This window comes from Chiloscyllium punctatum, chromosome 25, assembly GCF_047496795.1.
Source record: "Chiloscyllium punctatum isolate Juve2018m chromosome 25, sChiPun1.3, whole genome shotgun sequence".
In the NCBI taxonomy this organism is placed as follows: domain Eukaryota; kingdom Metazoa; phylum Chordata; class Chondrichthyes; order Orectolobiformes; family Hemiscylliidae; genus Chiloscyllium; species Chiloscyllium punctatum.
The window spans coordinates 55,567,174-55,711,352 of NC_092763.1; the positions used below are offsets into that span (position 1 = coordinate 55,567,174).

General features: G+C 42.5%; 1 protein-coding gene and 1 long non-coding RNA gene across 2 annotated transcripts; one reads left to right on the forward strand and one right to left on the reverse strand.

Annotated features, from left to right (window-relative positions):
* Positions 1 to 5,357: 5,357 nt before the first annotated feature.
* sh2d1aa (SH2 domain containing 1A duplicate a) lies at positions 5,358 to 61,697 on the reverse strand. Its single transcript, XM_072595296.1, has 4 exons — positions 61,476 to 61,697; positions 28,591 to 28,654; positions 10,471 to 10,588; positions 5,358 to 9,568 (listed from the first exon to the last, which is right to left on the reverse strand). Exons 1-4 carry the CDS (start codon positions 61,607 to 61,609, stop codon positions 9,522 to 9,524), a joined length of 363 nt encoding a protein of 120 aa, XP_072451397.1. The 5' UTR covers positions 61,610 to 61,697; the 3' UTR covers positions 5,358 to 9,521.
* Positions 61,698 to 139,082: 77,385 nt separating this feature from the next.
* On the forward strand, positions 139,083 to 143,142 carry LOC140495959 (uncharacterized). Its single transcript, XR_011964132.1, has 3 exons — positions 139,083 to 139,188; positions 140,876 to 140,983; positions 141,531 to 143,142. It is a non-coding gene; the product is annotated as an uncharacterized lncRNA (long non-coding RNA).
* The last annotated feature ends 1,037 nt before the right edge of the window (positions 143,143 to 144,179 follow it).

The following is a 144,179-nucleotide window of genomic DNA, read 5'->3' on the forward strand; positions in this document are numbered from 1 at the left end:
CTGCGGCAATTAACCACCCTCTAGCTGAAGAAATGCTTCCTCAGCTCAATTCTGAAGATTTGCCCCTTCACTCTGAGGTTGTGCCCTCTGCTACCTGTCTCTCCTACTAGTAGAAACATATTCTCCAGGTGCAGTCTATCCAGGCCTTTCAGTTTTCTATAAGTTACCATGTGATATCCCCTCATCCTTCTAAACTCCATTGAGTACAGATCCAGAGTCCTGAACCCCTCCTAATACACCAACCCCTTCATTCCCAAGATCATTTTTGTAAACGTCCTGTGGAGCTGTCCAAAGCTAGCAGATCCTTCCTTAGCAACTGCTCATAATATTCCAAATGCGGTCTGACTTACCAAAACCTTATACAGCCTCAGCTGGACATCTCTGCCGTTGCATTCTAACCCTCTTGAAATTGCATTTGCCTTCCTAATTTCCAATCTAACTTGCATGTTAATCTTAAGAGAATCCTGAGGTAGGACTCCTAAGTCCCTTTGTGCTTCAGATTTCTGAAGCCTTTCCCTTTTTAGAAAATAGTGTATGCCTCTACACTTCCTGCCAAAGTGTATAACCTCACACTTTCCCACGTTGTATTCCATTTGCCATTTCTTTACCCTTATTCTGGTCTGTCCAATTCCTTCTGCAATGTCCCAGCTTCCTGTCCCTCCACCAGTCTTTGTGTCATCTGTAAACTTAGCACCAATGCTCTCAATTCTCTCATCCAGATCATTAAAGCATGTCACAAATAATTGTGGCCCCAACACTGACCCTTGCAGAACTACAATAATATCCCCACTCTCTGCATTCTACTATTCAGCCAATCACCTATTGACGCCATTACTTTGCCTCTAACACCACGGGCTCTTGTCTTATTTAGTTGCTACCTGTGTGGCATCTTGTCAAATACCTTCTGAAAATCCATGTGGATAACATACATTGGCTTTCCTTTATCTAATCTGTTCATTACCTCCTTAGAGAATTAGAACAGATTTGTCAGGCATGACATCCCCTTAATGAAGCCATGCTGACTTAGCTCCATTTGACCATGCACTTCCAAGTACTCTGCAACCTCGTCCTTACTAATGGACTCTCAAATTTTATGGACAACTGATGTCAGGTTAACTAGCCTATGGTTTCAAATCTTCTATCTCCCTTCTTTATAAGGTGGCGGTGTTACATTAGTCATTTTCCAGTCCTCTGGAATCCAATGATTGCTGAAAGATTGCCACCAATGCCTCAACAATCTCCTCAGCTATCTCCTTCAGTCTATCTACTATTGAGAATGTCTTCAAATATTAAGCCCAGTGACCTAGGTATTTGTTGCAATTGAAATAATTGTGTTTAAGGGCTGGGGTTGGACTGGAGACTGTGGAAGTTTTAAAAGTTCTCTTCTTCCAAGGATATGACAAGGCCAATGACACATTTCCCATTGCTATCCCAGAAGCTAGCTGAAACACAACCTATCGAGAAAATCAGAGTAAAAGATCAGGAATACTTGGATAGGAACATAGTAGGTATATTGGAGCACCATTTTGAAGTATTCAAGACATGTGTGACCGGTATGACAAGTTTTGCTGGTGTTTTCCTCTTGGGAGGAGACATCCCATAGGAACTGTAGGCCCAACACATTCAATAACACTTGGGTACAGCCATCAGTGATATAAAGTCAGTGTGGAAACTAACACAATTCTAGTTCCAGATTCAATGCTGTGGTTATCCTGTTCTAGTATCATGACAGGAGGTACAATGTAAAGCTTACATATGACAAAGAAGAGTTATAGTCCTGTATGAGCAGGAGGAGGAAGTTGTATGTTAGGCAGTGACCACCAATATTGTTCACTCTCAAAACTCCTTTCAGTCTGGTTGCTATCCAATTTTGGGAGATATCACGAAAGAGAAACAAGCACAACATTTCAACTCCATAACATTTCACAGTATGATATATAGATTGTATTACTGGAATGAAAGGTTAAATTATGCAGCAAGAACAAGTAAGCTTCCCTTTCTACTGACTCTCTTGTGGTTTCCCATAGCAACAACATTTAACCTGCATTCAGGCTAAGGAGCTCAAGGTTTAAATGGTTAAATTATGTAGCTAGGCAAGCCAAGCTTGCTTTGTTATTTTTGTTGTATCATGGGATGTGGATATCACTAACAAGTTCAGCATTGTTACTGTGGGAAAAGATCTGCCACCCAGCCTACCCACAGCATGGCCACACAGAACACAGAAAAGCCTGTCCAAACCATACAAGAAACACCCAGAGTACCTCAGCATTGACCAAACAGGCTGACAAGGGAAAACCAGACATGACCATAGTCACTCGCAGACCAAGGAATACACTTCCCAAGACAAACTGACAATAAGCTTTCTGGACCCCATAAACCCAGCTGTACCAAAGCCCAAAGGGCAGTCTTATACCCCAGTGATACCAAAGCCACACAAAGGACAGGTCAGACAGAGAGCCACCAAAATACCTCGCTCACAGGAGGGAAACCATGGAAACACCTTACCGCCAAGAAAAGGGACATTCTCACCTGCCCTCACAGAGAGCTGGAATCTCTTGATCCCATTAAGAACTGACTAATGCTGCCAGGATGCTTCATTGTAACTAGATTCAAGACATTCTTCTGATAACTGCTTTGCGTTTATCACCATTGTAACTGGATTACTTGATTATCAAGACTATTGTATTTTCCCTATTTTTAATTAGCCTAATTGTACAGTATTCTTATAAAAACTGGCTTGATTCTCGGCTCAGGGCAGAGAACCCTTGACCTACCTGGACAGACTGTCAGTTCTGTGTCGGCCTAGTCGATTTCTCTTCCAGCGATATCACTTGTAGTAAACAGCTGGTCAATTTCACCTGATCTGGCTTGTGTAGTCACTGTTCAATTGCGCTCAATTCTCCGACAGCACATGCAGTATGTTTGCAGCGTAAACTGTTGGCTCATGTACAGATTTAAAAATGATGTAGTTGAGGGAAAGATCAGAAAATTTGTTTTCTTGGCACTTTTATCATTCATACCCTCTTTATCACTATATTTGCCACTCCTCTCTCACACCAGGGAGAGGAATATTCCACCTACAGTTCAAAAGTATTAAATGTTATAAACCTCAGAATTGGAGCAAGGGCAATTAAGGATTGTCAACATCGAAATCCTGAGACTGAACAATAAAAAGGACATTGCGCTCATAATGTACTTTCCACATTATAACACGTGTGAAGTTTGTCTAGGAGATTAATCAATGGCACTGAATCAGAATCTAAAATGATGTGCACATAGAATTAGTCGAGGGCTGGAGCTTCAGGATTTTAACCCAGCAATAGTGAACGGGCAGTGCTATGCTACCCTGTCAGGGTGGTGTGGAGCTCAAACAGGAGCTTGCAAGTGGTGTTCCAAAATAATTGCTGTTCATATCCTTCCAGGTGTGGATCTCAGAAGTTTGGAATGTGCTTTCGAAGGTGAATCACCCACGCCTGCCCCTTTTCCCTATTTTCGTATGTCTTAACAAAGATGTATTTATAAATTTGTTAAAGATGCGGAATATCATTCTGCAAATCCTTACAACATAAGCCAATAAGAGTGGGAGAGATTCTTGGTCAGCTCCACAATGGAAAGTAAATTGGAGCCTTGCAATATATTATTCATAGCTACACGTTGCAAAATGTATATAAAATGTGTATGTTGCCACAGCAACTTGAATTCTTTGGGAGCAGATGTTAGGCTCATTTGGCTAGGGTGTTGATGTGGATAAGATTGCTGTCAACAGCATGACATTCAATTCTCTGTGCTGGCTGAAGTAGATTTGAAATCTGCTTCCTTCTCCCCCATTCCCATCTCCCTATTTATCTCTCAGCTCCCTTCGCACGCCACATTCCTGATGAAGGGTTTATGCCTGAAACGTCAATTCTCCTGCTCCTCGGATGCTATGTGACCTGCTGTACTTTTCCAGAACCATACTTTTCAAATCTGCCTCCTTCACCTATCTTTCATGGAAATCATGGGACTGTAGGTCAGACCCGAACTATTGAAGAAGGACCACTGGTGAGAGATTGTAGTTTTCCATGAAGTAATAGCTGTCTAATGTCTAAATGGAGTTATCATTTGTCATGCAGAAGTATGCTAGTATGCAGCTCCACTGTGACAACAAATGTATTGCAAACCTTTCCTTGCAAAACATCCTTACACACGTCTGTCAATAAAAAGCAAATAGGAAAAGAAACAATAACTAGTTTATTTTTCTCTCACGTAAGGACTGGAGACTAATCATTCAAGACAGAGAAATCTTTGCATTTTAGGTCCACTGATAATGATAGAGTAACATAGTTGCATCCAAAGTAAAAAAATGTTTGTGCATAAATGGTTTCAGTTCTAGATATTTTTTGTTGGCTAAGGTTTTCAATTTGGGTTTGGGACCCTGGAATTGCAAAAGTAGTAAAGCATGACCCCATCACTGTTTCAAAATATGGTTTATAATTAAAGATGATGTAGAGCTGCCAGTGTTGGATTGGGGTGGACAAAGTCAGAAGTCACATGGCACCAGGTGATAGTCAAGTGGGTTTATTTGAAATCACCACCTTTTTGGAGCAGTGCTCCTCCATCAAGTGAAGTGCCAGCTGTCATGTCACTTCTGACTTTATAATTAAAGAAGAACTTCTGTCATCCAAGTAGCAGCAGTGGATTCAGGGATAAGGTGAACTCAGGGCAAGCAACAGCTATCAATGAGAATTGTGAAGATTTTGGAAGGTAAGGGCAGGGAGGACTCCAAGCCCTAGGTGGACTCCCCACTCACCCCTGGGTTTCTGATGAGTCACTTCAGGTGTTGCTGGAAGCAGGGTCAACCTTCAGGAGCATTGAATTCTTTGCCAGAGATCACACAAGGCTCATCACAGGCCACAATTTGAGTGCTGCTGGTTAGTCTGTGACCTTATCAATGAATGAAAGGCTACAAGTGGAGAGGGTGATCTTACTCTGGTTCTTCACCTCACATCAAAACAGAACATGAAAGTTGCCAAGACAGAGAGGGCATTTCTGGAAGGTTAGGGGCGGCTAACAGTCATCATTTACTTTGAGGCGTCCATGAAATTCCAGCCCATTGTCTCGAATAAATCACTGTATCCGTACTTTCAGATAAAATTAATTTTTAATTTTATCTTAATGCAGTCACTAAACTATTTAAAAATGGGCAATTATTTAATTGAAGTACAGAACACAGGAATTTTATGCAAATATATTAGCCAATGCAATAACAGAAATGATTGCCATAAGCCCCTCGATGCTGAATTGCTGCTGTTCACAATTAGAAACATCAGATAAATGTAGAATGGAGTAGTGTTGAAAAACAATGCATCAGCACAAAGTATCAAATATAATTTTATTTATATTTTACATTTAAAAACCTACAAAGTTCTTTTTAGGAATTCCATCTGTTTGTGGTATAAAAATAAAAGATAATGTATGTCCATTCACTTTTGTGGTCACTTTAATGTCAAAACTCACAGGAATGAACTGCAGGCCATTACTTAAGAAACAAGTTAGTCCAAAGGTGAAGGCAATGCTCGGGGACAGGAAAGTGCCATACAGACCATGAAGTGTCTAGTTATATTCATGGTTATCCTGGAATTTGTAGTTTTCAACCACAAAAGCAGTTTGCCCAAGAGAGCTGATCTTAACTCACCATGTTGGAGAATGTGAAGAAAAAGAATCTACACTTTTCATTATCATCATTAGCCAGTGACCGTTACCGTTAAATTGACCTGCAGAGAATTAAAGACCAAAACAAAAGCAAAATATTGTGGATGCTCAAGATCAAAAATAAGAACAGAAAGTACTGCAGACACCTAGCAAGCTTGTCTGTGGAGGCAGAAACAGTGTTAAAGTATCAAGTTTAAGATGACTCTTCCTCAGAATTGATAAGCAAGATGGAAATGAAATGATCTTTGTGCTGTAAAGGCATGGAGTAGCTAGTGGAAGAGAATGGAATGTCAGGGGATGGAGGGAGAGGATGAGGGAATTTAAAGGTTATAAGTGTCACAGAAAAAAGCCCATGGTAATGGGATTGGGTGTCAAGATGAGATCTGTCCAAAGTGTTACTAATAGGTACTGATAGCTGGACATAGGTTGTCTACGCTGAAAGCAAAATTAAGCAAACCAGCTACTTCATGGAAGGCAGGGAAAACAAAAGGCAGGACAGAGTTCATCATCTGAAGTTGTTGCATTTACTTAAGTCCTGAAGTCTGTGAAGAGCCTAAATAGATGATAATGTGTGTTCCATCATTTTGTGTTGAGCATTGCTAGACCACTGCAGCAGGCCTACAATGAAAACATGAGCATGTGAGCAATACGGTGTATTAAAATGGCAAATGACTGGAAAGTCAGGGCCATGCTTGCAGACGAAGCAGAGGTGTTCACCAAAGCAATCACTGAGTCTATATTTGGTCTTCCAAAAAGAGATCTCATTATGAGCAGTGAATACAGCGGAACAGATTGAAAGAAGTTGAAGTAATTCACTGCTTCACCTTGAAGGCATGTTTGGGGCCTAGGACAATGAGGAGATTGTAAGTAAAAGGACAAGTGTTAGTCCTGCTGTGATTGCATGGGAAGGTGCCATACAGAGTTGTGGGAATTGTTGGAGATAGATAGGTTGGTAGGAGTGACAGGCGAGTGCACCAGGATTTTGTAGACAGAATAGTCCTTGCAGAATGTTGAGGGAGAAGCGAGGGGAAGACATGCCTGGTGATGGCATCATGCGGGGAGTGGCAGGAAAAGCAAAGTGAGCATAAAGGGAAAAAAAGGGCAGACAGGAAGCAGTGTTTGTAAAAGGTGGAAGAGGTTTAACAGAATTGAAGAAATCGGGAGAATGAAATAGAGTCTTTACAGGAAACTGAGTCTGAAAAAGTATAGTCAAGACAACTGAGAGTTGGTTGGTGTGTATTGAATATTAGTTGACTTTTTTTTTAGTAGCCTACTTGTGAAGGTTTTTTTAAATTCACAGGATGTGGGACGCACAAACCAATGTAGCAGAAAAAGAATTGTGAGAGAGTTCTGACTGGATATTAGCAAGGAATGTTTAATAAACCCACAAAAAGACAATCAAAATTAGGATCCATACAGGTATCCATGCCCACAATTATTTGGAGGGAATAAGTCAAGAAAAAATTGATCCGTGAGAGACGGGTGGTGGATGGCTACTCTTTGAGACTTTATTCTAGATAGAAGTGGCGTATCCTTCAACAGTCCTTGTGGGGGATTGAGTAAAAAGATTAAACACCCATCATGAAGATGAGGCAATTTAAGCCAGAAAGCTAAAGGTCGTTGAAGTGTCACAAAAAATCGAAGCATCAAAAATGTAGAAAAGACAAGTTGAGAAAACATACAGTCAAGATAGAAATAAATAAGCTCAATGGGGCAGAAACAGATTGAAACTATGGGTCTGCCATGGCATACCTGTTTGTGGATTTGGGAACGTAGAAGAAGACTGTCGAGTTTGGTACTATAAGGTCAGAAACATTATTAGAGGAAATAATCTCCAGAGGAAATGAGATCAGTGACAAATCTGGAAACAGGAACAGAGTTGGTCTGTGCAGATCAGTGGTGCTCCAAACAGTTCAATGGCCTGCAGAACAGTCACGTCAAAAAATGTCTCTGAAGAAAGAACAAGGTTCCAGGTAGACAATCCTTTACCCAAAATCCTCAGCGCAAGATGAATTTTGGATTTTGGAATTTTTCAGATTTTGGAATAAATGACATTTTCACAGTGAAATTTAAAAAAAATCTTACTGAGCAGAAGATGCATGTATAATTACTGTGAGCGCTGAGACAGAATTGATGCCTGCCAGTGATGGGCCACTCCGTTAGGTCACATCTGAGTGATGTGGGTCGAGTGGGTATGGAGTTGGGTTTGCATGCCAAACAACCCTTGTGATGGAGAAAAAAAACTTCATGAGAAAACTTTGGATTTTTGAGCTTTTCAGATTTTGGAATTTCGGATAAAGGATTGTCGACCTGTACTGTATGTACAATACACAATATCATTGCATCAGGAGATAAGTAGGGAAACTGTGAGGTACAACTATAAAATGATAACAATGTAGAAATCAAAATGCAACTTCAGTTTTTTAATTTTTCACTTTATGTTTTTAAACATTAGTATTTCAGAAACCTTTTCAGTAAAAACTGAGCAGTTCCAAATGAAAAATATAAAAGCTAATAAAGTTGAAAATCTCAAAATACCTAATCAATAGTTTGATTAATTCATTACATTGAATTATATAGCATCATACTTCATAACTTGGATACAACACCAAGTACACTTCTAATGAGAAATGAAAGGATGAAGGGAACATGAGTATTGCTTGAAAGACATTGACTCAATCATTTAATAAAAACAGGTAATATATTGCATGTTTCACAGAAACAATTTTAGAAAAGATTCAGTAGCAGTCCCTTTCAGTAGATAACAAGAACATTTTGATTCCTAACCATATGTTCGTATCCTAAGTCTGCCTTTCACTTCTATCCACTTGCCATATCTGTTTCTTTTACTCTTATACACAGCTTTCCAAATTGGCTCAAATGCATGAAATAATTTTATCAACTTACTGACAGGTCTTAACCAAATTTAGGGGGGAATCATTTTAAGAAACAAGATTGATAATGGTGTATTACTACTGCATATAATTAAGGGTTGATGTGGCATTCATGTACAAAATATCATGTAAAACATAATAATCCTCGAACAGCTGATTAAGAGCCAGAACATCATGCTGTTATGCTATTGTTGTTGAGCTGAGGAAGGCTTGTTCAGCTATCTGTATTTTTGCATACATTACACGTGCACACACAGTTGTTATTGAGAAACAAAGTCAGTTTCAGTTTCAGGTAAAACATTAGCCCTGAGCTTTTCAGGAGTTGTGCAATCTCCTGCTTTAACATCTGAAGGAGAGTATTAAAACTCAAGGGACCAATTTCTCAAGGCTATGAGAAAACAGGGTAACTTCTGTAAAAACCAGGCTCTCTATATTTACAATGGAAATTTGTTCTTTTTTTTTGTCTCAGTGACATGCTACTATTAATAAGCAGCAGTAATGCAGCCTCAGCAAAAAGTCTTTTTAAAGTAAATCACTCAAGTAGTAAAGACACAAACTTTTTTTGTTTTTTTCTGGTTGAATGTCAGTGGTACTTTTAGATAGATGTGAACGTTGCAGAGATCCGTTCTCTAACATATTTGGAAAAAACCATAAATAAATAAATGAAATATGTAGAGCCTTCTGCTTCATCGAGAACTTGAGTACTGAAATATGCCTGAACTTTTGATTCAAGCACACATCATGAACAGTAATTGCTAGTTAAGCATCTGGTACTCTAGAAAAAAAATGCAATATTTAGAATATTGAGAGTTTCAAGGCCATCAAAGGATCAAAGAAAACATATTCAGGTTGACTACTGCAGCCCATTTCAATCGAAAGCACTTAAAATTAGTTCAATCCTAACATCACTTCAGAAATTAGAAGAAAAACATAAAATCATTCAGCTGGTTGCATCATGAGATAATCTTCTTCTGTTTCAACGCCTGCAAAACAAATAAAAATTCGATCTTATAATGATGACTTTAGCCAGTAAAACTCCCAAAGAATTCAATGCACTAAATCCCAGTGAAGTTGACATATCACCTGTATAATTGCTTAATGGACTAAAGTTAGTGATTGCTTTGTACTAACTACGCAGATCATAAGACTTCAGGTTTAAATTCTATCAGTGCTTTTTTCAATTGCGTGTTCGATTTCAGTGCTCGACCTCATCTTTGATAGAACATGGAAAGCTCACTTGTGATCCCCAACACAATCAATTACAAAACAATTTGATTTTATATAATGACTTCTACATTGGAAAACATCTTAGGCCACTTCACAGGTAGTCAGTCAAAAAAATCACAATAAGTCAAAATGGCAAAGATTAAGTTTGTTCAAAGAAATAGCAACAAAAAGAGATATTGACTGAGGTTTAGGGTGGGAATTATTTAGCTAACTGCCTAGATTACTGAATGCAAAGAGGCCAAAGGTGGTGTGTAGATATTCCTGAATGGGTAAGAGAGTAGCATTAACAAAACCTTGAATCCATCAGTCAGCAGGGCTGTGGTGTCAGATTCTGCTGTTTGGCTTATCTGGAGATTGGAGCAGAATGGAAAGCAGCAGAATCACTGTCCACTTTGTAAAACTGAAAAGGCAATAAGGTGAGAGAATTCCTCAGGAAGTGAGTTCCAATTTTTGTGGAGCTTTGTAATTTTAGAAGTTTTTTTTTAAAAATCGTTCAATAATATTTTCAATGTGACGAACAAAACCATTTAACAAAAATATAATTGCAGGGAAAATGTTTTTTTAAAAAAGGCATCAGTTATAGACATCAAACCAAATGCAGAACAGATGTGAAGATCCTCTGATTCAGATTGGATAACTACAAAGGAACTTTAAATACCTTTCTGCTTATATACAGGATACAGTAAAGGTACTGCTAAACCTTGGTTTTCCTTCTGGTATGCAGCAATTAAGTTCTTCACTTTACGAAACAACCTCTTATGTACTCCAGGTGCAGTCTGTAAACACATTAAAACAAAAGAATATTCATGAAGAGGATAGAGCCAACATAAACATATTTCTGCTGTTTTAGTCAGCTGAAAGTCGCCTGCCGATTTCTCACCTTAACTGCTCTCCCCCAAAATGTGCCAATTATAAGGGTTACATTTCAAATTAGTGCTGCCAGCTGGTGGTCATGGAATTCGGAAGATCCCTGACATGCTGCCGACAGTGCTGATCTGTTTGCTTGAATGGCTGTATACATACTTTACATGCCTTTAACACGCTTGCCCCCTCACCTATTAACATATTCCACAACCCTATTATGTGTTGATTAACTGAAGTGTGGCTCTCTTTTTATTTCTTGCCTCCCAGTTTCAAAACATGTGTTACTAATATCTGAATCCTGTTAATACAACAAACATTATTGATGATCTGTATCACTTTTCACACTCTGCAAACTGTAATTATTTCAAACATATTTTCCTCCTCTAGTTCAACTACACTGTACTTGCATATTATATCCTCAAGAGATGCCATGACAATTTCTTTTTGCAAATGATTATCACATTTTCAAGTCAAGCAAGTTAGTTCAAAGAGAAGCCTGGTACCCTTGGCATTAAATGATAAAAATGGAAAGAAAGAAAAACTGCAAATTCAGGGAGTACAAAATAAGGACAGGAAATACTGGAAGGCACAGCAAATCAACCAGACACATGTAAGGAGAATAGATTGATTGATTAATATTTTGAAAAATCTGGGAAATCAATGGCAATACCACTTTGTCAAAGAGTCCCAATAAAAAGAGGGAAAGAAAAGCCATGCAAAATGGGAAAGCCAGAGCAACGAATAAAAGATATAATTATAGAAGAAAGAGGGGAGCCGGAAGGTAAGTGAAGACCAGTTTAAATTAACGTTTTTCTTTTCACAGTCTGTGTTTTTTTTTTGAACGAGGAGCGGGAACCCGGAAGTCGTCAACAGAGGCTTCTGGGGAGGGAAGAAGTTTGAGTGGAGAAGGAACCAGAGACACTACATGTGTAGTGTCTCCCTCCCTCCCTCCCTCTAACCTAAAAAAAAGGACTCAGTCAGCTGAACAGGTAAGCTACTTAGTGTTCTTGTTTTGGAGACTAAGTGTAGAGGTATGGCAGCGCAGGCAGTGTAATGTTCCTCCTGTAGGATGTTTGAGGTAGGGGTGACCACTGATGCTCCTGCCGACTTCACCTGCAGGAAGTGCAGCCAGCTCCAGCTCCTCACAGACCGCGTTAGGGAACTGGAGCTGGAGTTGGATGAACTGAGGATTATTCGAGAGGCTGAGAAGGTGATAGAAACTACAGGGACATAGTTATGCCAGAGAACAGAGGTAGCTTGGTAACAGTTAGAGGTGGGAAGGGGAGGAAGCAGGCAGTGTAGGGATCCCCTGTGGTCGTTCCCCTCAACAATAAGTATACCGCTTTGGATACTGTTGGGGGGGACGACCTAGCAGGGGTAAGCTACAGTGACCGGGTCTCTGGCACGAGGTCCAGCTCTGAGGCCCAGAAGGGAAAGGGGGAGAGGAGGAGAGCACTAGTTATAGGAGACTCTATAGTTAGAGGGACAGACAGGCGGTTCTGTGTTCATGGGCGAGACTCTCGGATGGTTTGTTGCCTCCCAGGTGCCAGGGTCCGAGACGTCTCAGACCGTGTCTTCAGAATCCTTAAGGGGGAGGGTGTGCAGCTAGAAGTCGTGGTGCACATTGGCACCAACGACATAGGTAGGAAGAGGGGTGGGGAGGTCATTCAGGAGCTCAGGGAGTTAGGCTGGAAACTAAAAGCTAGGACGGACAGAGTCGTCATCTCTGGATTGTTGCCAGTGCCACGTGACAGTGAGGCAAGGAATAGGGAGAGAGTGCAGTTGAACACGTGGCTGCAAGGATGGTGTAGGAGGGAGGGCTTGAGGCATTTGGACAATTGGACTGCATTCTGGGGAAGGTGGGACCTGTACAAGCAGGATGAGTTGCACCTGAACCAGAAGGGCACCAATATCCTGGGAGGTAGGTTTGCTAGCACTCTTCGGGGCGGGGGGGTTTAAACTAATTTGGCAGGGGGATGGGATCCGGACTTGTAGCGCAGCAAATAGGTTAGCTATTTTTCAGAATGTCCAAGAATGTAGGGAGGCTGTGGAGAAGGTAGCACTGACAGGGAATACTTGCGGACACTGATGGGCTCAAGTGCGTATACTTCAACGCAAGGAGTATCAGAAATAAGGTGGGTGAACTTAAGGCGCAGATCGATAATTGGGACTACGATGTTGTGGCCATCACGGAAACGTGGATAGAAGAGGGACAGGAATAGTTGTTGGAGGTTCCTGGTTACAGACGTTTCAGTAAGATTGGTGGGGGGGGGGGAGGTGGTAAAAAAGGAGGGGGGGTGGCATTGCTAACTAGAAATGGTATAACGGCTGCAGAAAGGCAGTTTGAGGGGGATCTGCCTTTGGAGGTAGTATGGCTGAAGTCAGAAATAGGAAAGGACCAGTCACCTTGTTGGGTGTTTACTATAGGGCCCCAATAGCAGCAGAGATATGGAGAAACAGATTGGGAAACAGATTTTGGAAAGGTGCAGGAGCACAGGGTAGTAGTCATGGGCGTTTTCAACTTCCCAAATATTGATTGGAAGCTCTTTAGATCAAGTAGATTGGACGGGGCGGTGTTTGTGAGTGTGTCTAGGAAGCTTTTCTAACTCAGTATGTAGATTGTCCGACCAGAGGGGAGGCCATATTGGATTTGGTACTTGGTAACGAACTAGGATAAGCGATGGGCTTGTTAGTGGGTGAGCATTTTGGTGATGGTGACCACAATTCTGTGACTTTCACCTTGGTTATGGAGAGAGATAGGTGCATACAACAGGGCAGGTTTTGCAATGGGGGGAAGGGTAAATACGATGCTGCAAGACAGGATCTGAGGAGCATAAATTGGGAGCACAGGCTGTCAGGGAAGGATGTCGTTGAAATGTGCAGATACGACGTGTCCTTGATATGTATGTACCTGTCAGGCAGGAAAGAGATGGTTGTGTGAGGGAATCTTGGTTGATGAGGGAGGTTGAATGTCTTGTAAGGAGGAAGAAGGAAGCTTACATAAAGTTGAGGAAACAAGGTTCAGACAAAGCATTGGAGGGATACAGGATAGCCAGGAGGGAGCTGAAGAAAGGGATTAGGAGAGCTAAGAGAGGGTATGAAAAATCTTTGGCGGGTAGGATCAAGGATAACCCCAAGGCCTTTTATGCATATGTGAGAAACATGAGAATGATGAGAACAAGGGTAGGTCCGATCAAGGACAGTAGTGGGAGACTGTATATTGAGTCGGAAGAAATAGGAGAGGTCTTCAGTGAGTACTTTTCTTCAGTATTTACAAACGAGAGGGACCGTATTGTTGAAGAGGAGAGTATGAAATGGACTGGTAAGCTAGAAGAGGTACTTGTTAGGAAGGAAGATGTTTTGGGCATTTTGAAAAACTTGAGGATAGACAAGTTCCCTGGGCCTGACGGGATATATCCTAGGATTATGTGGGAAGCAAGAGAGGAAATTGCAGAAACGTTGGCAATGATCTTTTCCTCTTCATTGTCAATGGGGGTGGTGCCAGGGGACTGGAGACTGGCGAATGTTGTGCCCCTGTTCAAAAAAGGGAATAGGGATAACCCCAGGAATTACAGGCCAGTTAGTCTTACTTCGGTGGTAGGCAATGTAATGGAAAGGGTACTGAGGGACAGGATTTATGAATATCTGGAAAGACACTGCTTGATTAGGGACAGCCAGCATGGATTTGTGAGGGGTAGGTCTCTTGCCTTACAAGTCTTATTGAAGTCTTTGAGGAGATGACCAAGCATGTGGATGAGGGTAGAGCAGTGGATGTAGTGTACGTGGATTTTAGTAAGGCATTTGATAAGGTTCCCCATGGTAGGTTTATGCGGAAAGTCAGGAGACATGGGATAGTGGGAAGTTTGGCCAGTTGGATAGAGGAGAAAGTGAGGACTGCAGATGCTGGAGATCAGAGCTGAAAATGTGTTGCTGGAAAAGCGCAGCAGGTCAGGCAGCATCCAAGGAACAGGAGAATCGACGTTTCGGGCATAAGCCCTTCTTCAGTTGGATAGAGAACTGGCTAACCGGTCAAAGTCAGAGAGTGGTGGTAGATGGTAAATATTCAGCCTGGAGCCCAGTTACAAGTGGAGTTCCGCAGGGATCAGTTCTGGGTCCTCTGCTGTTTGTAATTTTTATTAATGACTTGGAAGAGGGAGTCGAAGGGTGGGTCAATAAATTTGCAGACAATACGAAGATTGGTGGAGTTGTGAATAGTGAGGAGGGCTGTTGTCGGCTGCAAAGGAACTTAGATATGATGCAGAGCTGGGCTGAGGAGTGGTAGATGGAATTCAACCCTGTCAAGTGTGAGGTTGTCCATTTTGGAAGGACAAATAAGAATGCGGAATACAGGGTTAACTGTAGCGTTCTTAGTAAGGTGGAGGAGCAGAGGGATCTTGGGGTCTATGTTCAAAGATCTTTGAAAGTTGCCACTCAGGTGGATAGAGCTTGTAAGAAGGCCTATGGTGTATTAGCGTTCATTAGCAGAGGGATTGAATTCAAGAGTCGTGAGGTGATATTGCAGCTGTATAGGACCTTGGTAAGGCCACATTTGGAGTACTGTGTGCAGTTCTGGTCGTCTCATTTTAGGAAAGATGTGGAAGCTTTGGAGAGGGAGCAGAGGAGATTTACCAGGATGTTACCTGGAATGGAGAATAGGTCGTACGAGGATAGGTTGAGAGTGCTAGGCCTTTTCTCATTGGAACGGCGAAGGATGAGGGGTGACTTGATAGAGGTTTATAAGATGATCAGGGGAATAGATAGAGTAGACAGTCAGAGACTTTTTCCCCGGGTACAACAGTGTTACAAGGGGACATAAATTTAAGATGAAGGGTGGAAGGTATAGGGGGGATGTCAGGGGTAGGTTCTTTACCCAGAGAGTGGTGGGGGCATGGAATGCGCTGTCTGTGGGAGTGGCAGAGTCAGAATCATTGGTGACCTTTAAGCGGCAATGGGATAGGTACATTGATAGGTGCTTAAGCTAGGACAAATGTTCGGTACAACATCGTGGGCCGAAGGGCCTGTTCTGTGCTGTATTGTTCTATGTTATGTTCTAAGAAGCAGAAATACATGAAGATACTTCCAAGAGCACAAGCATGCTGATGGCTTGTACAACTGGCAATGATTGGCTTTAGTAGTCTGTAAGCAGATTATTTTATAAAGATCGAAAGGAATGAAAAAGACTACACCAGTTGTACTGAAGTGAAGGTTATGCCTGAAACATTAACTTGTTACGTCTCTCCACAGATGGTGTGCCTGATTTGCTGACTGCTTTCCAGCATGTTCTGTTTTTGTATCCTTAACTACACATGTCCCTGCCTCATCTTGAGCCATGAATATTAGCCAAATTACAATGGATGTTCCCTGTAACTTGAAAAAAGCAGCTAGCATCAAAAAGAAAGCATCCAAGGAATAATCTACTACAAACAAAAATGCTTTAATTCTATAACAGGATGCAGTTCATGGTGAAGGACTGTGGCTTATCATAAAGTATATGGTCCCATTGAAGTGAAGGGTGCATCAGAAGTGAGATCATAAATCAAAAAAGAAATAATGCAAAGTTAATACTGAAACGGCAGAAGCAAGGAGAAATATAGAATTTTACAATTTCAAGGACCTAAACAACAGGAAATTTGAATGAGGAACTTCAAGATGAGTTTGGATTTTAGAACAGTGAGAATACAAAGAAGATGAAAAGTTGAGCAGCAAGTTTTGAATTTAAATGTTAGAAGCAAGAAATACTGAGAGCTCAGAGAAGCAATGTCCAAATAATCAGACAGTTTTAAAAGTAGATTAGATAGAATGATGGATCATTACAATAAGTGAAAGCAAAATCATGTAATGGATGCAGTTAGAATTCTAACAGCATTCTGCATATGTGCATCAAGGTTTTCGAAAGCTTAGATCAGTTTTTTTTTGTGCATTATGTCAAGCTTGTATAGAAGCTTGGCAAGACCACATTTGGACTACTATGCACTTTTCAGATCCCCCTATTATAAATGAGGCTATAAACCAACTGCAAAAAGGATTTACAAGGATGATACTGGAACTGAGTGGTTATAAGTATCTTGAAAGATTAAATGGTCTGATGTGCTTTTGTCAAAAAAGGGCTACAATAATAGAAAAATCTGGGGTTGTACATATGCAAATCTTTAAAATTGTCTCAAGAAATTGTGCAAACTTTTCATAAACCTGCTGGAATCCTTGGCTTTATCACTGGAGATTGAGAGGACAAAAACAGTTTAGTTAGGCTAAACCTTTCTAAGAATGCTAATTAGATCTTGACTGGAACATTGTGCTCAATCTGGTCACTACATTGGTACAGTACGAAATTACTACAACAGTGCAAGGCAACAGGGACTGTGAGTATCCAGGTAAACTCACAGTGAGTGAGCACTCTGACAGCAAGCAAACAGCAAGTCTGGTCTCATCCTTGAGCTGGGTGTATGTCTCTGAGCATGCAATGTCCTTGCTTCAGCACTACAATGATCATTCCTGATACAGCTCGTGGTGCAGCAGTGAAGTGCAGAAGCCTAATTTAAATGGATTGGAAATGTGCCATGACGGTTCTTATCAGATGCTACTATCTGTGGATGTTGGGTATTGTAGCCAGTGCCTAACAAGTGTGCCTGGACTCCCAGATGAAAGTCCTTTGGATCAGTGGTGAGATAAAGTTCCCAAGTACCTGCCCTGATTTCCATGTTGAGATTTCTCAACATGTAGCTTGCTTGGTGCATTTGGTAAGATTAGAACTGAATATTAATAAAGCATGCTGGGCCATTAACAAAGTAATTAATGTTATAAATGATCCTTAGTTGGTAACTCACTGTTGCCTAGTGAGTAACCCTCCTCGCCACTTGTCAAAACCGTAAAAGATGGATTAAGGTGCTCACAATGTTGTGATTGGCTTCATTGTGCTTCTTGTAATTCTTCCACAAATCTAACCAGAGCCCCCATTGCTCAAGCTCCTGTAAAATTCTGCCCAGTATTTCCAGTGGCTAAAGGATCAGTAACAGAGGACATAGATTTAAGATGAATAGCAAAACAAATCCAAAGACAACATGATAACCATCTCTTTTTATGCAGAGTAATGCCATGACCTGGAAAAAAGACTCACCTCAACAATGGCAGTATTAGATTCAAAAGTGACTTCCACACGGATTTTGAATAGACACTTATAATTGTTGTGGTTCTGTTCGCCGAGCTGGGAATTTGTGTTGCAGATGTTTCGTCCCCTGTCTAGGTGACATCCTCAGTGCTTGGGAGCCTCCTGTGAAGCGCTTCTGTGATCTTTCCTCCAGCATTTATAGTGATTTGTACCTGCCGCTTCCGGTTGTCAGTTCCAGCTATCCGCTGCAGTGGCCGGTATAATGGGTCCAGGTCGATGTGCTTATTGATTGAATCTGTGGATGAGTGCCATGCCTCTAGGAATTCCCTGGCTGTTCTCTGTTTGGTTTGTCCTATAATAGTAGTATTGTCCCAGTCGAACTCATGTTGCTTGTCATCTGCGTGTGTGGCTACTAAGGATAGCTGGTCATGTCATTTCGTGGCTCGTTGGTGTTCATGGATGAGGATCGTTAGCTGTCTTCCTGTTTGTCCTATGTAGTGTTTTGTGCAGTCCTTGCATGGGATTTTGTACACTACATTGGTTTTGCTCATGCCGGGTATCGGGTCCTTTGTCCTGGTGAGTTGTTGTCTGAGAGTGGCAGTTGGTTTGTGTGCTGTTATGAGTCCTAGTGGTCGCAATAATCTGGCTGTCAGTTCAGAAATGCTCTTGATGTATGGTAGTGTGGCTAGTCCTTTGGGCTGTGGCATGTCCTCATTCCATTGTTTTTCCCTTAGGCATCTGTTGATGAAATTGCGGGGGTATCCGTTTTTGGCGAATACATTGTATAGGTGTTCTCCTTCCTCTTTTTGCAGTTCTGGTATACTGCAGTGTGTTGTGGCCCTTTTGAACAGTCTTGATGCAACTTCTTTTGTGTGTGTTGGGGTGGTTGCTTTCGTAGTTTAGGACTTGATCTGTGTGTGTGGCTTTCCTGTAAACCTTTGTGGTGAATTCTCCGTTCGGTGTTCTCTGTACCATCACGTCTAGGAATGGGAGTTGGTTGTCCTATTCTTAGTCTCTAGTGAATCGGATTCCTGTGAGTGTGGTGTTGATGATCCGGTGTGTGTTCTCTGTTTCTGTGTTTTTAATAATTTCAAAGGTATCATCTACATATCTGACCCAGAGTTTGGGTTGAATTTGCGGTAAAACTGTTTGTTCTAACCTTTGCATTGCCACTTCTGCTATGAGTCCAGAGATGGGTGAGCCCATGGGTGTGCCGTTGATTTTATCATATATTTGGTTGTTGAATGTGAAGTGTGTTGTGAGGCACAGGTCCAGTAGTTTGAGTATGCAGTCTTTGTTGATTGGCAGGTTCTGAACTGACAGCCAAACTACTGCGACCAATAGGACTCATAACAGCACACAAACCAACAGCCACACTGTTATTGTGATGGAGGTCCCCAGCAGTGGAGGTTCCACCCACTGACAACTGGTGGCCAATCAGAGGCTGGAAGGTACTTGTCGCTTCCAGTGGCTGTTGACACCAATGGACCTGCCAGAGGTCCAGGTTGACAGAGAAACCCCAGGCCAATGATGAGTGAAGTTGTGAAGGAAGGGTGGCAGTCACAGCAGGGCGAGATTTCAGAGTCAGGACCAGGATAGTGGTTTATAGAGGATACCCCACTCCTGCTCTGATCCAATACAGAGTGCCTGGTTACAAAGGATCTAATACCATAGGAGGCTACTGTAAAACCAGATAGAGTTTACTGGGCAGCTTTTTGAGGGATCAACATATATCACTTAATGATGGTTCAGGGATTAAGTTCCAGTGGTCTCTGGATAATGGATGTCAACTGACCTATTCATGAGCCTAACTGATGGAGGCTGACAGTGTCATGAATCCTGTGTCAGTCCATTCTACAGTTATGTTCAGAAGAATTGGTGGAAGTCAGTCTGCACAGGTAGCAGAACGGGTAGCATTCACCAAAGAACTTGAACTAGCAAAAGGAAAAATCGTGAATATATACACAGACAGTCAATATATCTTCGTTATAGTCCATGACTACATGGTGGCATGGGGTAGAAGAGGGTTCACCACCACTGGGGGAACCCCTATCAGACACCAGTTAAGAAGTCAGGCACTACTGCATGCCAGTGAAAGCCAAAAGAGTAATAAAAATAAAATTCCATCAAAGGGAACCAGTGAGAGAGTACAGGTTGACTAAAATTCAAAGGAAACTAGGCAGCAGACCAAGCAGCTCAGAAGGCCATAGAACAAGAAGCCATTGACGAGGCTGCAAAAGCCAAAATTGAATTAGCAAAAGACGCTATCCAAATTCAGCAGTTACAGGAGGACACCCTACAGGAAGAGAGAGAGCAATGGAAATTGCAGGGAGGATGGTGTCTGGAGGTGAGTAGACAAGGTGGTAGCACCAGCCTGCATCCATAACACATTGCTTGAACTGCACCATGGGCTCTCCCATACAGGTAGAGAGGTCACGATAGCAAGCCTAGGGAGAGAGTGGTGATGGAAGGGAATGGGAAAAGACATGGCCAAGTACTGCTGCAGATGAATGGTTTGTGCACAACAGAACGCAGGGAGACCTATAAAAGTTAAGATGGGACACCAGCCCAGACCTAGGGAACCCTGGGAACACCATCAGATAGATTTTACAGGGCCACTACCACACTCTCCTGGGAAAACGTACTGCCTGGTCATCATAGACCAATTCACCCAGTGGGTAGATGCACTCGCGACCAAAAGCTGCACTGTGACCACTGTAGCCAGAATATTAGTGGAGGAGGTAATCCCAAAGTGGTACCCCTCCAGATAGACTCTGACCAAGGGACTCATTTTATAGACAAGATCATGAAGACTGTCTGCCAATTACTCAGCATTAGACAAAAATTTCACATTCCATATCAACCCAGAGCTCAGCTCTACCTCTACATGTAAATTGGGTGGTCTGTGAGAGTTCTCCAAAGTCACCTCCTTGACCACAAAGGAGGGAGTGAAGTGGGAGATGGCATGGGGTAGGGTGACACTAGGGAATACGGATACACAAGATGGCCGCTGAGCCATAAATTGGCCACTTGACACACAAGATTGCCACTCGACCACAATATGGAGAGAGACAGCAGAGCAAACACAGATACTGCCTGGGGCCACCAGAATGCCAGCACAACGTATTCACAATCTAGTTGATTAGTTTAAGGTGAGTGGGTGAGAGAATACACATGAGTAGCGTATATTGCCCGCCGAAGTGTCTGGCTCCAGCCAACACCTTTGATAGAAATGCTCACCGTCTGATACTGACTCAATACAGAGTGCTAACAGCCAGGACTGCAGTAATCGTCCTTCTCAGGAAGAGCAATTAGCGCCCATTACTATAGCAATGGACTTCCGTGCAGACATTGAAACTAACAATGTCTGCGCTGAAACTGACAATGACCGCACTGAAATTAACAAAGACTGCGCTGGAAATGACAATGACTGTACCAAAATTATTAAGGATTCTGCAATGTTTACAATAAACAAACCATTTTATAGAGACAATAACCTCATCACTGACCGATTATATCACAAAATGTATAAAAGTATCTTGGCACGTGCCCCGGGTTGAGAGAAGACTCGCAAGGTAAAAACAATGACTGCAGATGCTGAAAATCAAATACTGGATTAGTAGTGCTGGAAGAGCACAGCAGTTCAGGCAGCATCCAACGAGCAGCTGACCAGTGTGCTGTGGTGTCTTTCTCTCCCCGGAGCTCCGGTATTTCGTTGTACAATAAACTCTGTCGTTGAAGCCCAACTCTGACTCCGAGGCTGGCAATTTTCCCCATCCCAGAAGTGGCATGAAGATTACGTTGAAATGAGAAAGAGGAAAGACTTGCATTCATATGGTTCCTTTCCTCATAATGTCAATGCTTCACAGCCAACAAAGTGAGTTTGAGTTATCAATTGGAAGTAGATAAATATAAGAGCTAATATATGTCCAGCAAAAGTCCTGCAATAATGATGAGATAAGTGTCCAATTACTCTTTTGATGATATTGGTTAGAGGTAAAAGTGAACCAGAATTACAGGAGAACCCAGCTGTTCTTGTTTGATTAATGCCATGAGATGTTTACATCCCCTGAGTATTCAGATAGGGCCTCCACTTCATGTTTCATTCTAAAGGTGACATCTCCAAAAGTATAGGTCTTTCACTTGACCCAGATTACATGACCAAGTTTTGAACTAATACTTAAACCAATAATCTTCTAAAGCAAGGCAAGCAGTTATTTTACAGAAGATTGCAGCATGAATAAGAGCTGGAGAGACAGAGGCAAACATTATTGAAGAACTAAGTAGCTGTAATTACAGATAATGTGTAGGGTCTGAAGCTCAGTTAAAGGTACAACAATTATGAACTCTCTAGTTTAAGCACAGATACTAACAAGAAAAAAGTTGAAATCAGAAACTAAGGAGCAGTGGTCAGAGGTTGTTGGAAGTCAAAGTCTTTGGTCTTCCTGTTGTTGAGGTAGGAAATGCATTACCTAATACTTTGTAACAGAATAATTAGTGTGAAAGCTCAACAGAAGTCAAGGGACCAAAAAAAAAGGATGGGTTCAGCGTTATCAATGTACATGTGAAATCTAACCTTGCACCTGCAGATAATATTGCTAAGGGACAATATGTCAGCAAAGAAGAGAAGGAGGCCAAGGATAGATCCATGGGTGAGTTGAAAGTTGAAAGCTGGAAAGAAATGGTATTATTGGACATGAATGGCTGCTTGAGAAGGCACTTGCTCTAAGCTGGTAATAACAAAGTCATAATCTCCATTTACATAATTTTTCAACTGGTGCAACCAACTGTGCATGTAATGGCAGATACAGAAATTAAAATATTTAATTACATGTCTAATAAGAGATTACTTAACTGCTGATCCCAATCATTTTTCTAACAATGCAATTAGATAGCATTGTGATGACAAAAGACAAAATATTTGTCATCAACACTTATTGGCTTGAATTTAAATAACATCCAACTGTTGGCCGCACAAACTCATGTTGTCATTCCCTGGCGGCATAAATCTCCATGACAACTCAGCTTGTGAAAAGACAGCAGTAAGGAAACCCACTTCAGAATTATTTCTCCAGCAATTCCTGTTGGCTGTTCTCTGTCTTTATACACAGACTTAAACATTGTTGTGATTTGGCTTCAACCATTCATCTATGTTATCTTTCATGCATATCAAATGCAATATGCAGATGGTGAAGTCCTGAAACAAAAACTGAAAATGCTGGTTACGCTCCACGCAAGGGACCAATAGTTGATATTTCAGGTATATACCCTTCATTTGAACTGTAAAATAAAAGACCTATTTGTAGAACAGAAAAATTGGAACACGAAAGAAACATACAGAGGAAACAGCTCGCCTCAGTCATTTCAAAGAAAACACTAAAATAAATGAAGGATATTAAAGTAAAGTTCTGTCAGCAGCCAAGGAAATTATAGGGTGAATGAAAACAGGAAAGCTGGAATTGAAATTAAAACAAGGATGAAATGAAAACAGGCTTGGTACAGAAAATTTTGGCAAACTGCAGCAGCTCCTCCCAATGGGGACAGAATATGTCTGAATTAGCAAAAACATTCCATGCTCTGACAAGCCAAAAATAGGAAATGTTCCCAAATTTCTCTCTTCACTCTACAGATAACAATTTTGAATTAATAACGCCACAGCACTTTGGGGAGATGGTGGCATAATGATAATGTCACTAGGCTAATAATCCAGAACACCAGGCTTATATCCTGGGGACAAGGGTTCAAGTCTCATAGCAGATGGCAAAATGTGAATTTAGTGAAAAAATAAGGAACAAAATACAAGCCTAATGGTGACAGTGCAACCAACAATTTTTTTTGTTGTAAAATTACATCTCGCAATGACAAATATTTCTGTGCAGAATGCAGAAGATGCAGGATCAGTTCATTCCAAAAAGGAAGAAAGATATTAGGAGGAGGCATGGGTGGCCATGGCTGACAAGGGAAATTAAGAAACACATTAAAGTTAAAAGAGAAAAAGTATAACATAGCAAAGATAAGTGGGAAAACTGAGGACTGGGAAGCTTTTCAAGAACAACAGAGGATTACGAAGAAGGAAATACACAGAGAAAAAATGAGGTACGAAGGTAAACTGGCCAAAAATATAAAGGAGGATAGTGAAAGCTTTTTTAGGTATGTGAAAAGCAAAAAAATGGTGAAGGCTAAAATTGGTCCCTTGAAGACAGAAACAGGGGAATATACTACGGGGAACAAAGAAATGGCAGAAGAATTGAATTGGTACTTCAGATCTGTGTTCACTGGGGAACACACAAGCAATCTCCCTGAGGTAACAGTGGCTGAAGGACCTGAACTTAAGGGAATTTATATTTGCCAGGAATTGGTATTGGAGAGACTGTTAGATCTAAAGGTTAATAAGTCCCCGGGGCCTGATGGTCTACATCCCAGGGTACTGAAGGAGGTGACTCAAGAAATTGTGGATGCGTTGGTGATTATTTTCCAGAGTTTGATAGATTCGGGATCAGTTCCTGCGGATTGGAGGGTGGCTAATGTTGTACCACTTTTTAAGAAAGGTGAGAGAGAGAAAGCAGGAAATTATAGACCAGTTAGTCTGACTTCAGTGGTGGGAAAGATGCTGGAGTCTATTATAAAGGATGAAATTATGACACATCTGGATAGTAGTAACAGGGTAGGTCAGGGTCAGCATGGATTTATGAAGGGGAAATCATGCTTGACTAATCTTCTGGAATTTTTTAAGGATGTAACTCTGAAGATGGACGAGGGAGATCCAGTAGATGTAGTGTACCTGGACTTTCAGAAAGCTTTTGATAAAGTCCCACATAGGAGGTTAGTGAGCAGAATTAGGGCGCATGGTAATGGGGACAAAGTACTAACTTGGATTGAAAGTTGGTTGGCTGACAGGAAACAAAGAGTAGTGATAAATGTCTCCATTTCGAAATGGCAGGCAGTACCGCAGGGATCAGTGCTGGGAGCGCAGCTTTTTACAATATATATTAATGATATAGAAGATGGTACTAGTAATAACATTAGCAAATTTGCTGATGATACGAAGCTGAGTGTCAGGGTGAAATATGAGGAGGATGTTAGGAGATTACAGGGTGATCTGGACAGGTTAGGTGAGTGGTCAGATACATGGCAGATGCAGTTTAATGTGGATAAATGTATGATTATCCACTTTGGTGGCAAGAACAGGAAGGCAGATTGCTACCTAAATGGAATCAATTTAGGTAAAGGGGCAGTACAAAGAGATCTGGGTGTTCTTGTACACCAGTCAATGAAGGTAAGCATGCAGGTACAGCAGGTAGTGAAGAAGGCTAATAGCATGCTGGCCTTCATAACAAGAGAGATTGAGTGTAGAAGCAAAGAGGTTCTTCTACAGGGCTCTGTTGAGACCACACCTCAAGTACTGTGTGCGGTTCTGGTCTCCAAATTTGAGGAAAGACATTCTGGCTATTGAGGGAGTGCAGCGTAGGTTCACGAGGTCAATTCCTGGAATGGCGGGACTACCTTACACTGAAAGACTGGAGCGACTGGGCTTGTATACCTTGAGTTTCGAAGACTGAGAGGGGATCTGATTGAGACATATAAGATTATTAAAGGATTGGACACTCTGGAGGCAGGAAGCATGTTTCCGCTGATGGGCAAGTGCCAAATCAGAGGACACAGCTTAAAAATATGGGGTAGACCATTTAGGACAGAGATGAGGAGAAATCTCTTCACCCAGAGAGTGGTGGCTGTGTGGAATGCTCTGCCCCAGAGGGCAGTGGAGGCCCAGTCTCTGGATTCATTTAAGAAAGAGTTGGATAGAGCTCTCAAAGATAGTGGAATCAAGGTTTATGGAGATAAGGCAGGAACAGGATACTGATTAAGGATGATCAGCCATGATCATATTGAATGGTCGTGCAGGCTCAAAGGGCAGAATGGCCTACTCCTGCATCTATTTTCTATTGTCTATTGGCTCATTAATGTTCTTTAAAGAAGGAAATAAACCTTGCTTAGCTGACCTAGTTTACATGTGACTCCAAACTAACAGCAACTTGGTTGCCTTTTAATGCCCTCTGGATAACTAAGCGTGGATAAGCGTTGGCATCGCTGGATCTGAGTTATGTATACACAAAATGATTTCGATGAACATTTTTTCTATTTTTCAATAGTCAGGTTTTTATAAAGTACCAGAACTAACCTAGCCAGCATTTGTGCAAATTCACTGCTGCGTTTTAATACATGCAATTAGAAAGCTAAAAGTAAAGTTAGTTTTTTTTTGTGGTTTTATCCACCCTCACTCCCACTTTCAATGGTGTGTGTGTATGAAAGTTTAAAAGGAGAGTTCAGAACAACTAAATAGACTTAGGCTGCAAGTCATGTGCTGGGCCAAATGAGAGGACAACAGACAGACGTTCGATGATCATCATGGACATGATGGTCTGAAGGTCCCTGAGTTCAACAACATGACCTTTGAGTGACCTATCCAGTTTAGACCCACACAGAAAGTTCAAAGTAACCCCTGTATACCATGCTGTGCATATAAACAAATCCAATTCATTACCTGAAACTGGTGTAAACTGACAAATTTATGTTGTTTTGTAGTGATGACATTTAGAGTTATTTTCCATTTTATTGATCAACTTACAATGTCGAATCCAGCAGCACTGACATAAAGCGCAGAATTTTAGGAGCGTGCACAGACTGGAGGCGAAGTCGGCAGCCAGCCAACAGTCCTGGTACAAGCCTGCCTCATAGCCTTATCGTGCTGCAGAGGAGCTAAATTGTAGACCAGTGGACTTCAGGAGTGGGAAGACGTCCCACCCTCTGAGCTGTTCTAGCTTTTCTAGCAGCGCCAGAGCTGGATAATAGGCACTTGCGGGATTAAAGCAATCTCATGAAGAAGGCACAAAGTAAACCTGGACCTGAGTAAGTAAGAGAGGGTTCCTCCACCTTAGGGAGGGCGTTTTTGGAGAGGTTTTAAAGTCCATTCAGGAAGGAAGGAAGTGGAGGATAGTCTATTCTGTGAGATGTTGAAATACCCCTGATATATGAAGGACATCCTCAGGAGATAGTACCTCCTTCCTTTTAAACACTTGTAAAACGAAACAGGCCACCCACTTATGCCCATCCGGCTATGCGTGTGGCTGATGGCATAGGAAGAGTAACACTAGCTTTTAACAACCTCAGCTATCCTTTAATGGCAGAAGTGATGGCCTAGTGGCATTTGTCCTAAACTATTAATCCAGAGATCCTGGTTGACAGATGGCCACATTTGAATTCAATTTTTTAAAAAATCATTAAGAAGCCATTAATGACTATGTACCCGTAACAATTGTTGGGGAAAAGTCCATCTAGTTTGCTAATATCTTTTAGAGAAGGCTATTTGCTGGCAAATAGGGGTAAGGTATACCCACAACCTGTGAATGAATAATTATTTATTTAAATTGGGTGGGAAAAATGCTAATTTTGGAACCCACCCTCCCTCTATACAATACGGGTGAATATGGGTGGCACGGTGGCACAATGGTTAGCACTGCTGCCTCAGAGTGCCAGAGACCCGGGTTCAATTCCTGCCTCAGGCAACTGTCTGTGTGGCGTTTACACATTCTCCCCGTGTCTGCATGGGTTTCCTCCCACAGTCCAAAAATGTGCAGGTTAGGTGAGTTGGCCATGCTAAATTGCCCGTAGTATTAGGTAAAGGGATAAATGTAGGGGAATAGGTCTGAGTGGGTTGCTCTTCAGCGAGTCTTTGTGGACTTGTTGGGCCACACTGTAAGTCATCTAATCTCATTATCATCTAATCTAAACCCTGGGGAGGGTAGGACAATATGGAGCTGAGCATTCACCCTTTGTGCATCTACCTGATAAAAATATATCGGGCAGAGACAAATGTAAAATTCCAATCGTTGAAGCAATACTTGTCTTAATTTCTTAGCTGCCACAAACCTTAAAAGAACATCCAAAGCTGTGCATCATTTCTTTTTTATTTAAGCTATCAGGTAATATAACAACTTATTTAGATAGAGAAAAGAGTTGGAAATTTAAATTGCCTGATCAAGATCTCAAGTTTAAATTGGGTGGGAAAAATGCTAATTTTGGAACCCACCCTCCCTCTATACAATACGGGTGAATATGGGTGGCACGGTGGCACAGTGGTTAGCACTGCTGCCTCAGAGTGCCAGAGACCCGGGTTCAATTCCTGCCTCAGGCAACTGTCTGTGTGGAGTTTACACATTCTCCCCGTGTCTGCATGGGTTTCCTCCCACAGTCCAAAAATGTGCAGGTTAGGTGTGCTGTTGTGTGTAATGTGTGTGCTGTGTTGACTTGTATTCATATTTCCACATACCATGAAATGTCACACTATCGGACAATATGAAGGCAATAATGGAAATGCACAGCTAGTTAAAATTACATCGACTCCAATAATTATCTCATGGATAAAACACCATGTGTCAACATGGAAATAAAAAATAGAAAGTCACAAATATGAACTCCAGAAATATCAGAACATTAGGTTCCCCTCTTAGAAACCTATTTGACAAAATTGCTGTCAGAAGTGACCCTGTGCCCCATAATCAAGAATACACATCTGATGTAACAGAGGACACATAACCTTATTGCTACATCCACGCAATACATGATCCAATCTATTATGTCCGTTTGCCCCAGTTTCTCTTTGCCTTTCCTGTTGAATAAGTCGGCAACCACAGTGGCTTGAAAGCTCCCAAGTGCTAAGCATAAAGGGCATTAGGAGCACAGGAAAAACAATACATACAACATTAAATAAACTTGTTAAAGGTTATTTGAAGATTAACATTTCTCACTTACCTCAACAGTCCATGAATCAGTAGGAGTCTTGAAAACACGATATGTGTAAACTAATCCAGAGTACCTGTCAATTAAAAGGTAGTTTTAGTGAATATAACTCGCTGTTAATTTATACTTTGAAGAAAACATCCACGGAATATTAAATTTGGTGTGATTGAGAGATGGGGGTGGGTGTACATTTTACTGTAGCTGAACATGTCTTGCTTTCCTTTCCTTCCTTCTGCACAAACCTGCCATGTTCCTTAATACTGCAAAAGATCTAAAACCTCTTGTTTGACCAGTCTGTGAAACAAAATGTTGAAGAAACTGTACGTAAGATGCCACAAGATGGGTTAAGTGAGTGGGCAGAAGTCTGGCAGATGGAATATAATATTGGTAAATGTGAGGTTATCCACTTTGGAAGTAAAAATAGTAGGTCCGAGTATTATTTAAATGGTGAAAAATTGAAACATGCTGTTGTGCAGAGGAACTTAGAAGTGCTCATTCATGAATCACTAAAAATTAATTTGCAGGTGCAACAGGTAATCAGGAAGGCAAACAGAACTTTCATTGCTACAGGGATTGAATTTAAGAGCAGGAGGATTCTGCTGCAATTGCACAAGGTGTTGGTGGGGCCACACCTGGAGTATTGTGCGCAGTTCTGGTCTCCTTACTTGAGGAAGGATATACTGGCTTTGGAGGTGTTGGAGAGAAGGTTCACCAGGTTGATTCTGGAAATGAGGGGTCACCCTATGAGGAGAGGTTGAGCTGCTTTGGACTATACTTGCTAGAATTTAGAAGACTGAAAGGAAATTTTATAGAAACATAAAAATTATGAAAGAAGGAGACAAGGTAAAGACAGGCAAGTTGTTTCTGTTGGTGTGTGAGACTTAGACTAAGGATTAAAGGGAATAGATTTCAGACAGAGATGGGGAGGAACTGCTTTTCCCAGAGAGAAATGAATCTAAGGAATTTTCTGCCCAAAAAGTAGGAGAGGTAGCTACATTAAAAATATTTAAGACACAGTTGGATGGGTTTTTGCATGGTAAGGGAATTACTGATTATGGGGATACTGCAGGTAAAAGGAGCTGAGACGATGGATAGACCAGCGATGAACTTAATGAATGGCAGAACAAGCTCGACAGGCCAATTAGCCTACCCCTGCTTCTATTACTATGAAACGATGAAATGGTCTGTAGCCAAGGCAGGGATGAAGATCAGATGGATGCCAACTTCCTAGAAGCTAATGTCAGAGAACTAATCCCGTATTCCCAATTCCTCCTCCTCCGCTGTATCTGCTCCCAGGAGGACCAGTTCCACCACAGAACACACCAGATGGCCTCCTTCTTTAGAGACCGCAATTTCCCTTCCCACATGGTTAAAGATGCACTCCAACGCATCTCGTCCACATCCCGCACCTCTGCCCTCAGACCCCACCCCTCCAACCGTAATAAAGACAGAACGCCCCTGGTGCTCACCTTCCACCCTACCAACCTTCGCATAAACCAAATCATCCGCCGACATTTCCTCCACATCCAAACAGACCCCACTACCAGGGATATATTTCCCTCCCCACCCCTTTCCGCCTTCCGCAAAGACCGTTCCCTCCGTGACTACCTGGTCAGGTCCACGCCCCCGGACAACCCACCCTCCCATCCTGGCACTTTCCCCTGCCACCGCAGGAACTGTAAAACCTGCGCCCACACCTCCTCCCTCACCTCTATCCAAGGCCTTAAAGGAGCCTTCCACATCCATCAAAGTTTTACCTGCACATCCACTAATATCATTTATTGTATCCGTTGCTCCTGATGCGATCTCCTCTACATTGGGGAGACTGGGCGCCTCCTAGCAGAGCGCTTTAGGGAACATCTCCAGGACATCCGCACCAATCAACCACACCGCCCCGTGGCCCAACATTTCAACTCCCCCTCCCACTCTGCCGAGGACATGGAGGTCCTGGGCCTCCTTCACCGCCGCTCCCTCACCACCAGACACCTGGAGGAAGAACGCCTCATCTTCCGCCTCGGAACACTTCAACCCCACGGCATCAATGTGGACTTCAACAGTTTCCTCATTTCCCTTTCCCCCACCTCACCCGAGTTCCAAACTTCCAGCTCAGCACTGTCCCCATGACTTGTCCAGACTTGTCCTACCTGCCTATCTTCTTTTCCACCTATCCACTCCACCCTCTCTTCCCTGACCTATCATCTTCATCCCCTCCCCCACTCACCCATTGTACTCTATGCTACTTTCTCCCCACCCCCACCCTCCTCTAGCTTATCTCTCCACGCTTCAGGCTCACTGCCTTTATTCCTGATGAAGGGCTTTTGCCCGAAACATCGATTTCGCTGCTCCTTGGATGCTGCCTGAAATGCTGTGCTCTTTCAGCACCACTAATCCAGAATCTGGTTTCCAGCATCTGCAGTCATTGTTTTTACCTAATCATAAAGTTGCACCTGATTGACAATGTCCCCGCTTTCATGGCAACACAGGGTGAAATGACCCAATTTCTGATTGCTAATGTGGAAGATCAGACTGAGATTATGAAATGTCAGCTCATGGGTTTGCAGACCCCAATGGTACCCCAATAATAATTGTGGATGCTGGCATTGAAAAAGAGATTTTAGGGTGTCACTACAGTCCAGCAAATTGTGGTCCAAAAGATTACTGTGATACCTAAGGTATAGCCTCTCCACCCTGCTCTAAGCTGAACAGCGAGGATCTCAGTTTACATTCAAGGGAATTAGCATTGAATGATGAGCTCATGGACAGGCACTCTGCAATTTGAATTGGCAGCTGCTTCCCAATTATTCTACCTCCTGTTCTACCTGACAATGTTGCCAAAACCACAGTGGAAAGGCCTAAACCTTAACGAGAGTCAGTTCATGTAGGAAGCAACTGATCCCAATACATCGGAACATCTCCTCATGGACGACATGTAGTCAGTAATATCCAGCACCAAGAGGAAACTTGCAGGAAATGAGCAGGTAACAAATGCCCCTCTTATGGTATAAAATGCCTCCATCACTTCCCAAAATGCTCTGAAGCACGATAAACTACAGGATATTCACTATGTTGCTTGTTTCAGCCCAGAAAGGTCCATTGACAAAACTTTCAGGGCTACAAACAATGGCATGTCCAGTGGCTTTCAACTATTTCCAAGATTTGACACAGATCTCTGGACTGAGATCCCTTCCTCATGTCACCACAGGCAGCTTGTTCTATTCCTTGCTGCTTCCAGGGCAAGAAGCAAGTGGTGTGCTGTCTTAAATAGCTACCATTACCATTCTCATATCAATACTTCCCTGCAGATTTAGCAACTGATAAGAACCCTTCCATACACCCAATTCCTGCACAAACCCAAACCTAACCAATGCTAAATGATAAGCAACAACCTACAGGTTAATTCACTGAGAAATGACTTCGAAGTAGCGCTGGTGTCGAATTTGGTGGGGGTTGAATAAGGGACTCACTGCCACTGATGCTGAACTCATGGTCAGCTTTGTGAATTTAAAAAATGAAACTGCAGTCAAACCAGCAAGTGGCATCATCAGTATAAGACTTTGACTAATATGACAATCTGATAAAGTGGGCATCATGCATATTTAGTACGAGTGTCCTCACCTTTATTGCATTCTTCATGAGTTGTATGAGATGTGGGCAGAACCAATGCAGATACCTGACTTTTTTTTTAAATTAAAGCAGTACTTGGCACTAATGGGGCTATGCATGAGATTATTTTGCAACTTAAGACTTTTTGGCATATAAACATGGTCATCCACAGGATATACACACACTAAATAAACTATTCCTTGCACTCATCTTTTCTGCTAAAAGTTATGTAACTATGTGAATACTCAATACAATTGGTGCTTTAATACAATTGGTTTCTGAAGTATACGGTTATGGTTGTAGTGGTAGCAAGGCAGAGATTGAGAGTTCGCTTCCCATCACAGCATATATTGAAGTTAAATTCAGTAAATCTGGCAATTTGTGGAATGACACCACAAATGGTGTTCAGCGAACATTAAATTCCAACAAGGAGTGGGAAATTGGGTCAAATCCCCACCTAGCAGTGGCCTATGGAGAACTACAGAAAGCAGGTGCCAGAGGACAAAGCAGCCAAAGGGAAGTGGTTGGGGGGTGGGAGCGGAAAGCCCCACTGACAATGTGTGCATCACTCAGGTGAACGAAGAGGGAAAGGGCGCCACACAACGCTACTCATTCTGTAAACGGCAGTCAGCATCCACCACCCAGAATTATCACGTTGATCCATATGTAGAGGATTCACATTCACACTTGAAAGCATTTGCTGGCAGGTGAAAACTACAGTCTTATTTAAACATCCCTCTGAACAGTCATTTTGTGGAACTCCTGACTGTGTTTGTGCCTTCTGTAGGAGATGAGCTGCAGACATAATGAGAATCATGTGTACCTCCAGCAAATTCAATTCCTGTAGGAAATAGGTGAAATAATGGCCAGAATGTCTGCTGTTTCCAATGGGTAGCTGTCAGCCCAAGAAGCACCTCTGCAGTAAAGAGACAGCAACACATCAAGCTACTGGCAAAGTGACAAGGACAGAACCACGAGTAACCCTCATCATCTAAATTCACCTCCTGTGCTCATGCTTACAGAGTTGGCCCTGTAAGCCAGTGATTCATACAATCAAATACAATTACTACCCAATAAATTAGCTAGGCATACACAATGGAAAAAGGTTTAACATCTGTTGAGCTAATTAAAAACTCAACTTATGTTGCAACTCCATAAGACACAATTACCAACAGAGACATATTAGTTAACTTATCATAAGCCATAGTGAAGCCTAATCAGTAGTTCCCTTTATCCACTTGTCCCACTTTCAATGAAATTCCACGTACAAATTTTGCTGGATATAGCCTGTCACTATTTTGTGCTTTTCCAAGAAATTGATACTTGCCTCAAGCTCTATATTTCTATTATTCCTAGTACAGTTGTATCTCTCTTTATGTCATCTCAGGACTGACACCTGCTCACCCCTTGTACACGCTTTCCCAACTCCATTCAGTCTTGTTACCTCTCACTTCCTACTCTCATTAACTGATTTTCTTGTAATCCTTTCTGCTACTTCTTCAACACAACATGATTGCAGTCTCTGCACCCACTCATTCCTTTCAGTTTTGACATCAGAGTTGATTGCACCCACTCAATCTTCTTCACCTCAACTTTTTTGATGTTTCTGAAGTTTGAGGGGGAAAGAAAAATATTAAAAAGAATAAAGCTCCTCAATATATTGGATAAGATTGAAAACTAAATTCTTCACATATTGTGGGGGACTGCCACTGAAAAAGCAGAAATATTTAACCTTTGCACTATTCATAATAAAATGTTCTTCATTAACATGTTTATGATTTTATCAAATGCAGTGGACTGAAGAAATGTATCATGTAAGTTTTAATTAGTCCACTTGCAAGATACAAAATAATCTGAAGTCCCAGAGTCCACATGATGTTCAAAAACTAAAAGACATCCATTGTAGCTGACCATTATAATGGGACAGGCCTTGATCGCTGATTTTTGGACTGGGGACCTGTGACCAGCTATGTTCTGGGTCCACTTTTATTCATGATTTATATAAATGATTTCGATGAAAATATAGAAGACATAGTTTGTACGTTCAAAGATGACACCAAAATTGGTGGTATAGTGGACAGTGAAGTAGGTTATCTAAGATTACAAAGAGATCTTGATCAATTGAGTCAATGGACAGAGGAGTAGCAGATAGAGTTTAATTTGGATAAATGCAATGTATTGCATTTTGGTAAAACAAACAAGGATAGAACTTATATAAGTAAAAGTAGGGCCTTGGTTAATGTTGCAGAACAGAGAGATCTAGGGGTTCAGGCACATAATTCTTTGAAGTTTACATCAAATATAGATAAGATAGTGAAGAAAGCATTTAGCACACTTGCGTTCATTGCTCAGACCTTTCAGTATAGGGGTTGGGACATTATGGTCGAGGTTGTACAACACATTGGTGAGGCCTCTTCTACAGTATTGTGTTCAGTTCTGGTTGCCCTGTTATAGGAAGGATATTATTTAGTTGGAGATGGTTCAGAAGAGATTTACCATGATGTTGGAGGGAGTGGAGGATTTGAGTGAAAAGGAGAGGCTGGATAGGCTGAGACCCTTTTCACTGGAGTATAGGAGGTTGAGAGACAGCTTGATAGAGGTTTAGAAAATCATGAGGGGTGAATGGCAAATGTTGTTTCCCTAAGGTGGGGGATTTCAAGACTAGGAGGCATATTTTTAAGGTAAGAGGAGAAAGATTTTAAAAAGCCATGGGGGCAATTTTATTTACACAGACAGTGGTTCATGTGTGGAATAAACATCCAAAGGAAGTGGTAAATGTGGATATAGTTACAATGTTTAAAAGACATTTAGATATGTACAGTAATAAGAAATGCTTGGAAGGATACATAAGAACTAGGAGCAGGAGTAGGCCGTCTGGCCCTTTGAGCCTGCTCCGCCGCTCAATAAGATCATGGCTAATCTTTTCGTGGACTCAGCTCCACTTACCCTCCCTCTCACTGTATCCCTTAATTCCTTTATTAATCAAAAAATTACCTTAGCTTTAAAAGCAATTACTGAAGTAGCGCCAATAACTTCCCTGGGTGGGGAATTCCATAGATTAACAGCCCTCTGGGTGAAGAAGTTCCTTCTCAGTTCAATTCTAAACCTGCTTCCTCTAATCTTCAGGCCATGTCCTCTTGTCCTAGTCTCCCTACCAGTGGAAACATCCTATCATTTTTTTATTTTATCGATCCCCTTTATAATTTTATATGTTTCTATAAGATCCCCCCTCATTCCTCTGAATTCCAATGAATACAATGCCAATCTACTCAGTCTCTCCTCATAAGTCAACCCCCTCAACTTCAGGAATCAACCTAATGAACCTCCTCTGCACCCCCTCCAGTGCCAGTACATCCTTTCTTAAGTAAGGAGACCGAATCTGCACACGGTGCTCCAGGTGTGGCCTCACCAGCACCTTGCAGCTGTAACATTACCTCTCTGCTTTTAAAGTCAACCCCTTTAGCAATGAAGGAGAAAATTCCATTAGCCTTCCTAAATACTTGTTGTACTTGCAGACCAACCTTCTGCGATTCATGCACATGGACACCCAGTCTCTCTGCAAATCAGCATGCTGCAACTTATTACTATTCAAGTAATAACCTATTTTGCTGTTACTCTTATCAAAATGTATTACTTCACATTTACTAATATTGTATTCCATCTGCCAGACCTTTGCCCACTCACTCACTGTTCCTCTGCAAGTTTCACAGTCCTCTGCACACTTTGCTCTGCCACTCATCTTATTGTCATTGGCAAGTTTTGACACCATACACATGGTCCCCAATTCCAAATCAACTATAGAAATTGCAAATAATTGTGGTCCCAATACTGATCCCTCAGGCACAGCACCTTGTCAAAGGCCTTTTGGAAGTCAAAGTACACCGCATCCACTGGGTCCCCATTGTCCACCTTGCTTGAAATGTCATCACAGAATTCCAAAAAATTTGTGAAACATGACCTACCTTTCATGAACCCATGCTGCATCTGTACAATGGGACAATTTCTTTCAAGATGTGCTGCTATTTCTTCCTTGATAATAGACTCACATATCTTCCCCACTACAGAGGTGAAGCTCACTGGGCTGTAATTCCCCACCTTTTGTCTACTTACCTTTTTAAACAGCCCAAGCGCAGGTGGGGGGACAAGTTTAATTTTAGATTATGCTCAGTATAGAGTGGTTAGAACAAAAGGAATGTTATCATGTTGTACGATGAATGGCTCTATGACTTGACAGATGTCTTTCCTTCATTCTCCACTTTCCCAAGCTAGAGACTAGGAAACAAAACTTATGGAGAAGAAGCCATCTTTGTACAACTGTTTAAGAATTTAAGCAGTAACCTTGAGATCATCCCACATGCAAAACATGTCTGCGGCTCTACTCAGCCAGTAACTACAACTACAACCCAGCTGCCTGTGTGATCTCAGCATTGTGTACCATCTGCACAAAAGTAAATTCCATTTTACAAATTATTTGAAAACATTCTGAGCACTTGTTCCATTCTAATTAATATCTTTGGCTCAAAATAGTATCACAAATAGAACATTTGAAGGGCACACATTAAGTATTAGAAAAATGCAGAAGCATTAGCTAATTAAATTCTGACATTGCTTCGTAAAAATTTGCTTTACTCAGAATAAATGGAATGGGATAGCCATTTAATGTGTTAACTATAGACAGGTTGGAAGTTGGCCAAGAGTTTGCTCAAAAATTATAGAACCAGCTACAAAATACATTTGAAGATAAATCACAGAATTGCTGAATTGTTACAGTGCAGAATGAGGCCATTCAGCCCATCTAATCAGTGCCAATTTTAATTTAGTGCCAAACTCCTGCCTTTTCCCTCATAATCTTATTCCTATTCAATTATCCAATGTCCTCCTGAAGGCCTGACTTGAACCTGACTCCATCACATTTCCAGGCAGTCCATTTGAAACCCTAAATACTGACCGTGTGAACAAGTTATTTTCTCATTTGCTTCTTTTGCAAAACACTTAAACTCTGCCCTCTGTTTCTCAATCTACTTATGAGTGGGAAGAGTTTTTCCCAATCTACTCAAGCCAGACTCCTCAACCTGGCTTTCATTATAGACATTGAGACTTTCTGAGCATGGGGTTTAATCATATTCATGAGCCAGATAGACATGTTCAGATCTTTCAAGGTAGCTCAAAATTCTGATGGTACAGCACACTGGTTCAGAAACCAATGCACCATGATTACTACCAGAATAGTGAGCATTAACAAATAGTGCATTAAGTATGTAGACATTGGCTACACATGAATTTATATGTGGTGCCCACAAGACCATCAGTGTGTAGTCAACAGTACCCAACACAACTGGAAAGTCTGCTATCCTGAAGATGGAATGTGCTTGTTCTGCCTGCTTCCCTCTAAAATGCAAGCACTTCCCTCTGTCTGCATACCATTCATTAGCCATCACTCTTATAAAGCAATGTGAGGGGAATTGAGAGGTGCTGGAGATAACATAGTAAGAAATCAACTCAGTACAATGTCTGCCAAGTCTCTTAAAGAACCTCATCAATGTTGTCAGTACTAACCTCATACTCTCTGCTCACATCTCCACCCTCTCTGCTTTCACGCAACCCCAACACAAACCACAGTGACTGCACGACGGGTCACTCTACCTTCTTTCCCTCTCAGATACACAATCACTACTTTAGTGACCCAAATTTCCCAATATCTCACACCTTGCATAGGGAATGTTTTACCATGATAATTACATTTAAAGAACATGGTCAATTCCTTCTCAGAATCTTCTTTTGAATGGGAGAAGATCATATATATAGACAGGAGGTTATGACCAGGAGAGAAGCCTGTGTGCGCACATTCCACCCCCCTACGCGCCCCCCACCCCCACACCCCTCCCCCCAAAAAAAATGCAAAAAGTAAGTTAAGGGCCATGGCAGTCTTTAGAACTGCAGGGTTTTTTTCAGCCATTCAATGCTTTGAAGTTTGAGTTGTGTTAAACTAGACGCCATAGCTTGCTGATGGCTTCTTCTGAGAAGAGGAAGCACTTGAGAAAGCACTCCTCTGTGGAGCTGGAGTTGGATCTGTTTTCTGAAGACTCACTGGGGCTTTAGTGTGCAAACAGCCCTCCTTCTCATCACTCCTCCCAACTGCTCGGGCCATCTCCTCTCTTTTTGGTTTCTCCCCTCACCCCGAGTCCCAAGGGAAGCACCCCAGCAGACCTTTAATGAGTGTGAAAAAACTGTTTTGAAGGCAGTTAAAAACACTGCAGAACCACTTAAAACATATGTTCAAAAGTCAGAATGAGCATTCATAGATCAATAAAATCTATATAAATCTGCATCAATAAAATTGTGAGCAGCATGGTGGCTCAGGGGTTAGCATTGCTGCCTCATAGTGACAGGGACCCAGTTCAATTCCAACCTTAGGTGACTGTGTGGAGTTTGCACATTCTCCTGTGTCTGCGTGGGTTTCCTCCCACAGTCCAAAGATGAGCAGGTCAGGTGAATTGGCCAAAAGGAAATGCAGGGTTAGAAGTAAGGGTGGGAGGATGGGTCTGGTTGGGATGTTCTTTGGAGGGTCAGTGTGGACTTGATGGGCTGAATGGCCTGCTTCCATACTGTAGGGAGTCAATGAAAAAACTGCCTTTTCACCTAAAAGGAGTTGTGGATGAACTTTTTCCAAATAAGGTTGGAGATGAATCTTTCCTGGGTGATAGTGTCACAAACCAATGATTGGGCTTATCATGCAGCAAGTTCAAGGCAGATTACTATCTTAAAATGGTGCTACAATTAGCCTAAATTAAAGAGATTAATCAACCTTGGACTGCTTTACTGCAGCCCAATTCAAATGGTGGGTGATAGACTTAAAAATATAGAAAGAGCACATTTGCAGCTCCTGCTGTCCAGGACATTAACACATGCCAATATGTTTCTAGGCCAGTTCTACAATCAAGGTATTATATTTCCACAACTGAATCAGTTCAGTTGTATTTCTATTGCACTGGTATTGAGATGTCTTACAGATGTTTTGGCGAGCATAAGATGCAATTCGGTTACGTTTTCCCTGATTAATACAATCTGAAGACCTTGCTTCTGATACATGAAAGAAATTAGTGGGATACGTTTGCAATTATTTACCGGCACACCTTTTAGCTTTTCTCCCCGCATCACAGGAAAACACACTTGAAGTATCTAAAACTGCACTTTTACAGTTTCAGATTTAGAAATCTCTGAGAAATATCTGGAAATGTACGTGGGTTCTAAGAGTACAAAATATATTTCCCCCAGGTAACTTTGGGGTATGCCCCACAGGGACTTTTCTTCTGTGTACTTATTAAACTGTGAAGAAGCAGGGTCATTTGAGCACTCAGGAGACAGCTCTCCTTATTCAGTTTTGAGAGTCACTCCAGGCCTGAGTTCAATGCTCAGAAATATAAACTCTGGCCAATGAAATAACTGGTGAATTTTTGGTGGTGATGACAGAAGATCTAAAATCTTGAGGAGCAATGGCTGCTTCCAGGCTAAGTATCTTTCATAAAGACTTCAGTTTTCTTTAAGCACACATGAGGAAACCACCCCACGTATTCATTACTGCATCATTTTGTTCAAAATCAGAGGCTCTTTTGAACAACTGAAGGGAAACCCATAGAACTGTGTGGCAAGGAGAAATGAGCAGAGAATTTGCCTTTGGGAAGGTCAAAGAACAAAGAAAATTACAGCACAGGAACAGGCCCTTTGGCCCTCCAAGCCTGCGCCAATCCAGATCCTCCATCTTAACCTGTCACCTATTTTCTACAGATCTGTATCCCTCGGCTCCCTGCTCATTCATGTATTTGGTCTAGATACACCTTAAATGACGCTATCGGTGCCCACCTCTACCGGTAACATATTCCAGTCACACACCACCCTCTGCATAAAGAACCTTCCATGCATATCTCCCTTAAAGTTTTTCCCTCTCACCTTGAACTCATGACCCCTAATGATTGAGTACCCCAATCTGGGAAAAACCTTCTTGCTATCCACCCTCTTTATACCTCTCATGATTTTGTAGACCTCAATCAGGTCCCCCTTCAACCTTTGTCTTTCTAATGAAAATAATCTTAACCTACTTAACCTCTCTCCATAGCTAGCACCCTCCATACCAGGCAACATAATGGTGAACCTCCTCTGCAGCCTCTCTAAAGCACCCACATTCTTTTGGTAATGTGATGACCAGAACTGTACACAGCAATCCAAATGTGGCCAAACCAAAGTCTTATACAACTGTAATATGACCTGCCAATGCTTGTACTCAGTATCCCATCTGATGAAGGAAAACATGCCGAACGCTTTCTTGACCACTCTATCAACCTGCGTTGCCCCCTTCGGGGTGCAATGGATCTGAACACGCAGACCTCTCTGTGCATCATTACGACATCAAACTTAGTAGATAGCAGTGAAACCAGAACTGCCTATAAACATGCATCTTAATTGCACATAGCATCAACTTACTTATAATACTGAATTTTTGAAGCAATCGTGTAAATATCCTTAATGCAAAATTAATATAAGTTTCACTTTAATAAGACTATTGGTGTGCATGAAGATGTCTCAAGATGTTACATATTAATGAAGAAAGTACATAACAATTGGTGATGTGTTTACTTTTGCAATGGCATCAAAGCAAACATTTGAACTCAATGAATGATTATTCCAGGTTCAATTTTTCTGCCCATTGCTCCATTTTGGAGTTTGCAAATGGTGCCAGTCATGCTGACATGTCATAATTTTATTCAGGTCACAAAGTTGCTCATTTAATTGAGAAATTTAGTGATGAGTAAGCGTGATTCCTCATGAAACTGACTCTATTTCCAGTTACCAACCTTGATTGAAAATCCAACCCCACACATGACTCCAAATCCATAGTGATATAGGGCAACTCTTAACTGAATCGTAAAATAGCCTAGCATGCCACACAATTGCACTCAATTAGCTGGTTATTCACCACCTTCTCAAGGACAATAAATGCTGACCTTGCCAGCTATCTCCACAAATCATGTATACATTCTTAAAAAATGACATGAAAGTCATGCCAGACTCAGAAGGATTATAGATTCACACCTCCACCACAGAAAACAATCGAGACTCACTCTCTTCTGTATATTAAATTGAGGTCTTGTCTGTCTGTTCCAGTCATATAATTTGAAGAAGAGTGGGAGTTTTTACATCAATATTTTTCTCTCAATGCACTAGAATAGACAACTGATCATTTATCCCATTGTTATTTTTTGACATAGCCTAAAATTGCTGCACTTCAAAATAATTGATTGAATATGAAGCACTGAAATTATTCTGCGAAACATTAACACCCAGATTTTTCAGTTGAACTAATGAGGAGGCTCACAGTATCATGTTTTTATGGAGTAAATCAGATAGCAACCTTCAATAGCTGCACATATGAAATTAAGTGGGTGTAACTCATAGTTACTGTCCAATTTATTCTGATCCTCCACAAACTGCACTATAACCGTATCTCATAATTGATTCAGCATTCAGAGTATGAAACTGCAGTTCTTAACCACCACGAACATCAGAAAAATTTAGGGTTGACGCATTAAGATGGAAATAACGTTTTTCAAAATGTGTTAAGTCTTAATTAGAATTAAAGAATCACAAACTGTAACAACCTCTTATTACAATTTCCATACAGACTGATAACTTACCAAAAAGAAATTCAAACTTCTAGTTGATCGCTGAAAGGATGATGCAGCAAGAATTCATGTTTTAAAGACTCTTACCATGACAAAGATTAAAATGTTACTGATTAAACACTATTTTTGCTGGTAACTTCTACTTAAACTGCAGAACAAAACTTTTTCCCTTTTACTTTTCATGCAACCAATAAACCTGCTTAACCTGTAAGTAGAAATACAACGTCCCAGAAACAGCCCAAGATGATTTGCTTAATGGTTTGCATCTGTGCTTTTCCCGTCCCAGCCAGATAACATTTCCACTCAGAATTGTGTTTCATTGTAATATTTTTCTGGCAATTCTATCCACAGTTCCAAGCCAGACAGATCTTCCAGGTTTGTTTCCAATTCTCACAAATTCAGTCTTTACCAGCTACATGAGAGCTACCTGCCAGAGAGATCTTTCATTTCAACTCTCTAGCCCTCTTTCCCAAAGTCAGTAAGACTGCCTTTTCTAAATTTTAGGATATCTGTATAGAAGCCTGGGCCTGGAACTAAATTTTCCTAGCCCTTGATCAACATGGGCATTGGTGAGTCAGTCAGGGGGAAATATACTGAGATCAGAAAAATGATGTTCTTGAAGTTGGTGTCTGATTTTCCACTAAAAGTCTGAATGGTGAGGTAACAATCTCAACAGTGAGTAGCAAGATACCTTTTGCACGCTTATGTGCCTGCCTCATTTATATGCAGTTTGCTCCTCTCCTCCACCCAGGAGAACCTAGACAGCAATAATTCCCAACATGACAGTCAAAGCAGGTACCTGACACCTTCTGGCTCCAATCTTGATCACAAGTCTCCAACATCAGCAACCATCTGCACCTCCAGCCACAGAGATTAGCATCAGGCACACAGTAGAGTCGCTGCATTGTCATGATGTATCTCCAATGCATTTGAAATATCATTACACCCTACATTACTGCACTTTGCAATGCACTGACAACTTTAGCAAAGGCATAGATTTTACGGATTTAAGCAGTGTGCACCTCAGGGCTGTTCACTTGCTTTCTTAGTACTCACTACCTTTGTGCCTACTTGGATGTTCACAGCACCTCTGCCTTGCCTTTTTGCATTTTGCTGCTCTATTCAGAGCCAACAGGCTCACAGTACCTCTGTCTGGTCTTCCCTCTAATGCAGACACAAAAGTGGATAGTTTGCCATGGTTGTCGTCAATGATCAGTCAAGAAACTGAACATGTTGCTCTAAGGCAACATGTCACATCAATCTCTTATCTACAAAATGTGCCAGTAGTTTACTCAGCAAATAAACTGCAGATGTTCCAACCAAGTGGGCATGTCTCAAACGTCTGAAGGGAGTGGTCCATCAAGTCAAGGAACACTGTTTTCAATAAGAGGCTACTGGTACAGTAGGTCAAGGGCATTGTCCAATGGATTAGACATGGTTAGTTGGGAATTGGAGGTGATCAGTGGTTTCATATCACTACAGTCCAAAGGGTAAGTCCTGCAGGTTGTATGCAACCAAGCTGTGGATTAGCAGTAAGGAGAAAGTGAGGACTGCAGATGCTGGAGATCAGAGCTGAAAAATGTGTTGCTGGAAAAGCGGAGCAGGTCAGGCAGCATCAAAGGAGCAGGAGAATCGACGTTTCGGGCATAAGCCCTTCTTCAGGGGCAGTAGCAGTAAGTGGATTAGCAGTAAGTCAGCCAGGAGGCTGCACAAAGGTCAGTAAGGGGTCTGATCATCACCAGCCTAGTTCTGACATGGGTATAGTGCATCACAATGGTTGTCATGACAAACCTATACACCAGGACTCAACAGGTAATGTAGAGAATTGAAGAAATAAATAAAAGATTTAGGTGGGATCATGAGGAATTTCACAACTGATGAGGTTGAAAGAGAGTACAATAAAGAACAGCCCGTCATGCCCACTGGACTCAAATCATTAACCCTCTCTCTCTCTTTCTCTCTCTCTCCAGATGCTGCCAGATCAGCGGAGTTCTCCAGCACTTTGGTTTTTGTTTCAGATTTCCAGCATCTGTAACTCATTCTTTAATAAATAAAACAAAGGAACATGAAGGTTTCAAGGGGGAGGGATCACTGAGACTAATAAACTGAATCTGCAACGCATTCTGCAAAAAGCAACCTAAACTGATTCCATTCTCATCCAAACTGCAAATGGGCAACAGAAATTTAAAGATATATGTCGCCAAATCTGGGTGTTTTGATTCTGTCTGAGCATGTGAGCTCTACTTGTGAGTAAGCTGAGGCCCTTCAAGTGGCAATTGGTTAAACCAAATACTTACACACAATGGGTTCAAAGATCTGTAATCAGACACTTGGCATGTAAAAGACTTTTGTGGCACAGTGGTACTGGCTCTATCTCTGAACCAGGAGATCTAGGTTCAAATCCCACCCACTCCCGAAGTGCATAATAATATTTGAGTAGTTTGACTGGAAAATAACTCCTGTTTGTGAAACACATGTAGTGGGACACAAATCCTGGTCATGTGCAATTGTGACCATGTTACTGGTCATTACAAATTGATCAGAATCATCTCTGAGAAACAAAATAAGTAACCTCAAAAGTGCTACTTAGGAACCAATATTCACAAAGCCAATCCATGGTGTCATTTGCTACACAAGGAAGTAGAGCTGAGTTCTTCTCATTTTGAACTATAAACAGTCGTCAACATATTATTCTATGCAATGCTCCCTTCGGTGATGGCAGGAGTTGACGGTGGGGTCAAATTTTCAGTTATCCTATCTCACACTTGCAATCAGCTACTGTATTTGTGCAACATGATGTGTTTATCAGAATAAAGTCCACTGTGTCCAAGGTCTATGTGCAGACATTTCAAGAAAGAGTTGGATAGAGCTCTTAAGGATAGTGAAATCAAGGGTTATGAGGATAAGGCAGGAACAGGATACTGATTGAGGATGATCAGCCATGATCATAATGAATGGTGGTGCTGGCTCGTAGGGCAGAATGGCCTGCTCCTGCACCTATTGTCTATTGTCTATTTCATGGTTACCCTTATCCAAGCCCTCCATGTTGCAGTGTTTGATGTGAATGCTGACTGCTCATCTCACTGAGGATCTGTTATGTTTCTGACATTCCCCACCAAGGTTAATTAGAGCTGTGACCAGGGCTTCCTGTCATTGTGGCTACCTTGCAAACCTGCACAGAGAAATTAAGAAGAAACAAGCACAAGACCACAAGCAACCTCTGGCAGCTGCCAAACAGCCTATACACAAAGGACAGACAGCTGAAGGTTCCTTCAGGATACAGAGGAGTTACAGGAGATGCAGAATCTATTTTCCTCTGTGCCAATCTCTCTAGATGAGTGATGCACACTGCCATCACAGTATGAAGATGTTGCAGGACACTATCACAGAATTCTGCCATCTGAAATGGGATTTGTGAACTGATGGGATAGGCCGCCATCCTATCCTATTTATTGTCAAAATTACAACTGAGCTGAATCTTAATGCAGTTGGCTGTTTCTCAAGATCCACTAGGGACCTGTGTGACATGTCTCAAACCTCAACTCACACGTGTATCAGGACTGTTACTGGTGCAATTTGTGACAGATCATGCCCGCTCATCCTGTTTCCCTACACAACTGGAGCAGGTAAAGAGGGAATGTGATGGATTCAGAAAAACTGGGAGAGTGGCAGCAGTCTTTCAAAAAGCAAGATGAAGGCATTGAACAGGAGGAATATCACCTTGTGCATGACAGAACACAGTGCATGAGATACTGCATGCCAGACAGGCCTTAACTGACATCCAGTTCCAACAGATGGGACTTGGTGAAGTGATTATTCATTGACAGTAAAATTATTATTGAAAGACAAGGAGCTCCTGTTTATTTTCCCAAAAGCAAATTCAGCTTTATTCTTTTTTTTATTGCTTTTCCTGTTGAACAGTGGAAGTTAATGATTGTGATGTAAACTGTGGGATTTAATATCATTTATTGTAAGCCTGGGACTCTGGTATTTTAAGTTTGTAGCCTTTGGGTTTCCTATGTGTCTGAAGTTAACACTTGTAAGTATTTCTGTAACCATGGTGATCTCTTGAGCTAGAGTGAATGTGCTTGTGTTTGTTTCTGCTCAAATGGCCATAAATGTTTGTCAGACATAATGAATGGCATTCTTCTGTCACTGATCCCAATGTTAAGGCAGGATCTTGAATATTTAAATCATTGATGTAGACAATTAATACTAATCATCTCTAATAATCAGTAAATGTAATTCTATACATGAAAATTTACAATAAAACACAGCCGAACATGAACATTTTCTTTCTTTGAAAACCTGCTTTGATGGTCTGGTTAATTTTACTTGTTGCTGTCCTGACTAGATATTTTTAATCAACTTGTTTAGACATGTTATGATCCACCTTGGAGCAGTTGGGACTTGAACCCAACTATCCTTCGAATACTGAGGTGAATTATAGTGTTCCTTCTGCCACACTGAGGAAACTAAGTCAGTACAGTTTGACATGAAATCTGTGCTCTTACAGATATCCATGACTCAGTATGTTATTGAATGATATACTTTAACCATAAACCATGGAGGAAGCTGTTAGCTCTTTTTGTTATGGAATGGCATCAAAAAGCAATAAATGTTCACTTATAATGTTTCTCTTTTGCACTAATGACGGCCAACAATCATCAAAATGTGGGTCACAGTTCACAAAAAGACAACATACATTAACTTCCGCACTGTTAAAAAGAGATCATAGCATTAAAATACCATAATAATAATAATAATACTTGCTTTTGTTTGGCAGTTTATCACATTACATGATTTAATGTTCCTCACAAAATGAATTGCTTTTAAAGTGCAGTCTGGAAGCTAAAATGATGTAGCTTATTGAGACTTTAAGGTCTGTTTCACAAGAGCTGTCAGTCTTTGTTTTGCAATTCGAGTCTCCTCTTCCACTCTTAATGTTGTTAAATATTAGAAATTACACAAATCATGTATTCAAAGTAAATTTATTTCATTTAAATAAAAGATAGATTGCTACCTCAACAGTTACTGTTCCCAACTTGCATCTTCAAAGCTTACTTTGACAACAAGTCTTCATGACTGTTATAATTATCCAATATTTAGAAACAATCCCTCCATAGGTTGATTTTCTACTTATGACAAGACTTAATGGGAGCATAACTTTTTTTAGACCTTCCTTGCACCTGGGGGAGCAAATTAACATCTACCACAAAGGGTTTCAATTGTTTTTTAATGGGTTAATGCCTTATTACACAAATGAATTTCATACCCATTAACATGTTTGCTATTAATGTTCTACTTTGTGATTTCCATCCATTAGAATTTAAGCTAATACTCAAGCCTTATGCCTTCTTTTTTTATATGAATAATGTTCTTGCTTCTTATTATTCAAACCGCTCCACTGATCATAAGCTTATCAGGCAATCTTAATCATATAATTAGTGAAATAATACACTGATGTAAAAAAAAATTAACATTCTTTTTACAATAACATTTAAAAGAATAATGCACCTAAGCAGCAACTAAGTTGTAAATAATACATAATTCTATGTATTCTATGTTAATTATGCAATTTAAAACTCAATATATTATAAAACTAAAAGCAATACTCTATTAGAGCCGTTATTTAGAACATGTATTTTCTGAGGTAACTGTATTTCAGGCTTCTTACAGTCTAATTCAGTCTCACTTTGCCCGAAACGTCGATTTCGAAGCCTGAACTGCTGTGCTCTTCCAGCACCACTAATCCAGAACCTGTAAAATTGGTGCTCCATCTGACTTAAAGATAGAATGGAAGAAATCTTATGCCTGCAGTAGACTGACTGCACAAAATTAAGTGCAATTAACAATTTATTCAATTACATAACACCCTCAGAAAAAAATGAAGACACAATGTATTATGTTTTCTGAATGAAATCTTATGGAATAATTTCAAAATATTGGACAATTCTAGCTCCAATGAAAGGTTTGCTATTAAGGTGTGTTTTATCGATGCAAATTGGAAGCATTATACTGGAACATGGATATCATGAATTTGTACTTTTTTTTGCGAAATAGAAATCAAAAAAGTGTAAAGCATGCAATACAATTGAAAATAGAGTACAAGCCAACTTTTGGAAATTGAAGCATAAAGATCAACAATATCCAGCAGCACACTTCACAAAATCCCCATTTAAATAGAGACGGTGCATGAAAGAAATTATTCTTTTTCAAACTGCTGCTTTTTCGAATGTCAAAAATCACACAACACCCAGGTTATAGTCCAATAGGTTTATTTGGAAGTAAAAGCTTTTGGGGCGCTGTTCCTTCATCAGACAGCTACCTGATTAAGGAGCAGCGCTCCGAAAGCTTGTACTTCCAAATAAACCTGTTGGACTATAACCTGGTGTTTTGTGATTTTTAATTTTGTCCACCCCAGTCCAACACCGGCACCTTCACATCATGGCTTTTTCTAATGTTATGTAGGTAATTCAGTAAGAAGATTTGAAAGTGTTTGAAAACTTTAGCCAATGCTTTTAGCCTATCTCTTTCTGGCCAATCAGTGCTAACGAAAGTTATCATTAGTTCCCAAGAACCGTAGACTTCTCAGTCAACAGAGAGAGCCAACTAGTGGCGATTTTAACCTGAAGGTCAACACACCTTAGCTGAGAAGGCAGGATCTACACTATTGCTGTCATTCTGCACACCCAAACTAGCCAGCGAACTCCAGAATTTCACAATTTTCCGAGTGAAGGACCTCATCTCATTTTTGTCCTAAGTTGTCAACACTTCAATGTAAGGCTATTTCTTCTAATTCTAGAATTATCCGGCCAAGGGAATAACCTCTCACTGGCTACCCAGTCAAGCAGTCTCAGAAACTCATAATCTCCAATGAGATTACTACATTATTCTAAACTTCAGAAGCCAAAGATCCATTGTACTCAATTTTTCCTTCTCTCATCGCAGAAGCCAGCCTAGTGAGCTTCTGTTGTTCCTCTTTATGGCAACAAATCTTTCTTGAGTAAGGAGACCAAAATTGCACACCAGTACTCCACAGCCTTTTATAATTGTAGCCAATTTCCTTCATTTCGCATTTGTAGAAAGCAAATTTCTTTGAACACTACCATTTAAGAGTTTTTATCATTTAATTTTTTTTTTATTCTTCTTCCGACCAAAGTGAAAAATGTCATATTTCCTCATATCATATTCCATCTACTACCTAATTGCACTTATTTGGTTTAGGTATAGCATTCTTGACTCTAACTCAAAAGGTTACACATTCAAGTCTTGTTGGAGACTTGAGTAAATAATCTAGACTGACATTACAGTGAATACTGAGGAAGTGCAAGTAGAAATGCCAACTCATATTTTCTGAATGTTATTTCTGGATTCATCAAGAAACAATTACAACAGGGACTATACTGCAAAAGTACTTAATTGGTTGTAAAATGCGAAGAGTCCCTAGGACATAAAATACATTCCCATAAATGCCTTCTGCTGTTTTAATGGATCCCTTCACATCTGTTATTAAATAACCGGTGACTGAGTCAGAAAAGTTCCAAAGCATAGTGAAACAATATATATGACTAATTGTTTCCTTCTCATGATCTTGTATATATGCTAAAAGTCATTAGTAACAAATTGGGTACATAATCACTGTGCAAGGATAGATGGAAGATGTACATCAGGACCAGGCCAGAATTGCAATGAAACTGAATCTAAAAGAACTACCTCCGAAGTTGAAATTTTGTTGGGGCAATTACTGTGTCTGGAATCCTCCAAAAAAGTCCCCAACTCTGAGTTAGAATTAGAAATTTCAGAAGTTCCTGATTAACTTAATTTTAATTGTTACACAATAAAGTTTTACTCCTGGGTAACTATTAAACTGAAACACCAACGCAACACTGTCTTGAACCCCTATCCCATGATCATCACCTCATCAGACCTGGCAATGAATCCTCCAACCTTACCAGACGTGACACCCCACCTCTCACCTGTCATCAACCACCAGACCCAAGCCCACTCAACCCAACACCTGACCCAGTCCCAGCAGCCCTTCTCTGACCCAATTCATTGGACCTCTCCAACCAAATCCCTTGAGCTGCCATTAGTACTCACCACATTTTCCTTCTCCCAGCTTCCACCCTATTCCCCCACATCTAACAGGCACCCTGAACCCCTCACTAACTTGGCACCTAATCCCCGACAAGCTGCCAGCCCACCTATCACCCACACTTATTTTACATATTCATCTTCTCACAGTGACATTCTAAAGAGGTTACAGGGTATTTAAATCTCAAAATCTAGCTCTTAGAACAAAAAATGGTGTGTGATAACAAGACCGATTCTCTCTGTTTTCATGCATTCAAGGATGCCTCAATCCTGTTTTAGAATAGAAAAGTCCCGGTCAGGAAATTTGTGGGGATAATTCATCTAAATGTGTCTTTTTTTGTGCAATGAGGATTACAAATAGTTTCCCACAGCTTATTTAACACCACTGGAAAAATCACACTTTAGCTTAGTCCTTCGGTGTTAGATGTAACACTTTCATTTTATATATAGATAGCTTAAAATGTTTTGTCGAGACAAGTCAACTTCAAAAGTTCAAATGTCTTGAAATTAATATCTTTAAATAGTAACAAATGGTTAACATATTCATATGAAATTCCATTTCAACTAAGGCACAAAATTATTTAAAAATGAATACCTAGCTATCTCAATCTTAAATACACTCAATGATCTGGCCTCCACAGCCTTCTGTGGCAATGAATTCCATAGATTCACCACTCTCTGGCTGAAGAAGTTTCATAATTTACGAAATTTGAAAACAACACCATCATATTGGCCACTATCATAAAACATGCAAAGTTGGACAGTCATGATCACTGACGTTGCAAAATGGAACATGACACTGCTACTCCTTTAACAAGGTTATTTTGACCTTGGTTATTTTTTGAGAGGAGTCGTAAAGGCAGACGTTGTGAAATGTATGAATTGGCTACGTTAATAATGGCTAACAGACGCTGCCTACGTCAACAATTAGAAAAGGCTTTCAGGTTTTATTTTAAAACACTTGTGCAACGAAAGGGAGTAGCCAGTTCTCGTATTTAAGGGTTTTTTCTAGTTAGTTTTAGCTGGAGATCCAAAGAAACAGCTCCATGCTGATCCTCTTGCTCTCTGACATCTCTCTCCTGTAAGAACCTGTATTTGAATCTACCATTTTTCCAAGGATGTTGCAGGAAATGGAACAACTCTTTGTTAAGTTGCGTTTTCATTTTAGAAATTTACAAGTTCGCTGATGACACTACCATAGTCGGTCAAATCTCAGATGGCGACGAAACAGACGACAGACGTGAGGTGGAAAACCTGGAAAAATGGTGCACTGAGAACAAACTAGTTCTCAAAGCCGGCAAACCAAGGAACTCATTATTGACTTTTGTTGGGATGTTACTCATGCCCCCCTACACATTAACAGCGCAGAGGTGGAATGAGTGGAGAGTGTCAAACTCCTGGGAGTGGTCATCCACAACAAGCTTTCTTGGACCCTTCATGTGGACACACTGGTTACAACGGCCCAACAACGTCTCTTCTTCCTCAGGCAGCTGAGGAAATTTGGCATGATAGCGAATACCTTTGCCAACTTTTATAGGTGTGCCATCGAGAACATTCTGTCTGAATGTATGTAGGAAAAGATTTGCTAACACATGATAGGCCCACAAAAGCGAATTGGCCAAATTGCACCAGAACACCCAGAATTCCCGAGCAGCTCACGAACTGGGTCAGACGGTAGGCAGACAATGGAATATACTTTCAAGCTCCCATCAACATGACAAGAAGCTCAAAGCCCTAAGGGCAGTTTCACAACCCAGCAACAGCAAAGCCACACAAAGACTAGGACAGACAGACAGGCACCACAGGACAACGGAAGCACCTCACCACTCCAAAAAAGACTTTAACACCTACCTGTGAAGATGAATGGAACCATGATCCTGTCAGGATGTTGCATTGTGTGAAGGAACAGGACATTCATCTGATAAACTGTTTTCCAATTAGCACCCTTGCAACTAAATTACTCCATTTTCAGAAACATTGTATCTTTCCATTTCTTAATCAGCCTCATTGTGCAGCCTTACTATAAAACTGGTCTTATCCTCAGCTCTGGGAGGAGAAATCAAACTCTCTGTGCAGACTGTCAGTTCTGTGTCAGCTCATCTGTTTTCTCCTCCAGCAATATCGCTTGCAATAAACTGTTTGTCAATTTCACTTCAAGCTGTATTTTGTGATCTCTAACCTACTGGGCAAATTTCTCCAACAACGTATCACTACCTGGTATGGCAACTGTACCATTCATGATCATAGACTGTTTCAGAGAGTGATGAACTCGGCCCAGGCAATCATAAAGGCCAACCTCCCATCTACAGAATCCATCTCCCAGGCTTACTGTCAAGGAGAGGCCACCAGCATTCTCAAAGATCCATCCCATCTTGGTAATGTTCTTCTACAACCTCTACCATCGGGGAGAAGGTATTAGAAGCCTGAACACATGCACTGGCCAGTTTGGAAACAGTTTCTACCCTACTGTTGTTAGAATACTGAATGGACTCGCAAACACTTAACATTCGCCTGTACCTGTTTACCTATTATTTACTTATCTAAGTGATCTGCCTGCATTGCTCACAAGACAAACATTTTCACTGTGCCTCGGTATATGTAACAATAAATTCTAGTCAATTCAAATAGTTATGGTATTCTAAATTTGGTTTTATTTTGTTCTTGTGTAAATAAATTATTCTTTTAACACTGGGTGGTTTGACCAGCTGTGTCGCTCCTGGAATATTCACCTGATATCTGCTGAAAACAACTAGTACATTAAGGTTCTGGGCGATCTTCTTAAAATGTCGTGAGGAGGTCTGGTCTAATCCATAACAAACATTTGAAGAGGAAGAAGAATGTCTCCCTTATAAGAGATAATTATATTACTGCATGTTTGTATGGTATAATATGACTTTGTCCCAGTTGTGAGCACCATTGTCATTCTTATGCAAATAGATAAAACACGCAAGATTGTGAGAATAACCAGCTCTAGTTTGATGCATAATTCCAAGCTGCTTTACTACGGTGGCATGGAGGCTCAATGGTTAGCAGTGTTGCCTCACAGCACTAGGAAACTGGGTTCAATTCCATCCTCAGGTGACTGTGTTAAGTTTGCACATTTTCCCTATGTCTGTGTGGGTTTCCTCCCACAGTCTGAGGATGTGCAGGTTAGGTGGATTGGTCGTACTAAATTGCCCATAGGGTGTAGCATGGATTAGGCATGTGGAATGCAGAGCTATGGGATAGGGTAAGGGGTGTGTCTGGGTGGGATAGCTAGTATGGAGGCCCAGTCTGGACTCAATTGGCTGAAGGGCCTGCTTCTACACAGTAGGGAATGTATGTTTCTGTTGAAGAGTGCTCATAAGTCTTATGTTGTTTAAGAAGTATATATTTCTAGAAATGTTCCTATTGTATGGACTGCTATGAAATGCAGCTTAAACATTTCTGATGCTCTGCTGTAGATCATTTCTTGTTTTGAAAGGTGACTTGTGAAAAAACAAAGCAATAAATAGATCCAATTGTCCGAGAAAACTTTCATATTCATCGCGCTTTGATAGAAGTTAGTTGTGCCTCTTTTATGTGTTAAAGATAGCTGAAGTGTGGTATTACTAAATTATGTGGGATTCATAAAGAAACAACAATATATAAGAATATAAGAAAATAAGAACCAGGAGCAGGAGTAGACAATTCAGACCTTAAGCCTGCTCCACCATTTAATTCATAGCTGATCTGATTGTGGCCTCGACTCCAATTTTTTTACACTCTCCCCATAGCCCTTCAACCCATTACTAATCAAAAATCTGTCTATCTATTCCTTAAATTTATGTTATGTCCCTGTATCCACCACACTCTGAGGTAGACCCACAGATGCATACTCCTTTGCAAGCAATTTATTTTTCATCTGTTTTAAATCTGCCACCACTTATCATAAAACTATAACTTCGTGTTCTAGATTGCCCCACAAGAGTAGAAACCTTTTTACATCTGCTTTGTCTGTCCCTTTTAGCATCTAATGCACCTCAATTAGATCACCTCTCATTCTTCTAAACTCCAAAGAGTATAGGCCGAAACTGCTCAATCTCTCTCTTCATAAGGCAAACCTCTCAGCTTTGGAATCAATCTAATATTATTTCCTCTGAACTACCTCCAATATAACAGCATCCGTCTGCAAACAAGAGGGCGAAAACTCTACACAATACTCGAGGTGCAGTCACACTAATATCTTGTACAGTTGCAGAAACATTTCTCTACTTTAATACTCTATTCCCTTCTCAATAAACGTCAAAATTATAGATTTTGCTTTCCTTATTATCTGCTGTAGGTGCAAAACAGTCTCCTGCGATTATTGCATGAGGACACCCAGATCCTTCCCTGTCAAAGCACAGTGATGTTTCTGTCCAATTAGACAATAAATTTCCTTTCTATTCTTCTAACTAAAATGGATGATCAGACCTTAAGATTATTGTTTAAAAATGCAAAATATCAATCAGGTTAAGAACATATTTGAGGAAGGGTCTTATCTAGAGAGGTTTGGTATATTTCATCAATCAATTATTTGTCAAGGAACAATAGTTTGACATAAAATTCAGAATCCTTGTCTCATTTTCAAAATTAAGGAAATAATTTTAATGTACCCTGTTCATTGGGAAACTGATAAAATTGGGTTCAAAATTATGGCACATTCTATCCAGTTTTGTGTGCCATCAAATGAGCACAACTTACACAACTAATTTGCTTGAAATAATATTAAAAGGTGCTAATTTCTCAAGTGCAATGAAATTATATATAGAACATAGAACAATACAGCATAGAACAGGCCCTTCGGCCCTCGATGTTGTGCCGACCTATGAATACTTAAAGTACAATCTCTATTTAACATTTCTGGCTGAACATTTTCAACAGTCCTGAATGACTACAGATTTCATCAAATATGCAAAATATTAAACTAGACATAATTTGCTGAGACATGCATCCTTTTAAAACTGTATTCACCTTAAAGCCTGACACCTATTTTGCTTATCCACAGATAGCCCATTTGTTACATGAAAAGCTTGACTCAACTCCCTAGTTCAAGAAAAGATCATCCTTACATCTTACACATTAAGTATATTCTATTTCCATACATCTCCAGTCACCTGTGAATTTCAGTTATGAACTAAATTTAATTTTTATTACACAGTGAATTTTCTGTCTCTTGACACTTGCAAAAATATTTCTATGCATCAACATGGAACATGAAGTCTCACAACAAAGTACAATACTCAAACGATTATAGATCCATGAGTGTGGCAACTGGTCTCTGAGACACAACTGCAAACTGAATACAATCTAAAACCAAAAGATGACACCAAGAACACGACCAGGAAGAATAACAACCCAAAACTAACTCCTGCTCACTGCTGAACAGCTGAGTTGAGCAAAGTTAACTACAGAACAAATTAAACTGATGGCAATACACAAGGAAAAGATTGTGCTTTTTTAATTCATTCATATGATGAGGGTGTTGTTGGCTAGAACAGCATTTATTGCCTGTTCCAAATGGCCCAGAGGACAATTGAAAGTCAATCACATGGAAGCCAGACCAGGTAAGGACGGCAGTTTCCTTCCCGAAAGGACATTAGTGATATAGATGGGTTTTCCAACAATCATCATCCTCTGACTCTTAATTCCAGATTTCTTTTATTGAATTCAAATTCCACTATTGGATCCAATATTATCTGGGTCTCTGGATTGACAGTCCAATAATAACTCCTCAGGACCATTGCCACCCCACTAATTAGCGAGGGTCCCTGCCCTTGATCACTATCCAGTGAATCTTTGTCAAGTTGGGCACTTTGATCATCAAACAAGAACAGAAACAGACCTGGCTGCAATGCACTGGTCAGTCAATTGTCAATGTGAACCATATGAGAAATGATCAATTGAATCAGTATTAGATGGCCAGTAACAATGACAAAATTCCAATCCAACCTTAAGTATCCAGCAGAGTGCTTGGCGAAGAAATGATAACGGACACGGCACCAGATAGACTGAAGTCTGATCAAAGGGCACAACCATTTGAACACTAAAAAAATCATGTAACTGAAAGTGGATCAACACATCATGTGTCTACACTCCTTTAAAGCAGAGATTCTATTAATATCAATGTTATTCTAAGAGAACTGCTATCATGATTTTATTGATCAATTTTCTCTCTTTTCTCTAAAATACCAATTTCTGCTGCAAGATTGGCAACACTGGTGTTCCAGTAAATGGTCTCATTGCCCAACCTTCATTTGTGAGGCTAGTAATGCTCTTCATGGGCAATAACACACTTATATCCAATCTTGTTCTAACCAGACATTAACACATTCACTTTGCAATAAAAATTCTTGAGTAGCTATCATTGCTTTAAGCAAGTTGTTGATTTTCTCCCTTCCCTACTTAAGGACATTGAGTACTTTCCGACTTAAATACAGCATAAGTAAATCTCTTTTATTTAGTACAATTTTAGCCATACTGACCTTTTGTACATTCCCATTTTAATCACTTCACCTTTATCATTGCCTCAGTTGTCTAGCTCAAAAGCTCTTGATACCTCCAAAAACCTCTCGACCTCTCTAGCTCTCACAACTTCTGTAAGATATTTTAAAATTATATCTCTTTGATCAAATCACCTGTCTTAATATCTCCCAATGTCGTCTGGTGTCAAGTTTTTGTTTGATGCTAATTCCTACAGGGATTGACAGAATAAATGAAGGAAGATGTTAGGAGGAGGTGTCTAGAACCAGCGGACATAATCTCCAAATAAAACATAGCCCATTTAGGACAGAGATGAGTACATTCTTCACTCAGACAAGAGAAATCTTTGGAATTCCATGGGCATGTGGAGATTCAAGTACTGATTACATTTAAGACAGAGACCAATAGATTTCTAGATATTAAAACTATCAAGATAGAGGGATAATGTGGGGAAATGGCATCACCCAAGATCTAACTGAGTGGCTGAGCGAGCTGACAGAGCCAAATGTCCCATTTAAATTTTCTATTACAACCCTGTAAAACAACTTTTTGTTGATTCACTATTAAAAGCCCTATGTAAATGCAAGGTTATGTTGAAGTTATCAACAGCAAAAAAATGTTTTCTGCTTTAACTGTAAACAAATGTAATAAATCCATCATATAATTTACCATTACCTCGAATTCAAAAATACTTGGTTTGAAATTAACATGTCACTGTTGTAATTTGAAATTGATGGTAATACAACAATAATAGATTTGCCTTCAAGAGACATAAAATTTTACAATTTCCTAGAAGTGATGGTTTATTCAATCTTTTACTTAGGGCTTGAGCACTGAAACTGTCTGCACAATATTTTTGATTTCCATTTGTTTGGCAAATGCAGGCTTTGAGTTATATTGTGATGAAAATTTCCTCCTCAACAAAAATTTGATGGTTCTCTCAATTTAGGTTAAAATTGAAGTGACTTTAAAATATATGTGACTTTTACAGAACACAGCTCCATCCATTCAAATTGCTTCTACTATTTTTTCATCACAGATCTTTTTCAATTCTACCGTTTACCTGATGTGAACTGATCCTCCAATTCAACTACCACAGCACACAAACGCTGTCAATTAATCGCACAATACGCTCAAAACGCCAACTGCTGTCAATCAGTTAAAGGGACGACAAACACAGAGCTCAGTCTGGTACAACGACTGTACAATTGGGATATTCACATTGCTAAAACCACTGATTTCAGGTGGGCTGTTTCTATTTAGCATGAAAGTTTCTGTCAGTTTCAGGACAAGGCACATGTTTTAATCTGTCTGAAAAAAATAGTAGATTTATAATAGAAGCAATGCACATTTTTACAAAACTGTAAAATGTAGTAGCAAACTATGTTGAAAATGATTACATGTCTAATGTTTTATATTTAGCTACATTTTCAAAACAACATTTGAAAATGTTTATGGCTTATTTTTGAAAGAAACTGTGGAATGTATCATATATAAAAGGACTGCTTAAGACAAAGCAGCTAGGTATAAGTTTTCAGAACAAAGTGATTCCTTTGATCTTCAACAAGAAAAAGTCCCTCTAAAAAGCCAAACGTCTATCTATTTTTACAGAAAAGGAAGACAAGTGTTAATAACAGATTTTTGTTTTGTTCTGCTCAGTTCTTTCACTAGAGTTATTCCTTCATAACTGTTCTGCCCACAGTGACGATAGACTAATACTGGAAATTGTTTGGTCTGATAGACATTGGTGTGCTTTTAATTTGGTAGACACAAAAAAGGGACGTTTTAGTTAGTGAAACTACTGAATGATTTATGAACTACATTTTTGACAAAAAGCAGAACACTCTTGTATTCGAATGCATAGTTAAGTTCACTATTTTATGCCAGGCAAGCTTGAGGTTGAATATATGCTAATCAGTGCCACGGATCAATCATTTTATTTTATATCCTCACTGCCCAAAGGACTGAAAAGACTGTACACTGCAAATATATGCTTCCCTGTTTAATAAATTTGTCCAAGAATAAAATCTTACATATGATTAAACAGCTAATAATTATTAATTCCAAATAAGACAGATGTCATTCGGAGTCCAAAATCAAAGGGTATTACAGCTAAAATTAATAGGTTTTGAAGGATTCCAAATTCCCAAATGTTGCCAAAAAGAAGTGAAACAAAATTATTACTCCAAAATGGTTTCTCTTTTCTCAGTTGTACAATTCCTCATTTTAAGCTGAAAAACTTATTAGATGTTGAGTTTCCTCAGGCAGAATAAACACAACAAAATCTACTGCAATATTTAATTCTGTTATTAAAAATTTTGATGGGAATTGAACACTCACATGTGGATACTAAAATTCTTTTGATGGTGCAATGGTATCTTTTTAGTTGAAGAAGTTTGAATTAGAACACTTCTTTAAATTGAGAGAAGTGGACTATAGACTACTTTCAAAATTTATATTCATGTATTCATTTGTATTCATATTGGACATTGTGCAAAGTAAAAGTAAAACCTTATTGAAATTTTGAATGGCAATTTCTCCAGTATGGTTTATGATGCCCTAGGAGAAAAATGAAAAGAAAAGCTTAAGCTTCACAGTCTTGAAAAAGGCATGTCCTCTACAAGCACAGTCGTATGCTATTTAATAACTATTTACATGAGAATCTCCTAGAAATATTTTGAAAAAGTTAAATAAACCAAATTCAAAGTAAATCAGGAAATTATCAGCAAGGATATAAATAAAAAGTTAAATTTCATAAATTATCAAAGTTTGTGAAGATCTGCCAAGAGATGTTTTGGGATTATTTAAAATGCAATTTCTCACAAAGGAGGCAAAGACTGAAGGAATATCCCGAAGTGAGTTATATTGGCCTGTCCCAGCCTGACACAGATTTTTTTTTCTCTGATTCCTCTCCAGTGGAGCATGATATAAAATGTTAGTGCATCAATGATAGGACATGGTGGAAACAGAATCATCTCTAATTTTTGAATAACTCACTGCTCAAACTCATAACAGGAAACAATTCCAGAGGTCAGCCAGCACACATGGAATATTTCTCCAAGGAATAGTAGCTTCAGAAGATGGAAGGAGAGAAAATAACAAAATTATAGCAGTTGAACATATTATCCAAAATGTGAAGAAGTTACCCTCTATTTCAAAAACTGCTATGCAGTTACGAACCAATTTTGATTGATTTGTGGCTTGACCATATTTTTCTCTCATTTTCCCTATCAGTGAGAAACCAGCCCCCAACACAAGTAGCAACAATCAATTTTAGGCCTCTCTGGTATTGCTTACTTAGCAATTTAAAATATGATCTATCTTGACATATCTTAAACTGCATAAATTTAAAAGCAGTTTTGCGGACAAATTTTATAAACTTGCACTTCTGTCACCCAGCAAGAACTTGGACACAGAGGTCAGCTTGTTTTGCAAGGCCTCTCTAAGGTTAGTTTTGGGGGAACATTCACTAAACAGTGAGGAAAACTCTGCACAGTTCACTGTAGATACTTTTCCCTTCTTTTTTCCTAATTAATCTGTTCAAAATGTTATTACATACCTCTACAGCAGGTGGGACTTGAACCTGGGCCTCCTGACTCAGAATAAGAGACAGCACCACAGAAACCCTCATAATTCACTGTATATACAAACTCTAACTTCAAGCTGCATAATTCAACGATCCAAGCGCTAAGTGGAAAGAAGGCTTATCATGTTTGTACTCTGCTTCGATGGATTTTGCTTCTTGCGGATTATGAAGCTCACTTCCAGGGTTCCCTCTGCGAGCAGAAGGCAATTTCCTTGCCTTCTGCTTCTTCCCTCATCTTTCACGTTTTGATGGAGAGTGATGGGAGGAATCCCAACCAAAGCATTAATTCAGGCAAAAAACAGAAAATGCTGGAAATACTTAGCACGTTCCACACCAAACACCGTTCCTAAGAAAAATCGTTTAACTTAAAACATGAACTTAATTTCTCTCCACAAATGCTGTCTGACTTGCTGTGTGTTTCCAGCATTTTGGGTTTTTTTCCTGAGGATTCCAATAGCCACAGTACCAGTGCGAGAAATACTCAGTGGGTCAGACAGCATCTGTGGAGAGAAATTGAGTTCATGTTTTTGATTTTGCATTTCTTGATCGTTTCCTGTCTCAGATGTTGATGCACCTGCTGTGTGTGTTTTAACATTTTCCATCCAATTGCGACTTTCAAGTATTTGTCTGTTTCTTGTTATTTCTTGCAATGCTTCACGTTGCTCCCCTCCAGGCAGTTCAAAACTGCAGATTATGCACAGGCCAAATCAGAATGCTAGGCAAAAGTGAGGGCCGCAGATACTGGAAACCAGAGTTTAGATCAGAGTGGTGCTGGACAAGCACAGCAGGTCAGGCAGCATCCGAGGAGCAGGAAAATCAAAGTTTCGGGCAAAAGCCCTTCATCAGGAAAGGCTTTTGCCTGAAACGTCGATTTTCCTGCTCCTCGGATGCTGTCTGACCTGCTGTGCTTTTCCAGCACCACTCTGATCCCAATTCAGAATACTGGCGGCTCGGGGTTGGTGGGGGGGGGGGGGGGAGATTTGAGTTGTACTTAACCAGTTATTATCCGTTTTAAGGGAGACATCGGACAAGTAAAACTTACATTTGGTTTGCCAATTAGGTGGAAGGGACAAATCCTATGAAACAAGATGCGCTGGCGCTTGGACCCGGATCCACAAGCAGTGGATCCAATCCCGGACTAACCCAAGTAAAACGTTCCCAATTGGATTAAACGCAGAACTATACGCCGGTGGCAGTGAGCAGTTAACAATTTCACATCTAAATTATCACGTTTAAGATTCGCAAATCGCACGTATCTGAATGGGCGTTTTCTCCTTTCTGCACTCACTCTATCCCGGGGTAGGGGGAGAAACTTCCAAAACAATATTTAATGGGAGAGATTCACTGTACGCGATATAGTGACAGTGTGGATTTCTGCAGCGGCTCTGAGCGAGGTTACAATGCCGGTACGGGAGCTGGGGTTCTGGGTGACAAGGTTTTTGGGTACTTACAGGACACACAGGCAGTAAACCCCTGGCAGAGACTCGCTGTCTCTGATCAAGTAACTCCCGTCCTTGCCATTTCTGCACAGCAACCTCTCCCCGACCTCTCGGTTGATTTTCCCGTGATAGATTGGATGATCCATTTGTGCTCGCTTTCGGGGGGGGCCGCCAATGAGTGGAATCGGTTTTGCTTCTACGAGGCTCAAGTCACGGATCGAAGTGGATGCTCACTTTCTGAAACCTCCAATCTTGCTCTGGCCTCTTTCACGTGCACCTCTAAACAACACGTCACTCTCAGGCGAGGGGGTGGTGTAAGGGAAATGATCCACAGTTACAATCCCTCTCTTACATGCCCTTAGAGAAAGAGAGAGATACCTTGGACTTCACAACCCAGTAGAAACTTCATCATTTACCCACCAAGGCCTTACCACTTTCCTGAATTTGGGAACTGCTCTCACCCGGTTCCCCTGAGACAGGACTTTCACAATCCCTGAACATTGTGGGCGATGGCAGGTCAGTTGGTAAAATACGTCAAGTGCCATTTTCCACCTAAAGTTTTAACAACAAGGCGTTAAAAATGAGCTGCAAGAGGTCTATTTGCATTGCTCTGTAATCTCACACAAAAATATAGACTGCTGAACAAACTAGGTAGGCCTGGCAGCATGGGTGGAGAGAGAAACAGAGTCAATGTTTTGGGTCAATTGGTAACTTATTGAGTTGTTCCAGCAATTTCTGGTTTTGTCTCTGATTTCCAGCATCTGCCGTTCTGTTTTCTCAAAGCAATCTCACCTCATTCCTAAGAGTGCTATTTCCCAATGCAATGGAGAGAAGCTCAGCAGTGAGAGTTCCTGAGTCAGACTGGGTATGTGTGGTGGCTCCAACACATTGGTTTGCTCCTTCAGGCCTTCATCTCAGGGCATACTTTGAGGGCAGCGACTGTCTGGATCCTTTCTCCACAGGGACTGACACTGGACATGCACTAACAGAACTACATCCTCATGACACATCTCTGACTCACTTACAAATAGTTCACCAGCATTTTGGAGCTCACCAGCATCACCAGCAACAGTTCAAGCCTGCACTTTGGAGCTCATCAATTGCAATGCTGCTGCCAGACCACTTTGCACACAGGGACAGGGACCCATCTCATGGATTAGTACAGGATGCATCCTAGGGCTGTTAGTTTGCTCTCTTAGCACTCACTCACTTTTCTCTTGCTTTGTTGCTCACAGAAGCTCTGCCTTGCCTTCCTGTTTTTGCACATTGGCACCTTACTCCGAACTTAGGGCCTCTCAGCTTTTCTGTCTTGCCTTCTAATGCAAACACAAAGCCAGGCAGCTTGTCATGGTTGCTAGCAATGATCAGTCAAGGGGGCAGACATGGTGCTGTCCAGCAGTATGTTACGTTAACATCACACTTGTAGCATGCACCAGCAGCTTACACAGCAAACACATAGAATGTGCTTCAAACAAATCTAAGAAGAATAATCCACTACCATTTCCAGGAGATTGGCTTCAGACAGGGAGCACCAGCACAGTTAGTCAAGGGATATCAGTTCAGGCACTTGGACATAGTCTGTCTGATGCTTTGGTAATTAGGGTCAGGGGCTTCATATAATCACAGTCCAGAAAATGGGGCATAGTCTGTTCAGTGGGTCCAGTGTAACCATTCCAGGGAATAGCCGCACATCAGTCAGGAGCCTGTACAGCTACCAGTCAGTTATCAGTCAGAGCTGTGCTTCCATATCAGTCTGAGGGAGTGGGCCAGAGTCATTTCAGGGGTCTGTTCAATGAAAGTCAAGGAATGTAAGGGATGTTATCAGGGTCACTACTGTGATGGATGCATTGGGCAGTAATTGTTGGTATTGGAGACAGAATAATGGGATGCAGAGGAAGTAATAGCTGTGAAGAGGGCCAACTCAATACTGGAAGATGAAACGTCATGGAAGAGCAAGGGGAACTGGTGAGAAGGGTTCAGCAATGGCTTTGATGATGGTGCAGTGCATGATTACATTTGGCATAACTAAACTGCCTAGGATTCAAAGGGTAAAGCTGGGGTATGAGCAGCTAATTAAAATAGTTGGGTTTGACTGTGGGGTAGCTCAAAGCACTTGGGTTGTACAGGAAAGGAAAATAAAACTTTGAGGAGGATGTCACCTAGATTAACAATAACAAAAATTGGTTTAGAAATTCAGGAGGTCTGGCAGCATCTGTGAAGTGAAAGCAGAATTAACATATTGAGTCCAATTTCTGCTTTTACTTCAAACTTCCAACATTCACAGTTCTTTGTTTTGCCTAGATTAACAGGCTGAGCCTATGTCTCACTGTGAAATGCGACCTGTTTACCTTTCACCCTCATTTAAATTGCCAGTGTGCAATCAAAATTAAAAATAGCTGCCACCATGCCCAAAGTGGACAGGCTAAGTACTTGTTCTTTCTCTGAGAGATGGGGCTGTACTTGTGGATCCTCAGAGGATCCTCAGCCTTTGCAATTTGTCCTACAGGTCTGAGCTACTTTCAGTTTGTTTGGATGAGAGTAAGGAGTGCACTATAGATGACCTGACTGACCTTGGAAACCATTCAAGTGGGTGGAACCAGGAAGGAGGTACTGTATAGTGAGGAGAACAGACACTGCTTTCTCCAACAAGAAGCAATTAGTTTAGATGGCTGGCATTACCTGCCGAGTGCCAAGGTTTGGAATGTCAGATCAAGACTAGAGAAGAAGGAGAGGATCCAGTCATGGTGGCAGGCAAAGAAAAGAATTTCTACATTGCCAATATGAGGGGCTAGACCAAAATTAGTAAATAAATGTCAAACATGGAAATCTCTAGATTATTACCTGAGCCATGAGCAAAGTGACAAAGAGCAAAGTAGTTTAGACAGATAAATGCATGCCTCAAAGACTGATGTGGGAAATATGGGCTCCAGTTCATGGAGTACTTGTTCTGGACAAAGTGAACTATATACCATTGGACGGTCTACATCTGAACCATGCTGGGGTCCATTTTTGTGTGAGCTGCATAACTAACAGTAGACAGACTTAAACTAGATAGTGGGAGAAAGAGATCTAGTTTGGAAGATGATAAAATCAATGAGTAGTGACAAGGCAAGAGACAAAGGTATTAATATGAGAAATGACAAATAGACAGTGACAGGAAGAGATAGAGAGTACATGCCTATGAATAAATTAATAGATAAGGCTAGAGGCTACACAAATAAGGAAAGGAAAACATCTAAATGTTCCGTCTATGAAAGTTTGTAATATTCAGAACAAAATAGCAAGGCAAATAGAAATAAATAAATTTAGACTGATAGCCATTACAACAAATTTGCTACAGGAGACATGAATTGGGACCTAATATTAAAGGGTACAGGACATTACAAAAGAACATGAAGCTCAAGCGAAATCATGCTTGATTCTATTAGTTAGTGATGGTATGAGCAAAACAGAGAAATATAACTTAAATTAAAAAGAAACAGGGTTTGGAAGCAGTTTCAGTAGAGATGGGAAATTATAAAAGCATGAAATCTCTTGTGACAGTGCTGTAAAGGCCCCCTAACAGTAACCATATAGTCAGATGAAGTATAAATGAAGAAACATTGGAGTTTGTCAGAAAAGTTCAGCAATGGGAATTTAAACCTATGTAAAAACTAGGAAAATCAGAAGGACAACGATAGTTTAAAGAAAGAGTTCATAAAATGTTCTCAGCAGACTTTCTTAGAGCAGCACGTACTAAAGTTGAACAGAGAGGTGACTGTACTTGACCTGGTATTGTGCAATAAGATGAGATTAATTAATGATTTCATAGTTAAGTTGCATCAAGATAGTACTCCTATAATAGTGAGTCTGGAGATCAATGGAAAACAAGGAGTTGGCAAATGAATTGCACAGGAAAGTTTCATCAGTCTTAAAGGAGATATGTAAAATACCAGAAATTGCTGTAAGTCAGGAAATGAAAAGGATTGAGAAGATCGAGAAAATTGCAATCCACAAGAACTGATATCGGATACATTGTTAGAGCTGCAGGTTGACAAGTCCACAAGTTCTGATGCATTTCATTGCAGGATCTTGCGAGCATAAGAGGTACAGTTAGTAAGTTTGCAGATGACACCAAAATTGGAGGTGCAGTGGACAGCGAAGACTATTACATGAGATTACAACAGAATCTGGACCAGATGGGCCAATGGACTGAGAAGTGGCAGATGGAGTTTAATTCAGATAAAGGCGAGGTGCTGCATTTTTTTTAGATTAGATTAGATTACTTACAGTGTGGAAAAAGCAAATCTTAGCAGGACTTATACACTTAATGGTAAGGTCCTCGGGAGTGTTGCTGAACAAAGAGACCTTAAGTACAGGTTCATAGCTCCTTGAAAGTGGAGTCACAGGTAGATAGGATAGTGAAGAAGGCATTTGGTATGTTTTCGTTTATTGGTCAGAGTATTGAGTACAGGAGTTGGGAGGTCATGTTGCGGCTGTACAGGAAATTGGTTAGGCCACTGTTGGAATATTGCGTGCAATTCTGGTCTCCTTCCTATCGGAAAGATGTTGTGAAACTTGAAAGGGTTCAGAAGAGATTTACAAGGATGTTACCGGGGTTGGAGGATTTGAGCTATAGCGAGAGGCTGAACAGGCTGGGGCTGTTTTCCCTGGACCGTCAGAGACTGAGGGGTGACCTTATAAAGGTTTACAAAATTATGAGGGGCGTGGATAGGATAAATAGACAAAGTATTTTCCCTGGGGTTGGGGAGTCCAGAACTAGAGGGCATAAGTTTAGGATGAGAGAGAAAAGATATAAAATAGACCTAAGGGGCAACCTTTTCACGCAGAGGGTGCTACGTGTATGGAATGAGCTGCCAGAGGATGTGGTGGAGGCTGGTACAATTGCAACATTTAAGAGGCATTTGGATGGGTATATGAATAGGAAGGGTTTGGAGGGATATGGGCTGGCAGGTGGGACTAGATTGGGTTGGGATACCTGTTTGGCATGGACAGGTGGACCGTTCATGTTTCCATGCTGTACATCTCTATGACTCTATGACTCTAAGTTGTTGGTCAGGTTGTTGGCTCTAATTTATGAAAATTCCTAGATTTTAGGAAGGTTTGATTCGATTGGGAAATGGCAAATATAATCCTCCAACCAAAAAGGAAGAGAGACAGAAACCAACTTCCCTCAAGGAAAGGTGACAATTGTGAATGGGAAGCATCACTGACATGATGCTACAAGGACCTGAGCCTTTAAATAAAGCACCTGGATCTTCAATCCCAGAAAGTCCTGGTAGCTATTAAGGTCTTCTGCATGCCCATTGACCTAGGCTTTGGTGGCAGTGATGACCTCAACATTCCCAATACTAAACTTTAACTCCAAAATGGAAAGTCCTAGCCACAGTTCCAAGTCAGAATGGTATTGGATAGGAGCTCGCAGGAAGTGGTATTCTCAAGCATCTGCTGCCCTTCTTCTACATCAAGGTTGTAGGTTTGGAAGGTTCTGATGAAAGATTTTCAGTGAGCTACTGCATTGCATCCAGTGCACACTTTTGTCATTGTGCATCAGTGAAAGAGACAGTGCATGTTTAAGATGTTGTTAATGCAGTGAGAGTCAACTGGCAAGATGTATCCTGGATGCTGTCAAGTTTTTTGAGTGCTGCTAGTGCTGCACTCCATCCAGGCAAAAGGTATTCTATCACACACTTCTGGCTTGACACTTCTAATTGGTGGACAAGATTAAGAGAGTTAGGAATAGAGTTACAAACCAAAGGATTCCCAGTCTGAACTATTCTTATAACCGTAGTATTTACGTGGTTGGTCCAGTTCAGTCATTAGTCAATGGCAACCCCGAGGATGTTAATAGTGGGAGATGCAGTGATGATATTGCCATTGAATGTCAAGAGGGGATGGTTAGATTTTCACTTGTTGGGCATGATCATTTTCTGGAATTTGTGTAATGCGGATGCCATTTGCCATATCTCAGTCTATGCCTGAATATTCTCCTAGTTTTGCAACATATGAACACAGACTGCTACAGTATCTGAGAAGTCACAGTTGGTCATGAATATTCCCACTTCTGATATAATTGAAGGAGGGGAGGTTATTGATGAAGCAGTTGTAAATGGTTGTCCCTCAAACACTATCCTGGGGAGTTCCTGGAACTGAGATGACTGACACCAAAAACCACAACCAGCTTCCTTTGTGCTGGAATTCTGCTCTTTTGTCCATGCTAAAGTGAAAGCCATAATGAGCAGGAGCTCAGTGGCCCTGATGGAATCTAACAAGGTAAAAACTAAGCTGAGTGCTAGTGAGAAGACTATTGCTATGCACTAGCTGCTTGACAGCAGTATAAATTAAAACTTCCATCATCTTTCTGCTGATTGAGAGTAGACCAATAGGGCTGTAGTTGGCTGTGTTGGATTTTCCTGATTTTTGTGTATATTAAAACCCTTGAAAATTATTTCCATTGCCCAGTAGATGCCAGTGTTGTAGCTGATCAGCTTCACTAGATACATGGCAAAGCCTGGTGCACAAATCCTCAGTAATATTGCTGGAATGTGGTCAGGAACCATTGCCAACATTTCTAACCATTTCTTTATTTCACGTGGAGTGGCCTTAATTCGCTGAAGGCTGTCATCTGTAATGCTGGAGACCTCGATCACTCAGCACTACTTGCTGAAGATTGGTGTGAATGCACTGATATGCTGGGCCCCTCCATTTTTGAGGATGAATATTATTTGTGAAACCTTCTTCTCCTGCAGTGAGTTGTTTAATTGTTGATCACCATGCATTACAGGACTGAAGAGCTTAGATCTGATCTGATGGTTGAGGAATTACCTATCTCTGTCTATCATGACCTGCTTATGTTGACATACAAGTAGTCCTTTTTGGTAGCTTCACCAGTTTGACACATCATTTTTAGGAATGCCTCATGCTGCTCTAGGCATACCCTCTTACACTCTTCATTAAATCAGAGTTGATCCCCTGGCTTGATGGTCATGTGGAGTTGGGGATATGCCAGGCAATGAGGTTACATTTTATGTTGGAGTACAATGCTGCTGCTGATGCCCCAAGGCACCTCGTGAGTGCCAGGCTTGTGTCATTAAATCTTTCCAGGACTATCTAGTATCACACTTTGGTAAGTGATACACAGCGGTACAGGGGACATGCTCATTGTGCAAATTGGCTTTGTCCCCACAAGGACTGTTCGGTAATCACCCCAATTAACAAACACTGTCATGGACAGATGCATCTGCAGCTAGTGGATTAATCAGGGTGAGATCAAGTACATTTTTCCTTCACCATATTCCACCAACCTAGCCAAGTAGAAACATCCCTCAGAACTCAACCAGTTTGATTGTTTGTGGTGCTGACAAGTAACTCTTGATGATGGTCATACGAACATACAAATATATGAACAAGAAACAAGGGTAGGCTTCTCATCTCTTCAAACTTAATCTGCCATTCAATAAGATTAATTCTACTTTCCTCTATATACCTAATCATCTTTCATCCCCTTGATAATCAAGAATCTGTTTGCCTCTCTGATAAATAGTTAAAGATTCTGCACCTGTTGCCTTTGGAGGAAGGAAATTACTGTGACTCACAACCCTTAGAGAAAAAATCCTCTGTATTGCTTTAAATGTGTGACCACTTTTTTTTGTACACTATGACCCATCATTCCAAATTCACCCACAAAAGAAAGCATTCTTTGAACATCTGTTGGATGAAGTCCCCTCAGGATCTTACATGTTTCAATTAAATCAGCTCTGACTCTTTTAAACCTTCACTGAACTGTCTCTAATGCATTAACACCTTTGGGTAAGTCTGTGACCCATAATGAACACAGTACTCCAGATGTGGTCTGGACCATAATCTTCATACTTTTGCATTCAATTCACCTCACAATAAAACATAACATTTCATTAGCTTTCTGGTTATTTACTGTACCTGCATACTAACCTTCTGCAATTTATGTACTAGGACACCCAGATCCTGCTGCATCTCAGAGCTCTGCAACCTCTCACCATTTAGATAATATACTTCTTTTTTTATTCTTTCTGCCAAAATGGACAATTCCACATGTTCTCACATTGCAATCCATGTGCCAGATTGTTGCTCGCTCACTTAACCAACCGATATCCTTTGTAGACTCCTTATGTCCTCTTCACAACTCAGTTGTAATCAAACAAAGAGTTGCAGATACAGTTCTGAAGAAGAGTCACTGGACTTGAAGCATTAACTCTGTTTTCTGACCACAGATGCTAGCAGTGATTCTCTGGCAACTTTTGCATGTGTCTTTCACTGTCCTACCTTTGTGTCACTAACAAATTTAGCTACCATACCATTGAACCCTTCATCAAAATCACATGTAAATTGTAAAGAGTTGAGGCACTGGCACTGTTGTCTGATTTGTGACACTACGAACCGTTTTGTTGTAAATAAAACACTTTACCCACATGCCCTTGGCAGTGAGGTAGACAAAAGGACACAGAATTCAGCTTGCTGTTCAAATTTATTTTGTTAACAAATATTCCGTATTAAAAATACTATGTGAGCATTTCCCAAATTCCCACAATATTTACTGTTTATCTAAGTCTATCCTCCTGGGAAAGGATATTACCTGCAACAATCCACGTGTTTGAGCTGGCTCTCTTCCATTGAAGGTTGGTCTCACAGGTCAGAGTGGATCTTCTTCTGTGTCTTCTTGGGTTAATGCACGGTTTTCTGCCAAGTATTCCTTGAAGTCTTTGCCAAATTTTCACTCCATCTTCACTGAGTCTTCACTGACTTCCAGGTGTGTGTGTTTTTCTGTCAGGCCTGATTTATTTGGCTGTGAGTCAATTGAAAATATCCAATTTTGAGCCCATGGTCGCTTGACCACATCACTAACCCCTGTGGCACACCATTCATGAAATCTTGCTGGTCTGAAAAAGACCCATTTATTCCTACTCTCCTCTTCCTGTTAGTCAGCAATCATTTACCCAAACCAATATGTTACCTCCTGAATTGTGAGCTTTTATCTTCTGTCAAAACCTTTAATGTGCAACCTTATTAAATGCCTTCTATAAATCTAAATACAATGCATCTACTAGTTCCTGTTTATCTCCAGCACAAGTTAGAAATTACTCCAATAAATGAGATAATCATGATTTCCTTTGACAAAATCATATTGGTTCTGCCTAATTATGTTGAACTGCCTAGTGCTCTGTTATAATGTCTTGTAACAATCACTTCTAACATTTTTCCTATGACAAATGCTAAGTTAACTGGCCTATAATTTCCTATTTTCTGCCTCCTCTTTCTTTGAATAAAGGAGTTACATTTATTATTTTCTAATTTGAAGGAACATTCCATAAAATTTGATGAAATCATAATAAAGTAATTGAAGTCTATCATTAGCATACATTCCGTGCCCTTAGTACCCTCAGTACCTCATCAGTATATTGGTCAACATGGAGGAGTACTGATTCATTAGCTTAGGGGAGTTTTGCCTGCTCATGACCAGATGCTGTAAGACTTAATGGGATCCAAAGACAATGTTGAAGACTACAAAGGCAACTCTCTCCCAAAAGTATGCTGCCACCTCCAAAATGCCTGTCCTACCGGTGGAGAAGGATATAACCAGAGGTGGCATGGTGTTGTCTGAGACATAGTGTGTGCAATATATGATTCTGTGAGTATAACAATGTCAGGCTGCAGCTTGATTAGTCTGCAAAACAGCTCTTCCATTGTTGGCACTAACCCAAGGGGCTGGTAAGGAAGATTTTGCAAGGTTGTATCTGGTGTCTAGATAGCTTATCCTTTCTTCAGAAAGTTTTTTGCAGTTGTTACAATTAAATGATTTCTAGGCTATTTGAGAGGGCAGTTAAGCGATAGCCACATTGCTATGGGTCTGGAGTGACAAGTAGGCCACAGCAGACATGGTGAATGTCTAGCAGGCTTTGTCAAAGATAATATCATAGCCTTTGAATGAAATGCAGTTCCTGAATTAGCATCTATATGATTGGAGGTGAGAAACACAAAGGAAGCAGAGATGATATTGAATATTTATTACAGATCCCCAAATAATGGGGAACAAGTAGAAGACAGCATTTATTTGCAGATAACAGAAACCTGAAGGAGAGGTGATAGCTATTGGTTTGAATTAGTGTAGCATGGCATGAAGATAGAGTGTGGGGCAGTGAAGGGGTGAAATTGCTGCAATTTATATGGGAGAACTGCTGGGAAGATTCAATTTCCAGTCCTCCCAGGAGGATGCTGTGCTAGACCTGAACCTGGGAAATGAGGCAGGCCAAGTGAAGAACATCAAAAAGGGGGAGCATTTGAGAAATAACAATCATAATATAATAAGGTTTAATGTTAAGTTGGAAAGCATAAAATTTAGCTAAGGATAAAGATATCAGACTGAAAAAAGGTCAGATTTTCAGGGTCTAAAATATGAACTGGAGCAGGTTGATCGGAAACACATTTTCATAGCTAAAATAGTGGATGAAAAATGGATCAGAATTGAATAGGATGCAAGCTAGATATATGCCTGTGAGAAATAAATAAGGAGATCCAATACTAGAGGAGTCTGGATAAATAAGGATATTGATGAGAAAATTTGGAAGAAAAGGAGGCATATGATGCATACTGGGATAATAATAACAACAAAATTCAGGAGGGGTTTCTCAATTGCAGAAGAAGCTAAGGCTGAGAGGCTAAGAAGACATGTTAAGAAAGGATGGCAGGCTGCACTAAAACAAATAGTAAAATGATCTTCAAAAATATTAATAATAAAAGATTAACAAATGATAGTATGAAGCCCATAAGAAACAAGGAAAGTAAACTGTTTACTGAAGCAAAAGTTATAACAGAGATATTCAATCAGTATTTTGCTTTTGTCTTTCCCAGATTAGAAAATTGTGAGAGTTTAAAATATGGTGTTGACCAACTGAGCAACATGGATAATGAAGAGGTGCTAAAAAGGCTGGCAGCATTCCATTTGAGAAGTCACCAGAGCCAGATGGGATGCATCCTAGATTGTTAAGAGAGGTATGGAAGCAAACTGTGGAGCTGTTCACATAATTCTTCCAGGCCTCGGTGAACACAGGATTAGTCCTACAGGACTGGAGGGTTGCAAATGTGATACTTTTGTGTTTACGAAAAGGACAAAGGATAACCCTGGAAAATACAGACCTGTCAGCTTGACATTAATAGTTAGAAAACCAATGGAGGATGAGGTAAGTATACATATAGTGAAAAGTAAGTTAATACTCAGGGCCAACATGGTGGTTCAATGGTTAGGATAGAGCCAGGGACCTGCGTTCAATTCCCGCCTCAGGCGACTGCCTATGTAGAGTTAGCACATTCTCCCTGTGTATGCGTGGGTTTCCTCCGAGTGCTCTGGTTTCCTCCCACAATCCAAAGATGTGCAGGTCAAGTGAATTAGCCATGCTAGATTGACCATAGTGTTAGGTGCATTAGTCAGAGAGAAATGGGTCTAGGTGGGTTACTGTTCGGAGGGTCGCTGTGGACTTGTTGGACTGAAGGGAATCTAATCTAATATAAATTGATCATAGCATTAGGTGCATTAGTTAGGGGTAAGTATAGGGTAGGGGAATGGGTCTGGGTGGGTTACTCTTCAGAGAGTCGGTGTGGACTTGTTGGGCCGAAGGGCCTGTTTCCATACTGGAAGAAATCTAATCTACTCAAAATTAATATGGCTTTGTTAAGGATAGGTTCATGCCTGGAAACTTTAATTGAATGATGAAGTGCCCAGGCTGTGGATGAGGGTGGTGCTGTCGATGTTGTATATTGGACTTTCAGAAAGCATTGGGAATGATGCCACATGGCAGATTGGTTAGCAAATTAGAAATATTTGAGATGGCAGCATGGATTAAAAGTTGACTTAAAGGTAGAAAATGGAAAGTAGGTATAGATGGCCATTTCTGAGACTGGAGATGTGTTGAAAGTGGTATTTCCCAGGGATCAGTGTTGGGATCCTTGCTTTTTCTGATCTATGTAAACAATTTGGAGATGGATGTCAAGGACAAAATCTCTAAACTAGCAGATGATACTAAAGTAGGGAGAGAAGGGAATTATGAAGATGACTTCAGAGGGACATTGATAAGTTGGCCAAATAGGCAGAAAACTGGCAGGTAAATTTCAATGCAGAAAAAGGTGTGGTAATGTAGTTTGGCAGAAGAAACATGGCAGAGGATTCAGGCTCGCACACAATTTTGTGGGGAGTAGAGGAGCAGAGGGAACCTTAGGGCTTCAGTGCGTAGTTCTCTGAAGGTGCCAGGCAAATTGAAGCAGTTGTTAAAATGACTTAGAGGATCGTTGTCACAGAGCGTGGCGCTGTGAAAGCACAGCCAGTCAGGCAGCATCCGAGAAGCAGGAGAGTCGATATTTCAAGCATAATCTCTTCATCAGGAATGTGGGGGGAGGGGATGGGAGCTGAGAGATAAATATGAGAAGGTGAGGCTGGGGGGAAGGTAGCTGGGATGCAGGTGGGGGGTGATGGTGATCAGTCAGAGTGGAGGGTGGAGCAGATAGATGGTAAGGAAGATGGACAGGTGGGAGAAGTTCACGAGGGTGGTGCCAAGTTGGAGGGTTGGATCTGGGATGGGAGGCTCCCTAGGCAGAAGATGAGGCATTCTTCATCCAGGCGTTGGTTGGCTTGGATTTGGCGGTGGAGGAGACCCAGGACTTGCATGTCCTTGGCGGAGTGGAAGGAGGAGTTGAAGTGATTGGCCACAGAGTGGTGCGGTTGTTTGGTGTGTGTGTCCTGGAGATGGATAGAACCCCCCATGGTCCTCACCTTCTACCCCACCTATCACTGGAAACACGGCATCTTTCTCCGCCATTTCCACCACCTACATTCAGATCCCATCACCAGAGATATATTTCCCTCCGCACCCTTATCAGCATTCCATAGAGAACCATTTCCTCCGTGACACTCTCGTTAGGTCCACGCCCCCCCACCAACCCTCCTTCCACTCCCGGCACCTTTCTGTGCCACCGCAAGAGGTATAAATCCTGCGCCCACACCTTCCCCCTCACCTCCATCCAAGATCCTAAAGGATCTTTTCACCTCCGGCAGAGATTTTCCTGCACATACAAATGCCTCATCAATTGTCTCTGTTGCTTTCGATGTGGTCTCTTCTACAGTGGAGATACAGGACACCAACTTGCGGAACATTTCAGAGAACATCTCCACGACACATGCACCAAACAATCCCACCACCCTGTGGCCTGCCACCTCAAATCCCCCTCCCACTCCACAAAGACCCAAATCCTAGCCACGCAACACCTCATCTTTCACCGAGGGAACGCTCCAACTACATGGCATCAACTTTGATCTCACCAGTTTCCTCATCTCCCCTCACCCCATCATTTCCCAGATCCAAACCTCCAACTCTGTGCCACCTTCTTGAACTTCTCCCACCGGTCCATCTTCCTTCCCACCTATCTACTCCACCCTCCATTCCAATCTATCACCATTACCCCCCTACCTGCATCCACCTATCATCTTCCTAGCTACCATTTCCCCCCCAGTCCCACTCCCCTGCTATTTATCTCTCAGCCCCCTGCCCCCACCCCCATTCCTGACGAAGGGTTTATGCTTGAAACGTCAACTCTCCTGCTCCTCGGATGATGCCTGACCGGTATGCTTTTCCAGTGCCACACTTTGATCTTCAGCATCTGCAGTCCTCACTTTCTCTTTATTGGGTTTATAAATAGAGACAGAGGGTAGAAAAGCAAGGAAGCAATGCTACACCTCTACAATCATTTGGAGTATTGTGTTCAGTTCAGGCACTTTATTTAAGGAACAATGCTAAAGTCCTGGAGAAAGTGCAAAGGAGATTCACTAGAGTGACATCAGTTAATGGGGGATTTTAGATACTAGGAAAGATTAGAGAATCTAAGCTTACTCTCCTCGGAGCATAAGACCATAAGACATAGGAGCAGAAGTAAGGCCATTTGGCCTATCGAGTCCACTCCACCATTCAATCATGGCTGATGGGCATTTCAACTCCACTTACCCGCATTCTCCCCGTAGCCCTTAATTCCTTGTGACATCAAGAATTTATCAATTTCTGCCTTGAAGACATTTAGCGTCCCAGCCTCCACTGTACTCTGCAGCAATGAATTCCACAGGCCCACCACTCTCTGGCTGAAGAAATGTCTCCACATTTCTGTTCTGAATTTACCCCCTCTAATTCTAAGGCTATGTCCATGGGTCCTAGGAGCAGAAAAGATTAAGAGGTGACTTTTTGAACAATATTGACAGGGTAAAGAACGGTATTCTGTTTGCACTAGTTGGTATGTCAGTAACTAGGAGTTACAATTTCAAGATTATCAGCAAGAGAGCTAGGAATGAGATGAGGAGAAACTTCTTTACTCAGAGAGTTGTTAGAATTTGGAATGCATTACCTGAAAGAGTGGTGGAGGTGGATTCCAGATGAGGTTTCGAAAGAGATCTAGATATGTATTTAAAAGTGAGGAATTTTGAGCGCTGTGGAGATAGAGCTAGAGAATTTGACTACCTGAGTAGCTCTTTCAGGAGCCAGTACAGACACAGGGGGACCTCTTTATTTAATGAAAATTCTACTTCATATGCTTCTACCTTGGCTCTCTTAAGGATCCCAGTGCAAGATAATGAGTAGTAATAGGGAATACACATGCATTCAGCCAGAAGTGCCAAGTGGATCATCCATCTTGGCCTTCTCCAGTGGCCCCCAGCATCACAGATACCAATCTTCAGCCACTTGGATCAATTCCACGTGATATCAAGAAACAATTCGAGGCACTGGATATGGAACCTGACAACTCTCCAGCAATAGTACTGAAATATTGTGCTCCAGAACTTGCCGCTTCATTGGCCAAGCTCTTCCAGTACAGTTACAATTCTGGCATCTACTCGACAATGTGGAAAATTGTGCAGGTCTGTCCGGTAGACAAAAAGCAGAACAAAATCCAACCTGGCCAATTACCGCTCCATCAGTTCACTCTCAATTATCAGTAAAGTGACGGAAGGTATCAACAACAGTGCTATTAAGCAACATAGGCTTAGCAATTACCTCCCCAGTGACAACCAGTTTGGATTCCACCAGAGCCACTTATTACAGCCTTGATTCAAACATGTACTTTGTTCTGAATTCCAGAGATAAGGTAGGAGTGACAGGCCTTGACATTAAGGCAGCATTCGACTGAGTGTGGCATCAAGGAGCTGACCAAAAGTAGAATCAATGGATATCAGAGAGCAAACCATTCACTGCTTGGAGTCATGATCTGAAGATGATTGTAGTTGCTTGAGGTCTGTCATCTCAGCTCCACATCTCTGCAGGAGCTCCTCAGGGTAAGGTTCACACCCAACCATCTTCAGTCGCTTCATAGATTACCTTCCCTCCATCATAACTTCAGAAGTGGGATATTCGCCAATGATTGCACAATGTTCAGCACCATTCACAACTGCTTAGATACTGAAGCAGTCCACGTTTAAATGTAAAAGTTCTGGGCAATACCTAGGCTTGAGCTGCCAAGTGGCAAGTAACATTTGCGGTATACAAATGCAAGGCAATGACCATCTCCAGGCTTCAACAATACTCAAGAAGCTTGAATCTTTTCAAGTCAAAGTAGCCCACTTGCACCACATCTGCAAGCATCCATTCCCTCCACCACTCATGCTCAGTAGCAGTAGTGTGCACTATCTGCTGCAGAAATTCACCAAAGATCTTTGGACAGCACCTTCCAAATCCATTACCATTTCCATTTAGAAGCATAAATGCAGCAGATACATGGGAACGCCACCACCTGCAGCTTCCCTTCCAAACCATTCATCGTCCCGACTGGAAACGCATCACCATTCATTCAATGTCACTGGGTCAAAATCATGAAATTCTCTACTTAAGGGCTCTGTGTGTCTACCTACATAACATGGATCCCAATGGCTCAAGAAGGTAGCTCCACACCACCCTCTCGAGAGCAACAAGGGACAGAAGATAAATGCTGGTCAGCCAGTGGTCCCCAAATCCCACAAATGAATTAATAATAATTTATGCCAAAGAATATTTAGGCCAATATTCCTGACTGAAATTAATTTAAACTCCTAGATAATGTTACCAGAAGAACTACAGATGATGTAAATCAGAAATATTATTTTGTGCCAATTTGACAGGCTGATGTTCTATGAGCATGAATCATATGATAAATGGAAATTCTTATATTGGTGCAGAATGGAGTACTTTTATGTGGTTGGCACTACAGTGTATACCTTTGGCAAAGGAAGAAAAACATAAAAGTAGGTCATTCGGCACGTGTCTAAGGCAGTGCTGGTTGCATGTGAAAGGTTTGTATTTAAACTGAGGCATATAAGGACAGAGTCCATCGATTTGTTTGGCTGTTTGACCCATGCTTAGCTTATTCAAAACTGTGTTTGAAGTCCAGTTCAAAATATATCCTCACTTTCTTTTCCGAAAGTAAATTGAGAAAGGATGGTGAACTTTTAAACCATTAGGTCAAACCACATAACCAAACTGCTGACTACATGAGTGGGTTGTGGAGTTCTGATGTTATAACATTCTTTCTTTTCCAATGTTCAGCACAGTTTGTTGGTTTTACTGAGCAGTGGTTCATGTGAGAATAAGCTATTTATGATAAAATGATGACCACACTTTCAGAGTTAAATCTGAGCGATTATCATCTTAATTTGAAGATACCAACTTAAGAAGAAAAAGAGTTTTGCAGCATCTCTGGTCATAGTGGTGCAGAAACTGAGGTAACAAAATGAGAAATGCAGCATTTCTGGCAAAATAAGGTGTGGTCCACGCTGCACCCTGTGCTTAGCATGTTGCTGGCATGGACATGTCTACTGGGTGAGGAGAAAGTGAGGTTTACAGATGCTGGCGATCAGAGTCTAAAAGGATGGCAATGGAAAAGGATAACAGGTCAGGCAGCATCTGAGGAACAGGAGAATCAACGTTTCCGGCATAAGCTCTTCATCATGTCCATTCCTGATGAAGGGCTTATGCCCAAAATGTCAATTCTCTTGCTCCTCGAATGTTGCCTGAGCTGCTGTGCTTTTCCAGCGCCACACTTTCTGACGTCTACTGAGTGAGACAGATTGTGAGGCTAATACATAACATCATTTGAGAATTGAGGTGAGTGGCAGCAAAGGATGGATAAGAACAGAAGAACTAGGGGCAGGAGTAGACCATTTGGCCTAAGTGCTATATCTAGCTGCCTCTTGAATACCTTCAACGTTTTGGCATCAATTATTTCCTGTGGCAATGAATTCCACAGGCTCACCACTCTTTGAGTGGATAAATGTCTCAAGTCCGCCCTAAATGGTCCACCCTGAATAGATGCAGGGAGCATATTCCCGATGGTGGGTGCGTCTAGAATCAGGGGTCACAGTCTCAGGATAACCCTGTCTAGTCCTGTTAGAATTTTTTAAGTTTCTGTGAGATCCCACCTCATTCAATAGGCCAAATGGCCTGTTTCCACATTATATGTATTCTATTCTCAAAATTCCATCTTTCTTCATCCAGATATCTCAATGAAAATATACTAAAAATATTTGTGATGTGATTGAGGCTTCGGGTTTGAAAATAAAACAAGTGAGTACGACTAAAAGGCTTTCATGTGCTAACATTTTATTTAAATTTATCCTATGTTGCAATTCTACTTTTAACCTGGATTAATCCTCAAACATTAATATTGCAATTGTAAGAAATGATTTGTCTTTCCAAAAATACTGACATTAACAAAATAATCCAAGAATGGAGCTTGGAGTTAGCGTAATATGAGGTGTCGGCATTCATTTCTTCTGCTGTGCATAGACATGATGAACAAAAGCTATAACTCCATTAATTACAACATGGCTTAACAGCTGTTCTCATATCAAACAAATAAAGGAACACATTAATGGGAAGGGAAAAGCGAAGACTGAGTTTGCTGAATGTTGAGTATGAGGAGGTATGCGATGCAGCACATTTAGAAAGATAAAGCGCAAGATACGGGTCTGAAACCACATGATGTGCATGAATTAGCAAATCTACAGAACTGGCTAGGTCACTAAGCCGCTCCTGCCAATGTGTCCATGACCTAAGCATCACCTTTGTATTTTTCACCTGTAGTGTGAGATATAGGTTTCATCCTTCCATTCCTAAGAAGAGTATCTCTTTCCTCCACAAGATGGTACCCAGCAATAAGTCTAATGTTACATCATTGAACCCAGGAGCTGCCTTGGCTCAATGCCTATCATCCATATGGGTTGCCTCCACTTTAATCTAAATGTTATGTCCATTTAAATTCAGCGTAATTGTGTCATTTTGGTGCATATCACTCCTGTTGAGCAGCTTGAAGAAACAAAATCTTTAAGGGAAAAGAAATGATATGGCGGTGTTGAAATGACAGAATCATACAAATGCACCAGTCCCTCATCCAACGACCCAAACATAGTGTTCATATTAGCATCTGGAACAATAAATCAATCACAATGCTCCATTCTGATTAATAAATTGATATTTTAAATCGATGTGTCCTAAACAGCAAAACCTTCAGTTTACAAGTGTACTTTTTCATGCATTTTTCCACAGGATGCAAATGTCATTAACCAGCCTAGCATTTATTCCTCATTCCTATGTTTTTCTTGAGAAGGGCATAATGAGTGAGAAGGTGACTCATTAATCCTTTCTCGAACTGCTGCACTCCTTGTTATGTTGGTACAATACTAAGAGGGAGGAAGTTCCAGGATATTGATATAGCAACAGTGAAGGAATGATAATGTAGCTCAAAGTCAAGATGGCTTCAATAGAGTGAATGTTTCTTCTTCTGGGGAAGACCATAAATAGAGGTCATCAATATGAGGTAATTGATAAGATATCCAATCAGAAATTCATTTTCACACAAAGAGTCATGACAATGTGGCACTCACCACTACAAAGCTTGGTTTACGCAAATAACAAAGATATTATATCTGCATACCTTGTCCTACGGGTGTTGGAGATTTCGGATTTAAAGTTGCTGCCAGATGTATTTTGATGAATTGCTGCAATGCATCTTGTAGGTGGCACACACTGCTATCATTGTGCATCAGTGATGAAGGTAGTGAATGTTGAAGGTGGTACATGGGGTGGGCAAAGTGGGTTACTTTGCCCTGGAAAGAGTCAATGTAATCCCACTGTTTAAAAAATTGTGGAGAAAGAAAACAGAATTATAGACCAGTTAGCCTAACATGAGCTAAATGCCAGAGTTTATTATCAAAAATATGATGAGAGGGTACTTAGAAAATATCAACAGTACGACATAGTCAATATAGATTTTTGAAAGGCAAATCACCTTTGACGGACCCACTGGAGTGTTTTTTTTGAAGACATAACTAAAATAGATAAGAAAAAAGCAGTGGATATTTGTATCTGTATTTTTGGAAAGCCAATGGTTTCATTTCACATAAGAAGTTAATGTGCAAAATTAAAGCATATGAGATTAGAGGGAATATACTGCTATGAATTGTGAATTGGTTAGCAGAAAGGAAACAGGAAAAATAAATGAGCATTTTTCAGAGTGAAAGATTAATGACAAGTGGGTATTGCAGGGATCAGTATTTGTGCTCCAAAATCAAATGCAATATTTCCACTTTTGCTGATGACACAAGATTCAGTGGGATTATGAATAGTGAGGTGGATGTAAAGAGGCTTCAAAGTGATTTAGTTCATTTGAGTGAGTGGGCAAATGCATGGCAGTTGCAACATACTGTTGATAATGTGAAATTATCCACTTCAGTATGAAAAAGATTAGCAGAATATTATTTAAATGGTGATAGATTGGCAAATGTTCATCTGCAAATGGATCTGGATATCCAAGTACATCATGCACTATAAGCAACCATGCAGGTACATCAAGCAGTTAGGAGGCAAATGGTTTGTTGATCTTTATTGAAGGGAGATTTGAGTATAGGAGTGAGGGTGTCTTACTGCTGCTGTGCAGGCACATGGTGAGTCAACACCTAAAGTATTATGTGAAGCTTTGGTCTCTTTAACTAAGAAAAGATATAACTGCCATTGAGAGAATGGAGTGAGGATTCACCAGGCTGATTCCTGGGATGGCATAATTTTGCATGAAGAGAAATTGGCTGGATTAGGCCTGACTTAAAAGGAGTTTAGAAGAATGAGAGGGGATTTCATTGAAATATATAGAATTGTAACAGCACTGAACAGATTTGATGCAAGGATAATTTTTCTCCTGATGGGGGGGCCTAGAGCAAAGGGGTGATGATCTTGGGATATGCAGTGATCCATTTTGAATTGAGATGAAAAGAAATTACTTTGAAGGGTGATTAACATGTGGAATTCTGTACTGCATCAGGATGTGCCAGGCAAGTCACTGAATATATATATAAGAATGAAACAGATGGATTTCTAGACATGAAAGACTGTATGGAGAGAAAGTAGGAATATGATGTTGAGATAGGCAGTCAGCCATGATCATGTTGATTGATTGAGCATGCCTGATGACCTACTCCTCTTTATACTCCATACCGAATGGCCTACTCCTCTTTATACTTTTTATGTTTCACTATTTTTGTAAGGTTCTAAATTGTGGTTAGAGGTGCATTTATCCATGCAAGCAAAACATTCCTGACTTGTGCCTTAGAAAGTCAAGAGTTGACTTACCAGAATTCCTTGCCTTTGAACTGGTCTTGTAGCTACCATATTTATATTTTTGGTCCAATTCAATTTCTGTCAGTTAACTCCCAGAATATTGATATTGGGGAAATTAACCATGGTAATGTAATTTGTCTATGATCTCAGTTTTTATAGTAACGGTGGATTAGCTTACAAAATATTGTAGTTGTTTTCTGGTAGACAATTTAAAAGTAATATTTCACTAGACTAAGTAATTTCAACATCTGAAGAAAGACTAAAGTGCTGTAATGTATAGTCTGTTATACAGTGACACACCATCAGTGTGTGCAGTCCCACCAGGAAAATTGGCATATCCCACTGAAACAATCAGATGCACTCAACTGTTAAATTAAAAATTAGTGATCAAACTTAATTATCAGGTGAAAAGTCTATCTTTATTTTTGTTAATGTTTAATCAATTTTAGGGCATTATAGAGGTTGCATAAAATAAAGCAGGATTTATTTTAACTTTAATCAGATTTGATGTAAATATATGTGTGTCATTTACCTAATCAAAAACTACCATTTTCAGGATATGTTTTGAATTTGTTTTCACACTAATTTTTAAACTGTTGATTCAGCGTAAATGCCACAATATGTTATGTGAAGCTGATAAACTTAACGTAGAAAAAGCCACTGTGGTTGAATTCATTTTTCTCTGCAGCAAGTATAGAAAAAAAACAAAACCAGGATGCTGTGGCTTGGCAAAGAACATTCAAAGAAACTATTCTCTTTTCCTTGAATTTTACCAGAGAGTGTGTTCTTCCTCCTTGTGAGCATCATACAAACACTTAAACAAAAACAGAAACTGTTGGAGAAACTCAGCAGGTCTCGTAGCACATGTAGGAGGAACGCACAGTAATGTTTCAAGTCCAGTGACTCTTCTTCAAATGATGGCAGCTAAGAAAAGGTGATATACTGTTGACAGAGTATGGGTGAAGGGAAATGCTTAAATGTCAGCTCTGCTTTTTTTCACAGATGCTGCCAGACCTGCTGAATTACTCCAGTAATTTCTCTTTTTGTTTTAGATTTCCAGTATCTGCAGTTTTTTGGCATTTGTAGTGATTGGAACCAGGTGGGTTGTACTGACTATGAAAACTTGATGGGAGTTTTTAACCTGGTCCAATCAGCGCTGGCTGACCAATATAAACAGGGTATTATGTCAGAGCCTGGAGAAGGAGCTCCACCAACACCCTCGAGCTGTTCAGGGAGAGGTGGGCACCGCAGGGAGTGAAGCGTATTATTTCCCTGCAACTCTATTTTGATTTAATCGCCTTCACTGTTTGATCATGCAGCATTGCCCTCTGAGAAGGGTGCTGCTTGTCACTGGCCACTTGGGTGTTTCCCTTCTTCCTGTTGTTGGAAACTGCATAAAGCTTTGTATACCTTCTGTCTTTCACTGTGACTCACACCTGCACACACACAACATGGGTGCTGGGGAAAATATAAGAATAAAAAAAAGAAAAAAATAAACAGGGTATTATGTCAGCACCCGGGTGTCCCTGGAGAAGGAGCACACGGTGTCCACCAACACCCTCGAGCTGTTCAGGGAGAGGAGGACACCGCAGGGAGTAAAGTGTTTTATTTCCCCGTCCAACTCTATTTTGATTTAATCCTTGCCCTTCCCTTCACGTTTTGATCACTTTTTGATGACCCTCTTTCAAGAAGGGCATTGCTTGTCAGTGGCCACTCGGGTGGTTAGTTTCTTCCAGGTGGTGGAATATAAATAAGGATTTACACACTTGTTGTTCCTCACTGTGTCTGAAAAAGAAAAATAAATAGGGTATTCCGAATCTCCTCATTTTAGGGACTGACTGAGCTGGCTGACCGCACAGCCAGTGTGTACTGCTGCTGTTGGTTTCTGGTTTTTGGGGGGAAACCTGATTCATGTACTGGCTGGTTTTTGCAGCCAGTTTGTTAACTGGCATTTTTAAAAATTGAAGACTAACTTCTAAAATGGCTGAACTACACAGACAATATGTTCAGGTGTAATTCACTTCTCATTAGGGAACTGTTGTTTCACTGGCTGGTTACAGTCTGTGTGTTACTCTTTTCTTTTACTTTGAGAAAAGGACGATATTGATTTTGTGGCAGGGTTTAGCCCTTGCATTTTAGTTTTCTTTGTTTTTTTTGTATGTGTCCTCACTGTTTTTTGATGTTTGAACTGAGTCCTTGTGAGAAAGTATACCTTACCAGATGAACCATTCCTGTGGGTAGGCCTGGCCCTTGGACTAGTCCTCTGCAAAGACTGAACACCTGTGTGTGTGCTGTGAGGTGAGGAAAGGGTTCAAAAAAGATTTACAAGGATGTTGCCAGGCTTGGAGGATTTGAGCTACAAGGAGAGGCTGAATAGGCTGGGGCTGTTTTACCTGAAGTGTCGGAGGCTGAAGGGTGACCTTATAGAGGTTTAAAAAACCATGAGAGGTATCGATAGGATAAATAGACAAGGCCTTTTTTCCCTGGGGTGTGGGAATCCAGAATTAGAGGCCATATGTTTAGGGTGAGAGGGGAAAGATATAAAAGGGACTTAAGGGGCAACTCTTTCATACAGAGGGTGGTGCGGATATGTAATGAGCTGCCAAAGGAGGTGATGGAGGCTGGTACAATTACAGCATTTAAGAGGCAACTGGATGGATATATGAATAGGAAGAGTCTAGAGGAATATGGGCCAAGTGCGGGCAAATGGGACTAGATTAAGTTAGGATATGTGGTCACCACGGACAAGTTGGACCGAAGGGTCTGTTTCCATACTATACGTCTCTATGACTCAAAGAGTTTATCACTTAAAATGGAATTAGTTTTACTGTTAACTGAAAGTTGATTCAAAATATAAGTAAATACTTCAGAACACAATTATGTAAAAAATATAAACAAGAAAAAACAAGAATCACAGTAAGGGCAATGAAAAAAACTAAGGATAGCCAAAAGACAGGTAACCCCAGAACAAATTGTTACTAGGCACAGACAGTGAGCTAATTGAGGAAACACATCTGAAATAAGATATTTCTATCTATATGCTTAAAATATTAACTGTGAAATTGAGCTTGAGATTGTTCTGACAGTATAATTTAGGACATAAATGCTTTATATTTGTCACACATTAAGTTTTTATCTTGACATTCGGTTTCTTTAATTCTGTCATCATTTAACATTTCATGAGAGGTGAATGTGGTATAATGGTAACACTATTGAACTAATAATCCAGAAACCTACATTAATGCTATTGGAATATGAATTCAAATGTCATCATAACAGTGACAGAACTTAAATTGAATTAGTTAATAAATCTGTGATGGCTGACCAGGAAAAAAAAACCATCAGTGTTCACCAATGCTCTTTGGAGAAGGAAACGTATCAGCCCTTACCTGATCTGGCCGATGTGGACTTCCAATGGTTAGCCGTTAACTGTGCTCTGAAGATCATTTAGTTCAAAAGCAAGCAGAAGTGGAACAAAAACATGATAGCTAAATTCATAGATTACACTAGGAGTTAGGAAGTTACTTTGTGAAGAAAGTTGCATGTGGATATATCTAATAAATATAGGAATTCAGACTAATTCTTAGATTGAGAAGCACTGCAGAATTCTGAGGTGCAGAGGGATTTAGGAGTTCTAATGCATGAGTCACAAAAATTCTTGGCTAGCTCAAGGACTATTAGGAAGCAGCAATATAGACTGGCTCAGCCAGTGAGCCCCACGTTCCACAAGTGTATGAAAATGTTAGTATGGGGCTTTAGCATGCAATCAAGAAGGCAATGGGGTACCATTCTTTATTACAAGAGAAATTGAATATTAAAGTGAGGATGTCATGCTTCAGTTATATACGACATTGGTGAGGTTGACCAAGACCCTGCTCAACTGGCTTAGGTAGACACAATAAAAACACTAAATGCAGTACAACTCAACTTTATTCAGCAGAGTTCACTTCATCATGATTTTTGGGCATATATTAGATTAGATTACTTATAGTGTGGAAACAGGCCCTTCGGCCCAACAAGTCCACACTGACCCTTCGAAGAGCAACTCACTCAGACCCATTCCCCTACATTTACCCCTTCACCTAACACTATGGGCAATTTAGCATGGCCAATTCATCTAACCTGCACATTTTTGGACTATGGGAGGAAACTGGAGCACCCAGAGAAAACCCACGCAGACATGGGGAGAATGTGCAAACTCCACACAGATAATTGCCTGAGGCAGGAATTGAACCCAGGTCTCTGGCACTGTGAGGCACTGTGCCACCCCTATAGTACAACTATATTAGAGAGACAAATATAGTAGGGAGACGAAGAACAAACAGCTTGGTATTAATCGCACTGGTGAGGGAGCTGGCCAGGCTTCACTCACTTGATGTGGATACCTTCCTCTTCACTGAGCTCCAAGCTCAGGTTTTCTTTCTGCAATGGTTGTCCTCATTCTTGGAGCTCTGAGCTACGTAAATGGTGCTCTCAGGTTGTAGCCTTTTTTGCACCTTCTGTAAATTCTTGCACAATACAGAGGTCAACCTCCACATGCTAGTAAAATGATCAACCACATAATGTCCCAATTGCCTCTGTCTGGTTTTTCCTCGGGCACACATCACTTTTGGTCCCAGATAGATAGGATCAGAGCACATGATTACTCAGTTGTTCTGTTTCCATTTAGCAAGGGTGGTTCCAACCATTGAACCCTTTTGACTGATGGCATAAGATTAAATGTCCTTCTGTTTTATGAACATTCTCTTTTTAGAAACCCCAAATTATCTATCTTCATGTCTGCAGCATTAGATGATATTATTATTATCCCTAGAACTATGGCCAGAGCATTCACAGTATTCCCTTTACATACTTTGTTAAACCAGACCTTGATCAGATCTCTAATATCACACACTGTTGCATTGGAATTTAAAGATGTCATGGTCTTGAGTTTTTCATTAACCATCCAGGATGGAACCTTTCCAGTAATTCTGTCTTCTAGGTTTTCCATCAATTGTGCCTGTATCCAGTTGCCATCAGTACTTCAGAGATTCCTTTTCTGTTCTTGGTTGCTCACAATCTACTAACCTATGATCAGCTGGTTTATAGTGTTAGCATGACCCTCCAGCATCCTTATTATTTCTATCTCAGTTTCTGTTCCTTCTTGCTCAACTTGAGAGTTATTTTCCTGATTATATTTTAGGGTGGGTAGGACATGTTTCAATTGTCCCATCAACATCCTAATCTTCTGATTAAGGGTTTCCAGGTCTAGGATGTTGACATAGTTGTCTCTATTAACCTTCTTTTCCACCTTCCACGATGTTAACTTCCATTGAATAATTCCGGAAAACTAAACTATGGGTAATTCCTATGGTAGTAACTTAATTGACATACCTCAGATGTTTACCATTATCTCCCCACTTCCAGATCACCTCACCCATGAATATATAATAGCACTTTCCTTTCATTAATTTCTAACCTATTAGCACAAAAAGTTAAAACAAGAAATTTTCCATGTTCATTTATGCATTAACTTAGATAACGTTTACTCAGTATAGGTAACACAAAAAAAAATTTGTAGAAACCATCCCAAATTCAAATCGTAACATTGTAAGAACTCAGACTATCTTTTACTTATCTGTAATGTAAAATTTGTTCATGTCCTCCTCTTTATTTAGGAAATTTTCCCTTATAAGTGAATTGCTATTCCATTCACTCAATTTATTAAATATCAGAACAATATTATCCAGGCATGGCAATGTTAAAGGAAGTCAAATTATCAGAAACAATAGTGCCCATAGTTGATAAGGAAGTTAAATGTAACTAATCACAATTTGATTCAAAAGGTAACATATAAGTCTGAATTAGTTCATTTTTCCTGCAAAAGGCAAAGCCTTTAGGTCCTAATTACCTTCACATTGTTTATCACAATCTTGAAGCTGCTCGACTTGCACGTTTCTGTGATTTATGAACCACCTATTTTAAGGGAAAAAGATGAAAGTACATTTGGCTGGGAACTAAATGAGTTAATTTGGTTTAGATGTACCTTGGCAATTTTAAAAAAATAAATTCATAACCTCCACTCAATCAATTAATTTGATGTATTATTAAGTAAACAGAAAACAGTGGAATAATAAGTTGGAAATAATAAGTTTACAAATGCAATGACATCATTGCCACCCCTTAAAAAAAGTAATGAAGAAAGGAACACATGGTCTCCTGAAACAAAGGACACTCTAAATTGTTCTTCAAATTACAAGCTTTAGATCCTTTTTACTTTAACCATTTAAATTAAGAGTACCCAGAATTATTTCAAGCTCAAACTGATTATTTCAAAATTTCAATTTATATTCTTTGATTTCTAAGTTTTCCATTTACTTTCTGAGATTTCATTATTACTATATATCGATCCCGAGCAGTGATTGTGACTAGCGACCATGCCCAAAATTAAGCAATTTCAAACATGTATCTTGTTTCAAATTATGCTTTTAATTCAGCTCACAATTCTCATTTGAGTTTAAACTCAGTGTTGAAATTAATGTTGCAAAATCACAATTTAGGGAAAGACATTAAACCCAGAGACAGACAACAAAGAAAAATCCACACAAATTCTTTATTAAACACATACACTTATCCTCAATCATCCATCACCTCCACAACATTTAACTTTGCTTTCATTCGCTCAGAATTTAAAAATTGAAATTTAAATAGAACAGTCAAAAGAAAATATATGAAACAGAATAATATAGAAATCTTTTCTTCATAAACTGCAACTTTGAATTCAATCATTTATTGTCATGTGTATTAGATATAAACATGATGAAAGAGTATGTACCATTGCCATGCAAAGGCACCATTCACATTAATTAAAATATTTTTTTTGAAATTAAAGGTTCCAATTTTTCCTTTTCTGCTGCTACAGGCCTGCTCCGGGCTACACCAGCACACACCATGCTGCCTGTACTGTCCTTCTCTGCACTACACCAGCCCACACCATGCTGCCTGTACAGCCCTGCTCCAGGCTACACCAGCCCACACCATATTGCCTGTATAACCCTGCTCTAGGCTACACCAGCCCACACCATGAAGCCTGTACAGCCCTTCTCCGTACTAGGTAAAAACAATAACTGCAGATGCTGGAAACCAGATTCTGGATTAGTGGTGCTGGAAGAGCACAGCAGTTCAGGCAGCATCCAAGTAGCTTCGAAGCTACTTGGATGCTGCCTGAATTGCTGTACTCTTCCAGCACCACTAATCCTTCTCCATACTATTCCAGCCCACCCATGCTGCCTCCAGAGTTCTGCTCCGGGCTACACCAGCCCACACCATGCTGCCTGTACATTCCTGCTCCACGCTACACTAGCCCACACCATGCTGCCTGTACAGTCTTGCACTGTGCTACACCAGCCCACACCATGCTGCCTGTACAGCCCTTCTCCATGCTACACTAGCCCACACCATGCTGCCTGTACAGCCCTACTCCACACTACAGACCTGTTCCACGCCGACACAAGCCCACAAAAAACTACCTGTACAGTCCTGCTTTGCACTGCACCAGCACACACCATGATGCCTGTACAGTCCTACTCTGGGCTACACCAGCCCACACCATGCTGCCTGTACAGTCCTGCTCTGCGGTACAGCAGCCCACACAATGCTGCCTGTACAGTCCTGCTCTGCGCTGCACAAGCCTACACCATGCTGCCTGTACAACCCTGGTCTGGGTACACCAACCCACACCATGCTGCCTGTACATTCTGGCTCCAGGCTACACCAGCCTGCACCATGCTGCCTGTCTGTCTTCCTCCGCGCTACACTAGCCCACACCATGCTGCCTGTACAGCCCTGCTCCAGTCTACACCAGCCCACACCATGCTGCCTGTACAGCCCTTCTCCACGCTACACCATGCTGCCTGTACAGCCCTACTCCACACTACATTAGCCCACACCATGCTGCCTGTACAGCCCTGCTCCACACTACATTAGCCCACACCATGCTGCCTGTACAGCCCTTCTCCGCACTACACCAGCCTACACCATGCTGCCTTCAGAGTTCTGCTCCGGGCTACACCAGCCTACAATATGTTGCCTGTACAGTCCTACTCTAGGCTACACTAGCCCACACCATGCTGCTTGTACTGTCCTGCTCTGGGCTACACGAGCCCACACCATGCTACCTGTACAATACTGCTCAATGCTACACCAGCCCACATCATACTGCCTGTACATTCATACTCTGGGCTACACGAGCCCACACCATGCTGCCTATACATTCCTGTTCGGCGCTACACCAGCCCACACCATGCTGCCTCTACGGTCCTGGTCTGCGCTACACCAGCCCACACCATTCTGCCTATACTGTCCTGCTCCATGCTACACCAGCCCGCACCATGCTGCCTGTACTGTCCTGCTGTGGGCTACACCAGACCATACCATGTGTCTTCCAGAGTTCTGCTCCGGGATACACCAGCCCACACCATGCAGCCTCTACAGACCCGTTCCACACTTCACAAGCCCACGAAATGCTGCCTGTACAGTCCTGCTCTGCGCTGAACCAGCCCACACCATGCTGCCTGTACAACCCTGCTCTGGGTAAACCAGACCTCACCATGCTGCCTGTACATTCTGGCTCCAGACTACACCAGCCCACACCATGCTGCCTGTACATTCTGGCTCCAGACTACACCAGCCCACACCATGCTGCCTGTACTGTCTTGCTCCGTGCTACACCAGCCCACACCATGCTGCCTGTACTGTCCTGTTCTGGGCTACACCAGACCATACCATGCGTCTTCCAAAGTTCTGCTCCGGGCTACACCAGCCCACAACATGCAGCCTCTACAGACCTGTTCCACGCCGACACACACCCACAAAAAACTACCTATACAGTCCTGCTTTGCACTGCACCAGCACACACCATGCTGCCTGTACAGTCCTACTCTGGGCTACACCAGCCCACACCATGCTGCCTGTACAGTCCTGCTCTGCGGTACAGCAGCCCACACAATGCTGCCTGTACAGTCCTGCTCTGCGCTGCACAAGCCTACACCATGCTGCCTGTACAACCCTGCTCTGGGTACACCAACCCACACCATGCTGCCTGTATATTCTGGCTCCAGGTTACAACCAGCCTGTACCATGCTGCCTGTCCTGTCTTCCTCCGCGCTACACCAGCCCACACCATGCTGCCTGTACATTCCTGTGCCACGCTACACCAGCCCACACCATGCTGCCTGTACAGTCTTGCTCCGTGCTACACCAGCCCACACCATGCTGCCTGTACATTTCTGCTCCAGGCTACACCAGCCCACACCATGCTGCCTGTACTGTCCTGTTCTGGGCTGCACCAGTCCACACCATGCTGCCTGTACAGTCTTGATATGCACTACACCTGCCCATACCATGCTGCCTGCACATTTCTACTCCAGGCTACACCAGCCCATACCATGCTGCCTGTATATTTCTGCTCCAGGCTGCACCACCCCACACCATGCTGCATGTACATTCTAACTCTAGGCTATACCACCCAACACCATGCTGACTGTACAGTCCCGCTCCAGGCTACACCTGCCCACACCATGCTGCCTGTACAATCTTGATCTGCTCTACACCAGCCCACACCATGCTGCCTGTACATTCCTGCTCCAGGCTACAACAGCCCACACAATGCTGCCTGTACTGTCCTGCTCTGAGCTGCACCAGCCCACACCACGCTTCTTGTACATTCCTGCTCCAGGCTACACCAGCCCACACCATGCTGCTTGTACAGTCCTACTCCAGGTTACACCAGCTGCTTCCAGGCTGTACATTCTTGCTCCAGGCTACATCAGCCCACACCATGCTGCCTGTACAGTCCTGCTCTGCGGTACAGCAGCCCACACAATGCTGCCTGTACAGTCCTGCTCTGCGCTGCACAAGCCTACACCATGCTGCCTGTACAACCCTGGTCTGGGTACACCAACCCACACCATGCTGCCTGTACATTCTGGCTCCAGGCTACACCAGCCTGCACCATGCTGCCTGTCTGTCTTCCTCCGCGCTACACTAGCCCACACCATGCTGCCTGTACAGCCCTGCTCCAGTCTACACCAGCCCACACCATGCTGCCTGTACAGCCCTTCTCCACGCTACACCATGCTGCCTGTACAGCCCTACTCCACACTACATTAGCCCACACCATGCTGCCTGTACAGCCCTGCTCCACACTACATTAGCCCACACCATGCTGCCTGTACAGCCCTTCTCCGCACTACACCAGCCTACACCATGCTGCCTTCAGAGTTCTGCTCCGGGCTACACCAGCCTACAATATGTTGCCTGTACAGTCCTACTCTAGGCTACACTAGCCCACACCATGCTGCTTGTACTGTCCTGCTCTGGGCTACACGAGCCCACACCATGCTACCTGTACAATACTGCTCAATGCTACACCAGCCCACATCATACTGCCTGTACATTCATACTCTGGGCTACACGAGCCCACACCATGCTGCCTATACATTCCTGTTCGGCGCTACACCAGCCCACACCATGCTGCCTCTACGGTCCTGGTCTGCGCTACACCAGCCCACACCATTCTGCCTATACTGTCCTGCTCCAGGCTACACCAGCCCGCACCATGCTGCCTGTACTGTCCTGCTGTGGGCTACACCAGACCATACCATGTGTCTTCCAGAGTTCTGCTCCGGGATACACCAGCCCACACCATGCAGCCTCTACAGACCCGTTCCACACTTCACAAGCCCACGAAATGCTGCCTGTACAGTCCTGCTCTGCGCTGAACCAGCCCACACCATGCTGCCTGTACAACCCTGCTCTGGGTAAACCAGACCTCACCATGCTGCCTGTACATTCTGGCTCCAGACTACACCAGCCCACACCATGCTGCCTGTACTGTCTTGCTCCGTGCTACACCAGCCCACACCATGCTGCCTGTACTGTCCTGTTCTGGGCTACACCAGACCATACCATGCGTCTTCCAGAGTTCTGCTCCGGGCTACACCAGCCCACAACATGCAGCCTCTACAGACCTGTTCCACGCCGACACACACCCACAAAAAACTACCTATACAGTCCTGCTTTGCACTGCACCAGCACACACCATGCTGCCTGTACAGTCCTACTCTGGGCTACACCAGCCCACACCATGCTGCCTGTACAGTCCTGCTCTGCGGTACAGCAGCCCACACAATGCTGCCTGTACAGTCCTGCTCTGCGCTGCACAAGCCTACACCATGCTGCCTGTACAACCCTGCTCTGGGTACACCAACCCACACCATGCTGCCTGTACATTCTGGCTCCAGGCTACAACCAGCCTGTACCATGCTGCCTGTCCTGTCTTCCTCCGCGCTACACCAGCCCACACCATGCTGCCTGTACATTCCTGTGCCACGCTACACCAGCCCACACCATGCTGCCTGTACAGTCTTGCTCCGTGCTACACCAGCCCACACCATGCTGCCTGTACATTTCTGCTCCAGGCTACACCAGCCCACACCATGCTGCCTGTACTGTCCTGTTCTGGGCTGCACCAGTCCACACCATGCTGCCTGTACAGTCTTGATATGCACTACACCTGCCCATACCATGCTGCCTGCACATTTCTACTCCAGGCTACACCAGCCCATACCATGCTGCCTGTATATTTCTGCTCCAGGCTGCACCACCCCACACCATGCTGCATGTACATTCTAACTCTAGGCTATACCACCCAACACCATGCTGACTGTACAGTCCCGCTCCAGGCTACACCTGCCCACACCATGCTGCCTGTACAATCTTGATCTGCTCTACACCAGCCCACACCATGCTGCCTGTACATTCCTGCTCCAGGCTACAACAGCCCACACAATGCTGCCTGTACTGTCCTGCTCTGAGCTGCACCAGCCCACACCACGCTTCTTGTACATTCCTGCTCCAGGCTACACCAGCCCACACCATGCTGCTTGTACAGTCCTACTCCAGGTTACACCAGCTGCTTCCAGGCTGTACATTCTTGCTCCAGGCTACATCAGCCCACACCATGCTGCCTGTACAGTCCTGCTCTGCGGTACAGCAGCCCACACAATGCTGCCTGTACAGTCCTGCTCTGCGCTGCACAAGCCTACACCATGCTGCCTGTACAACCCTGGTCTGGGTACACCAACCCACACCATGCTGCCTGTACATTCTGGCTCCAGGCTACACCAGCCTGCACCATGCTGCCTGTCTGTCTTCCTCCGCGCTACACTAGCCCACACCATGCTGCCTGTACAGCCCTGCTCCAGTCTACACCAGCCCACACCATGCTGCCTGTACAGCCCTTCTCCACGCTACACCATGCTGCCTGTACGGCCCTACTCCACACTACATTAGCCCACACCATGCTGCCTGTACAGCCCTGCTCCACACTACATTAGCCCACACCATGCTGCCTGTACAGCCCTTCTCCGCACTACACCAGCCTACACCATGCTGCCTTCAGAGTTCTGCTCCGGGCTACACCAGCCTACAATATGTTGCCTGTACAGTCCTACTCTAGGCTACACTAGCCCACACCATGCTGCTTGTACTGTCCTGCTCTGGGCTACACGAGCCCACACCATGCTACCTGTACAATACTGCTCAATGCTACACCAGCCCACATCATACTGCCTGTACATTCATACTCTGGGCTACACGAGCCCACACCATGCTGCCTATACATTCCTGTTCGGCGCTACACCAGCCCACACCATGCTGCCTCTACGGTCCTGGTCTGCGCTACACCAGCCCACACCATTCTGCCTATACTGTCCTGCTCCAGGCTACACCAGCCCGCACCATGCTGCCTGTACTGTCCTGCTGTGGGCTACACCAGACCATACCATGTGTCTTCCAGAGTTCTGCTCCGGGATACACCAGCCCACACCATGCAGCCTCTACAGACCCGTTCCACACTTCACAAGCCCACGAAATGCTGCCTGTACAGTCCTGCTCTGCGCTGAACCAGCCCACACCATGCTGCCTGTACAACCCTGCTCTGGGTAAACCAGACCTCACCATGCTGCCTGTACATTCTGGCTCCAGACTACACCAGCCCACACCATGCTGCCTGTACTGTCTTGCTCCGTGCTACACCAGCCCACACCATGCTGCCTGTACTGTCCTGTTCTGGGCTACACCAGACCATACCATGCGTCTTCCAAAGTTCTGCTCCGGGCTACACCAGCCCACAACATGCAGCCTCTACAGACCTGTTCCACGCCGACACACACCCACAAAAAACTACCTATACAGTCCTGCTTTGCACTGCACCAGCACACACCATGCTGCCTGTACGGTCCTACTCTGGGCTACACCAGCCCACACCATGCTGCCTGTACAGTCCTGCTCTGCGGTACAGCAGCCCACACAATGCTGCCTGTACAGTCCTGCTCTGCGCTGCACAAGCCTACACCATGCTGCCTGTACAACCCTGCTCTGGGTACACCAACCCACACCATGCTGCCTGTACATTCTGGCTCCAGGCTACAACCAGCCTGTACCATGCTGCCTGTCCTGTCTTCCTCCGCGCTACACCAGCCCACACCATGCTGCCTGTACAGTCTTGCTCCGTGCTACACCAGCCCACACCATGCTGCCTGTGCTGTCCAGCTCCGTGCTACACCAGCCCACACCATGCTGCCTGTGCTGTCCAGCTCTGGGATACACCAGACCATACCATGTGTCTTCCAGAGTTCTGCTCCGGGCTACACCAGCCCACAACATGCAGCCTCTACAGACCTGTACCACGCCGACACAAGCCCACAAAAAACTACCTGTACAGTCCTGCTTTGCACTGCACCAGCACACACCATGATGCCTGTACAGTCCTAATCTGGGCTACACCAGCCCACACCATGCTGCCTGTACAGTCCTGCTCTGCGGTACAGCAGCCCACACAATGCTGCCTGTACAGTCCTGCTCTGCGCTGCACAAGCCTACACCATGCTGCCTGTACAACCCTGGTCTGGGTACACCAACCCACACCATGCTGCCTGTACATTCTGGCTCCAGGCTACACCAGCCTACACCATGCTGCCTGTCCTGTCTTCCTCCGCGCTACACCAGCCCACACCATGCTGCCTGTACATTCCTGTGCCACGCCATACCAGCCCACACCATGCTGCCTGTACAGTCTTGCTCCAGGCTACACCAGCCCACACCATGCTGCCTGTACTCTCCTGTTCTGGGCTACACCAGCCCACACCATGCATTGTCTGCAGACCCGTTCCAGGTTACACATGCCCACAGCAAGCTGCCTGTCCAATCCTGCTCTGCGGTACACCAGCCCACACAATGCTGCCTGTACAACACTGCTCTGTGTACAGCAGCCCACACCATGCTGCCTGTACATTCTGGCTCCATGCTACACCAGCCCGCACCATGCTGCCTGTGCTGTCCAGCTCTGGGCTACACCAGACCATACCATGAATCTTCCAGAGTTCTGCTCTGCGCTGCACCAGCCCATACCATGCAGCTACTCCAGATCCATTCCATGCTACACGAGCCCACAGAAAGCTGCCTGTACAGTCCTGCTCTGTGCTGCACCAGCCCACACCATGCTGCCTGTACAACCCTGCTCTGGGTACAGCAGCCCACACCGTGCTGCCTGTACATTCCGGCTCCAGGCTACACGATCCCACAGCAAGCTGCCTGTACAGTCCTGCTCTTCAGTACACCAGCCCACACAATGCTGCTGCCACAGTCCTGCTCTGCGCTGCACCAGCACACACCATGCTGCCTGTACAACCCTGCTCTGGGTACAGCAGTCCACACCATGCTGCCTGTACATTCCGGCTCCAGGCTACACCAGTCCACACCATGCTGCCTGTACATTCCGGCTCCAGGCTACACCAGCCCACACCATGCTGCCTTTACTGTCCTGCTTTGGGCTACACCAGACCATACCATGTGTCTTCCAGAGTTCTGCTCCGGGCTACACCAGACCACACCATGCAGCCTCTACAGACACGTTTCAGGCTACATGAGCCAACGAAAAGCTACCTGTACAGTCCTGCTCTGCACTGCACCAGCACGTACCATGCTGCCTGTACATTCCTACTCTGGGCTACACCAGCCCACACCATGTTGCCTGAATACAGTCCTGCTCCAGGCTACACCAGCCCACATCATGCTGCCTGTACTGTCCTGCTCTGGGCTACACCAGCCCACACCATGCTGTCTCCAGAGTCCACTTCTGGTCTACACTTGCCCACACCATGCTGCCTGTACAGTCTTGCTCCGTACTACACCAGCCCTCACCATGCTGCTTGTACATTGCTGTTCCAGGCTACACCAAACCACATGCTGCCTATACTGTCCTGCTCTGGGCTGCACCAGCCCACACTGTGCTGTCTGTACAGTCCTGCTCCAGGCTACACCATGCTGCCTGTACATTCCTGCTCCAGGCTACACCAGCCCACGCCATGCTGCCTGTACAGTCTTGCTCCGCACTACACCAGCCCACATCATGCTGCCTGTACATTCCTGCTCCAGTCTACACTAGCCCACATGCTGCCTGTAATGACCTGCTCTGGGATGCACCAGCCCACATCATGCTGTCTGTACAGTCCTGCTCCAAGCTACACCAGCCCACACCACTTGCCTGTACATTCCTGCTCGAGACTACACCAGCCCACACCATGCTGCCTGTACAGTCCCGTTCAGTGGTACACCAGCCCACACCATGCTGCTAGTACATTCCAGCTCCAGGCTACACCTGCCCACACCATGCTGCCTATACAGTCCTACTTCAGGCTACGAGGGGAAAGTGAGCACTGCAGATGCTGGAGATCAGAGCTGAAAATGTGTTGCTGGAAAAGCGCAGCAGGTCAGGCAGCATTGAAGGAGGAGGAGAATCGACATTTCGGGCATGAGCCCTGAAGAAGTCGATTCTCCTGCTCCTTGGATGCTGCCTGACCTGCTGCGCTTTTCCAGCAACACATTTTCAGCTACTTCAGGCTACATCAGCCCACACCATGCTGCCTGCACATTCCTGCTCCAGGCTGAAAATGTCCACACCATGCTGCCTGTATAGTCTTGCTCCACACTACACCAGCCCACACCATGATGCCTGTACATTCCTGCTCCAGGCTACACCAGCCCACATCATGCTGCCTGTACAGTCCTACTCCAGGTTACACCAGCCCACATGATGCTGCCTGTACAGTCATGCTCCAGGCTACACCAGCCCACACCATGCAGCCTCTACAGACCCGTTCCACACTTCACAAGCCCACGAAATGCTACCTGTACAGTCCTGCTCTGCGATGCACCAGCACGCACCATGCTGCCTGTACAACCCTGCTCTGGGTACACCAGACCTCACCATGCTGCCTGTACATTCTGGCTCCAAACTACACCAGCCCACACCATGCTGCCTGTGCTGTCCAGCTCTGGGCTACACCAGACCATACCATGTGTCTTCCAGAGTTCTGCTCCGGCTACACCAGCCCACAACATGCAGCCTCTACAGACCTGTTCCACGCCGACACAAGCCCACAAAAAGCTACCAGTACAGTCCTGCTTTGCACTGCACCAGCACACACCATGATGCCTGTACATTCTTACTCTGGGCTACACCAGCCCACACCATGCTGCCTGTACATTCTGGCTCCAGGCGACTCCAGCCTGCACCATGCTGCCTGTCCTGTCTTCCTCCGCGCTACACCGGCCCACACCATGCTGCCTGTACATTCCCGTGCCACGCTACACCAGCCCACACCATGCTGCCTGTACAGTCTTGCTCCGTGCTACACCAGCCCACACCATCTGCCTGTGCTGTCCAGCTCTGGGCTACACCAGACCATACCATGTGTCTTCCAGAGTTCTGCTCCGGGCTACACCAGCCCACAACATGCAGCCTCTACAGACCTGTACCACGCCGACACAAGCCCACAAAAAACTACCTGTACAGTCCTGCTTTGCACTGCACCAGCACACACCATGCTGCCTGTACAGTCCTACTCTGGGCTACACCAGCCCACACCGTGCTGCCTGTACAGTCCTGCTCTGCGGTACAGCAGCCCACACAATGCTGCCTGTACAGTCCTGCTCTGCGCTGCACCAGCCTACACCATGCTGCCTGTACATTCCTGTGCCACGCCATACCAGCCCACACCATGCTGCCTGTACAGTCTTGCTCCAGGCTACACCAGCCCACACCATGCTGCCTGTACTCTCCTGTTCTGGGCTACACCAGCCCACACCATGCATTGTCTGCAGACCCGTTCCAGGTTACACATGCCCACAGCAAGCTGACTGTCCAATCCTGCTCTGCGGTACACCAGCCCACACAATGCTGCCTGTACAACACTGCTCTGTGTACAGCAGCCCACACCATGCTGCCTGTAAATTCTGGCTCCATGCTACACCAGCCCGCACCATGCTGCCTGTGCTGTCCAGCTCTGGGCTACACCAGACCATACCCTGAATCTTCCAGAGTTCTGCTCTGCGCTGCACCAGCCCATACCATGCAGCCTTTCCAGACCCATTCCATGCTACACGAGCCCACAGAAAGCTGCCTGTACAGTCCTGCTCTGCGCTGCACCAGCCCACACCATGCTGCCTGTACAACCCTGCTCTGCGTACAGCAGCCCACACCGTGCTGCCTGTACATTCCAGCTCCAGGCTACACGATCCCACAGCAAGCTGCCTGTACAGTCCTGCTCTGCAGTACACCAGCCCACACAATGCTGCTGCCACAGTCCTGCTCTGCGCTGCACCAGCCCACACCATGCTGCCTATACAGCCTTGCTCTGCGCTGCACCAGCCCACACCATGCTGCCTATACAGCCTTGCTCTGCGCTGCACCAGCCCACACCATGCTGCCTGTACTGTCCTGCTCTGGGCTATAAGAGCCCACACCATGCTGCCTCTACTATCCTGCTCAGGGCTACACCAGCCCACACCATGCTGCCTTTACTGTCTTGCTCTGGGCTACACCAGACCATACCATGTGTCTTCCAGAGTTCTGCTCCGGGCTACACCAGACCACACCATGCAGCCTCTACAGACATGTTTCAGGCTACAAGAGCCAACGAAAAGCTACCTGTACAGTCCTGCTCTGCACTGCACCAGCACGCACCATGCTGCCTGTACATTCCTATTCTGGGCTACACCAGCCCACATCATGCTGCCTGTACTGTCCTGCTCTGGGCTACACCAGCCCACACCATGCTGTCTCCAGAGTCCACTTCTGGTCTACACTTGCCCACACCATGCTGCCTGTACAGTCTTGCTCCGTACTACACCAGCCCTCACCATGCTGCTTGTACATTGCTGTTCCAGGCTACACCAAACCACATGCTGCCTATACTGTCCTGCTCTGGGCTGCACCAGCCCACACTGTGCTGTCTGTACAGTCCTGCTCCAGGCTACACCATGCTGCCTGTACATTCCTGCTCCAGGCTACACCAGCCCACGCCATGCTGCCTGTACAGTCTTGCTCCGCACTACACCAGCCCACATCATGCTGCCTGTACATTCCTGCTCCAGTCTACACTAGCCCACATGCTGCCTGTAATGACCTGCTCTGGGATGCACCAGCCCACATCATGCTGTCTGTACAGTCCTGCTCCAAGCTACACCAGCCCACACCACTTGCCTGTACATTCCTGCTCGAGACTACACCAGCCCACACCATGCTGCCTGTACAGTCCCGTTCAGTGGTACACCAGCCCACACCATGCTGCTAGTACATTCCAGCTCCAGGCTACACCTGCCCACACCATGCTGCCTATACAGTCCTACTTCAGGCTACGAGGGGAAAGTGAGCACTGCAGATGCTGGAGATCAGAGCTGAAAATGTGTTGCTGGAAAAGCGCAGCAGGTCAGGCAGCATCAAAGGAGGAGGAGAATCGACATTTCGGGCGTGAGCCCTGAAGAAGTCGATTCTCCTGCTCCTTGGATGCTGCCTGACCTGCTGCGCTTTTCCAGCAACACATTTTCAGCTACTTCAGGCTACATCAGCCCACACCATGCTGCCTGCACATTCCTGCTCCAGGCTGAAAATGTCCACACCATGCTGCCTGTATAGTCTTGCTCCACACTACACCAGCCCACACCATGATGCCTGTACATTCCTGCTCCAGGCTACACCAGCCCACATCATGCTGCCTGTACGTTCCTTCTCCAGGCTACACCAGCCCACAACATGCTGCCTGTACATTCCTCTTCCAAGCTGCACCAGCCCACACCATGCTGCCTGTACATTCCTGCTCCGGACTACACCAGACCATGCCATGCTGCCTCCAGAGCCTTGCTCTGCGCTGCACCAGCCAACCCATGCTACCTGTATAGCCCTGTTCAGCGGTTCACCAGCCCACACCATGCTGCCTGTACTGTCCAGCTCTGGGCTGCATCAGCCCACACCATGCTGCCTGTACATTCCTGCTCCAGGCTACACCAGCCCACACGATGCTGCCTGTACAGTCTTGCTCCAGGCTATACCAGCCCCACACTATGCTGCCTGTTCACTCCTCTTACATGTTACATCAGCCCACACAATGCAGCCTGTACAGTCTTGCTCCACACTACACCAGACCACACCATGATGCCTGTACATTCCTGCTCCGTACTACACCAGCCCACACCATGCTGGTGCCACAGTCCTGCTCCGGGCTACAACAGCCCACACCATGCTTCCTGTACAGTTTGCTCCACACCACATCAGCCCACACCATGCTGCCTGTACATTTCTGCTCCAGGCTACACCAGCCCACACCATGCTGCCTGTACTGTCCTGTTCTGGGCTGCACCAGTCCACATCATGCTGCCTGTACAGTCTTACTCTCGGCGACACCAGCCCAGATCATGCTGCCTATACTGTCCTGCTCTAGGCTGCACCAGTCCACACCATGCTGCCTGTACAGTCTTGATATGCACTACACCTGCCCATACCATGCTGCCTGCACATTTCTACTCCAGGCTACACCAGCCCATACCATGCTGCCTGTATATTTCTGCTCCAGGCTGCACCACCCCACACCATGCTGCATGTACATTCTAACTCTAGGCTATACCACCCAACACCATGCTGACTGTACAGTCCCGCTCCAGGCTACACCTGCCCACACCATGCTGCCTGTACAATCTTGATCTGCTCTACACCAGCCCACACCATGCTGCCTGTACATTCCTGCTCCAGGCTACAACAGCCCACACAATGCTGCCTGTACTGTCCTGCTCTGAGCTGCACCAGCCCACACCACGCTTCCTGTACATTCCTGCTCCAGGCTACACCAGCCCACACCATGCTGCTTGTACAGTCCTACTCCAGGTTACACCAGCTGCTTCCAGGCTGTACATTCTTGCTCCAGGCTACATCAGCCCACACCATGCTGCCCGTACATTCCTGCTCCAGGCTGCACCACCCCATACCATGCTGACTGTACAGTCCTACTCTAGGCTACACCAGCCACACCATGCTGCCTGCAAACTCCTGCACCAGGTTGCAGCAACCCATACCACGCTGTCTGTACAGTCTTGATACGCACTACACCAGCCCACACCATGCTGCCTGTACTGTCCTGCTCTGGGGTGCACCAGCCCACACCATGCTACCTGTACATTCCTGCTCCAGGCTACACCAGCCTACACCATGCTGCCTGTACTGACCTGCTCGGGGTTACACTAGACAATACCATGTGTCTTCCAGAGTTCTGCTCCGGGTGACAGCAGCCCACACCATCCTGCCTGTACTGTCCTGCTCTGCGCTAAACCAGTCCACACCAAGCTACCTGCACATTTCTGTTCAAGGCTACACCACCCCACATCATTCTACCTGTACTTTCCTGCTCCATGCTACACTAGCCGAAACTATGCTGCTTCCAGAATTCTGCTCTGGGCTACACCAGCCCACACCACGCCCCCTTTACAATACTGTTCCATGCTACATCCGCCCACATCATGCTGCCTGTACTGTACAGCTCTGGGCCTTACCAGCCCATGCCATGCTGCCTATAAAGTCCTGCTCCATGATACACCATCCCACACCATGTTTCCTGCACAGTCCTGCTCCATGCTACACCATCCCACACCATGCTGCCTGTGCTGTCCTGCTCTGGGCAGCACCAACTCACACCATGCTGCCTGTTCAGTCCTGCTCTGGGTTACACCTGCACACACAATGCTGCCTGTACTGTCCTGCTGTGGGCTACATGTGCCCACACCATGCTACCTGTACATTCCTGCTCTGGGCTACACCTGACCATAGCATGTGTCGACCAGAGTTCTGCTCCGGGTTACACCAGCCCACACCATCCTGCCTGTACTGCCCAGCTCTGCGCGGAACCAGTCCACACCATGCTGCCTGCACATTTCTGCTCCAGGCTACACAAGCCCACACCATGTTGCCTGCATTGTCCTGATCTGCGCTACAACAGCCCACATCATGCTGCCTGTACATTCCTGTTCCAGGCTACACCAGCCCATACCATGCTGCCTATATATTTTCTGCTCCAGGCTACACTACCCCACACCGTGCTGTGTGTACATTTCTACTCCAAGCTACATCACCCCACACCATGATGACTGTACAGTCCTGCTCCAGGCTACACCAGCCCACATCATGTTGCCTGTACAGTCTTGATCTGCTCTACACCAGCCCACACCATGCTGCCTGTGCATTCCTGCTCCGGGCTACACCAGCCCACACCATGCTGCCTGTATAGTCTTGATCTGCTCTACACCAGTCCACACCATGCTGCCTGTATATTCCTGCTCCAGGCTGCACCAGCCCACATCATGCTGCCTGTACAGTCTTACTTTTGGCTACACCAGCCCAGATCATGCTGCCTGTGCTGTCCTTCTCTGGGCTGCACTAGCCCACACCATGCTGCCTGTACATTTCTGCTCCAGGCTACACCAGTCCACACCATGCCGCCTGTACTATCCTGCTCCACGCTACACCAGCCCACACCATGCTGCCTGTACATTTCTGGACCAGGCTACACATGCCCACACCATGCTGCCTGTACTGTCCTGCTCCGCACACCAACCCACACCATGCTGCCTGTACGTTGCTGCTCCAGGCTACACCAGTCCACACCATGCTGCCTGTATATTCCTGCTCCAAGCTACAACAGCCCACACCATGCTGCCTGTACTGTCCTGCTCGGAGCTGCTCAGCCCACATCATGCTACCTGCACATTCCTGCTCCAGGCTACACAATCCACATCATACTGCCTGTACAGTCCTACTCTTGGCTACACCAGCCCACACCATGCTGCCTGTACTGTCCTGCTCGGGGCTGCACAAGCCCACATCAGACTGCCTGTACATTCCTGCTTCGGTCTACACCTGCCCAAACCATGCTGCCTGTACTATCCTGCTCTGGCCTACACCAAACCACACCATGCTGCCTGTTCAGTCCTACTCCAGGCTACACCAGCCAACCCAAGTTGCTTGTCCTGTTCTGCTCCACACTACACCAACCCACACCATGCTGCCTGTACATTCATGGTCCGGTCTATACCAGCCCACACCATGCTGCTTGTACTGTCCTGCTCTGCGTAGCACCAAACCACACCATGCTGCCTGTCCTGTCCTGCTCCACGCTACACCAACCCACACCATGCTGCCTGTACATTCCTGGCCCAAGCTACACATGCCCACACCATGCTGCTTGTACATACCTGCTCCAAGCTACAGCAGCCCACATCATGCTGCCTGTACTGTCCTGCTCTGGGCTACACCAGCACACATCATGCTGCCTGTACATACCTGCTCCAGGCTACACCAGCCCACACCATGCTGTCAGTAGTTCTGGCTCTGGGCGACACCAGCCCACACCATGCTGTCACCAGAGTCCCTTTCCGGGCTACACTTGCCTCCACCGTGCTGTCTGTACACTCTTGCTCTGCACTACACCGGCCCACACCATGCTGCCTGTACATTAGTGCCCCAAACTATACCAGTCCACACCATGATGCCTGTACTGTCCTGCTCTGGGCTACACCAGCTCACACCATGCTGTCCGTACATTCCTGCTCGAGGCTACACCAGCCCACCCCATGGTGCCTGTGCAGTCTTGCTCCACACTACACCATCCAACATCATGCTGCCTGTACATTCCTGCTCCAGTCTGCACGAGCCCACATGCTGCCCGTACTGTCCTGCTCTGCGCTGCACCAGCCACCATGCTGCCTGTCCATTCCTGCTCCAGGATACACCAGCCCACACCATGCTGCCTGTACAGTCCTGCTCCAGGCTATACCAGCCCACACCATCCTGCCTGTACATTCCTGCTCCAGGCTACACCAGCCCACACCATCCTGCCTGTACATTCCTGCTCCAGGCTACACCAGCCCACACCAGGCTGCCTAGTCAGTCCTGCTCTGGGCTAAACCAGACCACACCATGCTATATCCAGAGTCCTACTCCAGGCTACACCAGCCCACACCATGCTGCCTGTATATTCCTGCTCCACACTATACCAGCCCACACCATCCTGCCTGTACATTCCTGCTCCAGGCTACACCAGCCCACACCAGGCTGCCTATTCAGTCCTGCTCTGGGCTAAACCAGACCACACCATGCTATATCCAGAGTCCTACTCCAGGCTACACCAGCCCACACCATGCTGCCTGTATATTCCTGCTCCACACTATACCAGCCCACAACGTGCTGCCTGTACATTCCTGCTCCAGGCTACACCAGCCCACACTTAGCTGCCTCTACTGTCCTGCTCTGCGCTACACCAGCCCACACCATGCTGCCAGTATATTCTTGCTCCAGGCTACACCACCCCATACCAGGCTGCCTGTACATTCCTGCTCCATGCTACACCACCCCACACCATGCTGCCTGTACAGTACTACTCCAGGCTACACCAGCCCATGCCATGCTGCCTGTACAGTACTGCTCTGCGGTACACCAGCCCACACCACGCTGCTGCCACAGGACTCCCCTGCAGTACACCAACCCACACCATGCTGCCTGTACATTCCTCTTACAGGCTACACCAGCCCACACCATGTTGCCTGTACAGTTCTGCTCCGGGCTACACCAGCCCACAACATGCTGCCTGTACAGTCCTGCTCCCCGTTACACCAACCCACACCATGTTGCCTGTACTGTCCTGCTCTGGGCTACGCTAGCCCACACCATGCTGCCTGTACTGTCCTGTTCCACACTACACCAGCCCACACCATGCTGCCTGTACAGTCCTGCTCTTAGCTACACCAACCCACACTATGTTCCCTCTACAATCCTACTCCCCGTTACACCAGCCCACACCATGCTGCCTTCAGAGTACTGCACCACACTTTACCTGTACAGTCCTGGGCTACACCAGCATGCACCATGCTGCTATCAGATCCCACTCCAGATTACACCAGTACACACCGTGCTGCTACCAGAGTCCTGCTCCAGGCTACACCAGTACACACCGTGCTGCTACCAGAGTCCTGCTCCAGGCTACACCAGTACACACCGTGCTGCTACCAGAGTCCTGCTCCAGGCTATACCAGCCCATGTCATGCCGTGACAAAGGCTAACACCACGTGAAAGTGAGAGACCAGCTCCAAGCTTCACAGGCCAGCCAATCTAGTAGCCACGTTGCTTCTGAAGATGCCGTAACTGCTCTAGTGGCCACCTTCCTGCCAAAGTGCTCTCTTTATCAGGTAAGTTTGAGTGGAAACTAAATAATAATTGGAACAGGAAGAAGGGGAGAAAGGAAAAAGAAAAAGTGGATGAAGATGACAAGCTCAGGCACAGCAGCCTGGGCACTGCCTACTTCACCGCCTCAAAGTAGAAAATAAATTCTCAGGAAATTCTAAACAATGTTATAAGGAGCATGAGCAAACTGACTATAGCATCATGATATTGGGAGCCATTCAGGAGGTGGGAAAAAAAAGAAATGCAGTTGTAATCGGGGATATAATAGTCAGGCAAATAGAATTTGTTCTCTACAGCTAAGATCAAGAGTCCCAAAGGGTGTGTTGTCTGCGGGGTTCTCGGGTTCAGGATATCTCAACTGAGCTGCAGAGGATTGTGGAATAGGAGAGAAAAGATCCAGTTGTCACTGTCCATATAGGTCCAGTATAGGTTGAATTAGGAAAGAAGTTGTACTGAGGCCAAATGAGCAGCTCGGGTCTAAATTAAAAAGCAGTATCAAAAAGGTTATAATCTCCAGATTACTAGCTAATTGGCACAAGGTTGACAAGGTTAAAGGGGTAAATGCACATCCCAAAGATTGGTGTGGGAGAAAGGAGATCGAATTCATGGGAAATTGGCACAATTAGAAGCGTAGAATCCCTAAAGTGTGGAAACAGGCCCTTCAGCCCAACAAGTCACACCGACCTTCTGAAGAGTAACCCACCCAGACCCCTACCCTATACTTACCCCTCACTAATGCACCTAACCTACACATCCCTGAACACTATGCACAATTTAGCATGGCCAATTGACCTAACCAACACATCTTTGGATTGTGGGAGGAAACCAGAGCACCTGGAGGAAACCCACGCAGAGATGAGGAGAATGTGCAAACTCCACAGAGACAGTCGCCTGAGGCTGGAATTGAACCCATGTCCCTGGTACTGTGAGGCAGCAGGGCTAAGCACTGAGCCACTATTGTAGAAGGAGGCAGCTGTTTTGTTGGGATTTGATAATACATCAAATTTAAAGACCTCATCTTAATGCATAAAGCATTTGCAATAAGGTAGATGAATTGATGGTGCAAATCATAATTAATATGATCTCATATCTGTTATAGAAACATAGTTAAAAGGAGATCAAAACTAGCAATTTAACATTCATGGATATGTGATGTTTCAGAGAAACAGGCAAGTCAGAAAAGGTGGTGGGTAGCACAATTAATACGGGATGAAATGTGGACAATTGTGAGAGACAATCTTGGCTCAGATGATGTTGAATCCATATGGGCAGAGGTAAAAAACAGCAGGGGAAAGATAACATTGGAAGAAGTTATATACAGACCCCCAAACAGTAACCACATTTGAGAAAGGCTATAAATCAATAAATTCTAGGAGCGTGTAAAAATAATAGAGCAATAATTACAGGTGACATTAATCTTCATGTTGATTGGGTCAATAAAATTGGAGAGGGTAGCTATAATAACAAATTCATAGAGTCGGGATAGTTTCCTAGAGTAATATGTCATGGAGCCAACCAAGGAGCTGGCCCTCTCGGATCCGGTAATGGGTAATGAGGCAGACATTGAGTAAAAAAATCCACTATGAAGTAGTGGTAGAATTTAATATTTAGCTGAAGAGTGAGAAACATGGGTTGGAAACAACTGTGTTTAACTTAAATCAAGGGAACTCCAAAGAAATTCAGATAGAGATGACTGAAGTGAGATAGATTAGCAGGAATGATGCCACGCAAGCATTGACAGACGTTTAAGGAGGTGATCCATGACTTTCAGCAAAAATACATCTCAGTAAGGAGAATACAAAAAAGGGATAAACCAATGATGGCTAACCAAGGAAGTTATGGAGATTATTAAGTTGAAAGAAAAAACATAAAGGAGTCAAAAGTCAAAGATAGCCCCAAAGACTGGGATATATTCAGAATCCCGCAAAGGACTAAAAGGATAATAAAGACAGTAGAATAAACTACAAGGGCAAAGTAGCGAAGATAATAAAAACTGACTATAAGAGTTTTGTCAAATATATAAATAGGAAGAAAGATGTCAAAATAAACATAGGCCAGTTAGAAAATGAATCTGAGGAGATACTGAGGGGAATAAGGAAATGGCAGAGGAGTTAAACAGATATTTTGCACCAATCTTTACAGTGGATGATACTTTGGACATCCCATTAATACTAAAATGCCATCATCTTCACTAGAGAAGTAGAACTCAGCAAATTAATGGGGCTAAAAACAAACAAGCCCCCTGGCCCTGATGGCTTGGATTTTAGGATCCTAAAAGGGGTAGCTGCAGATAGAGTGGATACATTGGTTGCAACTTTCCAAAACTCCTTGAATACTGGAGAATACCAGAGGATTGGAAAACTTCCACTGTGACACCCTTATTCAAGAAAGGAGGGATGGCAAAAAGTGAGTAACAATAAGCCAATTAGCCGAACATCTATTATTGGAAAGATATTGGAATCAATAATTAAGGAAGTAATTGCAAAATATTTGTAAAATTATAATGTAATTAAGCAGAATCAGAATGGCTTCATGAAAAGGAAATAGTGTCTGACTAATTTATTTTTCGAGTTTTTTGAGGAAGTCTGAATCAGAGTGGATAGATGCAGTGTATTTAGGTCCAGAAAGCCCACATAGACTAAGTCATAAGATAAGAGCCCATGATACTGAAGGTAGTATATTGGCATGGATAGAGAATTGGCTGATGGGCAGGAAACAGCAAGTGTGGGTAAGAAGGTCTTTTTTAGGCTGGTGATTTGTGACCAGTGGGGGTTCCACAGGAATCAGTTCTAGGACCGTTACTATTTACAATATATGTTAATGACGTGGAGGAAGGAATTGAATGTACTGCAGCCAAATTCACAGCTGACACAAAAACAGGTGGAAAGGCAGGCTGCAAGAGGGATATAAATTATAGAGAAATATTGATGCATTGAGTAAGTGGGCAAAAGTTGGAAATGGAGTACAATATGGGAAAATGTGAGGTTGCTCTTTGGAAGGGAGATCAAAAATGGAATATTGCTTAAATGGAGAAAAACTGCAGAGAGCTGCAGCACATGGGGACTTGGAGATATGTGTGCTCAAAACACAGGAAGCTAGCATACAGTTGCAGCAGGTAATCATATAGTCATAAAGTCAGACAGCATGGAAACAGACTCTTTGGTCCAGCCAGTCCATGCCTATGATAATCCCAAACTAAACTAGTCCCACTTGCCCGTGATTGGCCCATATCCTTCCAAACATTTCTTATTCATATACTTATTCAAATGTCTTTTAAATGTTGTAACTGTACACACATTCACCACTTCCTCTGGAAGCTCATTCCATGTACGAACAATGCTCTGTGTAATAAAGTTAGATTTAGATTCCCTGTAGCGTGGAAACGGGCCCTTCGGTCCAACAAGCCCTCCAAAGAGTAACACACCCAGACCCATCTCTCTCTGATGAATGCACCTAACACTGTGGGCAATTTAGCAAGACCTGACCTGCAAACCTTTGGGCTGTGGGAGGAAACCCACGCAGACACAGGGCGAATATGTAAACTCCACACAGACGGTCGCCTGAGGCTGGAATCGAACCTGGGTCCCTGGTGCTGTGAGGCAGCAATGCTAACCAGTGTACCGCCCCTCATATCTTTTTTATCTGTCTCCTCTCACCTTAAAAATATGCCCCTAGTCTTGAAATCCCATACCAAAGGAAAAAAGATAACTGCCATTCATCTTATCAATACTCATGACTTTATAAACCTCTATAAGGTCACCCCTCAACCTCCTACGCTCCAGTGGAAAAAGTCCCAGTCTATCCTGCCTCTCCTTATAACTCAAACCATCCATGCCTGCCAGCATCCAGCTGGATCCTGACTGAACCTTCTCTAGCTCAATAATATCCTTCCTATAACAGGATAACCAGAACTGGACACAATACTCCAGAAGAGATCTCTCCAACGTCAACATGACATCCCAACTCTTATACTCAAAGGGTCTGAGCAACAAAGGTGGGCATGCTAAGCATCTTCTTAATCACCCTGTCTACATATGATGCAAACTTCAAAGAATTATGTACATGAACTCCAAGGTCTCTCTTTCCTGGAGCACTACGCAAGGCCATACTTTTAATTGTATAAGTCATGTCCTTTGGAATGTTGGCCTCATTTCAAGAGGTTTGGAGTGTAAAAGTAGGAAAGTCTTACTGCAACTGTACAAGGTGCTGGTCAGACCACATTTGAAGTACTGTATCAATTTTGGTCCCCTTACTTAAAGAATGATATTTCATTGGAGGCAGTTCAGAGAAAGTTCACAAGGATGAACCCTCATATGTAGTGATTGACTTATGAGCAAAGGCTAAACAGGTTAGGAGTCTATTCACTGGCATTAAGAAGAATAAAAAGTGATCTCATTGAAATATAATGAACTCTTAAGTGGCTTAAGACTTGAAAGGTTGAATGGTCTACTTCTACACCTAATATGTATCTTTATCTGTATCTTCCTTATGAAGAGCTTTTGCCCGAAACGTTGGTTTTCCTGCTCCCTGGATGCTGCCTGACCTGCTGTGCCTTTCCAGCACGACCCTAATCTTGACATGTATCTTTATATGTTCACATTACAGAAGAATTAAAAAGGAACAAAACTGTGCAAGCTATCCAGCTTTGATCTTGGCACTAGAAATATGCTGGTTGTACCCAGTCACCCTAGCCAAAGTATTCCTCAATAACAACTGGCATCGTGCCAAAGTTGACAGAGCTGTATTACAAATAAATTAAGCATAGTCATACTCACCACATTCTACTTCATGGGAAATGTCATAAACACTTGCACCACCAGAAGCAGCAGAACATTGGCCTATATTCAGGGAACATTGGAACTGCTCTGGATTATTCAATATTGTTTCCATACCAATGAAGTCTCATGGCACTAAGTCAAACTTGGACAAGAAAAGCTCATTCTGATTACCACTGAGCACCTCCCTTATCTGATGAATCAGTATTCCTCTATGTTTACACAAAGCACTGGAGGTAGCAAGAACACAGAATCTACTCTGGGTAGGCGAACCTCAGTGCTACAATGCTCCCACAATTGACCAAGTGCTGAAGGACTCTGGCAGGTGGGACGGTGAAAACTGACATCATCCGGAAGTAACCAGAATGCAAAGTACTGAGCTAATGGTAAGATTCTTAGTAGTGTAGGTGAGCAGAGAGATTTCGGTGTCCAGGTACACAGATTCTTGAAAGTTGCCACCCAGGTTCACAAGGTTGTTAAGAAGGCATAGAGTGTTTTAGCTTTTATTAATAGAGGGATCGAGTTCCGGAACCATGAGATTGTGCTACAGCTGTACAAAACTCTGGTGCGGCAGCACTTGGAGTATTGTGTACAGTTCTGGTCACTGCATTATAAGAAGGATGTGGAAACTTTGGAAAGGATGCAGAGGAGATTTACTAGGATGTTGCCTGGTATGGAGGGAAGGTCTTACGAGGAAAGACTGAGGGATGTGAGGCTGTTTTCATTAGAGAGAAGAAGGTTGAGAGGTGACTTAATAGACACATATAAGATAATCAGAGGGTTAGATAGGGTGGACAGGGAGAGCCTTTTTCCAATAATGATGATGGCGAGCACGAGGAGGCATAGCTTTAAATTGAAGGGTGATAGATATAGGACAGATGAGATGTAGTTTCTTTACTCAGAGAGTAGTAAGGGTATGGAATGCTTTGCCTGCAATGTAGTAGATTCGCCAACTTTAAATACATTTAAGTCGTCATTGGTCAAGCATATGGACATACATGGAATAGTGTAGGTGAGATGGGCTTCAGATTGGTATGACAGGTCGGCGCAACATCGAGGGCCGAAGGGCCTGTACTGAGCTGTAATGTTCTATGTTCTACGTTCTATCCCCATCAGTCGACCAGTTGCAGATATATCTGTCCATGAAAGTATTGGTAGGAGTGATCACCATGCAGACCTGGTGGAAAAGAAGCTCCATCTTCACAATGGCTATTGTGTTCATCATATTGCATTGCATTGACATAACGTGAAATGGTACAGATTCATAAGGGATCAGGCATCTCAAACTGGGTATCCATGAGGCAATGTCAGGTCATCAGTAGCAGCAGAAATGCATTCAATCATAACCTGTAACTCATAGTCCGACATGACTCTATTCTTACAGTCAATTCTAGTTTGATGAGGTCCGCAGGTAAACAGCACCAAGTGTTCCGAAAACTGAGCTACCAACCTTATGAATTTAAGTTAAAAGACTGCAGGCAGCATCATAATCAGTGGCAACAGCATGGTGCAAACAGAGCCCAGTAATCCCACTATCAATGGGTTCCATCAAATGTCCGTAATTGAACCAAAATTAGTTCTGAAAGTTGGTGGAATCTATAAACATGCCCATCTTCAATAATAGGGGAGCCCAGAAAGTCAGTGAAAGCACAATCTTGAAGCATTTACAACCACCTTCAGATAAATCATTTATCTCTCCACCCATCAGGCTCTCTGCCTGTATTCCTGATGAAGGGTTTTTGCCCGAAACACCGATTTTACTGCTCCTCAGATGCTGCCTAAACTGCTGTGCTTTTCCAGCACCACTCTACTCCAGAATTTGGTTTCCAGCATCTGCAGTCATTTTTTTTACCACTGTTTTGAGGGGATGATGCATCTTGTTATCTTCCTGTGATCTCTTGCATTCCATATGGAAATTTTCAGCTGATTTGATTATTCCCACTTAATTTCATGGAATGGCTGAAGGTAAAGAATAAAGAAAAAGCTATGATCTTCCGACAACATCCTAGCTCTGTATGGAGGACCTGCGCTGCAGAACTAACTGCATCATTAGCCAAGCTGTTACAGGACAGCTACAGCATTGGCATCTATGCAGCTATGTGGAAAATAGACTAAGTATGTCCTGCCCACAAAGAGCAGGGTAAATATTGAAACACCACTCCAGATACCTCATCTCAGTCATTAACAAAGTGCTGGAAGATGTTGTTGACAGTGGTATCAAGTGGTAGTTGCACAGCAACTATGTTCAACTTGGTTCCACCAGAGCCACTCTGTCCTTGACATAAACAAAGTTTGTCTAAGTATTAACAAAAAAATGAATTCAAGCAGTGTAGGGAAATGACTGCCCTTGACATCAAGTCAAAATCTGTCCAAATATGGCATCAAGAAGCCCTACCAAATATAAAGGCCTAGAATTAACAGTGGTGGTGGTGGTGATGGTAGTGGAGTAAGGTGAAAACTGTAGTGATTATAATGAGGTCATCCAGGTAGGACTTAATTGAATATAAGTTCACTGATTGTGGCTGTTAACCTGGTCCAATCAGGAAGCCCTCGCTGATAAATATAAACAGGAGATTTCCCTCCAACTCTATTTTGATTTGATCCCTACCCTCCCCTTCACTGTTTTGCTCACACAGCATTGCCCTGTGGTTTGAAGGGCAGTGCTTGTCACTGGCCACTCGGGTGTTTTTCATATCTTCCTGGTGGTGGAAATTGAATAAAGATTTGTGCACTTTGTGTCTTTTCACTGTGTCTCACACCTGCACACACACACCATGGGTGCTGGGGAATAAAAATAAGCACTACCGCACTTAGGCGGTAGTGTGGAAAAAAGGAAAAAAAAAAAAAAAAAAAAAAAAAAAAAACAGGAGATTCACACTGTGTCTCACACCTGCACACACCCACCATGGGTGCTGGGGAATAAAAATAAGCACTGCTGCACTTAGGCGGTAGTGTGGGGGTTTAAAAAAAAATTAACAGGGGATTACTGGCCACTCGGGTGTTTTTCAAAAAAAAATAAACAGGAGATTCACTTTGTGTCTTTCACTGTGTCTCACACTGCACACACACACCATGGGTGCTGGGGAAAAATAAGCACTACTGCACTTAGGCGGTAGTGTGGGGGTTAAGAAAAAAAAACAGGAGTGTTTAAAAAAATATATAATCAAGAAATTGGGAGTGGAGTGCATTATTTCCCCAAAGAAATAAACAGGAGATTCTTTGAGAAAAAAAATAAACAGGAGATTCTTTGATCACACAGCATTGAAAGAAAAAAAACCAGGAGATTCAGCATCCCCTCAGTTTAGGGAACTGACTTGGTGTTGCCTGGTCCTACAGTCATTATGTTACTGTTATCATGGGACAATCAGGAAAGCCCTGACTGATATAAACAGGAGATTCAGAGTCTTCTCAGTTTAGGGGACTGACTCTATTTAGTGTCTGCTTCCTTTGTTTGGGGGGGGGGAACCTGATTCCTGAACTGGCTGAATTATTTAGCCAGTTTGTTAACTGGCATTCCTTTTTAGTGAGGACTGATTGTTAAACTCCTGATGCACACAATGTGTTTCAGGTGTAGCTCAGTTCTCATTAGGGGATTGTTGTTTCACTGACTGGTTACAGCCTGTCCTTTCCTTTTTGAGAAAAGGATAATGTTAGTTTTGTGGTAGGATTAAGCCCTTGGACTCTAGTTTCCTTTGTGTTTTCTTTTAATTGGTGTTTGGACTGAGCCCTTGTGGAAGACATACTTTTTACCAGAGGAGCTGCTCCTGTGGGGAGGCCTAGCCCTGGGACTGGGCCTCTGAAGATTGAACACCTGTGTGTGTGCTAGAAGGAGCGCACTTGCTGTATCCTGGAGTTTAGGAGAATACTTTTCCTTTGGGAGTGGACCAAACCCCTGTGAGTTAACTGTACCTGTACAATGTACTGTTCCTGTGAGTGGGCCAGGTTATCCAAGGCTGGGCCAGGATTCCATGGAGACTGAACTTGTGCTATGCATTTACTATCTTCAGGAGTGGACTCTGCCCTTGGTTGTGGACTGTTTTTTTAGCAATGGCCTCTGCAGTTTGGAGTGGACTCTATTTCTAACATTGCACATTGTATACTGGAGTGGACTTTTCCTGGAAATTGATTCTATATTTTGAAGACTATGTATAGATTTGGACTGTGTACCAGAAAGTACTTTTTTTGGTAATTAACTATATTGTGGTGTTTCTGGGTCTATCGCCTGCACTGTCTTGTGTCTCTGGGTCTGGCAGGCCTTGCTGTGAGCTGGGAGGCTCATGGGTTGTCCTGAAAGTTGTTACCCTGAGCCAGAGGGTGGGTAGGCCATCCTGTGAACCTGAAGGTTGGTAGGCTGTCCTGAAAACCAGAGGGTGGGTAGGCCACCCTGAGGCCAGTCGCCCTGAGTGCCAGATGGTGGGTAGGCTGTTCTGAGTGCTGTCATCCTAAGGGGTAATCAGGACGGGCTGTCCTAGAGGTGGTCAAAGGTGCTGAGGGTGGTTTGTGAAGCTAGAAGGTGGGTAGGCCATCCTGACTGCTGTCACCCTGGGTGGGTACTGGGGCAGGCTGTCTGAGGTGGTCGAAAGGTGTCAAGGCGGACCGAGAACTGGAAGGGGCATGGGGTGGATAGAGAGCCGGAAGGTGTGTAGGGGTGGGCTGCCTTAGTGGCCAGAAGGTGGGAGGGACAGGGGCTTGCTGGGTCTGTATTGTCTGCACTTTATGTCATCGGATTGTCTTGTGTATAAAGGTCATTGTTGCAGTCTTTATATTTGAAACTGGGATTCATGGTTTGTCCTCCATTCCCTGTAAACTGGTTGAATGGTAGGGTTTGGGGCCTGGCTTTGCTGCTCTCTCTTGTAAAATTGCTGTTGTATACAGCTGTAAGTGTTAACTTTAAGTTGTTTTGTAATTTGTTTAAAATATTATAAATGGAGAAAGAGATTCAGCGTCCCTTCATTTTGGGGACTGACTCAGTGCTGCCTGGTCTTAGTCAGTATGTTACTGTTAGTTTCTGTTCCCCTTTCTTTTGGGAGGGGAGAAACCTGATTCCTGAATTATTTAGCCAGTTTGTTAACTGGCATTCCTTTGTAGTGAGGACTGATTTGTTAAACTCCTGATGCACATAATGTTTCAGGTGTAACTCAGTTCTCATTAGGGTGTGGTTGTTTCACGGGTTGGTTATAGCCTGTGTTACACTCTGTCCTTTTCCCAAAGTGAAAATATGTTAATTTTGTGGTAAGGCTTAGCCCTTGGACTCTTTTTTTTTTGTATCTGTTCTTATGTTTTTGGTGTTTTGGACTGAGTCCTTGTGGAAGACATACATTTTACCAGAGGAACTGTTCCTGTGGGGAGGCCTAGCCCTGGGACTGGGCCCCTGAAGATTGAACACCAGTGTGTACTGGGAGGTGAGCACTTGTCGTATCCTGGAGTTTGGGTGAAGACCTTGCCTTTTAGGAGTGGATCAAACCCCTGTGAGTTAACTGCACATGTACCATGTTCCTGTGACTGGGCCTGGTTTTCTGAGGCTGGGCCAGGACTCTATGGAGACTAAACACCTGTGCTGTGGGGTGTGCATTTGCTGCCTTCAGGAGTGGGCTCCATTTTGGATAATGCACCTTAACTGGAGTGGACTCCATTCCTGGGAATGGACTCTATATATTTTGAAGACTCTATTTGGACAGTGTACAAGAAAGGACTTTTTGGTAATTAACTATATTGTGGTGTTTGTTGAGTCTATCACTTGCACTGTCTTGTGTCCATGGGTCTTGCAGGTCCTACTGTGAGCGGAGGCTCAGGGTCGTCCTGAAAGCTGTCACGCTGAGCCAAAGGGTGGGTAGGCCAACCTGTGAACTCAAAGGTTGGTAGGCTGTCCCGAAAGTTTGAGGGTGGGTAGGTCACCCTGAGCGCCAGATGGTGGGTAGGCCATTCTGAGTGCTGTTGTCTCGAAGAGGTGATCGGGATGCACTGTCCTAAAGGTGGTCGAAGGTGTCAGAAGTTGAGAGCTAGAAGGCACATAGGGGCAGGCTGAGATCTGGAAAGCTTGTGGGCTACCCTGCATGCTGTCATCCCAGGGAAGGGGACAGGCTGTCCTAGACATGGCTGGAAGGTGTCAGGTTAGTCCACTGGCCAGATGGCACATCGGGGTGGGTGAGAGCCCAGTGGTATGTAGGGCAGACTCTTAATCAAATGCAGGCTGCCCTAGAGGTGGTCAAAAGGTGCTGAGGGTGGTTAGTGAAGCCAGAAGGTGGGTAGGCCACCCTGACTGCTGTCACCCTGGGCAGGTACTGGGGCAGGCTGCCTTGGAGTGGTTGAAAGGTAGGAGGGATGGGGGCTTGCTGGGTCTGTATTGTCTGCATTTTCCTATAACAGGATTGTCTCATGTACAAATGTCATTGTCTTTTCATATTTGAAACTGGGATTTGTGATTTGTCCTCCATTCTGTGTAAACTGGTTGAACAGTAGGCTTTGGGGCCTGGCTTTGCTACTCCTCTCCCTTTGTAAAATTGCTGTATATCGCTGTAAATATTCAGTTTGGGAGAAGACTTGTAGCTCGGGTGCTCATTGTTGTGGTTCTGTTCACTGAGCTGGGAATTTGTGTTGCAGATGTTTCTAGGTGACATCCTCAGTGTTTGGGAGCCTCCTGTGAAGTGCTTCTGTGATGTCTCCTCCGGCATTTTAGTGATTTTGTATCTGCTGGTTCCAGCTGTCTGCTGCAGTGGCTGGTATATTGGATCCAGGTCGTTTTTAACCTGGCCTGGGCCAATGTTTGACAAGCAACAGCCACAAGGTTATAGGTGTCCAGTGCTATGGGAAGTTCTTTTCTGGAGATGTCATGTGATATTGGGTCTCACAGGATATGTTGAACCCAGTAGTGTTGGAGTTGGAAAGTCTGGTTTGGTTTCAAAGATGATACAAGGAAGATAACAGAGCAAGTGGCTTCAAGGATGGCAACTTTCAAGTTTAGGAGTAGCATTAAGACCTGGATGGTTGAGGGCTCAGGAGAATGTTGAGAAATCAAAGAACATGGATGGGATCAGCAAAAACCAGGGATAAGGGTTACAAGGTACTGAGGTAAAGAATGGGTGGAGCTTAATGAATGACATGGGGAGAGCTGAACATGTGTACTGATAATGAAAGTAAATTGCACAATCTTGATATAGCAAGCAAAAATATCTTTTAATTTCAAAAGGTGACACCTAAAGCAAGAGGAGGAAATTTGAGTGGAGCAGAGTGAAAGTTCAGACTTTTTCTGACTGTAGAGAAGGAGCCCCAGTGGATAGAATATTGGAGCCACAAAGGTCAATGGCCTTCTACTGGTAAAGTATGTGAATGAACACCTTGCCAGAGCTATAGATGTTGGTGGGAAGGTATTTTTTAAATCCTCTGCTGAAGGCCAATGGTGCCTGGAATGAACAAGAAAACGAATAAAAATATTAGAATCAGCCTCTTATTTAAACAAATGTCTTGCACTACACAGCTGAGAACAGCTGTGTGAGCCTGGAGGCTTGCAGGAGACTGTCCTAGTGACATGTCTGTAGTGGCACAGTCAGACTGAGTGGCACCTGAGTGCCAGTTTACAATTAGTTGATGGTGTCACTTATCCTGTGAAACACAGGAGATCATTTTAACTGCTACAATAGTGATAGAATATGGACTATTTATTTTTAAATGCCATCATATTTTAATACTAGGACTTACAATTCCCACCTCAGGCAACTGTCTGCGTGGGGTTTGCACATTCTCCTATGTCTGTATGGGTTTCCTCCAGGTCCAAAGATGTGCAGGTTAGGTGAATTGGCCATGCTAAATTGCCTGTAGTGTTAGGTTTTTTTTTTAGATTAGATTACTTACAGTGTGGAAACAGGCCCTTCGGCCCAACAAGTCCACACCGACCCGCCGAAGCGTAACCCACCCATACCCCTACATCTACCCCTTACCAAACACTATGGACAATTTAGGATGGCCAATTCACCTGACCTGCACATCTTTGGACTGTGGGAGGAAACCGGAGCACCCGGAGGAAACCCACGCAGACACGGGGAGAACGTGCAAACTCCACACAGTCAGTTGCCTGAGGCGGGAATTGAACCCAGGTCTCTGGCGCTGTGAGGCAGCAGTGCTAACCACTGTGCCACCGTGCCGCCCATCAAAGGTGAAGGGGTAAAGGTAGGGGAATGGTCTGGGTGGGTTGCTCTTCGGAGGGTTGGTGTGGACTTGTTAGGCCAAAGGGCCGGTTTCCATACTGTCAGTAATCTAAATCTTGCATGAACTGAAATTGTGCTGGCTGCTGTGTTTTTCTGCAACTATCAGCTGACCACAAAAGTTAACCAAGCTTCATGAAACAAATGAAGGGAAGTAAAAGGGTATAAAGGGAAAGTGATGGTGTAGTGGTAATGTCATTGGACTAACAATCTGCAAGCACAAGTCAACATTCTGGGGATGTTTGAATTTCACAAAGGCAGATGATGTAATTTGAATTCAAAAACATATATAATAGTTGGCTGGCCTAACAGTGATCATAACCACAATCAATTGTCATAAAAATGTATCTGGTTCATTAATGCCCTGTAGAAAATAAAATCTGTCCCTGTCTAGTCAACAGCAATGTGATTGACTCTTTATGGCTCTCTGGGCAATTTGGGGTGGATAATAAATGCAGGCTGAGCTAGCAATATCCACATTTGATGAATGAAGAAATAAAAATGTGGAATAGTAAACATCATTTGAACTGAAATTAACATCTTATTTGAAGGCATTGACACTAGCCCACACAAACAGTTCTGAAAGACTCATCTGCTATTCTGATTTGCACCCTATGATTAGGTTCTGATATTCGACATGAACACTGTCACCTGGATTATCAAGTTTGGAAACAAATTGAGAAAATAAACCAGATTTTACATCAGGATTTGCTTTGTGTAGAGCAGAAAGATAGATTCCAGCCTGGAACTGGAACAAGCTGGAGACAGGGCTTTCTCAGTCTCTTCTGAAGGAAAGGTGCCTGGTGACAGAACTGATTAAAAAGGAACATCAAAAAACAATTAGAAACTCAAAGGACAACTGAATATTTGTTACTGCTGAGGAAACACAGTAAGCAACTGCAGTGTCAGACTAGATCTTAATTCTCAAGGACAACCTAAAGACTGTCATTGTGTATTCCTTTATCTATCTTCTGTACTGGGTACTATCCTTATTAATTTTGTGCTGATGGGAGTATGTATGCATGGTATTGTGCCTTCCTGATTTTTTTTTTGGTCAGGGTTAACAGATAATATTTCTCTTGCTTTCACTCAAGAAAACTCTGCAATTGGCTCCTTACTGATACTAATAAAAACATTATTCAATCTCTACTGTAAGAGGCATTGCCCTCAAGCTAAAAATGATAAACACTTATTGCAGGCAACTGAGGAGTTTGAAAAGGGGAGTGAGATTCACCCCTTTCTCATCTGTTTATAGTGATCTTTTTCCTGCATTGGTGTCTGTCGTTTGGAGACACAAACAACAGACCCTGATACCTTGCACTGCTACCTTGATAAGGTCTGATGAGAAAACGTCCCACCACTGCCACTGGGGATTTACTCCGGTCTTTAAATATGGTCTAGACCCTGAATGCTAGAAGATTCAGGCAGATTAAGAACTTCGTGTTCCTTAAGATTCACTGTTCAACTCATGAAACCACTTTTATACATAAATAACAAACTGAAAATCATGTGATCATGCAAGAAAATATATTCTGGCCTTAAGTGGAGGTGGTGATCTCAAAAACAACCAGTGCTAAACATAGACTCCATTAAGGAAAATTCTACCGAATAAAAAGATATTTGAGTTGAAAAGCCTGCACATCAGAGAATAGGAGTAGTGATGTCAGATTGACCTACAATTGTGTGCTCTCCCTTCTATTGACTTTAATGAAAGGAAAAGTAGCTGTTACAGATAACTGGAGATCTTAAAAGGCATAAAGATCAATAAAAGCCTAGGACCTCATCAGGTGTATCCCAGAACATTGTGGGAAGCTAGGGAAGAGATTACAGGGTCGCTAGCAGAGATTTCCATCATCAACAGCCACAGGTGAAGTGTTGCTGAACAAAGGGACTTAAGGGTGCAGGTTGATAGTTCTTTGAAAGCGTTTTCACATGTAGAAAGGGTGGTGAAGGCATTTAGTATGCTTGCCTTCATTGGTCAGGGCATTGAGTACGGGCGTTAAGATGACTAATTGCAGCTGTACAAGACATTGAGGCTCTTTTTGGAATACTATGAACAATTCTGGTCACTCTGCTATCAGAAGGATGTTGTTAAACTAGAAAAGGTGCAGAAATAAATTACAATATATTGTCAAGACTGGACAGTTTGAGGCACAGGGAGAGGCTGGGATTTATTTCCCTGGTGTATCGAAAGCTGAGAGAGACCTTTTGGAGGCTATAAAATCATGAGGAACATAGATAGGGTGACTAACCAAGGCCTTTTTCCAAGGGAAGGGGAGTCCAAAACTAGAAAGCATACGTTTAAGGTGAGAGGTGAAAGATTTAAAAGAGACCTGAGGGGCAACATTTTGACTCAGTTGGTGGTGCTTGTATGAAATGAACTGGGAGGGATGGGTTCAATTACAACATTTAAGACATTTGGACAGGTAAATAAATAAGAAAGGTTTACAGTGATATGGATCAAATGGAGGCAAGTGTTAAGTTTGGGAAACCTGGTCAGTATGGTCAAGTTGGACTGAAGAATCTGTTTCCATGCTGTTTGACCCTATGAGGTAAAGGGCAGTCAAGAGGCCCAGTTACTGGCTGCCTCACCCTCCTGGTTACATCTGTGCCCAGGTATCCTACACGTGAGGTCTTCTGCAGTTGTTGGGAACAGCAGGGTGCAGAGTGCATTATCACTCCCCCAAAATGGAATTTTAAATAAACTTCATTGGCACTCAAAAAGTGTACAGAAACAGTTACTGACATTGTTGGTGTAGAGTTAGGAGCTATACATTTATACTTTGTGAATAAATCTAAACCTGCCAAAAGATTGGCTTCTGGTCTCTTGCTTCACCAAGTGGACATCAAAAGGTTTAACATTGCAACATCGAAGTTGAATTTTCAGTCTTCTATTCAAATCCCTCCTTGTCTCCACATCTCCCTATTTCTCTAAACTCATCCAGCCTTACAATCTTTTAAAAGATGCCAAGTTTTTAGATTAAGGTCTGGACATACCCTCTAAAGTTCGCAATTCTCAACCTCTCATTCCTCCTTTGTTTATTGAATAGTAAAAACAACAATTTGACACCTGTCCTAACTTCTCCATTTATGATTCAATGGCAAATTATAACACACAACTTGCTGGAGGAGGCAAATTCAATGTATGGACTCATAGAGTCACAGAGCTATACAACATGGAAACAGACCCTTCATTCCAGCTCATCTATGCTGACAAGATATCATAGATAAATTCATTCATATTTGGCCCATATCCCTCTAAATCCTTCCTATTCATAGACTCATCCAGATGCCATTTAAACATTGTAATTGTACCCACCTCCACTACTTCCTCTGGCAGCTCATTCCATATATGCACCTCTATCTATGTGAAAAAGTTTCCTCTTTGGTCGCTTTTAAATCTTTTCCCCTCTCACCTTAAACCAGTGCCCTCTAGTTTTGGACTCCCCAACCTGGGGAAAATACCTTGTCCATTTACCTTATCCATGCCCCTCATGATTTTATAAACCTCTACAAAGTCACCCTTCAGCCTCCGATGCCCAAGCAAAATATCCCCAGTCTATTCAGCCTCCCCCTATAGCTATAACCATCCAGACCTGGCACCATCCTTTCAAACTTTTCTGAACCATTTCAAGTTTTGCAACATCCATACTATAGCAGGGAGACCAGAACTGAACACAGTATTTCAAAAGTGGCCTAACCAGTTGTACAGCTGCAACATGACCTCCCAACCATTACAGGTTACTACTGTCTCGCCAATGTGCAAATTAGAACTCTGAGCCATAAACCTTGCAACAACACAAACCAATTTAAAGATTAAGATATAAACAAAGGGAGAACTGAGATGGAAGGACAATTAGTGTGTGAACTCAATGTCACATCACATACAGAAAGAGAAATAAAATGATAAAAGAAAATTTTGACCGAACAGCAAGACTGTTCCAAAAGAAAGGACAAATAAATAAATAGTTATAAGTTTGACAATTATAAAATAATCGAAAATAAAGTCAAAGTCTGTAAAAATGCAGCCTCCCACTTACAATGGTAATCTTCAGTGCAAGAGAATTTAATTGACAATAATAAGCGCTTAATATGTCATTAAAAATATATTTACACTTCTGGAGATATAACTTAATTTTCTATTTAAAAAGCTAGCAACTTGATATGTGTTTCTATCTTCACAGATGCTACCAGAGCTTCTGAATGTTTTCAGAATTTTCTACATTTATGTTAACAAATGGATAATTTAACAGATAATTAGTTGGCCATTACTGAATTTTTAAAGTGAAATGTAGACTAAGGTCAAGATTATATTTTTATAAAGTGGACTTTGTTACAACAGGAACGCTGACTTTTAGTTATTTACATTTAACTACATATTGCTATCACCTAAAATTACAGTACCACTTATTCATAAATAAAGATGAGGGCCATTAGCCTAATGGTTATTTTGCCAGCTTATTCTCATTCACATGTCACATTCCTGCAAAGCATCTTGGAACATTTTGCTACATTAAATGTGCTTTAAGCTGTAAATGCAAGTTGATGTAATTTATCACAGTCTGTATAGGTAATGTGCTCTTGCATTCACACGTTTACGTGCTCAGCAGCATGCATGAATTCATAGCAAATAATCACACAATCTGCGGCCACAGGAGATAGCACAAAATCTTAGTTGTAACAAATAAAAGGCCAAAACCTAGAAGATACTGTTTGCATATCAGCCACATCCTTTACAGGAAGGAGATGTTATTCACCACTCTGTCTCCAACCCAAGTCCATCTCAGCTGAATGCTATTGTCACAGCAGCAAGTGCTGAATTATAAGAAAAAGAACACAACTTGACAGTGGTGCCAAATATATCTGTTACAACAGGGTGTGAATTAGCATTTAGAAAAAAAACACTAAAAACAAACACATAAATAACAGTCAATTTATTTGACAAAAAAACCCAGTATTTTTCCTTTCTTTATATTATTGACCTGTATATGGTCAGGTAATGTACTGACTTTCTCCTATCTCATTCTAATTTCCTGCAGTTATGGAGTGGGCTGCTCTGCAAGAAGCTGGTGGTGAGGCTACCTGTCATTTTTTGGTCTGAGGACAAAGCCGCAAACTAAAGAGATTCTCCAAGTTCAGCTCCTAGCAGATTTTAAGGACCTGGTGTCATAAGGTTGATACTTTCCAATTCTCTCCTAGTACTGCACTGAAACACCAGTCCAGATCATGCCACTCATATCATGATGGGGTTAGAACTTGTGGTTATCTAACTCAAATCAAAGGGAACTGCTATGTTGACACTAAAGCTTAAATTCAAGAAAAAGCCATAGTCATAAAGCACGGAAGCAGACCCTTTGTCCCACCTCACCCATGCCGACCAGGATTCCTAAACTGGACTAGTCCCATTTGTCTGCATTTGGCAGATATCCCTCTAAACCCTTACTATCCATGTACTTGTCAAAATGTCTTTTAAATGTAATTGCACTCACCACAATGCTTCCTCTGGCAGCTCATTTCATATACGCACCACCCTCTGTGTGAAAGATTTGCCCCTCGGGTCCCTTTTATATCTTTTTCCTTGCACCATAAACCCGTGCCCTCTTGTTTGGATTTCCCTGCCCTAGGGAAAAGAACTTGACTATTCATCTTATCTGTGTTCCCCACCCTGTCCTCCCCTTGATTTCACACTATAAGGTCGCCTCTCATCCTTCTACTCTCCAGGGGAAAAATGTCCCAGCCTATCCATGTAACTCAAACCTTCCAGCCTTTGTGACATCCTTGTAAATATTTTTTGGATCCTTTCCAGTTTAATAACATCTATCCATAGTAGGGCAACCAGAATTTTATGCACTACTCCAAATGTGGCTTTGCCAATATCATGTACAGTCATAATGTGACATCCCAACTCCAATACTCAATGCAGTGACTGATGAAGGCAAGTGTGCCAAACACCACCTTCACCATCCTCTCTACATGTGACACCACTTTCAAGGAACTATGTATCTGCACCCTTAGGTCTCTGCTCAACAACACTTCACAGGGCGCCACTATTAACTGTATAAGTCCTGCCCTGGTTTGGCTTACCAAAATGCAACGCCTTTCATCTAAATTAAACTCTATCTGCCATCCCTCGGCTCACTGGTCGAGTTGATAAAAATGAAGGAAGCCGGTAGTAATGTAAACAATTGATGATAGGGCAGGGTAGGGGTAGCTCTTTTGTAGAATTTTAACTTTAGGCTAAAGTGTAAAATTGGTGAAGTTATCTGTAACAGCTACTTTTCCTTTCATTAAAGTCAATAGAAGGGAGAGCACACAATTGTAGGTCAATCTGACATCACTACTTTGTAATACATCATAACTTAAACTTATGAAATATCCTATGTATCTATGGTGGCACTTTTATAATTTACTTTAATAATTTGGTTTCAGAATGTTCATGAAAAGTGATCAGCTTCACAACCGATACTAAATGCATTAGACTGATCTGGAAGAAGTAGCCTGGGACTTTTAAAGGTAACAAAATAAAATCTGTAAAACAACAGCAAATTAAATATAATGCAGTATAAAACGAAAGGTACTCCATATTAAAGTACTATTTGGAAGGTCTACAACATTTGTTCAAACTTAGCCAAAGCACTCAGTGTTATTATGAGTGGCATTTAGCATGTTAAGTCACTTTTCAACTTTATTCAACTAAATGGACAGAACACTGAATTATATTTTAAATTAACAGGGAATAAATCAGAGGCCTTTCTTCTGAAAATGTGTAGTACTGTGGTCCGCCTACACTTTATGCATTTTTACAGTGTGGGAGGACATCTAAGTATAATTACCTGAATAGCCTCTGTCAATTACACTCCATATATGCAAAGAAATCCAGTTTGAGAAAGTGATGGTAATTCTGGATATAATTCTGTGTTCAGGATCAGGGAAGTTTTTTTATGTAAGTACAAGGGAGGTTAACCTACACTTTTGACAGTATAAAGTTTAGAATTACTCAAGAACCAGTTGGATAATATGATAGGAAGACTAAACAGATAATTCCTTAATGTTTGTATGTATCTCGTGATCTTGTGCAGTGTAATGAGTAACAATTATAAATCTACTGTTTTGCATCAATTTCATCCAATGCACTGCCTAAATAACATATCTTAATGGCTTTACTGCACACATAAGGCCTGGTTTCCCAAATGCATTTTGAACATAGAGAGATTAGTAAAGAGGATTTATTATAATCACTATGTATTGAGAACTAAGGAGAAAATTGAGGGGGTGTAAACTTGTACTGATTATTAATCAGATATCAGGAAAAGGAAATCAGCCAACTCTGAATGAACTGGATTCGGTATAAGAAATGGAAATCAATTAAAATGTTCCACGTGTAAAGTAAGGATGTAACAGCATGATTTACTTCAAAATCTGTCGAATTTTATGTAATACCTTCTGTCAATCTTGTAAATAAAATGGTTCTTTTTACTGATGATAATGGCAAAGCTCCTCAAAGAAGTGTCTGTCTCTACCATTTCCTCTGGTAGCTTATTCCATATATGCACCACCTTTCATGCAAAACAAGTTGCCCATTAGGTCCCTTTTAAATCTTTCCCTTCTCACCTTAATCCTGTGCCCTCACATTTTGGACTCACCCACTCGTGGGTTAAGAGCTTATCTATTTACCCTAACCATGTACCCTCATGATTTATGAAACTTCTATAAAGTCACCCCTCAGCCTCTGACACTCCAGGGAAAATAGCCTCTCCCTATAACTCAAACACTCCAACTCTGGCACCATCCTTGTAAATTTTTCTGAACGCTTTCAAGTTTCACAACATCCTTCCTACAGCAAGGAGACCAGAATCGCACTCAGTATTTCAAAAGTAGTCAAACTACTTGGGGCAGCGTGGTGGCTCAGTGGTTAGCACTGCTGCCTCACAGCACCAGGGTCCCAGGTTCGATTCTAGCCTCGGACTACTGTCTGAGTGGAGTTTGCACATTCTCCCTGTGTCTGCATGGGTTTCCTCCGGGTGCTCTGGCTTCCTCCCATAGTCCAAAGATGTGCAGGTCAGGTGAGTTGGCCATGCTAAATGGTCCACAGTGCTAGGTGCATTAGTCAGAGGGAAATGCACTGGGTGGGTTACTCTTCGGAGGGTCAATGTGGACTGGTTGGGCCGAAGGGCCTGTTTCCGCACTGTAGGGAATCTAATCTAATGTCCTGTACAGCCACAACATGACCACCCAGCTCCTATAATCAATGATTGAGTGTTTTGAATAAGTAACAAAGAGGATTGATGAGGGCAGAGCAGTGCACGTAATCTAAATGGACTTCAGTAAGGTCATTCCTCATGGTAGACTTGTTAGCAAGGTTGAATCACATGGAATACAGGGAGAACTAGCCATTTGGATACAGAACCGGTTCAATGGTGGAAGACAAGGCTAATGGTGGAGGGTTGCTTTCCAGACTGGAGGCCTGTGACCAGTGGTGTGCCATAAGGATAATTCATTGGGTTCATTGCTTTTATATAAATGATTTGGATGTGAACATAGGAGATATGGTTAGCAAGTTTACAGATGATACCAAAATTGGAGCTATAGTGGACAGTGCAGAAAGTTACCTCAAAATACAAAAGGATCTTGATCAGATGGGCCTATGAGCCAAGAAGTGGCAGATGGAATTTAATTTTGACAAAGGTGAGGTGTTGCATTCTGGAAAGGCAAATCAGGGCAGAACTTATACACTTAGCGGTAAGTTCCTGGGGAGTGTTGTTGAACAAAGGGACCTTGGAGTGAAGGTTCATAGTTCCTTGAAAGTGGAGTTATAGATAGATAGGATAATGAAGGAGGAATTTGGTATGCTTACCTTTGTTGGTCAGTGCATTGAATATAGGAGTTGAGGTCAATCTATCAATTCAGACACAACCATCTAAAATCTGAATGCTTACATCGAAGTTGTACAGCACTAAATGACTGAACGACATGTCAAAACACAATGAGCATACAAATAAACAACTACACCTTCCTTTGCTGCTCTACCAAAACACAGACAACACATAGCTAAAAAATCTAAATTAATGTAAAACTACAATACAAAGCTTGGGAGAAAGTAGTTTCATGATTGTCGTTTGTTCTCAGGATTCAGCTAATGCAGCATGTTGCTTAAGTTTCAAGTTCGAGAGCTTAATTTCAAGTAAATGAGTTAATAGCTGAGCCAAGAGAATGTGCCAGAGGAACTTATCCAGACCTGTTAGTCAGTGCTTTCTCAAAGGAAATTAAACTTTACTCAAACCTCTTGATTAGCTGACAGCCTTACAATTACACTGTTGTGAAATAATTCCACAGAGGCTGGTCACCAAGTCACCTTTATTTACATGTCAATAATACTTGACACTGGCCCAGCTTCATTACAGCTAGTTCTGAGTGTGCAGAATCTCTGACAGCCCTGTTTATTTTTTCTCTCAGGATGTCTGACACTTCTGTTTATTTTTTCTCTCTCAAAGTGAACAGGATGTCTGACACTTCTGTTTTTTTTTCTCTTTTAAACCCCCACACTACCGCCTAACTGCGGTAGTGCTTATTTTCCCCAGCATCCATGTGGTGTGTGTGTGTAGGTGTTAATCTGCTAACTTAGTCACATTCGTATTTCAATTTCATTCAATATTGAAGTGGGGTATAGAGCTTGCATCAAAAGGCGCAACACATTGAACCATGATTATACAAGACCAAAACAAATGGCGACTGAATAGGTCTATTCAGTCTTTACCAGCATGAAGGGTGACAACTTCCAAAGTCAGTAAAACACTGAACATTATTCAGCTGTCATTGGGGTATAGAGCAGAGTCATTTTGGACCCTTTTCTCATATAAAAATTGAGAAAACAAGGGCAAATTTCTATCCCATATGTAGCCCTAAAAAAAAAATTTTTATTGAATAGTTAAAAAGCCTTAAAGAAAACAAAAGATGACATGTTGCTGAAGCAGAGTACATCCCACCAATGGGGTAGCCAGCACATTTAGGTAGCTGGGAATCTGTACTTGCCTGCAATATTGCTGGGGAACGTAGTAAAGAGCTGATAGGTTAGGGAGCACAGCTAAAACAGACTTTCCACACTAACAACAAAATCAATGGGCTAGCCATTGCAAAACATTGGCAGCACCATGAAGGCAACAAGGGAAACACAAGGCTGCCTCCAGTGTGCACAGCCCAGGCCATAACTAGAGCCAACCTTCCACCCATGGATTCCAGTTACACAGCACACTGCCATGGAAAGGCTGCCAACATCAACAAAAGCCATTCACATCCTAGAAATGCTCTCCTACAACCTCTTCTGTCAGGCAGAAGATACAGAAGCCTGAATGCATGCACCAGTAGGTTCAGGGACAACTTCTTCCCAGCTGTTATTAGATTATTGAATGAACTCTCAAATAATGGTGATGTTGCTAATGTTTGATCGCTCTTGTATGCCCTGTGCAATGTTACCTGTATGCTTCTGTCTAAATCTTTTGTTCTGTATGCCCTTGCTTACCAAGATCTGTCTCTACTGCTCATAAACAAAACTTTTCACTATAATTGAGTACATGTGACAATAAATAAATCAATTAATCTAAAAGACCAGCAGTACATACTTATTCTCACTGTCATCTCCGGCAGAGTCAAGAGAATGGATGCAATTCCTCCATTGGCAATGGTGGGGCTGCATGGGCATGTAATTTGCTGGGCAGCTTCTTTACTGTGATATGAAGTCTCTTACTCTGATTAGCTCCTCCCTAAGGAGGTTGCTTCCACCAAGGTGGTGTCTACCATTGTGGTAAAGGAATGAGTGAGCACGCATTGTTAATGGAGAAATAGGGAAACTATCCTTAATTTGCTCATAACAGCACAATCTATTGTCAAGTTTATGTTTGAGCATGGCTGCTACCATTGCCATTGTTAGGAAACTAATCTGGCAACAGAACTACATGAGAAACCACCCTCTCCCAGTTTCCAGTCATTTTACCACATCTCCACTCCTGTCATTCACGACCAGTAAAATTCAGGTATAAGGAGTTGCAGTCTGCATTCCTCCCTCTGTAATTTTATCATGTTCACTGATCATTAGGTCAGTGCTCCACAGGCAACTGACAACAGAACTAAATATAGTTTAATATACAGACTGACAACAGAACTAAATATAGTTTAATATACAGACTGACAACAGAACTAAATATAGTTTAATATACAGACTGACAACAGAACTAAATATAGTTTAATATACAGACTGACAACAGAACTAAATATAGTTTAATATACAGACTGACAACAGAACTAAATATAGTTTAATATACAGACTGACAACAGAACTAAATATAGTTTAATATACAGACTGACAACAGAACTAAATATAGTTTAATATACAGACTGACAACAGAACTAAATATAGTTTAATATACAGACTGACAACGGAATTAAATATCAATCTGGGTTTAAATTGTATTGGAATGCAGTTGTTTCCACCAGTTTTATTTTCTCTCATTCCCACGTATTCCCATCACCATTATAGGTTATCACTCTCTAGTGGCTGGGAGCCCAGATTTCCCTCATAGATACAGCCATCCTGTCTCATTACTTTTACTGCTGGCTGCATTAAAGTTTGACTTTTTCACCTCAAAACTACTTGGGTATCCGTTGTCTGTACCAGTCTGGGCATAAACACAGCCTACTGCAGTGTCAGAATGGCCTTTCCCCTCCTCCTAAAAATAAATTGGTGAGCTTATTTGTCACTTATGCTCGAATTTCAACCTCCAGTTAGTCCACAATATTGTTTTATCATAACATTGGAAACTATGGCAACCATGCATGGGCACCAAAATAATGGCGCTTAGGAATGATTGAAATGGTCGACTAATTTGAGAATTGGCATCAAAATCTCATTTATACTTTGACACTTGATCCCAATGTTTCCCCTTTCCTCTGATAGTTTCACATGGGATAAGAGAACCAAGGACCACACTTTCTGTGGCTTCAGAGACCCAGGAGACATTGGAACATTTCCTAGGCTCACCGCATTTAAAAAAAAAAGTAAACTTATTCAACTAGATCCAAGAGCTGAATTACTTTGTTATTTCACGCAACTCCATTGGCAAAACATCAGCATCACTAGGTTCAATCAGACCATCTGCCTACATTATGGCTTTTACAATGAGGTGCTCACGTCATTTCAGGACTGGATGATTTCACATTGCAGTCTGATGAGAGGGGTATAGTGCCTGTATCAATATTGAATGGATTTCTTTAAAGATAATCTCTTGCAAAATGGTGGGCTCAGTTATTATGGTCAACCACTGGATAAGGATGAGGAGATGTAAACCTCACTCAAAAATATATTGGGTTCTACTTTGAATAAGTCTCAGTCACCCTACCGACCACTTCAATTCAAGCAGATGCATGGCACTGTGTTTAGGTCATGCACCCTGGCATCCATCAGGCCAGTAATCTACCAGCCTTGGACTTGACAGTAGGTAAAATTTGCAGAACTGTCAATGCCCTGGTTCTCCATGCTGCTAACTCCTTCTTCTAGGAGCAGCAGACCATTTCACTTTGACCTAACAAGGTCAGATTCCATAGCTCTACCCCTTCATCACACAGCATGAAACACCAAAGATAGACTTTCCCATATTTAAAGATTTTGGATGAAAAGGAATAAATCAGACACATTATGTCAACAAACAGGTTAGGCAGATAAGCATTTCACAGTAAGTATAAATGCCTGGGAGACCATGACCACTAATACATGTCTACATCCTTTAAGAAAACTGCTATCTTGAATGGTGATAATAATGATAAGATCACAGCCACTCCTCTAAATGGATTGGTAACCTGCTGACATCTCATTAAAATCAGCTGCACTCTGGCTCAGTATTGATTGGTCACCTTACGTTGACACCATTCTTCAAGCACCAAGTTGCTTAGGGGACCAGTTGCAGCCAAGTCACTGACAATATGCTTCTAAACATGTGAATCTTGGCGTACCAGTCAAGACTTCATTGCTATCTCCTCACCAGACTATTTGTCCATCATCATCTGGCACCTAGCCCATGCAGAGTGAGACAAGCCAATGTGGTTTGTGTTCTGTCAAAGTCAACAATCTAATCGAAGAATTTGGAGAGACAAACATCTTGTTCCCTTTCATCCAAAATCTTCAAGTAAGGGCAGATCAGTCTTTAGTGTTTCATCTGATACTTCAATAGAGAAATTGAATTCAGAGTAATGAATGTATTGGATGATATTGTCAAAAGCTCATTATTCAGTCTTCCACTTGGTACTGAGGATATCTCAGACAAGTGTATTTGAACAATTGCTTTGAACAGTACAAACTGTGCTTAAATGCTGAACATGTATGATCTAGCAAGCATTGTTTGATCCTGTATCTTGTACATTAATCTGTCATTTTTCAATAGGAACTGTACCATACACATTGTTCTAGCAAACAGCTTTTGTAGAACTGGATGTCAGCAGCATTTTGAGACAGTTGATAATCATACAGGCACCATGATGTTTTCAGTTGAACCACTGTCCTTCAGGATCAAAGGTACAGAGTTCACCCCCACACTTGGTTATACATTTTCATATAGTGTTGCTGACAGTATTTGCATTACAAATCTATCCCTTGAACTGGAAGTCTTGCTTCACACTGAACATTTTGTTTATATATGCCTTTACTTCTCAGCAAACAAGACTCTTGGTCTTCTCGATGTAACATAACATATTCACTTGCTACATAAGCATCAAACTGTAAACCTCATCTGCTGTATTCAAAATCTATTCTTTTTGGTCCAATCACACCTACCTCTGTACACAAATTCTCAGTTCTCTACACTCCTTCTGACAGCTGTGGCTCATTCATGATGTCTTCAATCTAACATTCCCAGTTAAAATAATCCTTACAAACACCGCTGCAAACCTTCGTCTGACTCAAAAAATATCCATCGACCATCACTCAGCTTATATCCATACTTTTACTGACCCTTTCATCCCATAACTTATAACTTACCTCACAGGTCTGTTACATGGAATGGTATCAAACCTTTTCCAAAGTCTACATTCACCACATCAACAAATTACCCTAATAAAGCCCCTCTGTTAACACTTCAAAAATTCAAAAACATTTCCCCTTTAAAAATCCATAACAACCGTTTCTAATCAACACATCTTTTTCCATGTGGCAATTAATTCTATCCCAATAATGGTTTCCAGAAGCTTCTCCTCCACTGAAGTGGTTTCAATTCCTGGTTTGGAGAATCTGATCACCTTATCTTTGAGCCTTCATGTAACTGAGCACGGACTTGTACAGCTTCAATAGCTCCTTCTGGTCTTTACACAAATGCTTCATCTAGAACTGACCTCCTTACACTAAGGTAACCTTTTCTTTGCAGTTGTAAACCATCTCTTTTCATTGAGGGGAACTGTTTCACACATCCAACTTCAGCCAAGGTTCTGTGAAACTGTTAAAGTGAAATCCAAAATGCTTTTTTCAAAGTTATGAGTGTTTCCTGTAAACAAAAGAAAAAGAAACAGTCTCCCATTTTCCAAACTGAAAGTCTGATGCACAACTGTTTGCTTGTAGAAACTCTGCCAATGGAAACAAAATTCCAATGCAGAGGAGGATCTCTCTTTCCCTTCGCTTTTTAAAAAGATATTACCATAGCAATAGAAATTTAACCCTTTCAGACACATAGACCAAAGCCCACGTGCCACTAGCCCAAATCCAAATTGTAAAATATGTATAAATCATACACCTTTCATCACAGTATCATGACTCTATAAGCTTTTTTGAAATATCAGTTCACATGCTTTATTATGAATGATTTGGATAGCAAACCTTTTGTTCTGCCTTTTTTTCTGTTATCACCACTTATAGGCTTATTTGCTAGAGCACTCTTAAGTTGATACATTCTGTCTCTTCCATCACCTGTTTATCATTTCCGTTATTGCTATATTGCTCTCTTACCTTGTCTTCTTTATTCAATTTATTAGTTTCCTCATCTACACTATTAAATTCAAATATATCTTTGCTGACTTAATTATTTGGCTTACCAATATATTGGTCATACTGCAGCTCAAGTGAAGACTGAGGCAACATACAAGACCTTGATGGTCTTGCCTCTAAGCACTAACACTCTTGTTTGAATCAGCATGCATTGGAATGAGTCTCCCACTTTAGATAGAACATGATCAAAGTTGACACTTCTACACTTTACCCAGAGAATGCTACACATCCAAATAAAAAGTTAAACAGAGCCATTGAGTGTAATAATTCCATTTTTTTAACCCATTTTCTAATCAACCTGTTAGCAATGTTATTACACATCACTGGAGTAGGTGGGACTTGAACCCTGGTCTCCCAGTTCAAAGGTACACTATTACTGCACCACAAGAACTCTTTGATTCCATGTTAATATTCAATGACATGAAGAGTTCCATCTACCGCAATTGACATTTATCCTTCAGCCAATTAGATTGAAAACCGATAAACTTGTCATTGATCGATTTACTGTTTCTTGAACTTTGTACATAATTGACAGTGTTTAGACTAAAATAGTGATGAAACATCAAATAAACACTTAATTGGCAGCAAATACAAACAGATGAATGAATTTGAATATCCACTTACCAGTTCCTTCCTTTTATACTCACTTGTTCTGTGCATTTACTATAGCAGAGTTCAAAATCTCAGAATTGTTGTTTTGCAAATAATGTTACACTTGAAAGTAGAGTAGCCAGCAAAGATGACAATTTTAGAATGCAAACTAAAGAAAAAATGTCAGGATAAAATAAGGAACTGCAAATGTTTGAGATCTGGGAAAAAAAGCAGAAATTGCTTGCAAAACTCAGCAGTACTGCTCGAATCTGTGAAGAGATAGCAAAATTTACATTGTGAGGCCGGTGACAGTCTTTCTGAAAAATATAAGGAAGTTGGATTGTTGGTAGCTAAATTGATTTATTAGACTTCAAGATTAAATTAATACAGAAAATGTGTGTACTGTGGTGAAGAGTTCAGAACAAGGTAATAAGTAATACAGAGAGAAACAGAGCTAATGTTTAGAGTACAATGATTCTTCAGACTCATAGTGTTAGGTGCATTAGTCAGAGGGAAATGAGTCTGAGTGAGTTACTCTTCGGAGGGTCGGTGTGCACTTGTTGGGCCAAATGACCTGTTTCCACACTGTAGGGAATCTAATCATTCAGTCTATTTCTCTCTCCACAGAGTCTGTTAGGTCCATTGTGTTTCTTCAATACTTGCTGTTATTTCTGTTTCCAGCATCCATAGTTTGCCTTAACTTTTGGGAAGATTGAAGGTGCTCAGTGAACATTCTATATTATGGAGAAGTGAGTTATTCGCTGCTTAATATGTTTTATTCTGTTCTTAAAATGTTGATTGGTTTATTTGAAAACAGGATTCTAGATAAGATCAAAGGGAAAGACAGTCTTCCTGGCAGTGGCAGTTAGATCAGTTAAAAGTGGAGTGCTCTCCTGTCAAAATCAACAACAATGAAGCGCATTGAAGCTCAGGGGCTAAATTCTTTCGTGATGTGCAGTGGTACAAGAGTGGTGTGCAACACAGATGATGCTCAGAGACAGTGCTCATACTGCACAATGCAGAACATAAGCACATTAATAAGGTGATAATGAGTGAGTACTAAACACAAATGATAGAGTAATTAGCAGTGAAATTGGCTGCAATTTCTTGGAATGGACATTTGGAATGTGCATCAGAGGAAATTTCCAAATCCATCAATGATTCTGAGTATTCAGCAAAGGATAAAGTTACTGATTCAGAACTCAAGTTAATGATTGTAATAGTGACTGTTTAATTTGGCAAGAAATGAACGTCAGAGGGTCATTAGTGTTTGGAATTCTCTTTCCTAACAAACACTGGAGGCTGAGTCTTTGAATATTTTTAAGGATGAGTTAGAAATTTTTGAATAACAAGGGAATAAATGTTTATGGGGTCAGGCAGGCAAATGGAAATAAGACTGCGCTTATTTTTGTATATATATTCTTATTTATAGAACTGGGAACTAAAGTAATGTATGAGTGTTTCTAATTGAAATGCTTCAATCTTACATGATTTAGTTCCCACCTAACCTGCAACTTATCAGCTCGATTGGATCAGCTATGGTTAAATTGATAGGAGCAAATTACCACAGATGCTGGAATCTGTCCTGAAAACAACAAATACTGGTGATTACAGCAACAATGGAGAGATAGCAAGCTAACATTCAGTGTCTAGATAACTCTTCATCGAGCTGCAAATTTGTGGATAGAATCTACTCTGATTCTATTTCTTATGTTCTTATAAAATAGACACAATGCTCAATGAAATAACTCCACAGAGACTGGCATACCTTCACCAAATCATCCATCACTTACATGTGGAAAGTGACACTGATCTGGCTCCCTCAGAGTCAGCTGTCAGAATAAACAGAACATCTGACACTCAAGTTTATATCTGTCAGCCAGGGCTCCCTTATTGAACCAGATTAACAGCCCCAATCAGAGAACTCATATTTTACGAGGTCCAGCGGTCTGACCTCATTAAACTTGTTATACTCAAAACAGCAGAATGCAGAACCCACCTTGAATTAAATTGAGAATTTCAACATAAAAGTTAAAATGGTCTGAAGTTTAGCTGTTTCCCAATGCTACTAATTTAATTGAATTCCCAAAAAAGAGCATCTGTGATTGCTTGCTGTTTCATTTTTTGACTGAATCCATTTCTGTGTCCATTTGTACTGTGTAAGCCAGCAATCTATGAAAATTAGAAATAACGGTACATCTTGTTACAACATTTTTCAACAGTAGTGCAGAAAAATGTTCCATGCAGGAAAGGTGTTAGCTGTGCTGTGAAGAGAGTAACTGACAGTCCACTGGTACTGTGTAGTTGGGGGTTCAGAAAGAAGTCCAATGAACCATTGATAGGTCCAGAGGGGTCTAGATAGCCAGTAAATGCAGCATAGTGTTGGGGTTAGGTCTTTGAAAAGTGCTGTGAGCCTTGAGGCTTGTAAGAGGCCTGTGAACCATTTAATAGTCAGTGTAGTTGATAGCTGAGGGTGAAGAGAGCCCACAAGCAATATTTGCTTGGTGCAGTTAAGTAACTTTGGAGCTTCGAGAAACCCAGCAGCAGTACCAACACAGTGAACATATTGCTGCAGGTTAACTGAAATTGTGCTCATAAACAGACATTGAATCCAGAATCCAAGGGAACACAGTTCCAGGAAAGGGGCATGAATTAGAAATATGTAAGCAGTCACTGAGTCAGTCTGTATGAAATAATGTTTAGGGGGAGTACTACAGCTATGTCATCAAAAATAAAGAATTGAAATTTCTTCTAACGTTTAATTGAGATTTATGACCCACAGTGTCACTAATGCATGGAGAGGAGGTAACAATGGGTTGTGCAACTGCTGAAAATCCATAGGGTCTGTCTTGACTGCTTTTGCAAATTGATATGATCTGCACTCTGTGGAGTGTTTAAGCGAAGTTTATCTGTTATCTATACTTACCTCATATTAATTCTGGATGTATACAAATATGTTCACATGTAATAGATTGTAATATTGCTGTAGCTTTGTACAGTAATGACTATTTTTCCTTGTTCAACATCACAAAATCTTGCACTTTTATTCCCTTGGTAAGTACTTGATCTCAAACTTAGCCTGCTTTAAAACATTTACACTAGTTAATTTAGCTTTCTTAATCTGGCAGCTACTGAACAGTAGTCATGAAGGTTTCACAGCCATTGTACTTCAGCAATCTCCTTTGTCCATTTATCACTGTTAAGATGCTCTTAAATGTTACCTGTCTTCAGTGGTACAAAGGACTGAGTTTTTAGGCAAGGATGAGGATGAGCAATAAAGCAAATCGATGCCTTCTTCGCATCGGCTGCAGTTCTCCCAGTTTCCTGAAACCATTCCACTTCATAGAGGTAAGATGAAAAGACGGTCCCATTTATTCACAAGAGTCAGGCAGCCAATTCAGACTTTTGGAAAGCCTATTGCCAGAGGGCGACTAAAATTTTCCAAGGATTCAGTGGGGAAGGAGGTACAGTTCTCTAGATGCCTAGAAAGACAAGAGAACAGTGCAGCTGCCTGCATGTCTGCCTCCCAGAAGCAGATCATGAAGCCAGAGCTTTAAAAAGGCTTTGAGGCACTTGGCTTCAGATTGTAGGATCTCACCACCAATGCTGCTGGTTCCATTTTATTTCTAACTTTTAATAAATGTAGAAAGAGCAGTTTACTGTTTATTGCTGACTTGAAAAGGCAAATAATTCTTTTCTAAATACTGAGCGGCTAACATTGGTCCTCTAGTTTTGTTAGTTCATCAGTCATCATTGAACAGTAGTTTCACTTTCTCGACAGTAATTTATCATTTTTGAAGAGAAAAATCACATCCTGACAATGGTGTCCCACAGAGGCAAAGTTCTGACCCCCTTTTGACATTGAGGTACCGAAGAATCCATGATCAGATGCACAGCTTTAAGTAAGTCATCAGAATTTTCTGAACTCTACAGTTGTTAATTTTGTTGGTTTTCATTTGAATATATAAGCACAACTTTAACGCTCATAAAAAATTTGGAGCACTTGAACAACCTTTAAAATCAATTCACCCAATAATTTGGGGATTCTAATGATACACTACTGTCATAAATAGGAACTAATTCAAAAATGTTTCAAATGAAGTTCTATTCATCATTTTACGAAGTCAGAGACAGAAGAGGCAATTTTATGAAACTATTTTCTCACAGCAGTAAACATTGGCAACATCAAAAAGTGAGTTTTGTAACAGATTCAAAACTGCATGTGCCCATCACCCACTATGATGCCTCCCAGGCATTCTAAATTGCCTATGCTTATGTGACCTGCGTGCATAGAGCATTTTAAGCACTCTGTGGCAGAAAGCCGGTATGAAGTCAGTCAATTAGAAAGTACTTTTTAAAAGAACACTGTTGTCGAAAACTAGCTGTGCCAGCACACAACATGTTCAAAGTAATTGATCATGTGCAGATTTTAAAATACTCTCAGAAAATGTACTACTCTTTGTAATCAGCTGGTGTCTTCAGCATGTGGACAAGCTTTGTTTCCTCAGTGGGGTATTTAAGCTCAGTCAGGTGCTAAATTGATTGACAGGTGGGTTAGATTCCCCTGTTGGAGCATTTTTTAATTAGCTGGTCTGATCCTTATGCTGTTCTGCTCTGCTGAAAATTGGCAAGCTGGCACCAAGGGGTTTTGAGAATAAAATGCACTGCAATTATTTTTTGTACGTATGAAAACATTACAAGATTTCAACTAAAATTCATCTCAGTTTCCAGCCTAAGTGTTCAACAGTTAGGCATCATAATTAGACGAAAAAGCAATAAAGCATCTGTAGGAAAATTGAGGCAAAATGCTCAGCAGCTCTATTTTTGAGTTGGTGGATGTTCAGAAAACCTTGGCAACTCCCTGAATCGTGTGGTGGGTCATTTGGTATGCTTCTATTAAATTAGTCAGCATCTTTGGATTATAAAGCAGCCTAACCAGCAATTCTTGAAGAGCCGGAGATCACCTCCAATAAAACAAGCCATTCTTGATTAACCTATTTTTATGTGAAGCTAGAAGTCAAACACTGTTCCCTGCTCCACGGATTACTTAGGGCTCCTGCAAGTCCACTCCAACCAATTTTCTACCTTTTCTCTCCTCTTCCCAAACAACCATGCTCCAATGGTTGTCAGCAGTTCACCACGTTTATGAAGGTGAGGCCTGAAGATGGAGCTCCTTCGGCTGACCTCTTCAGGTCACATTGCAGCCAATCACTAACCAATCTGGCCCCACTGCTCTCAGGAAGAGAATATAAAGTAAAGACTGAAACCAAAAATTTATGGGTTCACATCACACTGTGTGATGTTAGTGGTGACACTTTAGTGATTGACTGTGAAATTATGTGGTAGACTATTTTGACATAACTTTATTTGGCCAGATTTACTATCAGAATAATGCTAGAGTTCACCTTACAAATGCATAAAATGTACAGCAGTTTAATGGAAGGGGCACATATGAGATAACTACCGATGTCCAAGTTCCTATCCAAGTTGTAATGCTCCACATTTCCCATTGTGAAAATGACAATTTGTTGTCTGCCTCACTGTTGAATGTGCAGTGAATGTTGAGAAGGTACTTTATTTGTGTTGTAGATATAAATGATACCGACCAGACAAAACTGGGGCTATTCTGAAGTGACGCAAACACATTGGCTTGATACCATTTATGGATCCACGAATATTTAATTTGGACTGGTTCAGGTGAGAAACCTTTCAGCTCTGCAACACTGAAGAACAATCCACACCTGGGATATCATATGATTTTTCACATGTATGATATCAGTTTTGCAAATATTTAAACAAACCTGTGAAACTACAGAGGGGAAGGTAAAAAGATCTGTGAGACATTTTGTGCAGCCATCTTTCTCTTGAGAATGAATATGAATTGTCAACAGCATTTTATTTAAAAAGAATTGTTCATTATACTGCAGTGGGCATCAACAAAATGTTATAAAAAGTTTTTATTTTCCAAATAAAATAACAACTTATGGATAGCTTTAGGTCACTTCAAGACAATTTTCATTGTACATCTATCCCTAACAGAATTGATGGGAGTGTCTTTGGTACATCCAGTGTGCCTCATGGCCAGATTAATACAGAATTATCTTCAGACTTTCTTCTACAGATAGGATAAATAGACAAAGAATTTTTTCCCTGGGGTGGGGGAGTCCAGAACTAGAGGGCATAGGTTTAGGGTGAGAGGGGAAAGATATAAAGGAGACCTAATGGGCAACTTTTTCACACACAGGGTGATACGTGTATGGAATGAACTGCCAGAGGAAGTGATGGAAGCTGGTACAATTGCAACTTTAAAAAGGCATTTGGATGGGTCTATTTGGAGGGATATGGGTCGGATGCTGGCAGGTGGGACTAGATTGGATTGGGATATCTGGTCGGCATGGATGCGTTGGACCAAAGGGTCTGTTTCTGTGCTGTACATCTCTTGACTCTATGATTCTAATGTCTTGTTGTCTATACCATGCATATGGAAAGTTGTAATTAATCTTGCAAGGGCAAGTCTAACAGCATAAGCCACTAAATGTTTAGCTTGAAGAAAATTTGGCTCAAAATGTTGAAAATAATTATATAAAAGTCATGATTAAGTAGCAGATAGGAAATAGATTTACACAATACAATATCAACCTTGATAGACTAAGTAAATGGACAAAAGAGTAACAGATGGAGTTCAATGTAAACAAGTGCAAGTTTGATGAGGGCAGAGCAGGAGATATGGTTGATATGGACTTCAGTAAAACGTTTGACAAGGTTCCCCATGGGAGACTGATTAGCAAGGTTAGATCTCATGGAATCCAGGGAGAACTAGCCATTTGGATACAGAACTGGCTCAAAGGTAGAAGACAGAGGGTGGTGGAGGGTTGTTTTTCAGACAGGAGGCCTGTGACCAGTGGAGTGCTACAAGGATCGGTGCTGGGCCCTCTACTTTTTGTCATTTACATAAATGATTTGGATGCGAGCATAAGAGGTACAGTTAGTAAGTTTGCAGATGACATCAAAATTGGAGGTGTAGTGGACAGTGAAGAGGGTTACTTCAAATTACAACAGGATCTGGACCAGATGGGCTAGTGGACTGAGAAGTGGCAGATGGAGTTTAATTCAGATAAATGTGAGGTGCTGCATTTTGGGAAAGCAAATCTTAGCAGGACTTATACACTTAATGGTAAGGTCCTAGGGAGTGTAGCTGAACAAAGAGACCTTGGAGTGCAGGTTCATAACTCCTTGAAAGTGGAGTCACAGGTAGATAGGATAGTGAAGAAGGCATTTGGTATGCTTTCCTTTATTGGTCAGAGTATTGAGTACAGGAGTTGAGAGGTCATGTTACGGCTGTACAGGACATTGGTTAGGCCATTGTTGGAATATTGCATGCAATTCTGGTCTCCTTCCTATCGGAAAGATGTTGCGAAACTTGAAAGGGTTCAGAAAAGATTTACAAGGATGTTGCCAGAGTTGGAGGATTTGAGCTACAGGGAGCGGCTGAACAGGCTGGGGCTGTTTTCCCTGGAGCGTCGGGGGCTGAGGGGTGACCTTATAGAGGTTTACAAAATTATGAGGGGCATGGATAGGGTAAATAGGCAAAGTCTTTTCCCTGGGGTCGGGAGTCCAGAACTAGAGGGCATAGGTTTAGGGTGAGGGGGAAAGATATAAAAGAGACCTAAGAGGCAACGTTTTCACGCAGAGGGTGGTACGTGTATGGAAAGAGCTGCCAGAGGATGTGGTGGAGGCTGGTACAATTGCAACATTTAAGAGGCATTTGGATGGGTATATGAATAGGAAGGGTTTGGAGGGATATGGGCCGGGTGCTGGCTGGTGGGGCGAGATTGGATTGGGATATCTGGTCGGCATGGACGGGTTGGACTGAAGGGTCTGTTTCCATGCTGTACATCTCTATGACTCTATGACATGTTACTAACCTCACATGTCATAATAAAAAGCTATGTGATGAGCTTCAAATAGTTTAAATATAGGGATTGATCAAAGGACTTTGTTCTTAAAAATGAATAGCCTTTAAAATGTCCAGAGTTTTGAAGGTGGAAGAGTTTTCAGATGTATGATACTACATTATCCAATGAATCAAGTGTAATTTTGCATTTAATATAACTGAAATTCATGTTAATCTCCTCCTTTGTTTCAATCTTTTAATTGAATTGCAACTCTGAAATCTGTTAGACTATTTCAAATCGTGACAGATAGTTGAGCTCTTTAAACGACTTCAGAGCTTATACTCGATGTCTTAGAATCTCATTATGAAGGCTTGGCTGAATTGCAAACTGATTAATAAATTTGGCTCAGTCCAGGTTTTTGATACAATAGTCAAGAGGACTGTGACTTTAGTTTTATTACTTTAATAATGCTATGATCTCTTAACAGAACTATCTCTTTGTCAAATAGTTTTTGCATGACTGTTTATTCCAAAGACATTATGATGTTGTTATAAGGTGTATGATTTCTGCACTTTGTAAATATGAGATGAGTGGGTATGGGAGAGTGAGGGATGTGGATGCATGATTGGGTGATGATGGGGTTGGAAAGGTTCACGGGCCACCATTGATCACCAGAATTAATCAAGTTCTACAATTTACGAAGAACCTTGTCAATCAACTCTTAACGTGATTAGATTAGATTCCTTACAGTGTGGAAACAGGCCCTTCAGCCCAACCAGTCCACACGATCCTCTGAAGAGCAACCACCTAGAGCCATTTCCCTCTAACTAATGCACCTAACACTACGGGCAATTTACCATGACCAATTCACCTGAGCTGCACATCTTTGGATTGTGGGAGGAAACCAGAGCACCCAGAGAAAACCCACGCAGACACAGGGAGAATGTGCAAACTCCACACAGACAGTCGCCCAAAGCCGGAATCAAACCTGGGACTCT

Bases quoted from the DNA above. Each gene is read 5' to 3' on its own strand.
- sh2d1aa (XM_072595296.1), bottom strand. From the start codon at position 61,609: ATGGATCATCCAATCTATCACGGGAAAATCAACCGAGAGGTCGGGGAG. The intron at 10,589-28,590 runs GTAAGTGAGAAA...ATGTGTTTACAG, and splicing joins CTGATTCATGGACTGTTGAG to ACTGCACCTGGAGTACATAA. The intron at 9,569-10,470 runs GTATTTAAAGTT...TTTGTTTTGCAG, and splicing joins TCCTGTATATAAGCAGAAAG to GCGTTGAAACAGAAGAAGAT.